This window comes from Eretmochelys imbricata, chromosome 8 (assembly GCF_965152235.1).
Source record: "Eretmochelys imbricata isolate rEreImb1 chromosome 8, rEreImb1.hap1, whole genome shotgun sequence".
In the NCBI taxonomy this organism is placed as follows: domain Eukaryota; kingdom Metazoa; phylum Chordata; order Testudines; family Cheloniidae; genus Eretmochelys; species Eretmochelys imbricata.
This window is the reverse complement of record NC_135579.1, coordinates 21,563,310-21,707,488: the sequence shown is the minus strand read 5'-3', so window position 1 is coordinate 21,707,488 and position 144,179 is coordinate 21,563,310. Positions and strand designations below refer to the sequence as shown.

The window sequence follows — 144,179 nt, the reverse complement described above, 5'->3', positions numbered from 1 at the left end:
ATAAAAACCTTTGTTTTACATCTTTAATTGGATCTATCTGTATCCTCTTTAGGCAGTGTAGCTTGATGATATGATATTTCTTTTAATAATAGCCCACTAATGAGTCTGTTTCTCTAGAGGGTTATCTTACAAAGACAGTGAGTCAAGGGGGACACCAAAGCTGAGTGGCCTAAAGTTAGATCTGGCTCACCCAGATACTATAGTAATGAAGGTCATATAAGTTAACTCAGTAGACAGGTTATCCTGTCATTTGATTCCTAGTCTAGGAGGCCTGCTGGAAGTGGGCAGCAGGCAGATTTCAGTTGCTTCCCCCTGCTTGACTGCAGTAATGCAGTGGACAAACAATGTGAGGTCATCTGGTGTTAAGGAGTGTACTCCACCCTGAGTTTGGTGATTGTGAAGGGTAGAACTACTTAAAGATTCAATACAGAGTCAGTATCGCAGCCTGTGTTTGGTGGGAGCTCTTCCTGACTCAGAAGGGCAGTTTATTTTGAGGTAATGGAGGAGAGGATGCTTGATGCTCTTCTGTTCTCTTTGGGGTCATATGCCACTGCCATCACCATGGTATCAGTGCTGCCAGTATCCCCTTTAAAGCTAATCCCCTCTGGGTCTGCTTGGATAGGAAGTCCAAACTCCTGACCACATGTTAGAGTAGTTGAGCATTTGCAAGCCAGCTCCCATGAGGTAGAGGGTCTCGAGAAACAGCCACCCGTGGATTCTTGCCAAGTGAATGGTTGCTTGTATCTCCTTTGTTTATGGTGCAATTTCTACTGTAATAAATGATAATCTCATTTATGAATCACAAGCAGACAGCCTTCAGCTAAAGCATTTTTCTGCCACTGTAAAGTATGCCCTGATCAGCAAAAGACAGAGAAATAAATCTGGCACTGACTGAACCCAGCATTTGAACAGGGCACACAGCTCTTTCTCACCCAGATGAGCACAGAGGGATGAGAGGAAATTTCCCACTCAGTGAAGCCTTTTGTCTTTCTTCTACTAAGACTTTAATACTAGAGGGGGAAGTTGGCAGGTCTAACTCCATTGCTCTCAAAGTACTTCACAGAGGTTGGTATTGTCATTCCCATTTTATCAGGGAAACTGAGGCACAGAGACAGGAAGTGATTTGCCCAAGGTATCATAGTAGTTCAGTGACAGAGGAGGGAATAAAACCCATCACTGTCTAATCCCAATCCCGTGCCCTGCTCTCTGGACCTACTTGCCTCAATATAACTTTATTTGTTCAGTGGGAGGTTGCCTTTGAGTTCACGCTTGAGGAGGCAATGAGGGGGAGAATTCCTGTTACTGGGATCCCTTAGGATCAATCCCCAAACTTCCTCTGCCTCAGAGGTGAGCTCTGCTTATGTAAAGTCTCCCTGGTTTAGGCTGATGGGCAAGGACTCCGGAGGGAGTTACAAACAGAGAATATGCATTCATCACTGCATCAGAACTTAGCTTGCTCAGTGGTCCTAGACACACCAGGCACCGGATCTGCCTCCTGTGATTAAAGAAGTCTCTTTAGTAGTTAGACAAAAGCTAGTCCCATTCCTTGAGGATAATAAAAGTCCCTCAGAGCAAGGAAAAAGCAAGTAGCTCCCCAGGCTTCTCTCCACCTTTTAGAGTAATCCCAACACACTCTGCCTTCCTCAAACCAACCTTCTTTCATCTCTTGATCAGGATCTTCCTGCCTTATTGCCTCTCTGCAGGGAGGGCAGACAATGGAAGTTAGGAACCTAACTACCTTTAAAGATCTGGGTCCTGGAGACTTTCGGAGGGGGAGAGATTTAACCCTTTCACCTCCCAGCACAGGGGATGTGGAAGTTTTGGGAAGCAGACCCCCACTGGAGAGGTTAGACTTCTGCCTATTTGAATTTTCCGGGCAAAGCAGGTCTGGTCCCTACCAAGCCTCAGGGGGTGGCCTGAACACAGTGGGCAGTGCCTGCTGAGCACCCAGCCCAGCACCCACACTTCTTTGGGAAAGGTCAGCAGTGCTTGTGAGTGGATTCCTAGGTGGGTGGGCTACAGACAGCTGGAAAAATGGAGAGGAAAAAGATTAGTCCAGCAAGGCCATGTGAGGAGCCCTCCAGCAGCGCCCGGGTAGCTGGGAGAAGAATGTTAAGGGCAGTCATGAAGGGCACTTCTGTCATCAGGCAGACATCTGCATGGGGCAGGCCAGAGCGGCTGAGCCTCCACAGGCAAACAAGGCCCTGGAAAGACTAACGCCAAAAAGGGGATGGAAAAGTAGCTCAGTCATGAACTTTCGTTCCCTGGTAAAGGGTCTGGAGGGAAATTCAGACACAGGTGCAGCCAAGGCAAGGATGCAGTGAGCCAAGTTCTTTTTCCTCCGTCTAATAATACCATGTGACCTCCCCCCTGGAGAAGTGTTACAGGGGGTGAGTTGTGCCCTGGGTTACATTAGGTCACATGGAGTCAAGCACTGAGGGAATCTGAGCTGGTGAGGCTCCGGGGGAGAGGCAGCGGTCAAGTAATTCCACCCGTGGGCATGATCCTCTACTCAGTTACACCCGTTATGCAGGGATGTAGCTCCTCTGGCTTCATTGGAGTCACCCTGGATTTACTCCAGCATAACTGATAGGGGATCAGGCCTAGTAAGCCTGGGCTGAAATCACGGTAGTTGATGCAGACACAGGTGGCTGCAAACTCCAGCAGGGGACTCTGCCGGGGATGACCTCTAATTAATTATATCAGCTGGTGACTCTTTCTAAGAGAATGAAAGTCCCAATGGAGGCACTCTTCCCCTCCCCCAACTCAGCCCTACAGCACCCCTGAGAGCTTTTAGGGTACCCCAGGATTTGGAGCTGTGGGCTCCCCTGGAATAGAAACTAATAGCTCCTCTGGCAAGTGAGAGGATGCTGTGGGGAGCTGTTAGTGAGAGAGCATCTGCAATGCACCCCCTAGAGCAGTGTTTCCAAACTTGTTCTGCTGCTTGTGCAGGGAAAGCCCCTGCCCGGCTGGGCCAGTTTGTTTACTTGCCGTGTCCGCAGGTTCGGCTGATTGCGGCTCCCAGTGGCCGCGGTTTGCTGCTCCAGGCCAATGGGAGCTGCTGGAAGCGGTGCAGGCCAAGGGACGCACTGGCCACCGCTTCCAGCAGCTCCCATTGGCCTGGAGCAGCGAACCGCGGCCACTGGGAGCCGCGATCGGCCGAACCTGCGGACACGACAGGTAAACAAACTTGCCCAGCCCGCCAGGGGCTTTCCCCGCACAAGCGGCAGAACAAGTTTGGGAACCACTGGCCTAGACGTTAGTGATTGGTGCTACATAAATAAACCCTTTCAACAAATCCAAACTGTCTCCTCACCTCAACCTCCCTCGCCAAACGCCCTGCATGCGACTCTCAAATACGAATCGGATTTATTAACAGCACACACATAGCAAACAAGCCTTTATCATCTCCTGAGCCTTGGTTGGGACAGAAATCCAGGCATGAAAAGGGAACAAACTCATGCCCCCTCTACCATCACCCCGACATGTGATCCTAACAGGGTGTAGGACTGTTGCACTCTGGAGGATAGAAGCTATGTCACGCACCAAGGATATCATCCCATCGGATGCTGTGCCAAAGTTTCAGGGATAAACCTCCTGTACTCAGGGCTATATGATGGATCAATTAATAAAGATTAAAGCTTCATTGAGTTGCCTCCTGTTGCCATAGAGCCAGAAAGAAGCTGGAACGCTCAGAATTATAAAGCACTTTCCCTGCAGACCTACCGCTGAGCCCTCCCTGCCAGCTACCTCCGTGCCAAAGTAAGAAGAGGGGCTTAGAAATGGCTGCCTTTCTCCTTCCAAGCACCTCCAGAGGGACCCCCTCCTCAGGCCAAATCCTTGGCCCATTTAGTACCAAGAGGCAAGATTTGGGCTGTAGGTCCTGAGAGGGGCAGCCCGATTCAGGCTTCTCTATCCAATGGCAGGCTCCCCAGGGCTGTAGGTTGCTTATATAGCAGTCCAGAATCCACACAGCTCTCATTGGGGGTATGACCTCTCTCACCTCCAGCTCTGACCCTGCAGTGCCAGAGCTTGCAAGGGGGGCAGCATAGGGACACGTCAGCCCTACTCTGCTCTTGCACCTGGGCAAGGTCTCCCTTGGTACACTGAGACTTTTGCTGTACTCAACAGGAACGGTATAAATGGGACAGAGTAGGGGGCAGACCTGGCACCTGCTGTCTGTATTTAGGCTGCCAAAGGCACTGTGTTTATGCTGTGGACAATACAGTTTAGAACCCCTCCCACATCTTCCCTATGAGCTCATTTCATGTAGGCCAACATCATCCCCGAGCTGCAGTAGGTAACAACACCTGGTCGTTGTTGATTGGGGCTAGATTAAAACCAGTGAGCAAGGAGTTTGTGTCCCACTGCCTATTCCCTAACACTCTGTCACCATCAGCAGGTGGCCTCTTCTAGTTTACTGCACCTTCAGAGCAGGACAAACCAGGATGTGATCTGGGTTCATTCATATTCATTTTCCTTCCATCTTCCTGTGTGCTCACTGCGAGCGATCCACATCTGCTCTCACTTGTCTTGCAACCCCAGACATTCTCTGCCCCTTCACGCTGGCTTCAGTCAGTCCAAACCCTGTCTGATGATTTGGATTTGCCTGATTTTTCTTGACGGTTATATTATTGTAACCTAATGTTTGCTCAGTCCAGACCTTGCCTACTGCTGCTGCTCCTGGTGCTACTGATTGTGTGAGGCTATCCCCGCATTGTAGGGTCATGCTCTTGTTAGATTTAATTACTCAGATATTGAGTGGGTTCATTACTCAGATACTGACTCAAAATGCTGTGTGGGACCTGCTTCTAGAGATGGAGCTGGTAACTGATTCATTACTCGGCTTATTGAAAGAAAGCTGTGCCCAGTTTTGCTCATCCCTAACTAGCTGAATATTCAAAAGGTCAGAAAGTATCTCAGAATGAATCAGATGTGAGATGTATATTTGAGCAAAAGGATTTTTATTTCAATTGGCAGTGGAAGCCATCATGCTTATAAAACTTAGTCCAACTTTTCCGCTCTGAATATGACTCTGCATGAATCCCTGCACCTTCTGAACTCCTGCTTCTAATCCCTCTGGCTCTCCAAATGCCCTGAGATTGACCAGAGGAGGAGATGTAGCAAAATAATTTGATTCTATTTCTTTTTCTCTCCTATCACAGCTCTTCTGCTATATAATAATGCTTCTTCTCTTTCTTAGTGTTGATTAAAGCATCCAATTTCCTCACTGAAACTGCCCACCTAGATCAGTGAGAGGAAATCCCGGTGTGCCAGGTTTGTTAATTAAGAATTTGAGAATTAAACCTTGTGTTTCAGGGCATAAACTGATCACCATCAAAGCAATGAGAAAGATTCCTCATTTTGTTCCAACCTCTCCCTCTCCCCATGCTGAGTGCTGAAGTATTACAGGCATTCTGGTGGTTTACTTTTATGCCTTCCTCTAAAACACTGGCTGCTCTTGGAGATAGATCTAAGGTCTATTATCCTGGTGTGTTAAAAGGCAGGATGTCAGACTAGGTGGAACATTGTTCTCTTTCAGCACAACAGGAGGAGGGACACCAAGCAAGAGAGACATTTGATCTTTTAATAATTATTCATCCTTTGTATTATGGTAGCACCTAGACCCCCAAACTGAGATCAAGACATGCAGCAGGTCAGTGGATGAGCTGAGAATAGGTCCCAGGTCTCCTGACTTGTAGGCTGATGGCCTATCCGCTAGGCCACACTGCTCCCCAGCTGAACCATGCTGATATGGACCATGTGTACCAGATGTAATACCTTGCACAAAAAAAGAAGAATGGCATATTAATGCTTTGCATCAGTACAGATTCCTGTGGGAATATCTACGAAACCCACATTAATACCCTATTAGTTCATTAGGATTCATACTGGGGCCAGGAAGTCTTCACCAAAGGAATGAATAGCAATGAGGCCATTATTTGACAGGGTTTACTGGAAACAATTACTTTTTTTCCATGCGGTATTAGTGTAGCGTAGCCAGAAGGTGATGTTCTAGGCAGAGCTGAGAGACGTTGCCAAAATGCAGTGATCTCGTAACTCCTACCAATTGGCAGCTGAGCCTCTCTTCGACACTCCAGGGTCATGCTTCCCTGATTATTTTAGAGGCCATGACTTCCTGTCTGATAGTAGGAAACCATTCCAGAGCCATTGCAACCATGCAAGGGGTCACCTCGGAGAATCCAAAACTGGTCAAGGGAGCAACAGCTGCTGACTTCTTTTGCCTACTTTCCTCCTCTTTCTCCACTGCTTTTAGGAATGTGGGACTGGGCAAATGGAACAGTGCCCAACTGTTTGCGGTGTGAGATCTATGTCTTTCCCCTGTCTCTCTGTCTTGCTTCCCTTGGATTCTTTTCTCAGTATGTCTCACTGTCTTTTCTCTTTCTCTCTTCCTCTTTCTGTCTTTGTTCACTTCCCTCATCCCCTCTTTTTCTAAGGCTGTGATCTCCCCTTTTGCATGGGGAGAAACAGGGTTTGGCTGCCACTGAGGCTCAGCTGCAAAAGTGACATTTTGAAATCAGCACTTACTCTGAAAACAACCCCCTCGGAGGTGTTCTGACCCTACCCTGGCACTGGGTGTGTGCATGCAGTCAGGGTGGGGTATGGTCTGGGATAATGAGTGCTATGCCTTCACCTCCGGAACAAAACCCCCCAAACACCTGCAAGGCTAAACTCCTCAATGCACAATTTAAAATGAAGAGGGGAACGGAGCAGGCAGAGCCAGGGTCCCCAGCCAGTGAGGAACAGCCTTAAGCAATACAAAATGGTGTCATCTCTCGCAAGCTGACATGCGGGTGTCCGAATATGGTTTGCTTTCTCCCAGGTTGAGTGCCTGGACAGCCTGACACTGCATGAAGCCAGCTTCTTCTGTTGCTTGTTTTCTCACATGGAGGTGGAAGCACGGTCATGCTAATTCCACCCTCAAAACTCTCCGTGTGCTCCCCAGTATAGGTGCAGATGAAAATTGTCTTCCTTGTTTTTTAAAATCCTCCAGAGACTCACCCCAGTCTCTCTCCCATCTCCTCCCTGATCCACCAGCACTGCGCTCCATTTGGTCCTTCCACATGATCTGGCTGCCGTTGACAAAAGTCTCCTCCTCCGTATCTCCTGCCATCTGGAACGGCTTCCCCTGTCTCTCCAGATGATTGGCTGTCCATCTCATTTCAGATCTGATGAAAGTCATCCCTGTTCTCTCGCATCCTTCCCATCCCCTCCCACATCCCCTGGCTATTTTTCTCTGTGATTCTATCACCCAGCTCTGTAAAGGGTTGAGGGATACAGTTATATGAGACGCACTTGGCTAAACAAAGTTACACTGCATTGCGCTGATAGCGGGCGGATAGCAGCTTTGTCCCCACATTCATTATTTCCCTGCATTTTTGTAACAGCATCTGAATGTTGTCTGCTTAGTAATTTGCCATGAGTCAGAGGGGGTCTCACTTTAGATCAGCTTCTGACCTGGAACTGAAACCAAGTAAAGAAAGGCCTGTCAAGTCAGGCCGGGTTTTCCCCTCCAGTTGCTCCTATGGCCCGGGTAGTGCTTGTCCTGAGCTACTTTCTCTTCAAACTCTGCTAAAAACGGCTCTTTGAATTTTGGTCCCAATAATCCCACCTGCTCTCGAGTGCCTTCCAAAAACAGTGCCATGACTCTGTGCACACTACACGTGTAATAGTACCCATAGGCTCCATCTTCTCTCAATTCCCACTAACATCCACGAGAGCTATGGACGTGCAGCGTGAGGAGTCCATGGGAGTCTTTCCATTGAATCCACTGGGCTTTGGATCGGGTCCAGTGGGAAGAATGGATTCCTAAAAGGGCAACATAGCTCTGAGAAGGGTCTCCTTTCCCTCTTGGAAGAGGGGCACTGCTTTTCCTGAAGCGTTTGCACTTGGTGGGCAACTCTCTAACCTGCTCTGTGAGAAGTGGCAATCACATGTAATTACACTTAGCATGAAGGTTGAGTAGCCCCATAAGGGCTAAATCTTAAAGGTTAAATTTTATCTCTATTAATGGTTGAGCAATTTAGGCTTACATAGAGGCATAGTGGTGTACAGGGCTTCACTGATAACTGGATCTGGAAATCATACATAGATATGATGAGCTATTTATGCTAATGATATCTATATATGATTATCATAAATAGCTGGTACTGCGTGGGTTTATATTCCAGTAAGACTAATGAAAGCTCACTCTTCTTCAACACTCAGTGACAGAAATAGCATTAAGCTAAACTTACCCAAGGGACTCTAGTTTGAGGAGGAGGAGACCCCTGGAAGTATCTCTTTCCTGATCCTGAAACCTCAACAAGCTTGTGCTGAATTTGCATTTTTGGTGTCCATATGGCAATGATTTGTAAAGTTGCTTATACTTTTTGAAGAAAGATTTATGATAAAAAAAATCTCAATAGGGATTTAATATGCGCAAACTATACTGTAAAATGTCAGGTGTTTCTTTAATGCAGCACATGGAGTTTATACCTTCTGAAAGGAAGCACACAATCGGAATCAAACAATGCATGAGCTTTCTTTTCACTGCAAAAGATTAACAGCTGCAGGAGAGAAAGGCACTTCAAATACCTGCTATTGCACCTGTGACTATTGCATGGCATGCCTGGGATCTTCATTTCAATGGCAGGATTTGTGCAGACACCAGGCTATATAACTGAGTATGCCTTTAGAGTAACAGCCGTGTTAGTCTGTATTCACAAAAAGAAAAGGAGTACTTGTGGCACCTTAGAGACTAACCAATTTATTTGAGCATGAGCTTTCGTGAGCTACAGCTCACTTCATCGGATGCAGCATCGGATGTAGCTCACGAAAGCTCATGCTCAAATAAATTGGTTAGTCTCTAAGGTGCCACAAGTACTCCTTTTCTTTTTGAGTATGCCTTGAATCCCTATGTTACAGTGCCAAGCACAAAGGTTTTGCCAGTGTAGAAGGGTGCGGGTGTTCAATCAACTCAGTAGCTAATTTAATCATCTCAAGGTCTACTTTCAAAGAGTGGCTCCTGAATGTCTATGCTATGGCTAACCAGAGTCTGTATACTCCTAAGACATGAGACGCTCACTGGATGGGTAGCTTGAAACATGACTGGCTGTTATTTCAGTAGAGGTGGCGAAAAAATTTTAACCAAAAAGTGGGATTTCATCAAAAAAAATTTTTTCAAGAGAAAATGTCATTTGTGACTAAACTTTTCATAGGAAAATTATGAAGCACAGCCAAACATTCCATTTCAATATGAACTGAAATTTTCACTTAGTTTCAGTTTTTGAAGACAGAACAGTTTTCAAAATGTTGAATTTTTGTTTTCCCCCTTTCTATTCCTTGGTTTGTTTTGGTTTTTCTGAACACAATAGAATGAACGATATGGAAGGTGTTTTCCTCACACTTTCCCCGCCATTTTTTCTTCCAACCTGTAATACTTTAAAACGTCTCCAACAAAAGAAAAAATAGAAGGAAAAAAAAAGGAAAGTAAAGCAATCAAAAATCCTGGCCATTGTTCACTTTATCGCTCTCGGGCAAAAAGAGAGAAGTGTGGGGAGGGTGGCAGCGGCAGGGGTAAAAATAGATTTTTATGAAAAAAAAATCATGAAACATTTTGCAAAAATGACATCATTCCATTTTGATCCTTGCAAAATGGAAACAACTTTGAAATTCCAACATTTTTGTGAGATTGTTCTTCCATTGTTTTGACCCACTCTGTATTTAACCTATTCTTCATCTTGACTGATGAGTGGAGATGGCCAGTTTTGCAATATTTGTTGTGGTATGTTTTTGCAGTGGCTGTGGCTTATGTGTGCTTTTGCAATAAACCAAGCAGGACTAGATGATGGAAACCAGACTGGAATTTCAGTTCTCCAAAGCTGCGAGGCTAATGCATTCATCACTTTGCTGCACTCTAATGGCAGGTGAGGTAAAATGTATCTCCACCACTGACCCACCTGCCAGATATATTACCTGTGTTGGGCCTGATCCAAAGCCATTCAAGTCAATGGGAGTCTTTCCATCCAGCTGAATAGTCCACAATCAGGCTCATTGTGATTTCATTGGCACTTCAAAGACAACCAGCTCACCATAGAAGTTGCAGCAGAGAACAGCAGCATTAACAGTTCATCCTGAAGCATCGAGTACCCTTCTGCTCCTTCAATTTCAAGTCAGAAGTGTTGTCCTGATGAGGGGAGCAGCATCAATAAACAGGTCTATTTTTTTGGCCAGGCATGGATACTCTTTACTTTTATTTTCTGGGATTTAATTACCAACATTTTCATTTTGGTAACACCATTTTCTCCCCTGGTTTCACTTCCAGTTGTCAGATCAGGGCCTTGTCTGCACAGATCCACATTTTCATTACGAATTTCTTGGGCAAAAAAACATAAATAAAAATTAAAAAACCACTCTATGAGCCGATGAGGCAAAATCCTTCCCAGCAGCGCATCCTCTGCCAGGATTATGCATTTGAAAGGTGGCCCTTTTGTCAATTTCCATGGAAACTAAAGCAGCGTGTCAGAGTCTCAAAGTTCTTTCATAATACTCAAAATTATGGTAATTTACCAGCATGCAGTTATTTAACCCCACATTTACTGACAGGTGGTTTGTGCCTAATAGATTAGAAGGTAGATGTGATTAGGAGATGCAAAGATCTTCTTCCCAGCCTGAAAAGCAGGGCAGAGCTGTCTGGCATTGTTAGAGTCTATTAAGACAGGACTGGTGCTTCTTCAGTGGGGAACTAGTGGTGGCAGCAGATCCGAGAAGTCCTGCTGGGGGAAGGCAGGCATCAGGAATGGCAGGATAAGGCAGGGAGAGCAAATGGAGGCTCTTTATGCTTCTGTCTCTGGCTGACTTGGGGCAAGAAGATTGAGAGGCCAACGATCATGAAATAGTGGTGTCGTAGGCTCCCGTGAGTCAGTGGGTATCTTATATGCGTCTTAATTTTACAGCAATAAATTGATATTTAACTCAAGATGGCCAGCTGGGCATTGTATTCCATAGCATAAACCAATCTTTTGCTGGTCTAAACCAAAAGGTGTAGTCAGAGTTAGGCCTCTGACCGGGCCAAGTTTCGTGGGTTAAAATATTAGAAATCCATAGTCCGCTGGCCCCTGGAAGAAGCAGCCAGCCTTTTCTATCTTCCCTCCTAAGCGGTGACTGGCTTCTGCCTGCTCCCAGCTCTTCTAGACACTGGGGGACCAATTCATTTTGGATCTGCCAACTGCTGATTCTGATTGGCCCTAGGTAGCTCATGGAGGTCTGAACTTTCACTGCTCTTTTTCTCCTAAAGTACACCTGCTTCAGGCATGCCAACGGGCCTCCAGCATGAGGCAGCAAATGCCTGGTAGACCCCATCACAATTCAGGACCCTAGAACTAGAAAACATGAATGTTGCTGGTCTCTGGAGAAGAAGAACCTGAGAGGGAAGTTCATGCAAAACCAAAGAGAACATTGGCTGAATATCATTAAGACATCCTTGGGTCACATCACAGGCCGAGAACTATGGTGGCTGTTGGCAGATCATCGTGCAGCCATCTTTTCATCATCATCTTAGAACAGCACCCATTGCCACAATATCCGAGGTCCATCACCCTTTGTCTCCATGATATGATGCCTCTGTTCATGAAAGCCAAAATCTCATTTGTCCTTTCATTAAAGCCAGTAATAAACAGGATGCTAAACAATAGCTACTAAGTTAGACATTTTAAAATCAGCAAATCCTGATAATGTGAATTCAAGAGTTTTAAAAGAGCTGCCCGAGGAGCTTGGTAGACATTAATGAATTTTTTTTTCAAAATGGACTGGAAGAAAGCTAATATGCCTATATTTTAAAAGAATAAATGGGATGATCTGAGTAAGTTTAGGCCTGTCAGCCTGACTTTGATTCCAGGCAAAACAATGGAGCCACTGCTACAGGATTCAATAAAGAATTAAAGGAGAGTAAAATAATTCATGCCAATCAACATGGATTTATGGAACACAGATCCTGTCAACATAACTTTATAACTTTTTCTGATGAGATTACAGACTTGTTTGATAAAGGTACTAGTGCTAATGAAATATACTTAAGACTTCTGTAAGGCGTTTGACTTGGTACCACATGGTATTTTGATTAAAAAACCAGAAGGATTGAAAATCAATGTGGCACACCATTAAGTAGATTAAAAACTAGCTAACTGACAGGTCTTAAATGTAATTGTAAGCAGGGAATCATCATTGAGCAGGTGTGTTTCTTAGTGGGATCCCCCAGGGATCGGTTCTTGCCCCTTTGCTATTTAATATTTTATCAATGACCTGGAAGAAAACATAAAATCCTCACTAATGAAGTTTGCAGACAACACAAAGATTGGGGAAGTGGTAAATAACAAAGAGGTCACTGATACAGCGCAATCTATACTGCTTAGCAAACAGGATGCAAGCAAACAATGTGCATTTTAATATGGCTCAATGTAAATATGTACATCTAGGATCAAAGAATGCAGGCCATGCTTACAGGATGCGGGATTCTATCCTGGGAAGTGGTGACTCTGAAAGAGATTTGGGGGTGCTGGTCACTAATCAGCTGAATGTGAGCTCCCAGTGTGATGCTGTGGCCAAAACAGCTAATGCGATCCTTGGGATATAAAAATGGGAATATTGAGCAGGTATAGAGGGGTTACATTACCTCGGTATATGGCACTGGTGTGACTGCTATTGTGTCCAGTTCTGGTATCTGCAGTTCAAGAAGGATGTTGATAAATTGGAGGGTGTTCAGAGAACAGCCACAAGAATGATTAAAGGATTGGAAAACACGAGAGAGATTCAAGGAGCTTAACCTATTTATTTTAAGAAAGAGACTGTTAAGAGGTGACTTAATTACATTTTCTAAGTACCTACATGGGAAACTACAATTTGATAATTGGCTAACAGAAGGAGGTATAACAAGATTCAATGGCTGGAAGCTGAAGCTAGACAAATTCAGACTGGAAATAAGGCACACATTTTTAACAGTGAGGGTAATTCATTATTGGAGCAATTTACGAAGGATTGTGGTGAAGTCTCCATCACTGGCAATGTTAAAATTGAGATTGGCTGGTATTTTGCTAAAGGATATGCTTTAATTCAAACAGAATTAATTCAGGGAAGCTCTATAAGCTGTTTTATACAGGAGGTCAGACTCGATGATCACAGTGGTCCCTTCTGGCCTTATCTATGACTCTATAAGCCTGGCCAGATTCAGCACTCAGAAACTTAAATTGATACAGCCTTGAGATAAGTACTGGAGTGGAAAGTAAACAAGAGAAGGCTGCAGGAGTTTGCAATGCAGAAAAAGAAATGATGGCCACGGTAATACAGATGCTATTGAAGCTCTGTGTGTGTGTGTGTGTGTGTGTGTAGTTATAAACATCTTGCCTGACCTGCTGCAGGCCTGGCACCGTGTTCATAATTGTAGCTGCCTGTCTAACATTGCTGTGATGGCACACTGAATCACTGCACAAATAAACTAAAAATGACACACCATTAACTGAGACTCAGGGAGCTGGAAGTCAGGTGATGGCAGCCCCTGCCTAGGAGGAAGGTGCTATTTCTTCAGACCAAAGAAGCTGAGTAATGAGACCTGAGCCAGAGAATTTAAACATCTTGAACCACCAAAGATTAGCAAAGGATAATGCAAACAGGAAACAAAGTTTATATTTAAGATCAGTCCATTCTTTGCTCCTTCCCTTCTTCCTCAGGCTGAAAGAGCAACAGGACTCAGAGTACCATGAACATTCTTCTGGACCACTCTCTCGGTCCTTTTTCCATTTGCTGCTTCTTGTGACTATCCAGGGTAGAGGAACTCTGGAGAGAATCCAAGCTGATGGTTATTCCCCAGCTCTGCTAATGCTGCAACTCTGTGGATAAATCTAAAGGCATGGGGCATGCTCAAGGGTGCTAAAGTTGCCCCCCATCCTGAAAGCAATCCCAGTTTTGAACTACCCCACATCCTCCTAGGCTAGAGTTGGTGATGCTGGGAGGATCTGAGGCTGAATTAGTTAACCTCTGACTATAATGTTCTTTAGGCCCTTCTAGCCCCCCATTTCAAAGAAGATCAAATTATTATGGAGGTCTCATGATGTGACCATGCCATGCCCCTCTTTGAATCCTTTCATGACCTTCCTCCTACTTACAGCACCAGGCTCAAATTTCTCATTCTCATCGTTCAGGTCACACACAACTGTCTCCAGATGTTGTTATAATTAATAATACCTAGCTTTTATATAACACCTTTAATCTGGAGATCTCAAATAACTTTACACAGGGAGGTCAGGATTATTATCCCCATTTTGCAGATGGGGAAACTGAGGCACGGGGAGATGTGACTTACCCAAGATCATCCAGCAGGCCAGCAGCAGAGGCAGGAATTGAACCTAGGTCTCAATTTACATTGAGTCCTAGTCCGGCACTCTGTCTCCTAGGCAGCACTGCTTCTTAAGGCCTCCACTTCTAAGCCTCACTCTGAGTCATGTCCTTTGTATCCCACTCTCATTTTTAAGCTTTTTTCCATGCTGTTATGGAATGCTAAACTGTGTTATACTGTTCAGCCACTAGGTGGCATTGTGTGTAAAATACCTTATTTAAAAGAAACCTCAAGGATTCTATGATGAACACATCCAGTGTGTGTAAGTAAATTCTGTGACCAGTCCATATTTGGAACAAAAGAACATGACATGGTGAAACTAAGAACAGAAACAGAAGGAAAACAGCAACAAAGTTTGCAGACAAAAGGAACAAAGAAACAAAGGTGGCAGGAACTCAACACACTTCAATGCACAAAGAACTTCAGCTTTGACAAACTGTCAGAGTGGATAGACTGGAAACAATATTTTGCATGACTTGGCATTCCAAACAAATTCCACAAAGAAACTGGAGATATACATGTATCATCTTTAACTTATGCTATGGGGAAGCAGGCAGAGCATATCTTTAAATCCTTTGACTTTACTGAAGACAGTCATACAGGTGACTAGGAAAGGGTTCGGGCTAGGTTTGAAGTATATTTTTATATTCCAGAGAAATGTGGTTCATAGGCACCGACTCTGTGGGTGCTCCAGGGCTGGAGCACCCATGGGGAAAAAAATAGTGGGTGCTCAGCACGCACCGACAGCATCACGGATCAGCCCCTCCCTTGCCCCTAGCACCTCCCGCCCGCTAGCGGCCTTGCAGATCAGCTCCTCCCTTTCCATCCCAGTGCCTCCTGCCTGCCACGGATCAGCTGTTTAGCAGCGTGTAGGAGGCACTGGTGGGGGAGGGGAGTAGCAAGGGCGGGGTGCACTTGGGGGAGGGGGCGGAGCAAGGGCAGGAAGAGGTGGGGTGGGAGCTTGAGGAAAAGGGTGAAGTGGGGGCAGGGATGGGGTTGAGCACTCCCCGGCAACTCATAAAGTTGGCGCCTATGATGTGGTTTATGAAGGAGCATGTTTTCACCAGAGAATTCAGCCCCTGGGGAGAATGTTGCATGTTTTTTAAGAGCTCTGCATATGCTGGCTGAAAGCTGTGGTTTGGGGACTGCAAAACACGAAAATATCAAAGACAGGCTGGTTATTGGGTTAACAGATAAAAGCCTTGCACAGCAGCTACACTTGAAGAGAGATTTAACCCTAACCACAGATATACAGGTAACAAAACAGTCAGAATTAGTCAAACAACAGAACAAAAGGCAGGAGCAACTTGAAAACCTGAAACTAGCTTTGAAGCTAGAAACAGACACATAAATGTTAAAAGTCATTATCAACCTCCAAAGTGGCCAGACAGGAAGAGAGTAGCCAAATCTGATAAAAAGGCTAGAAGAGCTTGTGAACACTTTTACAACAGAAGTCACTCACTTAGAGAACTACCAGGTCTAGAACCTGGTGACTGTGTTACTGTCCAACTGGATGGAGAAATAGGATGGACAACTCCTGCTGTTGTGAAGAAAAAGAATTCAGCGCTCAGATCCTATGTGATTGAGACCATCAGTGGAGAGTTGAATGGAAACCGTCGACATCTACAGTTTGTTCCTCAGAAAGAACAATCAACAGAGCAAACTCTATCAATGGCAAATGCAGAACAAGAAGACTCAAGGATTCCAAACCAATCACAGCCAGTCATTGCCCCTACTGGACAGCCTGATGACCAATTTGTCATGCATTTGGGCCATGTAATTAGAAAACCAGTACAATTCTGGGACACTCAACAGACTGATATGTACTGAACTTCAAAGACAGCGTGATAGTGTAAATATTGTAAATGGTAGGAAGGTAGAACTTAAAGGGGGAGATGTAATTGAATACTCAACTGTATTATATAGTTCAGCCCTACTGATGAACCTCAGCCATACCTGGCAGAGCATTAAAGGATCTTATGATGACCACATCCGGTGTGTATAAGCAAGGTCTGTGAACAGTCCCTATCTGGTACAGAAGAACATGAGACATGCCATCTCTAATGCTTATCTGTAAGAAGCACAGATACAGCTCAGATGGGCTGTACACCACATAGTTCACATCAGTTGCGGTGGATACCCTCCTCCAACATTAACAATGGGCTCGCCACCTTGGCTAGATAAAATAATTCTGAAAGTGTCAGTAACAAACAAACAAGTTGCCATTAGTTCAGGAGCAATGAAGTCTTTCCTGCTGCCTTGCTGTAGAAGCAAACTGGATGAGTGAAAGATTTGTAATATCTGCTGCATTCTGCACTCCCTACTGTTTGCAAGATAGTAACAAAACCAGGACACATGTGGTTTTAAAATTAACCAATTTACAGTTGCAAAACCTGATCAGCTGCAAAAATGACACAGTACCAGAGAAATCTAGACCATAGAATGAGCAAACGGATATTAAAAGCAGTCCTTTTGCTGCGAGGTATAAGCAAGAGCTGTTTGCCTTTTGGAGAGATTAAATAGATTAATAAAATACTCCCACTTGGACACCACTGTTTGTGACTGCGGCTGGTTCAGTCAGATTAACAACAGCCACATAAAGCAATTTTACATTCTCCTATCAAGACAATCTAAGATGCCGTAATTCATGTTTGTACATCTAACCATGAAAGGATGAAGCTGTGTTTTATTGCAGCCATACGCCTAGGAATATCTCCTTGCAGTTATTTTTTGGGATGGGGGAGAAGCTTTGGGCTGCATGAAACTTTTTGGAAAGTAAGAAAAATATTTAGATCAATTGTGAATGTCTGGGTATTCTAAAAAAAAAATCTTTTGGAAAGCATGGCTCAATTAATCACTTTGCCCCATCCCAAAAACCAAGGCAAACATCAGTGCTTGCTCAATTCTAGAAGCTAAAACATCCACAATGTTCAGTATGTGGGGAGTATAAAGAAATGTTGAGTTGATAAATGGTTGGTGGATTAGGTAAGCCCTACTGAAACTATGTGGGTTGGCAGGCTTGGATCTGGAACTAGACAGAAAAAAGATACATGAGGCATAATTAAGTTTTGACACCCTTTGGTGCAAGGTGCCATAGGCATACAAAGTGCCACTTCTATGCCTTCAGCTGAGTTGTGCCCGCTGATGGCACAGCTGAATATGCCCTACCGTTTTCTAAGCCCTACTTCTTGGAATCAGTGTGTCAATGCATGTGTTGGAGACTGAGAGATGGGTTAGCTCCACAGAACAACTATCTGTTTTCAGGGTCTCCAGTCTCGTGGCAAGAGGAAAGTAGGTGGAAAATGATCCAGTGAGATGAATAGGCCAACAAAAATACTGAGAACACCAGGACTGGTTAATAGCCAGTGACATGCTGCTGCTGGAATGCAGGCTTGTCTGGCCGATGGACGGTTCTCCCCCAAAGGATTTGCCAGCCTCTCTCTGAGCAGCCGTCGTGCCGTTACATCCTTACATCTTCTGAGTGGGAGAGGACAGGGAAATTGCTGCTAAGGGAGGGTTGCAGACAAAGGTCTGGGACAATATAACACCATCCTGACGGGGGAGGTTCGTGGCTAGTGGAGAGTGAAAAGGCCAGACTATAGATACCGTCCCAATGTCGATCAGATGGTTCACTGTGCGTATAACACAAGGCACACTCGTAGTAACATTAAATGACTGGCTCAGATATCAGGAAATATTAAGGCCCTGGCTAAGCTCTCTTTTATGTTTAAGATCCAGATGATGTTTCGTAAGGCATGGTGTAAGTGAAATCTGGTTACAACAATGTGTCGTTTACATTCTCTAACGATGCAGGCATTGAATGCTTCCCCTGACCGGTGCTTTTGGTAAAGCTGTAGAGCTAGCCCCCCTATCCACTCCGCCCACCTCACAACCATAGGACTTCACTAGTGGCAGATACCGGCACTAGCTGGGGATCTATTAGAGAGGAAGTTATGGTACATGCGATGTTGTGGGCTGAAATTATTCAAAGAAGCCTTCAAGTTACAGACCTTGAAGAGTTAAAGGGTGATCGTCTCTCCTCCAAAATCTTCTATCAGGATACTCTTACACCCTGGAGAGCCCCAAATTATTTCCACTTTGATCTGGTTCTTGTTTTCCTCCTCGCTCCAGTTAAAAAGATGAGTCTGATACAGTTCTCGCTTGGTCTACGGTGGCTCACAAGCTGCTCTCCCTAAGTTGAAGGATCCTCGCTCTCCCGGACAGCATTGCTGTTACCAGATTAAGCACACACCCCCACAGCAGCGACTGGAGTCAGTGGATATTGATCCCTGTCCTGGGACCCTCCCTCATCTCAGGTGACTTGAGCAAGGAAATAAAAACCAGCCCCTTGTATTCTTTGTGTCATGCCTTTATTGCAGCTGGAGTGTTCAGTGCTCGCTCAGGCTCAGACTTTTAGAGGCATTGGGGTGTGGCTGCACTCAGTGATCCAACACCTATGTCTCCTTTTCAAAAGTGATTTAGGCACTTGGGAGCCTAAATCCTGTTGACCAAGCCCCACAAAGCCTAAATACTTTTAAAAATATGGGACTCAGCACTTAAGATGCTTGCAAGAGATCTGCTTAATTTTGTGTCTGGTTCCAGCTGGCTGTGTGCTGGGGTGGCTTTAAGGGGGGTTCCTGGGTTCAACTGAACCTACAGAAATCATGGAACCAAGGGTGCAAAACCAAGCAGACATAGACTTCTCCCAGCCTGGTGTGGAGGGGAAGCCCCGGGCAGTTGGGTGTTGGAAAGTGAGCCCACCCTGTATTCAACTCTGTCCCACAGGGCTGGGTCCGGCTCCTCCATCCAGGCATTGTGACCTGGTGCATGGGGTCACAGTGCTACTCAGGTTTGGCCCAGCTTCCCCTTTGTCATGGGGTCCCTGGGGCCACTCCCCCACACCAGACAGGCTTAGGGTTGCGATGCCAGGGCAGAGGGTGCTGCTGCAGGTGGTCAGTGACCCATTGGCAGTTTAGTTTAGTGCACCCACTGAATCAGGAAGCTACATCCACCCCTGCTGTGTATAACAAGAGATTCACAGTGCCCTGGCCAGACTCTGTCTGGGAAGCTGAGCCCTAAAAGGCACAGCCTTTGATACCAGCACAGCCTTTACTTATTTGACTTTGGGGCAGAGACCATTAGTCACATACCAACGAGGTCTTTTCTCTCTGACCGCAGCATAGACTCTAAAGTGCTACTGAAACATTTCTCACCAGATGCATTTGACAGGCGACTTTTGGACTGGAGTTTTGGTGCCCACCTGAAAGGCAGCCTGCAAACCCTGCCTCTCTCTCCTCTCCTCTCCTCCATCATGCTGCCACAAACTCCAGTGTGACTGTGCTCCTTTCTGTTCTCTTCAGTCTGACGAGAGTCCCTTCTCTGATCCACCACAACTTTTGGTGTACAGTGAAAATTCAGGACAAAGGAACAGGGCATTTCTGACTTTATTTGTGAGAACAATTTGTTCTCTGGAGAGAACAGAGGACGTCAGGTTCACAATAGCACTCACAATAAATGCAGCGTACAAAGACTCCCTCTGCAAGCCTGCCATGTGCATTCACTATGCTTATGTGCAGCTTTATTCTGCATGCCTACAAGGCGCATGTGCTTCTGTGTGTTGAGCAGTGTACAATGGCGCTCTCAGCATGAACTGTGGCATCAGCCAAGGTGGCACCAGAATAAACTGTGCCCATATGCCCACAACTGGTCTTAAAAAGCCCTCTTCCCAAGAGCCACGGGTCAATGCAGTCACACGAGCTGCTAAATGGTGCTGCACGCCTCCACTACCCAGTTTGAATTTGTGGGAGCTGGATTACTTTGGGATGGAGATTTGGTCCTATCCTGTCTTCAGCAGGATTTAGTCCCCTCCTGGATAAACTAGGACTTGTCACTGAACTTGTTCCAAATTCTCCCTGTGTCCCATGACGTGGTAGCTGTCTGACCCCTCATTGTGAAACCTGTGTTCAATCTTCCCGGGTGGTGAGGGCAAGGTCAACCTCACACATGCTACTGGGGAGCTATCCGTGTACGGCTAGTGCTTCAGGCATTGCTTCTAGAGCTAATTTGAAAACAACTCTGTCACAAACTCCTCGCAGCTGGAGTCAAAATTGAATCAGCCTATTTGTATGTCAAATTAGAAGGAGTTTAGAGAATAGCAACCATCAGGGAGCTGGAGAGACTGATCTGTGAGGAAAGATTAAAAGAGTTAAAGGGGCAGTGCTTGGAAAAAGGACATCTTCCCTTAGACATGATAATGAGTGACATGGACTTGAAAGGTATGACCAGGTGTAGGTGTGATATTAGTAGAAGCTTTCTGACCTTGGCTGTGGAATGGTCTCCCAAGGGAAGTGGTGAAAGCCCCATTGGCTGAGGCATTTAAAAATAGACTTGACAATCTGCTAGCAAATGTAACATAGGGAACAAACCTGTAGGGCCTCAGCAGATGGACTGGATAGCGTCTAAGAGATTTCTTCTATCTCCTATGACTCTGTGAGGAAGCAATTGGTGGTAAACAGATCATAGATGACTTTGGGGGCGTGTTTGTGAGCTACCAGTGAGACTGTGTCCATTTTAGTTACTGTCAGCTGCTCCCAGGCCCACACAAGAGAGTATTAGCAGGAAAAGTAACTGAAAGGATCCTGTGTTGCTCTTTGGCCTGAAGAGAAAACTCATGGTACCATTTCTAAGAGAGACTCCATGACTAATCAGTCACTGTAATGACTCCTAGGCTTTGTTCTGTAAAAGGACAGTCCTCAAACATTAACAGAGTCAGGCCTAGAGTTCTCTCTCCAGCATAAGAATTCACGGGAAAGTGTGCTAAGGGATAAAGAAGTGAGGTTCATGGCCTCATTCAGTCACACCGGTTTGAATGGCTTGGGCCGAGGGTGAGCTGTTGAGGAGAAGAGAATGCCTACCCCATTTGCCTACAGAGTCACTTCGCAGCCAGCATCTAACCAGCTGCACTATACTGTATGGTAGTGTAGGGCACGTTGGAGATACTGAGCCAGATCATCAGATGCTGCCAACTGATGTAGCTCCTCTTCAGTGGAAATATGCCAACTCACAGCAGCTGAGAACCTGGCCACCAGGTGCTTACAAGGCAACTGTATATAAAACAAATTTGATTCTGCTGTAGATGGCAGCATTGAGAAAACAATATTAAGAATATAAAGTACCAGAGTCTAAGTAGCGTACAAAAATGCGTTTTCTTACACACACACATACACACACACACGCTCTGTACCCTTCACATCCTGCACAGCAGATAAAGAAGGTCAGACTGCAGCCTCTTATTTTGTAAACATCAGGCAACCCCAGCGAAATGGCTTGCTTTTATTTTGCTAGAGCTGAAGGCCAGCTTACGGCATTACACAAGTTGTCAGTGGCTCCCACTTGCAGACACAGGTTCGGAAGCTGCTCTACAACAACGCTCCGCAGTCTTGTTTTTGTGTTACATCAAGCAGCAAATAAAGAAACCCAACTGTACATTAGTGAGAGGTTTTCCAGGTGGAAGCCCGGCCTGCCTGCACACTTCTTGTCAAAACAGAGCTGTGTGCAAAGCTGAGAAATTCCGTTATCGCTGCTGGTCCTCAGAACTCAGGGGGCTGTTAAGCAGGCTGATAAGCAGAATTCTGCACTCACTCAGCTGAGCCGGGTGCTTGGCATACAAGACTATCCTTTTGCCATCCAAAACTGCAAGAACACCACAGCTTTCCTACTGTTTGAATTCGTCTTTCCAATGGTTCGCTGCGTGGACCTCTAGCTCTCTGCCTTTTTCTTTGCAACATGGGTAAAGAGATGAAGGGCCTCCTGATCTTTTGAGATGCGGAGCTCCTGGGAGGTGCTGGTCACCCAACGCCCCTGGGTGCCAGTGGAGGTTGAGCGTCTCGTGGACAGTGCTAGGCAGCCTCTGAACCTCACCAGATCAAGTCCTTAATAGCCAAACCAGGGCTTTTCATTTTGAACCCTTTTGTATATTTAATAAGCCAGGGAGCTCAGTTTTCAACAAGGATTGACTTGTCCATGCACTGATTTCAATACGCGAATGAGGGATTTGAGCCTTGTATGGCATTTGGGGCTCAGGTCTGAAAACTGGGCTCCAAGGGTGTGGTGAGTGCTGTTTGACCATCAGGGCTGAAAAGTGAAAGGTGAAGCAGCTCTCTTCCCATCCCTGCTAAGTGCAAAAACATGGGGTCAAATCCTAGCGCCTTACAGTCATTGAAGTCAGTGTCTTGGGGTCTGTGGGAGTGTTGTCTGAGTAAAGACCTCAGATTTGGCCCATGTTAATGTTCCTCTTCTATCTGAGTAGGGCTGAGTGGCGTATTGGGAATTTATTAGTTTCTACCCATGGCATCTTCTCTGTCTCTTCCTCTGTAGAAACAAACACAGAGTAAATAAAAGCAAACTTCAGTGTTCCTTGTCTTTCTCGTCTTTAAAAGGTTCCTGTTTCATCTGAACCCCACTGCCAGCATGTGGACAAAAACCCATGGCCATGTTCCTAGCAATCCCTTGGCCTGGCCAGGAGGCAGTGAGCTTGGCTTCTTTTCCATGAATTGGCCAATGGAGAGGACAGGGCAGCCCTAGAGATTTCTTGCCTTTTGAAACTGTGCTTTCCGAGGTTAACATGACAGGGAAACCCCTGGATGTCTTTTTTCCTCCTGCATGGAAACTCAACTCATTCTGTGCTGTGTTGTTGGGCCATGCTATCACCTTCCCAGAGTAGATCCAATTTCACATGGTTGGTTCCGGAGATGTGGCTCTTTCAGGGCAGATCCTGCTCTTACATCCCCCTCAGATGCTTGATGCGCTGATGGATCCTCGCCTGGGTCGCTGTTACTCCTTCATCAGCTTCTCCTTCGGGTGACTCACTATGGGTGATGGGCTGAGATGAAGGCAGTTGCCAAAGCAATAGTTTCCCACCGTTTCACCAGCCTCAGAGAAGCACGGCTGTGCTCCTGCTTTCTCTCTCCAGAGCTCTTGTGAGCTCAGCATGGTAAGGAAGACACTTCAGCCCATTCAACTTTCCACCATTCCAGGACACCCAGGGATCTCTGTGGAGCAGAGAGAAAAATTATCAGCTTTTTACATTACAGTTTTACAGGCCTAGAAAAAATGAAGACTTTATCCTGAGTCCTGGGAAAGGGATTACACCTCCCCCACTGCCATTTATCTGCTAGTGCTGTGGGCTGTATCCAGCAACTCCAGCCCAGTAACTTAAGCACCCAGTCCTGCTCCTGTTAGTGTCAGCAATAAAAGTCTCCTTGGCTCCACATGGCCTATACATGTATTTAACCAGCTAATGCAGACCTCACCGGGCAGCTCTACTCACTGAGCATGCAAGGCACACATTACCATAGACAAGACTTGAATTGGGAGACTCAAGTGAGCAAAGCCTGGCATCCATGGATTTAGAAGGAAGCTCACCAGGCACCATATCCCAGGGGAAGCCTGCTCTGGCATTTCCAGTGTATTTACAGGGTCTGTCTCCTCCCCGCAGCATAAGCAAATAAAATATCTAGCCGCATTCCCTTCATGCAGCTTTAAACTCCATAACAAACTGTAGACAGAGGACAGCACTCCCCAGAGCTGCTCACTGTACAAGCAGGATACAAACCCAACAGGAGCTGCTTGTGTCCTTCAGTGAGAGAAGTCAGTTTCTGACTTGGCAGTCAATGCGCCTCTCCCTCTTTCAAGCCTCTGAGCCTAACTAGGCTCATCCACAGCTAATTACCTCAGCTGCAAGCAGCAGGCCTACCTCTAGCTCAGGGAGCCTCCCAGATGGCAAAACTAGTGAAGAACCATTCTTGGGACATGAACCCTCATAAGACCCTCCCCCACCCCTTTCAGACACCCCCTCAGGACACCACTAGCTATGGGGCACCAAAGAACCTGTACCCCTCATTGTGATCCTCAGCTGCTGGTAGCTGTGCTATGCTCCCCTTGTCTGGAGAATGCTCTTTGCACACGTCAGAGTGCAGCTGATGCTTCTCCTTCTGCAGGTAGGTGGGGTTCCGCTGACACTGTCCCTAGAGACATTTCCACAACAATCCTGCGATCTCCATTCAGGTTCTCTGAACAATCTCACAAGCGGCTCAACAGAGAGCACACACAGTTCTGGACATTTTAATTGTTAAACAATACTTTCCCCCCAACAGCAACCTCCCCCCCTCCCCCTCCCCCCCAATGGCTCAGTATCACTTCCCTGCAGAGAGCAAATAACAGAAATAAATAACGAATGCCTCCTAAGCACTTTTAGGGTATTACATAGAGCTTAAGACCAGAAGGGACCATCTAGCCTGACCTCCTGCACATCACAAGCCACTAAACTCCTCCCCGTTACCCCGGTATTGAGCCCAGTAATCAGGATTAGACACAAGTATTTTAGCTTTCAGGAGACTCAGCTAGCATAATGGTCCCTTCTGGCCTTCAGATCTATGAAAGGGTGGAGAGTGCAGTCTGTCAGAGGGATTTTTACTTTTCTTGGTTAAGTTTGTGCTCCTATACCCCAGTGACCGTAATGATAGAAGAAAAGAAGAACTCTCAATTTCCTGTTTCAGAGTAACAGCCGTGTTAGTCTGTATTCGCAGAAAGAAAAGGAGTACTTGTGGCACCTTAGAGACTAACGAATTTATTTGAGCATGAGCTTTCGTGAGCTACAGCTCACTTCATCAGATGCATACCGTGGAAACTGCAGCAGACTCTATATATACACAGAGAATATGAAACAATACCTCCTCCCACCCCACTGTCCTGCAGGACAGTGGGGTGGGAGGAGGTATTGTTTCATATTCTCTGTGTATATATAGAGTCTGCTGCAGTTTCCACGGTATGCATCTGATGAAGTGAGCTGTAGCTCACGAAAGCTCATGCTCAAATAAATTCGTTAGTCTCTAAGGTGCCACAAGTACTCCTTTTCTTTCTCAATTTCCTGAAAATGGAAGGGTGTCGGAAAGAGAGAGAATATCCTGGGTCTGATTTTGTTTTTATTTTTATTTTTAAATGCTATTTTAATGAATGACTTGATGATTTTGACACAAAGACCTAGCTTTATGGATTTTGGAGGGCTAGGGGAGGACCTTTCAGTTCTATGAAGGCTGAAATAAAGCAAAATTTCTGTTGTGAATGGAAGTCAAACTTCCATAATGAGACAGATGATTTACAATAGTGTTGGCTGCCAATTCTGTCTGGTTTCAAAGCCACCAGTGCTGTCTCTGCTCTGTAAAATACAGACCCCTCTCCACCCTTCCTTCCTTCTAACTTACAGGATTTCTGGCTCTTGTGATGATAGTTTCTGCAGGGCTTGAAGATTATTTTGTACACTGAAATCAGCAGAGGGAGGATGGGCGCTAAACTTGCTGAGATGAGAACCACATTTTTCTTGAGGCTTTGTGGAGAGAATTGCACAGCATGGATACAGAGAAATGGGGCTTCCCTGGGAAACCATAGCCGCACTGAGACATGGAATCAACCCAACAGCTGGAGAAAAAAATTGCAATAAAGTATTCCCAGACACTCACTATGGGCCTGATCCAAAGACTGCCCAAGGCAATGAAAAGTCTCCCATAGACCTCAGTGGTGTTTAGATCAGGCCCCGATGTGAGTAATACAGTAGAAGAATTGGTTTAAACTTTCTTCTGTGGCTTTCACACAGAGTTTGATTCCTCAGCTGGGGGAAAGGCTATCAAGGGTTCTGGCCTGAATGAATAAGCCAGTGAGTACTCTTCTTTCCTTTATTGCGATTAGGACTCCTAGTATCCAGGCTTCAGAATTATCCAAAGAACCATCTCCACGCATGCTTCATGTAGCAGCCCAATGGCATTGTTTTGACAGTATTGGGTCGTGGCTGGCAATATCTGGGGGAAGAGAGAGGCAATGTAAATAGGATTAAATTTTAATTTTATTCCTCATGAAAGTGAGGGGGATGGCTAGTGCTGACTAGATCCAGGATAGCATGGGAAGAAGCAGTGCAAGTTCCTCTCACTCAGCTCTGCCAAGGCACTATCAAAAAAGAACTACATGAGTTCATGGCGGATAGGTTCATCAATGGCTATTCGCCAGGATGGGCAGGGATGGTGTCCATAGCCTCTGTTTGCCAGAAGCTGGGAATGGGTGACAGGAGATGGATCACTTGTTCTGTTCATTCCCTCTGAAGCACCTGGCATTGCCACTGTCAGAAGACAGGATACTGGCCTAGATGGACCTTTGATCTGACCCAGTCTGGCCATTCTTATGATGTGTACCACCTTCTTCTATGCCAGCTCTTCTCATAAAAAGAGACTCTGATCTACTGTATAGTGGTTTTGTGTGGATCGGATAAAGATCTCCAAACTCAGTAGTGACTTCAGCCGTGTATGTGGGGTGGCTATCCAATAACAATAGTAGTTACAAATACTGATTAAAGGAAACTTAAAACTACACCTCAAAGACAAAAACAGAACATTTTAAAACACTTTATGATGAAAGCTTCTATTAGCCACACAAAGAAAAAGGAAGAGAACATGACCATCGGTATTTCCCCCTCCAAAAAGGTCTACTGACAGTTAGTATTTCTGTTGTCACAGCTATTAAAATACCCCAAGGATTGGTCTGATATACACTTCACACAAAGTTAGTGGGAAACCGGTTCAGTAAATAATCTTGGATTCTATTATTAATAATAATTATTTTATGTAATTTGTTTCTCTCATTGTCCACAGTGTATCATAAACTATTGAAACCTCTAAGAAATCATGTTCCCTGCTCCAAAAAACTTGCAGTCTAGCAGCTGACTTGAAATTCCTTAAGGTTTCCTAGGTGCAATGTGGTAGATATCAAGATTCCATTGGTTTCAATGCATAACGGCACCACATTAGGTGCAGTGAAGGACCTGGAGCTAGAGGTTTAGCACCAAAAAATAAGAATATTGTAAAGTCTGAAGTACCATTGCAAAGGTGAAACAAATCATTCTCAGCAATGAAATGTGAAAACCACCCTTGAGTGAGACAGGAAAACTGGAATCAGTGAGTGATGCTTTTCCTCCTATCTTACCAAGTTGGAACCTGAAGGGATCTTTTTCAGTTCCCCTACAGATGGAGCTTTTGAGCTGACATTGACAAGGAAACTAACTTAAACCCTGGGGTTTGCAGAAGTGCCACACTGCAACCTCTGAGAGAAGATCCTAATTTTTGCAAGGGATTCACTTTAAAATAAGGGAAAGAATATGCCAGGCAAATAATATGTATGAAATCCGAAATAGGAAGTCCAAAAAGCAGATCAGGATTGGGTTTGATAGGACATAGCAATGGCAACATACCTACCCATTCTCTAACTTTGGAAGAGCCACGTTTTGGCTCTGCTACACACTCAGTCTTGTAGGTATTGACTGCCCAGAACTCTTAGGTCTAGGCCTCAGGTCCTTACACAGTTCTTACTCAGACAAACTCTCATAGAAGTCATTCTCTATCTGTAGGTAGTTTATGAGGAATTTATTGTGATTATTTGGTATTCTAAATTCAGTTAGTTTTGACTGGACAAATCGGTTACGTTCCATATTTCTGCTTCCTGACTGGACAAGTTGAACATTTATACTCAAATTTCCAGGGCCAACAATCACCGTTTCATTCGCTTTTTGTGACTATCTTAAAGGGTGCTGATTCCTGCCAGTGAGCTCCTCTCCTAGCATAGTCACAGACCGCAAACACAAAAGAGGCAGGAAAAGTTATGCAGCATTTTCCCATCTCTAATCATTCCCATTTCAGTAACACTGAGCAGTAATTTTCATCTTCCATTCATGCTTAGATCCAGGAGTGCTGCCTCTAGGGAGTATTTTTCACTTTGATGGGACAATAAGTGTGAAATGAAGGGCGATGTCTCATTCTCACACTACCATACACATCCATCCTGTCCAATCCCCTTCAGCCACATATCTCAGGGAATAAGAACTTAAGGGGAGGAATACATTTCTTCTTGAGTTTGTCATGTTCCCTCTATCTGGGACACTGGCCACTGCTGTTCTGTGACGGGATTTGGAGCTTCTAGAATATCCTCACAACTGAGCATGCCAGGAATCCTCCTTTTTTTTTTTCTCTCTTTCCTAGGGAGATTCATTACACTCTTCCTCCCCTTTGGTGCCTCATGCTGTGTGACTTCTCGGGAGTTGCAGCAGGTGTGGAATCACTTCACTGTGTAAACTCTGCTGATGACACTACTTTCTTAGCACACACGCACTAGTAAAAAAAACCAGTCCTCTAAAAACAATTAACAAACTGGCCAGAAGCCAATAAAGGACTCCAGGCCAGTCGGGGTAAACAGGAATAGCTCCACCACTGTCTTTAATGGAGCCAGGTGATTTACACCTACTGCAGGTCTGGCCCTCCACTTCTCCCGCCATGAGAGCCATAAGAACCCCAGACACTTGCCAATACTTCCTCAAGCAAAAGCCTCTTTAAATCCCTGAAGGTCGACAAGCTCAGGCTCCCACAAAGCCTCTAGGAAATGGAGTTCCTGAGCCAAAGGCCCTTTCCTGAAAAATCCGTTTCCACCTTCTCCTTCTGTTTAAAGCTAGGGGCTGATGACAGCTCGAGCTGCTGTACCATAACAGAAGGAGAGAGGCAGCCCTGAGGTAGCCAGGACCAAATGGTACAGGGTCAGAGTCTCCCACTTTCACTTCCTTAGTCTTCAAACCGTCCCCATTGGGAGTAAGGGGGAGGGGGAAATCTGGCCCACAGAAATGTAGAGGTCAAAGTCAATGCCCTGAATGACATCTAGTAATGAAGTAGAGGACAGTGCAGAATATTTAGACCAGGTGCCCCATGCTTCCTGCAAGCAGCACCACAAAGCAAGCATCCCACTGCATTTTTCCCCAGAGGCAGTTTCAGGTGCACCTGCAGACACAGTGGGACATCTACATTTGGGACCAGTAGGTGCCATTCCAAATTAATTAATTACTGTTTCAAGAAAGTAAGTAATAAGGCACAACAGGGAGAGGCTGATGCTACTGCCTAGGGAGTGTAACCTAGGAGGCATGAGGCAGAAGTGTTTACAAAGGCGCCGGGTGTGGTAGAGATATTGGAAGGTATTGCCCGCCCTGCAGAGTCTCACTGCTATCATAGTATGGCTGGTGAATTAAACTAGATGGCCAGATTCATTCCTGGTGTAACTCCACTGAAGATAGTGGATTACCCCATGGATCAACCTAGCCCAACAAGCTTTATGTAGTAGCATAGGTTAATGCTTTGCTGAAGAAAAAAATAATCTACTTATTTGCCCCCGATACTCAAGACCTCACACTGGGATGATCACAGGCCAGATTCTGATCTCTGTTACACCATCGTAAATCAGGAGTAACTCGAATGGAGTTACACTACATTTATATTAGTGTAACTGAGATCAGAATTTGGCCTGATTTCATATTATCCTGGTTGGGAATGTCCAGTGGTCATCCAGTTTCTTATTTCTGAACATTTTGGGCCCAATTCTCCTCTCACTGGCACTGGGGTAAATCAAGAGTAACACCATCAGAGTCAATTGTGCTGATTTTCCTCTCATTTACACCAGTGTAAAACCACTGTAACTCTCTTGACGTCAGTGGAAAAACTCCAGTGTACACTGGTGACAATGAGAGGAGACTCAGATCCAGCATATTTACACTGCTGTAAAACTGTTGTGAGAGGAATATCAGTTCGGCAGCATACAGTATATACAGGCAGTGATGGAAGACAGGGCTAGCTGTCCTAAGAACTGCATCACCTAAAGAATTCTTATTTATGGTTCCTGAATGTGTGTGCACATGTAGGAAGGAGGCTAGGAAGATGACAATTAAAATAAACTTCAGGTTGTTTTTCCAAAACATCTGTCATATAAACACAAAAATCAGATGTTGTTCTGGAATGCGAGCTATCTGCCGCTCTGCATAACCCAGCGGGAGCTGCAGCTTGCCTGACCTCTCATGGTCTCGCCTGTGATCTGGGAACTAAATTCCTGAGAGTTCACAAACTAAAACATGGGTTTTAAAACAGAAGCCAAATGAAGAAATCTCCCAATCCCTCTTCATGATTCCCAATCCCTGCTTGCCTATGAGAAGCCCAGACTTCATAAAGGAACAGACATAACGGTATGATGAACCACCTGCATACCAGAGTGCAGTGGACATGACCAGGAGACTGGGCTGTGTGCCAGACGGAGGAATGTTACAGCTGGCATATGTGTGAATCTTATTAACTTATTGTATCTTACTAAGCCAGTCAGAACTCTTTAACCATATTTCCTGGTTTTGTATCAATATGCCCTGTGATGGGTTTGGGCCCTTTGGGGTGTCACCTGATGTGCTGGGTGCTACTGAGTCAGCCTATTCTGCCAGCCTGGGTCCCCTTCACCTGGCCTTTGCTGGGCTAGGCTCACAAGCCTCTTGCAGTCAAGTTCACAGGCAGGGCCACACCCAGCTGCACAGAGAGACAGAGATCCATGCTGGAAAGATTCAGCCTGAGGGTCTTGCCCCAACACCCTGGTGCCCACTCCCTTTAAGGGGTACAAACCCAAAGGTTTTACGAAATTCGCTCCCTTCCTCAATGTGGAGGGAGAGATGCACAACTTCTTGCCTCTGTCCCCAGTTAGAAATTACATAAACTGGGTTATATTATAAACAAGAAATAAGTTTATTGACTACAAAAGGTGAATTTTAAGTGAATATAAGAGATAACAGACAGAACAAAGCAGATTACTGCAATATGCAAGCTAAGCTCAATATACTTAAAAAACCGGTTACAAAATGTAAATTCTCACCCTAAATGTTATTTTAGGCAGGTTGCAAAGTTTCTGTGGTTCAGAATTCCAGTTATACTCCTTTTCAGACTGGACCCCTGTCTCAGTCTGGACTCCCCGGCACCTTCCCTTCAGGTGGCTTTAGCAGTCTTTCTCCTTGGGGAGACAGGCCATGGAGAGGAAGAGTCCTGTTTGCCTTCCTCCCCACCCTTAAATAGGATTTACATAAAGCGGAAATCCTTTGTTTCCCAAATTTGACACACACACCCGTTCCCTTCCAGTGGAAAGTTACAAGAAGTCCCAGGTAATGTTTAGTATCAGGTGACAAGAACACCTGACCTAGTAGCGTCTCAGTTACGTCCCCAGATGCCTCCCAGGAGGGAGAGGGATTAGTATCTTCGTGGTTTTGTTGTTCCTTCCTGATGGCTCATCAAATTTGATGGCCTGTCGTCTGCTGGGTGTCTTCCCAATACATACCCAGTTGTAATTGCATACAAATTGGATAATCACTTCAGTAAATCTTAACCTTTCCAATGATACCTTACAACACCCATCTTGCATAAAATATATCTCAGTTTGTCATATTCATATCATAAGTATATTTCCATAAAGAATATGGAGTGAAACGTTACACGCCCATGAAAGAGGTGAAAAACTAGTGGGGAGAATGCTTCTGTTCCATTGTGATAGGTCCAGCACAAGCTTCAGGGCAGCCATTTTGTAGGGGCACTCATTTGTTTGTGAGGAAAATGAAAATGACACTTGCACACACAAGCCATCCATATTTCTAACTGGATGTCAAAGGGCACTCTGAGTAATGGGTATTTGTGGTGAGGGGTTCAATGGGGGCTGGAGGGGGATAAATCATCTCCAGGCTATGGATTGATAGCAGAATGCTTCAGTGGCCTCTACTGTGTCCCTGTAGGAGCCCGTGTAACATGCACACCCTCTGAGAGGGCTTGGAGGATCAGCACAGTCATGGACTGCCAGCCCCACCCCTCATCCAGCTCATCCCCAACTCCCCACCCTGTGCTGAGGAGCAGAGAACCACAGCGTAGCAGGGAGGGACGGACACCCTGTAGGCAATCTCCAAATCCTGCTGTCCCAGCGCAGTAGAATCACACTATGTCCTGGATGCTTGGTGTCCACTGGATTTGGGGTTAAGTGGTGGCTGGGGCAAAACTGGGGTTAGGATTTACCCTAAATACTCAACAAATCAGAAGAGTCCATTAGCTTAGCATTGCAATGGCTCTGTCTTGATGAGAGAAGTCTCTTTTTGTGTTTTTGTAGTCACCGATTCCCACATCTTCACCTCACTGCCCTTTTTGCCTCACCTGAATTGCTCACGTATGAAAAGAGAACTCATCAGGAACTCTTCTTATTATATCTCATGTCCCAACCACCTGCCACCTGTAGTTTGCATCTGGCCACATGGCTCAGAGAGTGCATGCTAAACGGCTACCACTCTGTCCCACAAAGCAGAATACAAAATGGCTCTAGGGCAACTGACTATAAAGTAATCTATCAGTTACTTCTTCATCTCATACTAAAGTACAAAGGAACCTGATTCCCAGTGCGAAACAAGAGGAAGAGTTCTATTTCCCCAGAACGGCTGCAGGACCCCTCTAGTGTGTCAGCTCTGCCTGGCAGTTACATGATGATAGACGCCGGGGAGCTGTGGTGTTCTATAACCCGATTTATTTAGGAAAAGGAAAGGTTGAGCATCAGACCCGTTGGTCGAATGTGAGCTAGGCAGAAGCTGCCCGGAAGATATTAGGATTGGCCGGAAAACAGCAATTCCTTTTTGTGAAAAATGCTGAGCTTTTGAAATACATTTTTGTTCCAATGAGGAACTGAAAAGAGACATTTCTTGAAAAGACCCACGCATGAGAGACCAAGCCCTACATCCGAATAGCCAGTAGCCTGGTGGAGGAGACACAGCTTCAAGTGCCTGCTCTGCCGGATTCAGAGTGATCCAAGATGAAAAGCTCTGCTCTGAGTCAGGCAAAGCAGTGGTTTGTAACTAGGTCTCCTACATACCAGCTCAGTATCCTGACCACTAGCATATCCCTACCTCCTTCCAAAATGCAAAGCATGGGTTTCAATCTGCAAACAGACATCTCGACCCAAATCTGCCTTTGCAAAGACTTTCGAAAGTTTTCCGATTGTTTTTATTCCAATGCAGAAAAAAAATAGTTTATTTTGAAATCTATTGGCTGTTCTGGGATGTCTGTCTGTCTGTCTCTCTCTGGGTTTGACCAGAAATTCCATCCTGGAGCAGAGAGACCTTCCTGACAAAAATGTCATCTAAGTTGATATATTTCCCTGAAACAACATTTTTTAAAGGAAAAAAGGGTCATCTACCTTTTTCCAGCCAGTCCTAGTAGATATATAAGTATGCTCAGGAGTATGAGGGCTAGGGTTGCCATCCATCCTGCTTGTCACAGAAGTGTTCCTTCAAGGTTTTGTGGTCTGTCTTGCATCACGCTGGGCAAGTCAAAGCTGCTGACATTTGGATTGCCCCTGCCAGGCGAAATCAGTGCGTCAGGACATCACAATGCCAGATTGCAATAAGAGGCATGTCTCTTCCCTGCTGTTAAACACCCATGGCTGGCCCCTGTCAGCTGACTCGGACTCAGGCTATGGGGCTGTTTTAATTACAGTGTAGACATTTGGGCTCGGGCTGGAGCCCAGGCTCTGGGACCTGTGAGGAAGAAGAGGAACTTCTGTGCCACAGTTAAACAGCCCTGTAGCCAGAGCCCTACAAGCCCAAGTCAGCTAAAGTGCACCACCACGGGGGTTTAATTGCAGTGTACACATACTCATGATGTTCTGCTTTTGCATCATGGCAATGCCAAATGTTTCCATTCTGATGTAAGGCTATAACACAACACCCTCTCTAATGTGTAGTCAGGAGTTTATGCCACAACTGCTACATATCAGCTGGGACTTAGGGAGTATGTCTACTCTGCAATATAAGCCTCGAGTGAGTAGAACTCAGGTTAGGAGACCGTGGGTTTGTTACCCTAGGGCTTGAGTGTCTACGCTCATTTGTAACCCGAGGTTAGAACTGTTGAACCCTGGCACCCAACCTGGGGCTCTAGCATCTACAGTGCATTATGGGGGCTCAAGTCCAACCACCCGATATCCCAGACTTCCTAGCATGCTCCCAAAACATGACCACCCTAGAAAGTCAGCCTCTGGGACTGTGGGATACTTTAGGTGGACTCCCAGAGCATGAGGCCATTGGAGCTGCATCTACACCGCAAAGCAATCGGACTTTAAACTCTGAGTCCCGGCTCGACTCAGTCTCAGACCTTCCATCGTTGTGGGGTCCTGGGACACTGGTTCTGTGCTCTGGGTTAGCACAATTTGTGTGTAGACAGGTTAGGCTTGAGCCTGATTTTGAGCCCTGCACTTTTGTTGCAGTGTACAGTGGTGCAAGTGGAATCCATTTCTTACTGATATGGGGGGAGGACACGGAGGGGCACGTGACCTCCTCACGTGACCCCCCCACATGACTCCTCCCCACCCTGCCACCAGCATGGGGCCTCCACGCTTTTCCTGTCCCCTCCCCATTATCCACCCCCTGTACCTGGGGAGGGTGGGGCTCTGTCCTCCTCCTGCTGTGCCTTCCGAACCGCAGCAGGGAAAGGAGCAGAACCTGGTGCCACGGGGCAGCCCCACGCCGGCAGCTCCTCCGGCGCAGTTGTACTGCCCCAGCCCTTCCACACAGGGTCTCATCCGTCTCTACAGCAGCAGCCTCACAGAGGACAGGGATGGGGCGAGCTTGGGACAGTACAGCAGCCGCGCCAGAGGATCTGCCAGCGTCGGGCTGCCCAGCGGCCCCACGTTCTGCTCCTTTCCCTGCTGTGGGTCCTGGGAGAACTGCAGGGCTCTCCCAGGAACCGCAGCGGGGAAAGGAGCAGAACCTGGGGCCACCAGGCGGCCCCATGCCGGCAGGATACCAGTGAAAATCACTGGCTCCTAAAGTGGTGTACATGACAGTCCAGCTGCTAAGTTCCAAAGTGGGTTCTCATTTACTTGAGTGAGAAATAACGTCCAAATACTATTTTACATTTCAGGGACATTTTCTCTTCCTGGCAGTGGATAATTTAAGTAATTCTGGAGTTTAGTCAGAATGTGGAAGAGCTGCAAGGCAGCAGGAGTTGAAAGGCAGTGTTATCCTATTTCTCCTTCTTGTTTGCCTGGCCCGGCTTTTCTGATTTTGTTTTTAAGTCCCTGAACAATTTGGACCTTGGTCCCAGGAGTGCTGTAAGTCCCTTGAAACTCTGTAAAACCAATCTATAAAATCTCCATTCTGGCAGGAGTTTTTGATTATATGAGAGTCAGGAGGGCTTGGGGTGTTTTTGCCAACAATACTTTTTTCCTCCCTCGTATTTCCGTGACCGAAAGGCTGTGTGTGTGTTAGTGCATGCACGAGAAAATATTTTCATGTGTTGCGTTTGTGCCCTCAAATCTGTGAAACTGGTTTCCTCCACCCAACAGAGCTACTGTGATGTGAACTACCAGGGGAACAGGGTGAGAGAGGAAGGCCTATGAAGATGGACGCCAGTCCTCCCCCTCCCCCTAGCCCCCGGATCAGAAGGGGAACTAACAAACAGGCTCACCCAGAAATATTGGTGGCAGTTTCATTTCCACCCAAGAAGCATTTGGTTATTGTCAAGGAGGAAGGGAAAGGAGGTGAGTTTTTACAGAAACCAGACTGTTGGGTTACTTCCCTAAGTGGGATTCACAAGGGAACATACAACAAAGATAAAGAAACCACAGCCTTAGAGTACACATTCCTTATATTCAAGGCCCTGACAGCACTGTAACAGCTACATCATGAGGCCTGGTTATAGATGAGCACGTGCCCAGTGTGGTGACATTTCTATCACAGTTTGCTCTTGCAGTGTAGATGGAGCCCACTTGAGCCTACTACAAGCTTGACCTTTGGGCAGCTGCAGCAGAGTTTGCGAATGCTTAAAACATGCTTCAATCTTGTCTGCCCTGCAAGACCAAAGCCCAGGTTTTAACTATGTCAGAGACAAGAGTTTGTGACCGAGTCCCCTGACACTGTAGTTATACTGTAGGCTGGACCCTAGTCTACCCAGTGCATTCTTTCTTGTTGCTGATATGGTTCTAGTGTAGTATGGACAGGACCCTGGCTTGGGTTTAAGCACTATTATCAAAACAACATGTTCAACTGCTACACCTGGAAAAAATAAATAGCAACGTTACATTGACTAGAAATTCTCACTTTGCCTGTAGGGATAATGGAGCAGTCTAAATGCACCTCCGCTCCTCCATCTATCTGTGTTCTTATATGGCATCTATCATGGTAGTATCTGAGTGCTGGAGAGATGTCAAGGGATGCATGGGGGGGCATGCAAGGTTGTGTGCAACCCTCCCCCACCATTTGCTGCTTTTGCTGCCTGGCTTATACTGAGCATGCTCACACGGACTTCCCCCCACCCCCCACTGCTTGGCTTGTACTGAGCATGCTCACACGGAATGCCCCCCCATTCCTCCTCCCCCACACTATCGGCAGGCATGGGTCATCGGGCTTCTAACTCCCCATCCACCCAAATCAAAGCAGAAATGGAGAGCGAGAGAGCTTCCTTTTACAGTATTTAATGACTGCAGATTCCAGTTGCTCTCTCTAAAAGTGTGGATCCAGACACAGCATTCTGTCTCCCCACACTCCTCTACTGACAACAGAAACAAAGTTCAGAGGAGTGGTAATTGCCAGGCAGACATCAGTGATCCCAACAGCTGTGTTTAATCCCTTCTATCAGTACTGATTCTGTCTCAGAAGGTTGCACAACATGGCGGTGGCTCATATACATGGGGATAGCAGCATCCCTCTCTTTCTACCAGGCTTACCCAGGCAGCCATCATGTGTAAATTGCTACATTTAATTTTCCTGCAAACTGCCTACTCATGGGTAACATAAGACACCCTCTCTCTCTCTTCCCCAGTCAGACATTAAACTCTGTGTGGCAGGCTCCATGTGCTACCTGATCGCAGTGCTCTTGAGACGGGTTGGGTGTAATCGCTGCTGCACTAGAACAAGGAGAGGCGTCCCGGCTGCAATCTCAGTCAAGGGTTCCTTTGCTATTAGTAAATTCCACCAGCAAGAGCCATTAACTAAAGTGTTGCTCTGGTCTCTGAGTGGAGAGGAATAATATATGTGAAATCAGAGGGGTCCTGTCAGCTTGATGAAGCCCTAAACCGGACCTCTTTAAATATTGCTCCTTTGATTCTGAACCTTTGAATCCCCTTCCAACAATTGCTGTTTTAATTAATGATACAATGAATATAATATAGTTTGGGTTATTTTAAAAAACTGTGTCTAGCCTTCACAAAAGCTACCAAACCTGACACCCCGAGAGTCTGAAGCCCTCCATGCACTGAAAAGGCATAGCACCAGTGCAAATCTTCCCCTTGTTGTCTCCCCAGGTCTATGTGCCTCAGTCTGGATGGGGTGAGATTCTCACTGGGGATGGGATGGCAGTTCGGTCTCCATGGCTCATTCAGACCTTTGCCGTTCTGCTAAGCTTGCCATCAGTAGGGGTCCTTAGTGCCAGTTCTGGTGGTGTTTTTAGTGAGGTGGCTACCTGCTCACTAGTAAAGGGACAGAGACCCATCAGCCTCCCCAAAGCCGTCAGCTGGAAATGGCTTCCAATGGAAATGCATGCTTCGGGAGCTGCCTATCCTTGTTATTACCAGATGTGTTACCAAGCCAGTAACAAAGATAAGCTTGGCCAAGATTTTCAACCCTGACTAGTGATGACAGTGTCTTGGTTTCGGAGTACCCAGAGGGCAGGTGCTCAGCACCGTCTGAGGATAAGACTCCTTTATGCTGTCTTGAGTTGGGCAGCCCAAAATGGAGACAACCAAACCCCCAAGTCACTTTGGACAGTTTAAGCCAAGGTCCATGCGTTGTCTAATTTTAGATGCAACTCAGTGAGTGAGAGTAAGGAACAAAAGGGCCATAGGCTGAGGAAGGACAGGTCTACAGTCACAGGACTGTGGGGTTATTCAATACTGGCATGGCACGTTCTGAGGATCCAAACAAACATTACTTTCAAATATACCACATTAAAATTGGTCCTGAGTCTGAAGGAGGAAACCCTTGTGGACACTTGGCTTCAGGGGATGGAAATACTTCCCCAGCTGTAAGACAATCGTTTGTGAAACTTGAGTATGAACTGCAATTCCCCCCTGACCGCTGAGCTGTTATAACAATTCCTGGGAAACTTCATGAGTGTATTTTTGGTGGCTTGTTTGATTGTGCTACATCGTTATGACTGTGCTATCCAAAATAATTCAGGGGAAACCAGTCATAATTCTTACTTTAAAAAGTCCAACTTCGTGACCATCCAAGATATGGATAAAGCTGTGCACACAAGTAGAGTCCACTGGTTGTTTTCGGAGCACACAAAGGTAGCTCTAGTTGTTACCATCAACAAGCAGATGCGTGATTTCTTGTTGTGCTGTGCATTTATGGCAAGAGGACCTGGAGGGTGACAACTACAAAAGAGAATCCCTTCTCAACTCTGTTGAGGGATTAATCAAGTTGACATCTCCCATTTAAATGCCAGTAAAACCCATCCTCCCTATGCTGAAACACTGTTGGGGGTCTGACTTGAAATGACGAAGGCTAGGAAATTCAAAGTTAAACTGAGTATCAAGGTTAATAGATTTAACATGAGACCTGTCAGCTTTATTTTATTGTGAGAACACAGTCACTGCAGTCTCCCTTCCTACTTCCTTCTTGTGAACTGGCAGGGCCTAGAAACCTACAAGAATACAACAAAAAAACACCGCAGTGACAACACAGCATCCATGGCAGCAACCCTACAAAAACCAATCACTGGCTCACATATAACTCATGTAACCAGCCCCAAACCCACAAGTAACCCTACATTTACACTCTACCATGTGCAGCCAAGTGGCTACGAGCAACCCTACAATAATGCATTTTCCGCTTATATATAATGGACGCAACAAAATTGCTAAGGAAATACATTGCCATTCTAAGCGCCACACTTGCACTTAGGAGTGCAGCAAAAATAAAAACCCTTTGTGGGGCCAGTAGGAAATGTCACAAGGTAAACACAAGATTGGCCCTGCACTGACTGTCCAATCCAAAGACACTGAAAAGGCTCCATTATGGTCCTTCCCATGAACTCCACCTGAACGAGTTTACTTGCAGGAAGAATCACTTTGAATAGCTGGTACCTTACTTCCCAGCCTCTTCTGTTTTCATTTTTTCAATCCCCATGTAATTGCTATTAGTTTTATTACTGGAATGGTTGCAGTGTCTGAATATCAATGCGTGTGTATATATAAGAAAATTCCAACAGCATCCCTGTTTTAATCTGCTCTCTGGATTGTAGAGGCATTTTTGCAAAAGCCTCTGATCCTGCAGCGATCCCACTGAGATTACTTCTTGAATAGAAATACTGCTAACAGGCCCGATGAGGAGGAAATTCTCTATCCCTCAGTCATGTGCATTTCCTGCTCTGTGGCTGCGTCCCCGGTGTAAATTGTTCCCACGTGAGCCCACCATGCGGAGGGTCAGTAACCCAAAGTGGACGAGAGCGGAATGTGGGAAATGATTTACAGCCTTAGAGCCAAGTCCCTAAACCCCAGGCAGCCTATTAACCCAGCATGTGCGTGGGGGAATAGATGCAGTGCGCAGGGTTGGAGTCAAACACTTTTACCCTTCTCTTTCAAATCGGGGTGCCCCCTGCTGCACCACAGCTGGTGGCTTTATACTGCAGGAATTCATTACTGGTACAAGTTTCTTTTCTGCAGGTGAAATGGGACAATTAAGCTAAATAGAGCTGAGCTGGGAATGCGTGCTGCTGTGACAGAGACTGCTTCCCTTTTGCTCCTTTGCTCTCTCCCCAACTTCCAATGCACTCTGTTCCTCCCCCACATCTTCTTCCCCGTGGGCCTAGTCTACACTTAAAACTTAGATTGACATAGCTAATTCTTCAGGAAGAATCCCCCGCTCTGAGTGCTGTCGGCTCTGCTGACCTAACCCCCGGTAAAGGCGCAGCGATGCTGATGGAAGAATGCTTCCATCAGCCTAGCTGCCATCACTCAGGGAGACGGAGTTAGAGAAACCCTTCCATCGCTGTCATCTGTGTCTGCACTGCAGAGTGATGCAGGCATGGCTCCAGCACTGTAGCGATGCTGCTATAGTGTTCATAGTGTAGACATGGCCTCAGTCTTCTCAGTGTCGCTTTCCTCCTTCGATGACACACAAATGGTTGCAGGGTGAGATGCAAAAGCTTTACACTCCCCAAAAGCCAGCCACTCTGCTTGAGAGTAGGAACTGTTAAGAGCAGAATGTGGCTGCACAAAGGAGATGGCTCCCTTAAGCCTGCTGAAGAGGGAATGTAGTGCTGCTGTATGAAATTCATGGTGGGCTGAGGTACAGATAATGCAATGAGTCCAAGTATGTTCCTATCCACTTTATTCCAGCCAAACTCCTGGTATTTTGGGTGTACAAGCAAGACAGGATCCCGTCCATTGTTATTAATGTAATAATACATCGCTCTCAGATAGCACCTTTCATCTGTTGCTCTCCAAGCATTTTACAAGGGATATAAGTGTCATCATTCCCATAGGGTGAAACTGAGGCAAAAAGAGGTGAAGTGACTTACCCAAGGTTACACAGCAAGCCACTAGCAGTCAATAATAAAACCCTTGTCTCCTGAGTTCCAGTCCAGTGCACTGTCCTCTGGACCAGTGACCAAGTGGCTCTTTAATGTGTCTCCTCTGGCTCTTTGCAGCACATGATATTCAAACACTGTGTGATTTCATTATTAGCCAATCAGGATGCTTTCCCTACGTTATTAACCAATTGTAAGTCGATAAAATAATAATACTCGATCAATCATTTTGCTGTGAGAATAAAATATATATATCTATCAAAACTATTTCCCCTGTGATACTGTTTAAATATTAATATACAGTCCTATAATAAATGAAACAATGAATTCACACGACTGTGGCTCTTTTGGGTAATGCTGATCACTAATTTGGCTCCTGAACCACTGAGTTCTGAGTGTCACTGCTCTGGACTATCATGCTGTCTCATACTATGAATTATTCATAATAATGTATACAATAACACAGATGTGCATGGCACTTCACCAGCAAATAAACAACTAGATCCCTCCTTTAGGAGTTTATGATCTACATTTATTTCTTATTTAGTTAATTTCTTTTGACTAATAAACTGGATCTGACCCAGCTATAGTTGATGGGTTAGGGTTAGGGGGAAGTGTACAAGAGAACAAAGGAAAGTCCTGAGATGTGCTTTATTGTATAGTACACATCTTGTTACTTCCTGGGCTTTACAAATATTAATTAATTATATTTGCATATAAATATTTGAGAACAGCGTCCACTCCAGAAAGAACTCTGGGTCACGGGTCAGGTCAATGATCATAGAATCATAGAATATTAGGGTTGGAAGAGACCTCAGGAGGTCATCTAGTCCAATCCCATGCTCAAAGCAGGACCAACACCAACTAAATCATCCCAGCCAAGGCTTTGTCAAGCTGGGCCTTAGAAATCTCTAAGGATGGAGATTCCACCACCTCCCTAGGTAACCCATTCCAGTGCTTCACCACCATGATGTAAGGCACGGCCCAAAAGCAGTGAGTTCTGAAGATGATTTTGATGATTTATTCTTTAAGCATTGTTTTTCAGAGTTGTACCAGTACGACTTCACATTCTATTCTGTTCAGTTTCTTGTACTGGGTCCATCACTGTAGTATCTGACGACTCAGTATCAGTGTATAGTTTCAGGGTGCAGAGGGATATGTATTAGTTAATCTTGTTTCAGAGGGATCCTTGAGGATTTCTGTGGGTGTTCAGGGCACAATGTGGCTGTCTGGTCGAGGACTCACAATCCCTTTTGTAGAGCTTTGGTGGAGAGCTAAAGCTAAAAGGGAACGATCAATGAATTTTAGCTCTCACAGGGGCAGGCAGTGTTGTCAACTCTCATGATTTTAACATGAATCTTGTGCTATTTGGTGGTTTTTCTCAAGTCCAGGGCCTGGAGGCAAGTGATTAGGTGAGGATCTCAGCTTTCCTTATAAAATAAAATATAAAAGAGTACCGATCCCTTGAGTTTCCAGAGGAAAGCTTAAAAACTTGACATGTGTTCACCCTAATAGCTCATTAAGCAGAAGACAGAGAAAAAGGACTCAAACATTCTTTTCTAAAAATACCCAAACCCATGATTTCTGCATGCTTCAAGTGGGCACTGTTGGGGAAGAGGTTACATTACAGCTGGTGGAATGATTCCACAGACAGAAGCCCGTCACAGTCAGCAAAACCTCTTCCTCAAGAATTAGTGTCTACAATGAGAAAGTAATGTAAGAATCAGAATGTAGACAGGTTGGGCATCATTCCAATTTGAAAACCCTGGGTGTACAGCATTATTTCCCCAAGATATACCTCGCTCCCAGGAGCCATTCTTAGAGCCCTTCTCTGACACTAGTGTATGGTAAGGGAGAAAGCTGGACTGAAGTTAACCTTTGTTTGCGAGGATCCAGATAGTTTCCCTGCCCCTGACATTAAACCCTAACCTGAACTGTTTGTAGTACATGTGTGTGTGATTTCCATAGAAACAAGTGTGCAGGAGATTGCTTTTTGTGTGTGTTTATTTTTTATTGGAAACTTCATTTCCCCTCTAATGATGGAACCTGAAACACAGCAGCCTTGTGTTAGCCTAGGAGCACCCCGACTGAGACAGACTAGAAACAGCAGTGACACTGACTAACCCTCCTCTGCTCTCTCCTCCTGAGTGGCGTGTGCAAATGAAACTAGCAGTGTGTAAATGTTGCACGTACATTGGATCCTTTACAGTTCTCTCAGCTGCAATGAAGATGTTGTTAGTGACACAGATAAGGACATTTGCTTTAATAAAACCATGCTAGCCAGCTTTATAAATACCACAAAGAACTGCAGCCAGCCCAAAGGATCTGTGTTTAGCACTCTGTGTAGCAGGCAGGAAACTCAGGCTCAATGTCCTTTCTCTTACTCCCTAAATTAGTTAAGGGTTGCCAACAAGGTGTCTTGCTCAGCAGTAAGAAGAACTAGGAGTACTTGTAGCACCTTAGAGACTAACAAATTTATTTGGGCATCAGCTTTCATGGGCTACAACCCACTTCATGAGATGCATGGAGTGGAAAATACAGTAGGAAGATAGATAGATAGATAGATAGATATACAGAGAACATGAAAAGATGGGGGTTGCCTTACCAACTCTAATGAGACAAATCAATTGAAGTGGGCTATTATCAGCAGGAGGGAAGATCACTTTTGTAGTGGTAATCAGGACGGCCCATTTCAAACAGTTGACGAGAAGGTGGGAGTGACTCTTCTGGCCAATCTGAGTGTAATGCTGGTGATCTCAAAAGGGAGTGCAATCCTGCCCTTTCCATCTGAAGGCAGGTACCAATGGCACCAAGCCGTAATACGTTGTGGGGTCTCTGCTGTGGCGCAACACAATCCCAATTCAACCTGGATGCTGCAGGGTGGGGTACAAGTGCCTGTTGATAATGCAGATTCATCTCCCTGCCATGACGTCTGTGTGGCTGCTAAAGCCTTCTGCTTTAACAGCATTTTATTTTTTTCCCTTGCAGATAATTTGACCCAAGTAACCATCTTTCCACTAGCTATAGGCTGACATACACTAAGGACCCAATCCTGCTCCCTTGGAAAGCAGTGGCAAAGCTCCCAGTCATTTCAGCAGGACCAAGCCCATAACATGCTCCTCACCCTAATGCAGCAATGCCTGTGTATTACCAGCAGGACAGTGGGGTGGGAGGAGGTATTGTTTCATATTCTCTGTGTATATATAAAGTCTGCTGCAGTTTCCACGGTATGCATCCGATGAAGTGAGCTGTAGCTCACGAAAGCTCATGCTCAAATAAATTGGTTAGTCTCTAAGGTGCCACAAGTACTCCTTTTCTTTTTGCGAATACAGACTAACACGGCTGTTACTCTGAAACCTGTGTATTAATGAATACTCCTGTTCTGGGCTGAGTTGTGGGAAAAGAGCCCAGGGACCTACGATTGAGTTTGCTAGTTTAGAATGTAAGTGCGCTCCAGTTCGTTTTGGGTGCCTTGCGTCAGGACTCCGTGTCTATGTGAAAGTGATGGGTGCTGCAATAGTTGCAGAGAAGTCCAAAACTCTTTTAATATTGACAGGTTTCAGAGTAACAGCCGTGTTAGTCTGTATTCGCAAAAAGAAAAGGAGGACTTGTGGCACCTTAGAGTCTAACCAATTTATTTGAGCATGAGTTTTCGTGAGCTACAGCTCACTTCATCGCAGTGAGCTGTAGCTCACGAAAGCTTATGCTCAAATAAATTGGTTAGACTCTAAGGTGCCACAAGTCCTCCTTTTCTTTTAATATTAACACTCTCTTGGGTCTGCGTCTAGCTCCTCCACGCCACAGAAGAGCTCTAGCAGCAGCTGCAGAAACTGAAACCACACAGAGCTCCATGGCCTCTGACATCAGGCTTCTAAGTATGTTTCCTTATCAGGAGGCCAACCAGCAAACAAAGACCAGCATCCTGCAGGCAGTGACTACCCTGTGACCCTGCTCATTGATCTTGTGTGCCCTACTCTCCCGACAAAAACTAATTGCCCCCAACAAACCAAAGAAGGGAACAGAACAAAATGCCATTTCACTCCAGAATAGCCTCTTCCTATGATTGCACATCTTTCCCCTTCCCCCACCTACTTTGCTGGGGGCAGTTGTGGGGAAGAGAGTCCTCTGCCAGAAACCAAAGGATCCCTCTCATTTGGACTCCTGTTCACGCTGTCACTTTCATCCTGGAGGTCTCACTGGGCAGTCTTCATCTATCAGGGCGCTGAGGACTGGATAGGGTTCCCCTCAGGGCTGGTTGGCATTGGTCCTTAATGGAGGGTACTATGCAGCAGCACAAGACATCTCATTGCCTTATTGGGGTGGTCGGTATGTTTCTTTTGCAGTGGTATTTTTTTGTCTGGGTTGTCCAGGGCAAATGAAAGCATGACGGAGAGAGCTAGGAACCAACAGCTAAACCTGCACTTTGGTCAGTTAAACTCCAATTAATTCTCCTCCAATTAATTCTCCTCAAGGTAGACCTGATGGGCCTAATTAGTGGGTTAGAATGGGCTGGGGGAGGGCTAATGGGCAAATTGGCCCATTAACACAGGAGGGATGAGAAGGCACAGGAAGGATGGGCATGGGAGAGAGAGGCAGGGTAGCAGAGCTAGAACCAGGAAGAATTTCTGGGTAGAAAGATCTCTTCCCTCTTCTCAGCAGAGAATTGAGGAGAAACTGCAAATCATTAGGAGCAGGATGCTGTCCTGTCACAGAGAAACAGGGGATGGGAATCAAACTCAAGTCTCCTGCATGGCAGTTGCAGACAGCCCTGGCTTTGCCTGTTAGCCCAGGGCGAATGAGAGACCAGGAATGGAAACTGAAAGTGGAGCTCTCTGATGGAAATGTAGAGCACAGATACAAAACCTGCAGGCTAGTTGGCAAATCATTGTGCTCTATAATAAATCATAGGCTGGTGGGTTCCCGCATTGTCGCTAGCTCCCAGGGAAGTAGACATGGAAGGTCTCAGTCTGGATTCTTCTCCTGATTTGAGATCGAGCACTGCTCAGTGAGCAGCACTTCTGACTTTCGCCCTTCATGCCTGTTGGATGCTCCTCCAGTGGAAAGCCTACCCTGACTGTTTCCTTGCACAGTACATCTGTAGTGTCTCCCTGCCTGAATGTATGGCACCTGACTGTTCTCCTCGCTTTTTTCAGTGATATGTAACCTGAACAGAAAAAACTCAACAGGCCAGATTCTCATCTCAGTTACACTGAAGTAAATGAGAGTAAATCCATTCACTTCAAGCTAGTTATGCTGCATTTACACCCAGACAACTTGGCTAAAAACAGGCATTGTGGCACTTTTTCTAGCCTGGGCTGTGCCATTTGGGGTTCTAAAATGTTATCCTTTATGGGAAATCCATGGACCTTGTTACTTCAGTAATGGTCATACTAAAATTATGTAGCTGGATGAACGGATGGGAGAGGGATAAAAAAAATCACTTGTTTTTTAATTCTCCGCTGCAAGATAAATCTAGGGTAAAAGTTTCAAATGTACCCAAGTGACTTAAGAGTCTAAATTCCATTTTCAAAATTGGGCAATAGTTCACTCATCAAGAGTGAGTAATTTTTATTTGACAATATGTGGAACAAAATTGATTTTACCCTAATCTGCACCATGAAGGGTGGAGCAAGTAGATTTTCTGCTTGAGCAGATAAACATCCCTGAGTTTTGCAATGGGGAGCAGAAGAGTCTGTGAAAAGGATGTCAAGGCCAAAGGTGACCAAGTTATAGTATTGTCTGTTTGGCCTAATCTATCAAACCAACATTACAGCCAGCTAAGCAACGGGTGCAACTCTGAAAAGCTGGGCCACTGATGCTCTAGCAGACAGAATGTAACATGACACGATGCAACCCTACAGGAGGTGAGTGACCTAGTTCTGAAATATAAACAGAATAAAAGTAATGACCTGGAATTCATGGGTGGAGCACATGTAACACCCAGATAAATAATATCCCAGCAATGGGGCCTGTTTTTCCAGGCCCTGGCTTTGTGTGGTGATTGCACCATATCAGCCCTTGGGGGCTTTTCTGCAGAGATCTCTAGCAATCACCATCTTAAATGAGCAAGAGGTTCGCATCTGCCACAAGGATATAAAAAGATTTCCATGTGAGGCAAAGCTCTGCTTGCTGATGATATCATGGTTTCAGTCACGGTGATCTTCCATGCTTGGTTGGAGCACCCACTCCAACATCCTGCTTGCTCCCTGCTTTGTTAGCAATTTTTTTTTTTTTTTTTGGTTATGCTTTCAGCCAGGAAACCCAGGCACTCCGAACCTGCTGATCTCCAGCTCAGATCTCATCCTGATGTATAGCTCAACGTAAGGACACTTCCTCCCTATCCCCAGAAGGGATGGTAGAGATCAGACAAGGCTTGGAAAAGTTCCAAGAGGGGAAAGTAAAATCTAAATGTTGCCATCAAGATTTGGAAACAGCTGTTGCAGGATTTTAAAGGGACACGGCGGCCTAACGATCATCAAATCCTTACATCACAATATCATGACTCTACAGCACAATTTCACCTCATATTGTGAAGGCAAAATGTAACATGGTACCAGATTTAAAATGTGGATGGTCCCATGATATTTGGCAGTGAGTTTTGTACCACAGGCCTAACTGGACCTTTGTCGCTACTGTGATGAGCTCCTGGGGAAAGTCCTCCGGATTCCTGATTTTTTTTAATTTTTTTTTTTTAAAGGTAAATTTCATAGTGACAAAAGCTGTGCCACTGACAGACCTAGAGGCTGAAGTCCTCGATTTACCCAAAAGAGAGGTACAGTACAGGCAGTGGTAGTGGAAGTTTCTCCACCACTGGCCTCCAACATATCTTAATCCTGACCCAGAGGGAACCCAGGAGAGATCAGTCTTCATGACCATTGGCCTCTCTGCTGAGATTGCCAATACAGTAAAGGTACAGATTACTATCATTTGTGGTGGTGGTTTCAGTGACATAAAAACCCATCCACTGAAGCTTAGAATGAGGGCAACAGAATTTATTTCATATAAGCTACTGAACAGCCATCACATGCTAACATCTTCCAAAACAAGCCTGCTAAAAGAAGGTGCTGGCAAGTTACATTTATTCTTCTTCTTCGCCATCACCTTGTCCAGACAATCAGGGTCAGTGGCTCTCATTCTTCGTCTCCAACAGTTCCAGTGTTGTGTGTTTTCCACGATGACAACAATGTTCTTCATGTCTTTCTTCAGCATCTTGAACCATTTCCTGGGTCTTCCTTATGGCCTTTGTTCTGTGACTACTATTTCTTCTATTCTCTGGCCAACATATTATGTGCTTTGTCATATCACATGACCCAGCCATCTCAACTGATACTGCCTTGGCTTTTCTGTGATGGGGTCTACCCACATCATGGATCTTACCATTTTACTGTGTAGCCTATCAGCTCTCATCTTACCCAACATCCACCTGAGCAGTCTCATTTCAAAATATTTATATGTCTACTTAATTCTATTAATCTCTCCTCATAAACCAATCCTTCGGTTGGTTTGATTGCTCGTCTCTGAATTCTCTATTATATGTTATTAAGAAGAAGAATTTATTTATTATTTGTATTGCAGTAGCACTGATGAGACCCAGTCATAGGCCAGGACCCCATTGTGCTAGGTGTAACACCAACAGACCCCAGTCATCAGCGGGTGGAATTGAACCTGGGACCTCTGGAGCTTAGTGCATGAGCCTCAAGCCAATGGGCTGTTAGCTAAGGCTGTAGAGCAGACTCATTTAACTCTCTCTCTCTCTAAGTGGTCTCGGTGCCACTAGATGGGACAGAACACCACACCCAGGAGGTGTGTAGGTAACACTAGGCACTGTACAAACACAGAATAAAAAGATGGTCTCAGTGTCAAAGAGTTTATAATCTCAGTTGATTGCATTTTGTTGATATCTTTCATATATTGAAGTGCTCAGAACTGAGGGCATGGCTACACTTGAAGATGTAGAGCGCTTTGAGTTAAACCTGCCTTCGGAGAGCGCAGTAGGGAAAGCGCTACAGTCTGTCCACCCTGACAGGAACAACCGCACTGGCATGGCCATATTTGCGGCATTGGGAGCGGTGCATTATGGGCAGCTATCCCACAGAGCACCTCTTCCCATTCTGGCGCTGTGGCTTGTGGGAAGGGGCGGGGGTGCAGGGCATTCTGGGTCCTGTCCCAATGCCCTGTGATGCATCAGTTCGCATCCCAGCAATCCCTGTGCTTCCGTCCACTTTTGGCGCCATCTTTCCACGTTTTTTGTACTGCGCGCTCTGTCTTCCCTTTCGGTCTGCAGGAATGGAGCCCGAACAGCTGAGGAGTATGCTGATGAGTCTCGCCAGCATGTCACGTTTGGCAGTCAAGTTATTCCTTATGATCCAAAGTGACAGCGATGGCTCCAACGATGAGATCGACTCGAGTAACGCATATGACACAAGTTTGCTTGTGGCATTCACAGACATGCTCACCACCGTGGAATGCTGCTTTTGGGCTCAGGAAACAAGCACTGAGCAGTGGGATCACATCGTCATGCACGTCTGGGATGACGAGCAATGGCTGCAGAACTTTCAGATGAGAAAAGCCACTTTCATAGGACTGTGCGGAGCTCGCCCCCACCCTGTGGCGCAAGGACACGAGATTGAGAGCGGCCCTGATGATGGAGAAGCGGGTGGCTATTGCAATCTGGTAGTTGGCAACTCCAGACAGCTACCAATCAGTCACTAACCAGTTTGGAGTGGGAAAGCCAACTGTTGGAATCGTGTTGATGCAAGTTTGCAGGGCCATTAATCGCATCCTGCTCAGAAGAACCGTGACTCTGGGTAACATGCATGACCTTGTGGATGGCTTTGCACAAATGGGTTCCCCTAACTGTGGAGGGGTGATAGACGGCACACATATTCCAATTCTGGCACCAGCCCACCTAGCCTCCAAGTACGTTAATCGGAAGGGGTATTTCTCTTTGGTTCTCCAGGCATTTGTGGATCACCGCGGGCGTTACATTGACATTAACTCAGGCTGGCCCAGAAAGGGTGCATGATGCACGCATCTTTCAGAACATTGGCCTGTTCAGGAAACTGCAAGCCGGGACTTTTTTCCCAGACCAGAAGATCACGTAGGGGAAGTCAAAATGCCCATTGTGATCCTTGGAGACCCCGCTTACCCTTTAAACCCTACACAGGGAGCCTTGACAGCAGCAAGGAGCGGTTCAACAACAGGCTGAGCTGGTGCAGAATGACTGTGGAGCGTGCTTTTGGCCGTTTACAGGGCCTCTGGCACTCTCTGCATGGGAAGCTGGACCTGGCCAATGACAGCATCCCTGCTATTATAGCCACGTGCTGTACCCTCCATAACATTTGTGAAGGGAAGGGTGAACGATTCACTCAGGCATGGAACTCGGCAGTTCAACACCTAGAGGCTGAATATGAACAGCCAGAGGGCAGGGCTATTAGAGGAGCCCAGTGCGGGGCTGCAAGGACTAGGGATGCCTTGAGGGAGCAATTTGAGGCTGAAAGCCACCAGAAATGTCTGGTGCCCTGCACGGGAGTGAGGTGCAGTGGTTCCAGTGTTAGCAGGAATCTGTGTTTGCTACACTGACTTGCAGTGCCTGTTTCTTTCCTGGGCTAATGTATCTTTTACTTTATGCAATAATAAAGAATGTTTTCAAAGCCAAAAAATTCCATTTATTGAAAAGAAAATTCATTTATTGCAAAGAAACACAACTGCCTGGGAAACAGAAAGGGCAAAAGGGTGGGGTGGGGAGGGGAATGGTACAATCACATGGTACAATTTGCGTATGTCCTGTTATCATACTCAGCCTTCCTGTCTGGAGTGCTGTGCAATGAGTGCTGCACTTCAGGATGGCTACACTGCATGGTGATGGGGGTTGAGTGCAGAGGGTAATAAGGGTCGTAGTTTTCAGGGCTGGGTGGTGAAGCTTCCGGGGTTGGAGGCAGCTGGTGGCGGTAAGAACCCAGATGTTGGGGAAAGTGGGTTGGAGGTGAAATGGGGACACAAGGGAAAGAGTTTTGGGCTGGGGGGGGGTCTGGCACAGTAGTGCTCCACCTGCATGGCTACGAGCGCCTGGATCGAGTCTGCTTGGCGCTCCATTATGCTTATCAGCCGATCCATGCTTTGCTGCCGGAGCTCCGTGCTTTTGTGCCGGCGCTCCTCGTTCTGCTGGTGGATCCTCCTTTCACTGTCCCGCCACTCCTGCACTTTTTGATTTTCATTACTTGAATGCTACATTACTTCATGCAACATGTCTTCCTTGCTTCTGTGTGGCCTCTTTCTGATTCTTTGGAGTCTTTCGGCCGGTGATAACACAGATGGCTGAGATCTCAAGGTTGCATCTGTAGAGGCAAAATGCAACACTTAACAGAGGCAGCATTGTTCAAACCAGACAGAGCAATGATTCCCCCGTACTTAAGGGAAAGAACAGTCTACAAAATAGCATAATTTGGCCCATCCCAAAACGAGCACACATAACCCATGGGAGCCCCAAAATGGTGAGTAAGCACAGTCAAGCATGACTGATTGTTTCATGGCTGTACTGTCCTCTGGGTTTCTGTGCCTTGGGGAGAGCCAACATTGGCAGGGGACCCCTATACTGAACACTGTCCCCACATTTTCCGCAGGAGTTCGTCCTAGAAGATATCTCATTGCTGAGGGTGAACTGGGAAGCAAGGGAGGGTCTTCTACTGCACTGCGGATTCCGCCCTGGCCCATATGCAGCTTGCCTGTGTGCAGCAATGGTCCCCCTGCCCCTCACGGCACAATGGCGTGGACAAGTTAGCCTTATTGGGTCAAGGAACACAGTGGCTCTCCCAAGAAACCCGCACAAGCGCATTGCCCAACTTCTGGATGAGACCTTTGAAGAGATCACTGAGGCCGATTACCACGATGTGAGAGAGCACATCAACGCCCTATTCCGCATCTAGGCATGCACGCAGCCCTAAACCTCTACACCCCAAGAGCCCGCACCAAATAACTTCCTTCCCAAAATATAAGCCACTTACCGGGAACGTCCTCTGGTGTTTGTCCTTCCCCAAGCACCGGCCACCATGACTGGCTACCTTCCTCCTGACTTGAGAACAGCTCCTGGCTGCATGTATCTAGGGATTCCGGGGTGTCTTCCTCTGCCTCATCACCCTCGCTCCTGCTTTGCTGCTTCTCCTCCTCCTGCTGCCTTAATGAACTGGGCTCTGAAGTGTCCATGGTGGTGGGGTGGGCTTGGAGTGGAGGTGGGGTGGGCCCCAAGTATTGCGTCCAGCTCTTTGTAGAAACGGCAGGTCACAGGGGTAGCACCAGAGTGGCTGTTTGCCTTGCTGCTTTGCGGTCGGCATTCCGCAGCTCCTTCACTTTAATCCTGCACTGCAGTGTGTCCCAGTCATGGCCCCTTTCCATCATGTCCCTTGATATCTGCCCAAAGGTATTGTAATTCCTATGGCTGGAGCGCAGCTGGGACTGGACAGCTTCCTCCCCCCGAACCCTGATGAGGTCCAGCACCTTGCCATTGCTCCATACTGGGGATCGCCTGGCGCGTGGAGGCATGGTCACCTGGAAAGATTTGCTGAGAGCACTCCATGCCTGGCTGAGCAAACAGGAAGGGGATTTTCAAAATTCCCAGATAATTTAAAGGGCAGGTCTGATGGTTGGTCACCTGAGGGCAGGGCAGTAGAGTTCAAAGTGATGACCTGAGTGGCTAGAACAGGCATTGTGGGACACTTCTGGAGGCCAATCAGAGTGCACTAACAGACCAAGGCGTCCACACTGGCGCCACGGCGGTCCAGAGGGGGCGCACAAAACGTTATTCCACTCGCCGAGTTGAAGTACCAGGAGTGCTCTAGGTACGGAGTCAGAGCGCTCTACGTGCCTTGCCAGTGTGGACGAGTAGTGAGCTAGTGCACCCGGGGCTCCTTTAATGCGCTGTAACTCGCAAGTGTAGCCAAGCCCTAAGGAAAGTGTCCAAAGGACTTTTAAAAGTGAGAATAACTTAACAAGGATTGCAGTGGATTCACCATCACTGGCAATTTTTAAATCAAGAGTGGAGGTTTTTCTAAAAGATCTGCACAAGTTCAAACATGAAAGAATTCAGGGAAGCTCTATGGCCTTGGTATACAGGAGGTCAGACTAGATGATCACACTGGTTTCCTCTGGCTTTATCATCTAAGACTCTGTGATGAACCCATATATCTTGGTAAATCCAGCAAATGAAAGAACATGAAAGGAAATACTGAGATCATGAGGAGATATTTAAAAGCATAGAACATGCATAACTTGGCCAAACGACAGCATAAAGGGACTGGTGGAACATAACTGATTTTAAATGTTTGAGAGAGACAAGGTGGGTGAGATAATATCTTTTATGGGACCAACTTCTGCGAGTGGATGGGACAAGCTTTTGAGCTTCACAGAACTCTTCTGCATGTCTGGAAGGGTTAGAATCATAGAATATCAGGGTTGGAAGGGACCTCAGGAGGTCATCTAGTCCAACCCCCTGCTCAAAAGCAGGACCCATCCCCAATTAAATCATCCCAGCCAGGGCTTTGTCAAGCCTGACCTTAAAAACTTCTAAGGAAGGAGATTCCACCACCTCCCTAGGCAACGCATTCCAGTGTTTCACCACCCTCCCAGTGAAAAAGTTTTTCCTAATATCCAACCTAAATCTCCCCCACTGCAACTTGAGACCATTACTCCTTGTCCTGTCCTCTTCCACCAGTGAGAATAGTCTAGAACCATCCTCTCTGGAACCACCTCTCAGGTAGTTGAAAGCAGCTATCAAATCCCCCCTCATTCTTCTTTCCGCAGACTAAACAATCCCAGTTCCCTCAGCCTCTCCTCATAAGTCATGTGTTCCAGACCCCTAATCATTTTTGTTGCCCTTCGCTGGACTCTTTCCAATTTATCCACATCCTTCTTGTAGTGTGGGGCCCAAAACTGGACACAGTACTCCAGATGAGGCCTCACCAATGTTGAATAGAGGGGGACGATCACGTCCCTCGATCTGCTCGCTATGCCCCTACTTATACATCCCAAAATGCCATTGGCCTTCTTGGCAACAAAGGCACACTGCTGGCTCATATCCAGCTTCTCGTCCACTGCCACCCCTAGGTCCTTTTCCGCAGAACTGCTGCCTAGCCATTCGGTCCCTAGTCTGTAGCTGTGCATTGGGTTCTTCCATCCTAAGTGCAGGACCCTGCACTTATCCTTATTGAACCTCATCAGATTTCTTTTGGCCCAATCCTCCAATTTGTCTAGGTCCCTCTGTATCCTATCCCTGCCCTCCAGCGTATCTACCACTCCTCCCAGTTTAGTATCATCCACAAATTTGCTGAGAGTGCAATCCACACCATCCTCCAGATCATTTATGAAGATATTGAACAAAACCGGCCCCAGGACCGACCCCTGGGGCACTCCACTTGACACCGGCTGCCAACTAGACAGGGAGCCATTGATCACTACCCGTTGAGCCCGACAAACTAGCCAACTTTCTACCCACCTTATAGTGCATTCATCCAGCCCATATTTCTTTAACTTGCTGACAAGAATACTGTGGGAGACCGTGTCGAAAGCTTTGCTAAAGTCAAGATACAATACATCCACTACTTTCCCTTCATCCACAGAACCAGTAATCTCATCATAGAAGGCGATTAGATTAGTCAGGCATGACCTTCCCTTGGTGAATCCATGCTGACTGTTCCTGATCACTTTCCTCTCATGTAAGTGCTTCAGGATTGATTCTTTGAGGACCTGCTCCATAATTTTTCCGGGGACTGAAGTGAGGCTGACTGGCCTGTAGTTCCCAGGATCCTCCTTCTTCCCTTTTTTAAAGATTGGCACTACATTAGCCTTTTTCCAGTCATCCGGGACTTCCCCCGTTCGCCACGAGTTTTCAAAGATAATGGCCAATGGCTCTGCAGTCACAGCCGCCAGTTCCTTTAGCACTCTCGGATGCAACTCGTCCGGCCCCATGGACTTGTGCACGTCCAGCTTTTCTAAATAGTCCCTAACCACCTCTTTCTCCACAGAGGGCTGGCCATCTATTCCCCATGTTGTGATGCCCAGCGCAGCAGTCTGGGAGCTGACCTTGTTCGTGAAGACAGAGGCAAAAAAAGCATTGAGTACATTAACTTTTTCCACATCCTCTGTCACTAGGTTGCCTCCCTCATTCATTAAGGGGCCCACACTTTCCTTGGCTTTCTTCTTGTTGCCAACATACCTGAAGAAACCCTTCTTGTTACTCTTAACATCTCTCGCTAGCTGCAGCTCCAGGTGTGATTTGGCCCTCCTAATTTCATTCCTACATGCCCGAGCAATATTTTTATACTCTTCCCTGGTCATATGTCCAACCTTCCACTTCTTGTAAGCTTCTTTTTTATGCTTAAGATCCGCTAGGATTTCACCGTTAAGCCAAGCTGGTCGCCTGCCATATTTACTATTCTTTCGACACATCGGGATGGTTTGTCCGTGTAACCTCAACAGGGATTCCTTGAAATACAGCCAGCTCTCCTGGACTCCTTTCCCCTTCATTTTAGTCCCCCAGGGGATCCTAACCATCCGTTCCCTGAGGGAGTCGAAGTCTGCTTTCCTGAAGTCCAGGGTCCGTATCCTGCTGCTTACCTTTCTTCCCTGTGTCAGGATCCTGAACTCAACCAACTCATGGTCACTGCCTCCCAGATTCCCATCCACTTTTGCTTCCCCTACTAATTCTTTCCGGTTTGTGAGCAGCAGGTCAAGAAAAGCTCCCCCCCTAGTTGGCTCCTCTAGCACTTGCACCAGGAAGTTTGTCTCCTCCACCAACAAAAGTTGATCCAATAAAAGATATTACCTCATCCACCTTGTCTATCTCATATCTTGGAACCAACCCGGCTATAGCAACACTACAAACCATAAATATTTTAAGCATCTAGATACCAAGGAAGGAAAATAATTATGAAGATTGCAAACTAGTGGGAGCAAGAACCAAGATTTCCTTTGTGTCTTGTATGGCACGTCTCACACTGTCAGTACCGAACAAACACATTCTGATTATAATCACTGTTTAGCGTGGTTCAAGCAGAAATAACTCGTAGCAATGGGATGAAATTGAGCAAACATCAAGTGTAGGCAGGATAACAGAAAATACAAGGCACTAAGGTATATTGGACAGATCTCCCAAGGAAAATGGGGGAAGACCCATCATCTGAACTGGGTAAAGTACTCAATATTTATTTTAATAACTTTGCAATTGTTTACCCAGTGACGTCTAGTCACAACACAGGTGTAACTGTGCACTGTAGTACAAGAACAACCCAGCACTGGGCTATGGGCAAGGGACAAGATGACCTAATAGTTCTAATTCTATTTATCATCTGTTTGTAACAACCAGCATGTGGAAATCACGGCTGAAATCCCTAGGGGCTCCCTCAGAAAAAGCCAAGACAGGATCTAGCCCTATGATTCTATAATTAGTGTGTGTACAGAAACTTACCCAGTAGAACCCTCCTGTTCCCCTGGCCTGATTCACTCAGTGATTTTGCTCTGGTGTTTGTGATACAATTGCTTCCTTGATGCTGGGTTGTTATATCACAAACAGCAGAACGTAGCATCCCTGAATGAATCACGCAATAGGATGGGTATAAAGAAAAAAGTCCTGTGTAAACAAAAACCCTCTTGGCAATCGCCATCAAACATGCATAGTCTACTAAGGACTGTCGCACCAGCCAGAGTGACCACGGTTGATGGTGTCACACCAGGCATCGTGTACTGAAGTTCCTAGATCAAGCTCAATCCTGCAAATCCCCAGTTCTCTGGGATGATCCTGTGGGTGGCATCAAGGCGTGCAGCCCTTTGCACATTGATGGAAACTTTGAGAGCACAGTGTGCTGGGATGGTTTTATCCCTGCTGGTGACACAGCCAAAGAACACGCAATGCCACTTTGGATATAATGAACGATTGAAGAAAGGCCAGATATTTGCAAGTTTGTAACATTTCATATAAAGTCAAACCACTTTATGCTCAGGATTTTGCACATCTCCAGTCAGCAGAGAGAAGGAAATACAGAAAAAGTTAATAAGCTCTTAGTGTGAAAGAAAAGATAGGTTTTTGTGCAGGGGACCGTTGGTTTTAAATTAGACAGGATTATACAGAACTAGCTGACAAAGTATAACGCCAGGGCCAGGGCCTTCTACTGCTACTAGCTAAGAGTTATTACTCTGTTATTAGCTCAAGTAATTATGTCCTGGGCTTTAAAAATGAAAGCCCTGGGTTTTCTCACTGGCTGTTTTACAGACAATCTCACAATAGTCTAGGTAAGAGCTGGCAATATAACAAAATGTGTTGATTAACAGCTAGCAAAGTCTTGCTGAATTTCTATTGGTAACCGGATCAGGCTGAGGTTCAACTTCCCTTGAGGATGCCAAGTAATGATAATTTCTGGCACTTATAAAGGTTCTCACCCCCTTTGCAAAGATGAATGAATTTACTCTCTCAGCCAGCATCTGAGGTAGGTGAATAATATTAGGTGAACATCATTCTGGGATGTATTAGCAGGAGTGTTGTAAGCAAGACAGGAGAAGTAATTCTTCCACTCAGCACTGATAAGGCCTCAACTGGAGTACTGGGTCCAGTTCTTGGCACCACACTTCAGGAAAGATGTGGACAAATTGGAGAAAGTCCAGAGAAGAGCAATAAAAATGATTAAAGGTCTAGAAAACATGACCTGTGAGGGTAGATTGAAAAAATGGGGTTTGTTTAGTTTGGAGAAGAGAAGACTGAGAGGGACATAACAATCTTCAAGTATGTGCAAGGTTGTTATAAAGAGGGAGGTGATCAATTGTTCTCCTTACCCATTGAGGACAGGTACAAGAAGTAATAAGCTAAAATTGCACCAAGGGTGGTTTAGGTTGGACATTAGGAAAAATTTCCTAGCTGTCAGGGTGGTTAAGCACTGGAATAAATTATCTGGGGAGGTTGTGGAATCTCAATCGTTGGAGGTTTTTAAGAACAGGTTAGACAAACACCTGTCAGGGACGGTCTAGTCTTGCCTCTGCACAGGGGACTGGACTCTATGACCCATCAATGGTCCCCTCCAACCCTACAGTTTGATGATTCTAGCTCGATCTTACTGATGAGAGAACTGAGGCATGGAGAAGTGAAATGACCACATCTGGGAACAAAACACAGATTTCCTGACTCCCAGTTCTGTGCCTTAACCATAGACTATTGTTTCCAGAGCAAGGGGGTGATTTTTTCTCACCCCAACAGATCCTGCTTCTCATGCCTGCCACTCACAACCCCCCTATTCTCTCAGAGAATGGAGTCAGTCCTCAAATGAGCCCCAGGCATTGAGGAGCCTTTGTGCAGAACCGGAACAATTAAGCTTGCAGAGGCCCACGCCACAGACTCGCACGGGTTTTAGTACCAATAAAGATGCAATCGCCACCCACTAACCCTGACAATTGTGACTGCTCATCAGTGGAGATTGCAGATGTGAGATTGGGAGTATGTCTACATTAGCCAAAGACCACGTCTACACTATGAGCTAGGGGTAGGATTCCCACCTGTCATGCTCATGCTGGTTCCCACCGAGTTAGTGCCAGAATGAATAGCAGCACAGCTGCAGTAGCAGTGATGGCATGACTGAGCCATGCTGCATATATACCCACCAGTTTCAGGTGGGTTTATACTTAGCACAGCTTAGCTATGAGAGCTAGAGCAAGTATGTGTAAATGAGCTGGGAATCGCACCCCTAACGCAGAGTGTAGACTTAGCCAAGAGGTTAGCTAACATCTTAGCTAATCACTTACTAACCATCACTTTTTCTTCTAGTGTAGACACCGGCAAACATCTTCTTCTTCGCTCTGGCTGGTTGACCCTAGGGCAGTCAATAGGTTACATAGATGCGTAAAGTAGAGCATGTGTTTAAGTGCTAGCAGGACTGAGGCCTTTGACTGTAAACTCTTCAGGGCAGTGACTGGCTCTTCCTGTATGTTCATACTGCACCTAGCACTATGGTGCTGTGACCCAGACAGGGACCGTTGTGAACCATTGCAAACTGACTAATATGAATTAAAAATAAACTAAGATGGGGGAACAAGAAGAGATGGACAATAGGGCAGAGGAATCCTGCACACAAAGCAGAGTCCCAGTCAGTGAAAAGCCCGTATTTGAACTCCTTTCTTTCCACACTTTCTATGCGTCTTTCTATGGAGAGAGGCAAACAACTTTGATTGCTGCAGGGAAAATGCCACATTATTCACACATTCACTGGCTTTCAACAGGTGGCCATGCTTAAAAGCCAGCCCAGTCCCAGGGAGGGAGATACAGGAGAGAGAGAAAAGACCATGCAGATTCATCTCTGTACCTGTCGGACGCACTCACTGAAAAGGGATAATGACTCAGAATAACAGCCATGCACCTGCTCCACACCCATTGTAAAAATGGGTTTCAGGTAATTAGAGCAGCCTTGGAGAAGGAAGCTGGCTTGCTATTAATCTTAAAGGGACACATCAAAAAACAAAACTCCAACAATCAGGCCAAGCTTGGAAAGGGACACAATGAAAGAACTGTATTGCCACAGATAGCCTGATGTCTGCAGGGCAGGATTAACTTTTTGTGGGCCTGGTGCCAAACATATTTGTGGGGCCCCCTGGGGAATGAAGGGGTCGGGGCAAAAGCACAGCGGGCAGGGTGGATTTGATTTAAATCATGATTTAAATCACTAGTCAGGAAGACTCGATTTAATCATGGTTTTCTACAGAAAAGTGCATTCTTGTTGGTTGTTATAACCTTAATACTTATTCCTCACAACTCAGAGATAGATGTAGGTTTCATTTTTAGAAGGTACACACTATACATTTTTAAACAGTGATTTATTTTGAAAACTTTTCAGATGAATTTTACAGCTATATCAGAAAATGAATGATTGGTTATTTCATTTACCAAAGATAATTGAAGCACATATTTATGAAGTCATTGGGAGGTGAACTATCTCCAATTCAACAGGTTAATCATTAATATTTGAAGGATTTTTTTGTCAAACTGTATTAGGAGGAGAACATCACCAGACGGACATTTAAATTGTTTTATTTAACTAAAACAACAATATTAAGTATTCTGGATTTTTTTCTTCAACAGCAAACATAATATTTTAACAAAAAAGCATATGTCCCTCGCTTCTCACATTTATCTCCAGACTTCTTCTCCTTGTCCAGATCTATTCTGCCCCCAACAATCTTCTATTCATTGAACTTTTTGAAAGTTTTCACTTTTAAAGAGAGGTAAGGATTGACTCTGCACACAAATTTGCAGAGGGACAATAGAGTTGAGGTCTGTTATTTCTCACCTCTATATATTATTTATTTAAAAACATTTTTGCTGTTAACAAGCATGTTACCTCTGGAGACACAAATCCACAGTTTGAGAACTGCAAAACTAAGCATCTCTGATGGTATCTTCTAGACTGAGCACTGAGTCCCATTGGGTAGATAGAAAGATTAACCTAAATAATCTATACAGAAGCCTATGGAACCCCATAAGATTGGGTCCCTAATCCATGAACTATTAGAACTCATTTACAAAACTTTTCTTAAACATTACATGAATATATTGTCTCATACTATAGAATTAGCATTTATAATCCCTATTCCATGATGAGATATAATAGGTTTTTTCCCTCAAAAATCCAATTTAAATTTAAAAAATCCGATTTTTAAAATTTTTTTTAAAAGTAATTGATTTTTATCCACCCTGACAGCGGGGCATGGTGGGGGGGAAGATTCGTCCCCAGCTGGAGCGAGGCAGGGGCTAGGGGCAAGATGAGCACAGTGGGGCATGTGGGGAGGATTAGTCCCTGCTGACTGGAGCAAGGCAGGGGCCAAGGGCAAAAGCACAATGGGGCGGGAGCTAGGGTTGGTCTCTGGAGAAAGGGAGGGGCCGGGGGTAAACTGCAATTGCAGCAGGGCTGGGGAAGGGGTAAACCGGATTCCCCCCTGCCCCTGCCCACATACAGTAGGTACCTACCTTCTCCCTGGTTCTAGCCCATTCTGTTCATCTCTCTCTGCACTGAGCTGAGGGTGGGGGTGCACTGAGCACAGGGCTGGGGATGCAAGGTCTGGGAGGGATTTAGGGTGCAGGAGCAGGGTTGGGGTGCAGGGTCTGGCCAGGAGCTAGGGTGAGGGAGGGGGCTCAGGGTTGGGGCAGGAAGTTGGGGTGTGGAGTGCTTACCTGGAGCAGCTCCCATTTGGTGCAAGGAGTGCAAGTGAAAATGTGCGGGGGGGGGTGCAGGAGCTCTCGTTTGGTGCTCAGGGTGGGGGGTGGGGATGGAGGGGGTGCAGCAGTCAGGGCATGGGGTGTAGGGGGGCTGGGTATGTGGGGGGGTGCAGGAGTCAGGAGTAGGGGCTGGGTATGTGGCGGGGTGCAAGAGTCAAGGCTGGGGTCGTGGAGGTGTGTGGGGGGGTGCAGGAGTCAGGGCACAGGGCTGGGGGTGTGAGCTGGGGTCGTGGGGGTGTTCCCAGCCTCCTGCAGCTCACGGCAGGGGGCTGGAGGGGGTATGCTCTGATTCCACCCCCTTCCCCAAGCCCCAGCCTCCTCCCCCGCCTCCTCCCCCGAGTGGTGAGTGCGCTGCGGCCCCGCTCCTCCCCCTCCCTCGTGCCAGCAAACAGCTGTTCGGTGGGGGGGGAAGCACTGGGAGGGGGAGGGGCAGAAACACGGCATGCTCAGGGGAAGAGGCGGGGAAGTGGGGAGCTTGGCTGCCGGCTGAGCCAGCCCTGCTGCAGCAGCAGGAGTTGGCAGGACCAAGGTTCTGCCCGTTGCCCCCGCAGAAGGGAGTAGGGGGTGGAGAAGAGCGGGCTGGACCAGGGCCCCTTTGGAGCATGGGCCCAGCAGCATGGTAAATCTGGTACTGACACCAGGGCCGTGCATCCAGGAGCAACGGGGGGGGCACTACTTTGCCCTCCCTCCACATCACAAGCCCAGGAGGTTGTGGCTGCAAGAAAACCCCCTGGTGGCTGCATTTGAGAAACGCTGCATAGACCACAGGAGGGCTCTTGCTGGAGGAAACCTCTTCAGTGAGGCGTGCAGGTCTCTGAGAAGGATTTAATGAATGCTCTTGGCTGGTAGTGTTGTGAGGATCCTTGCTCTGTAATCTCAGCCTTGGCTGAGTGAGGGTGCTCAGGTCACGCTGGGTTATGCAGAAGAGCTAATCTATACGTGTACCTCAGTCACATAGGGTCCCATGTACGCAGCCCATTGAAAAACAAGGCACCTTTTGCCAAGATTTGTCTATGAGGTCACTGTTTGGACAAACAGCTGCTGGACTGTTGGCTCCCGACTTCCAGTGAAAGCCTTTGACAAACTGCAAACTTCAGTGTTTATGTGAAATGAGTGTGAAATGAGGCTTGGGGCTCATGTGGAAATGCCACAGGGAACTCAGGCTGGAAGAGAGTCAATGCCGAACAAGGTTTCTGTTCATCTAAATTCCCAGAACCAAAGCCAGGGAAGGCCCCACTTGACAATGCTTCCAGCTAGTGGCAGCTCTTGCAGGATTAACATATCAGCGAGGCGTGTCACAGCCGCCGAGTGGAAGGAAGGAATGTTCTGAAACGGTTTCCGTGGCGGTGGCAGCTGAGACTACGGGATGGTGGGGAGGGAGGGGAAAGACGACTCTAGCCTGCTAGAATTTGGAAGAACGTTCTTCCCTGTACAACAGATGATGGGGCAGGTATAGGTGAGAGAACAGGGAAGAGGTGGCCATGCAGGATGCAGCTGAGGGGCCAGGTGCAAAGAATGCTGGAGGGGGCAGAGAGGGTTCAAACAAGGGTACAGCGTGCAAGTCAAGCTGCAACTATCAGGGCAGGGTGATGGGGCTGTCCACACACAGTCCTCAGGCGCAACCGCCATGAATTACATAAGTAGCCTTGCAAACTCTACTGTCCCTGGCGCCAGTAATGCCTTTTGATGGGCGAGTAAAATGTCACTCAGTTTTTTCCATTGCCACCATCATTCGCATTAGTGCAAAGGGCAGGAAAGTAGGTTTTATGACTGGGTAGTCAATTTCATGTCACAGGGTTTCAAGAGATTTAAAAACTGCAATAATACACCCTCGCTGGTGATCTGCATTATCTTCATCACAGGTATATTCACACATAGATATATTGAAGTCCTAGGCACATTGCTCATGTCTGCATGACTATTTTGCCAAATGGAGGATGGCAGTATGCTTTTCTTTCTTTCTTTCTTTCTTTCTTTCTTTCTTTCTTTCTTTCTTTTCTTAAATCTCCTGAAATCCCAGTGGTTGAACCTAACATTACAAAGTGCATTGGTTCCCAAAACCAGCCATGCATTTTATTATTATTAATCATGTTTATTAGGGTAGAGCTTAAGAACCCACCAAGAATGGAGCTACATTGTGCTAGGCACTGTACAAACAGTCATAGATGGCCCTTGACCTGAAGAACTTACAATCTAAGTAGGCAAGCCAGATGTAGGGTGGGGGAAGGGATAGAACACACAAGCAGAGTGAGCAATGTGATGGCAACAAACATTGTGTTAGTTCCAAATGGGAGGGGAAGGGAGGGGGGATTTAGTAAGGAGGGCATCAGCTAAATGCACAGGCCAGAACCGTGTTCCTGCATTTTTGCCACACGGTGTGACCTCACGCGTATGCCAGTGTGAGTGTTCCCGTGGTGTGGAGCCCATTCAGGGGGACAGGAAGACCAGGATAAGAAGCAGCGAGTGTAGAGTGAAGCTGAGGGGAAGAGACAGTGAAGGAGGGGCCCAGGGAAGGAGAGGGTTGGAGTAAACAGCCAGTCAGCGCAGGGCAGAGGAAGTTCAGTCAAAACTGTAGGAAGTTCTCCGAATGTTTAGATGTTCCTCCTTGGGCTGCTTCTGTTTCAACCGGCTGCAGTCTCTGGCTGGATCCTCTCTGCAATTTCCCCCCAAGGTCACATAAGAGGGGGAACCACCTGCATCCCAGGGACCCCAAAGGTGAGGGGGAGGCTTCCTGCACTTTTTAGGGTGCTGGGGAGAGGGGTGGCCGCAACTGGGCCCCTTTTTACCTCCTCCTCCCAAGTGCAGCAGTAACTACTTTGTCTGCTTCTGCTCCTACCAGCTGCAGTCTCCGTCTGGCTCCTCTCTACTTCTATCCTCACTAGAGCAGCACGTGTCTCTAGTGCTCAGGAGGGGGGAAGGCAATACCAGCCTAGCTCTAAGGTACCCTGTGCCAATGGTTGGCATTGAATTGTTACTTGAACAGGCGGGAAGGGTGGCAACACAGTCGAAATGGAGTTCCCCAGCCTGCCACTCAATTCACTCTTGAAACAAACAGCTGTTTAAAGAGTTGGAAAACCCCAGGACCCAGCCTGCCTATGCACATTCCTCATGAAGAATGTTTTCCAAATAAAGGCCCTAAATTGTGTACAAAGTAACAAAAAACACAGAACACAGGTGTGTCCGAGTTGATTCCTGCAAGAAACTCTAGCTGTGACCCTGAAGTCAGACACTTCCACATCACCAGTGGGTGAATGGTAACAAGTTAGCTCCAAGGTGGACCTCTTTCTGCTATTTTTAATACTTTGTGGCTAGGCCTGGAAAGTGGAGGACCCTGTATGAAGATGCTGCACATGGACCAGACTCACCAAATGTTTCCGTGACCTTGTTTATGTTCTGGTTTCAGTTCAGAGTCCTATCAGACATGGGATCATGACCATCCCTAACACTACACTAAGTCAAACCTGATTGTCAACCTAGCTGCCAGAGTTTGTACCCAGGGGGTCAGGCAGGATGGTACTCGGGTGACTAGCCCAAAACACCACCCATGCCACTGAAGCCTCGGTCCTAGCTCGAGCACACTTAGTATGTATACATCTACCAGAGCTGGAATTACACCTCCGGGCTACTGTGTAGATGTGCCCCTATTGACTGCACAGCATCTGGGGTTTGTTCAGAACACTCATAGCCCACTGGAGCCAGGAGCTTTTCCATTTTCATGGCTTCATTCAAGACCTCCACTGGAAACCTGTGGAATTCCATGGTGGACAGCTGTGTAACTGGAGAGACATGGCCATTTTCATCCCTATTTTAACCCCATTTACTCTACTGGGGATACATGAGGGCTGAATTTCACCCATGATGTTAAATTGCAATGTAGAGTCTTAAAAGTAAAGATGTGTTTGAATCTTGGATCTCATATATTCTTTTTACATTGATGAATCCTGCAGTTTATGACCTAGGAAACTAAGGGTCTCTCTACACTACAATTAGACACCTGTGGCTGGCCTGTGCCAACTGACTCAGGCTCACAGAGCCTGGGCTAAGGGACTGTTTTATTGCAAGGTAGACATTTGGGCTTGGGTTTGGACCCGCCTGGACTCCAGCCCCAGCCCAAACATCTACACCACAGTTAAACAGTCGCTTAGCTTGAGCCCTGCTGGCCTAAATCAGCTGGCCCGGGCCATCTTCAGATTTTTAATTGCAGTGTAGACACACCCAAAAGAAACAATATGGGGGCATAAGTGACACAGCAGATTAGTGCCCTTGTCTTTCAGCTCTGGAGATGTGAGTTCAAATCCTGCCTCATGGTTACCAGTGAACACAAAGAATAGGAATTTCCTCCTAGGATTAAATGCTGGCCAATGCCACAGCCCCTTTTGCCTGCTCCAGGGATGAATTTGGCACATACATTGTGGCCAACTCTTGTAATTTTTAACAGGAGTCTTGTGGGTTTTGGTGTTTTTATTATTATATAAACATTGCAGCTTTTTTTCTTTTTCTTCTTTTTAAGTTTCTGACCTTCCTGGCTGGAGAGAAAAGCTTGAACATGTGAACCCTAAATGCTCAAAACCCAGAAGGGAAATAAACAGAATCCAAAATGTATTTGTAAAAAAACCCTCCAGATTTTTATGTTAATGTCATGATTTGGGGAGGCCTAGCTCATGGATTTTGAATCCTTGGGGTTGGCAATACTGCCATTAGTTATTATTATTGTTAATTATTATTTGTATTTCCTAGCAGGCCCAGCTACGAGCCCAGGACCCTATTTGCTAGCAGTGTACATAACAAAATGATGCCCCTGCTTCAAAGAGTTTAGTGCTATTGTTGTTCTTTCAACATTTTCAGCTTTAGGGGAAACTCTTATGCAGCAGAAAGATATTCATTCAAGCACATGGGGTTTGCTGTTCACCTCTGGCATAGAGGATAACATGATAAGAAAAATACTCCAATCTATGGAAAAGCCCCGAGAGTTTTGCAGAATCACCGTAGCACAAATGCTAGTGTTTTGGTCCATTCCCACAGAACCCTGTAGTGCTGTCCTACAAGGGGAGACACGTGATGTTTGCCCTGGGTCAGAGGGCAGAATGAGCCTGATAAATGCCTGCGTCCAGAGGGGAGATAGGAAGATGATGTCACGTCTCTGGACCTCCCTGAGCCTGGAGCTAGAGGGACATCCGAACATGCGTGTGTGATCGAGATCAGCAGAGCAGAATGTTTCGCCAGCCGGCAGCTACGAAAGCCAAAGAAGATGAGGCTTTGTGATTTGTTTTTTTCTTCCCCATACTTTGTTTTTATCTCCACAGGCCAAAGTAAACGAGTCACACTAAAAACAACAGCCTCATCTGCCCTGTCCTGCCTGCTGCCGCCCCTGCCTTTGGTTCTGAGTCTGGTGACACTTCATTTGCATGCTGTGCTCCTGACCTTTCTTTGCTGGGAATGGCCTGGGCCCTTCGCCACGGATCACTTGACTCTTGTGCTCCTCATGCTGTTAGGTACAGTGCAGCTGGATAAGCCACACACCCCCATCCTCCCCCATCCCCGCCCACTGCTGGCGACGTACAGTATGTCATCACCTTTTATTGCTAGTGAGAACTGACCACAACTGTCACTTACAGTCTGCTAGCAAATGTCAGCCCACAGGCTGCATTAGGGAATTGGGGGATGGAGAGGGGGAGCACAGACAGAACAGGGTGTACGTTACTCTCCTTGTGGGAGACTGAAAGATGTTCATTCAGGAATGGACAGTTCAGTGATACCTCTTTGCAGGGTTCCGGCCTGGAAATAAACATTTCCAGGAACCCCTGGGAGAGGGGATTATCTCCTCTGCTGATCCCCATGCTGGGGCTTGGACAACCTGCCAGTTTTTCACAATGAACTGAATAAGCGAATGGCACATTTAGTGGGTGCTGTCCTTTTTTAAGTCATACAATGCCTTTGCCATGATTTTGTTCACACACACACACACACACACACACCTCTCCCGGCCCTTCCCCCAGGTCCCCTCTCCCTCTCTCATTCTCTAATTGCACTGAACACATATTAATTAGTTCAAATGGTCTCTGATCCTGCCAGCTGCTGAGTCCCTTCCATTCCCCTGTACTTGGGGTGGGGGCTCTCATGGTCTTACAGCCACCAGCGTCCCCACTCTGCAGGTACCCGGGACACCATGATCTTCCCAGATCTTCTTTGCTGTTTGAAAATGTTACTCTGTGGTGAGTGTGTGCTACAAGAGCCCCTCTGTGCTGGGCCACAGAGGCTCTGACTCTGATATAGAGCAGTGATGCTTTAGTTGAAGCTGTAGCCCCTCGTATGTTTATCTCTGCAGGTCTCTGGTTCAATCCCTGCTAGGTCAGCTAAGACGACAGCCCTCACAAAAAGACAACATCCCCATCAGTTGGGGTAGGAGCAGAACTTGGGAAGGAGGCAAGGCCCGGCATGGCCGGGTGTATTTGGATCTCAGCCTCCTGGGCAAGGAACTGTACTGGCTCCGTGGGGACTATTATATGTCAGGTTTGCTCCCTCAAGAAGCAGGCTGCTATAATTACCCCAATCACAGGCTGCTGTCCATTTTCTTTTTTAAACTGGCTGTTGTCTTGGAGGGGAGATAATGTTTTAGGTGAAGAGTGACAGGGGAAGGAAAGGTGTCCGTGAGTGTCAGGGTGGGAGAGGCAATGGAGGGCTGGTTCTGATCTCACCCTGGTTTTGCACTGCTGTAACCATTGACTTTAATGGTGGTATTCTTGATTTATACCCCCAGGAGAGAGGAAACTACCAACTCGATTCTGACTAGAACTACGACTTGTACATGGGCGCTGGGCACAGTTGCCAACTTTCACACAGTAAATAAGCACCCCGACTTTCACAATAGGACAAAAATCAAGCGAATCCCATTTCAAAACAAGGTCAAAACAAGCCAATCCCTAAGAACCCCAACACTCTAGGTGACTAGACCCCACGATGTGCAGTCCGGGACTGTGGTGGGCCCGCTGTGCACCCCTGACTCTCTCCCCCCTTGCCCCTGCTTGCCCCTTGCCTCTGCTTGCCAGGAGCCGATCAAAAAAAAAAAAAAAAAGAAGCAACAAGCTACAAGCCAAAAACTAGCCCAATTTCTGTGGTTTTTTCGCGGATTTGGCGTGTCTGGCACTGGGAGGAGTAAGCCCCCATCTTACGCTCCTGCATAGGCAACCAGGATCACAAAGGTGTGACTGGGCACTGCATGCCTCTTTCTTCCCCCGGCCCTGGCCAAAGCAGGCAGGAAGCCTTGGCACTGTGCCCCAGCCCACCAACCAGCAGAGCTCTGCCAGTGCAGTGGGTGTTGTAACTTGGTGCTCGTATAGAACAGCAAATTACTGCTCCCCTGGAGCAGGAGGGAAGCAGGGAAGGAACTGTACCTCCAAGGGATATCGCTGAGGCACAATGCCCCCCTCAGGCTATGCCTGGTGCAGTGCATTTTGCATGAAACCCCCTAGTTCAGGGCGGTGACTACTGTCTCACAATCAAGCCCCGAGCAAAATACAAACTGAAGACACTGATACCTTGTCTACACTAGGAAAATTTGCCACATTGAGTAATATTTGTTCCACCAGCACAGTTGTGAAAGCCACCCTCTCCGCAGTCATTTCACAACCATGCCAGCAGCCATGCTTCACAGATTATGCTTTTTCAGAGTTTACTATCAGTTGTTGAACTTGATGTCAGTGGAGTGAACTGCAGATTTTCACCAGTGTGACAGAGAGCAGAATCTGACTGTGAAAGGACAAACAAGCTGAATAATAGGCAATTAAAATCAGTGCCCCCGCAGGTCACAACACAGCCAAACCTACTGGGGAATTACAAGAGCTGAAGATACTTGGGTTTAATAAGGATGAGTCACACAGGCCCTTTGCTTCTGAGTCCTGACCAATTGACAGCACATGTACAGAGGGTGGGATCAATGAGGGAGGAGACATGGGAATGGTAAAATGGGGATCTGCATATAACAAGGTGTGATGGGGAGTATCAAATCTTCTAGTGAGCACAACCTAGAACCTATCCTCTGAGATTCAGCATTAATTTAGCAACCCCAGACCAAGGCAGTGGTCACTGTGATGTTTCTCCCTCTAATTATCTTTGTTTCCTAACACAAAGAGAAGGGATTTCTTTTTCTTTCTATTCTTTTGGTTGCTAGGCTGATCACACAAACCTTATACCCAGGAGACTTCTGCACCTAGAACAAAAGGGATATTTTAAACCTAGAATGTGCATGGAAAGAAAAAGGGCCAGGTTTTCAATTCAGCTGCAGTAGTGTAAATCTTCAGTATTATGATGATTGATTCATATTACAGTAGCATGCAGGGACTCCAGTCAGGACCAAGGCTCCGTTGGGCTAGGCACAGTACAAACACACTGCGGGAGACAGTCTCCCTTCCCCAAAGAGTCTGCTGATTGAAAGCAAGGGATGCCAGGTTCATTTACACTAGTGTAACAGAGACTTGGCTCATGGGGCCTCACTTCAAGCAGGAGCTTATTGGATATGGAATGACAACCTATATTTAACATACACGGCTACCTGCCATCTAGTCTCAGAACAAATAAATCAGGTGGGACCAAAAAGGGTGGGGATTCCTGAGCCAGGAATGAGAAAACACTTGGATAGTGAACGGTCTAGAACTGGGGTCCAATATTAATATATTGATAAATGAATTAACAAATAATTAAGGTAGTTCCTTCTCTCCCTCCTTCCCCTACCCCTGTTTCATGTAACTCTCCGGGAGCTATGTCCCATGAAGCAATATCTCCTTTTAAAAACATGTGACCGAGAAAAGCTATCTTATCGAGCTGGATTGTGAGCTATTTACTCAGGTTTTATTCAGTGCTTACTCAGGCAAAACTGCTAGTAAAATCAATGAGTAAAGACTGAGTAAATGCCTTCAGGATTTGGTCCTGGATCATGTAACATTTATGAGCCCAGTTACACCCAGGGGTTTGAGAAGCAAGTGTTCAGGTTGCAGTGGTGAGATTCAGAAAGGGTGAGTAATGCTTTCAGCTGGGTGGCTCTGATAGGAATAAGGACTGAAACCTCGGGGCGAGAGAGAGCCCTTCCCTCCACGCCCAAGGTTGCCTGAACGGTTTCCTCCTCTTTGTCGACCTAAAAAATCAAGCAAAAAGAAAAGGAGGACTTGTGGCACCTTAGAGACTAACCAATTTATTTGAGCATAAGCTTTCGTGAGCTACAGCTCACTTCATCGGATGCATTCGGTGGAAAATACAGTGAGGAGCTTTATAGACACACAGAACAGGAAAAAATGGGTGTTACCATACACACTGTAAGGAGAGTGATCACTTAAGATGAGCTATTACCAGCAGGAGAGTGGGGGGGTGGGGAAGAAGACCTTTTGTAGTGATAATCAAGGTGGGCCATTTCCAGCAGTTAACAGGAACATCTGAGGAACAGAGGGGGGAGGGGGAAATAAAAATGGGGAAATAGTTTTACTTTGTGTAATGACCCATCCACTCCCAGTCTCTATTCAAGTCTAAGTTCATTGTATCCAGTTTGCAAATTAATTCCAATTCAGCAGTCTCTCGTTGGAGTCTGTTTTTGAAGTCTTTTTGTTGTAATATTGCGACTTTTAGGTCTGTAATCGAGTGACCAGAGAGATTGAAGTATTCTCCGACTGGTTTATGAATGTTATAATTCTTGACATCTGATTTGTGTCCATTTATTCTTTTACGTAGAGACTGTCCAGTTTGACCAATGTACATGGCAGAGGGGTATTGCTGGCACATGATGTCATATATCACATTGGTAGATGTGCAGATGAACGAGCCTCTGATAGTGTGGCTGATGTGATTAGGCCGCATTTTCTCCAACTCCTTAGACAAAGACAAACACCTACAAGATCTCTATCAAGCATTCTTACAACTACAACACCCACCTGCTGAAGTGAAGAAACAGACTGACAGAGCCAGAAGAGTACCCAGAAGTCACCTACTACAGGACAGGCCCAACAAAGAAAATAACAGAATGCCACTAGCCATCACCTTCAGCCCCCAACTAAAACCTCTCCAGCGCATCATCAAGGATCTACAATCTATCCTGAAGGACGACCCATCACTCTCACAGATCTTGGGAGACAGGCCAGTCCTTGCCTACAGACAGCACCCCAACCTGAAGCAAATACTCACCAGCAACCACATACCACACAACAAAAACACTAACCCAGGAACCTATCCTTGCAACAAAGCCTGTTGCCAGCTGTGTCCACATATCTATTCAGGGGACACCATCATAGGGCCAATGAGAGACTGCTGAATTGGAATTCATTTGAAAACTGGATACAATTAACTTAGGCTTGAATAGAGACTGGGAGTGGATGGGTCATTACACAAAGTAAAACTATTTCCCCATGTTTATTCCACCCCCCCCCACTACCCCACCCCCTACTGTTCCTCAGAGGTTCTTGTTAACTGCTGGAAATGGCCCACCTTGATTTTCACCACAAAAGGTTTTCTCCCCCCCTCCACCCCCCCACTCTCCTGCTGGTAATAGCTCATCTTAAGTGATCACTCTCCTTACAGTGTGTATGATAACACCCATTTTTTCATGTTCTGTGTGTATATAAATCTCCTCACTGTATTTTCCACTGAATGCATCCGATGAAGTGAGCTGTAGCTCACGAAAGCTTATGCTCAAATAAATTGGTTAGTCTAGCCACAAGTACTCCTTTTCTTTTTGCGAATACAGACTAACACGGCTGCTACTCTGAAACCTAAAAAATGAAGGAGACTCTTGCACTAGCATGCACTTGAGAGAAGCAAATATTTATCTAAGGAGAAAAGACTTGGAAGGGATTTCCCTGAGGCTCCTTTTGCTGCCTATACATTTCACAGGACCGGGTTGAAGCTGCAGGATTCAGCTCTGGAATTTGAACACCTGGAGCCCAGGAAGCGGGTGTTTGGAACTGTGGGTTGGGACGGTCTATAGTAAGGATCCCTGCCTTCCAGACCAGGTTTCCCTGCTGCTTGAGCCTGCCATGAAGTCAGGTGTTTGTGAGACTGCAGGTAATTTTCATAGTAACCACTGTCATGTCACATTGTCCTCGCTACAGTGACATCACTGCAGGATCAAACCTGAGGAGGAGGCAGGTTGGGGAAGGAGGGAAGCCCCGGTTCAAACACAAAGGGATGGGAGAATTGGTGGTCATGGCTCATAAGGGTAAAATGCCTTTCTATGTAGTGTGATGTGGCTCGAAATTTACTCCAAGATGAGGTCCCACTTGAAAGTGTAGGGCTGATCCTGTGCGGTGCTGAGTGCCCTCAAAGTCCATTGAAGGTTTGGCACCAACTCAGGGCCCACCCTGTCAGGAAAGGCTTGGATCTCTCTAGTGTTCTCAGTCCTTTTTAAAACTAATACTTATCAATGAAGAAAATGATTAGATTCTGGATAGTTGTGGTGGCTTTGGCAATGACTGGATTTAACCATTTCCCTGCCCAAGCTGTGCTGTGCCTCTGCAAAGCCCTGCTATTATTTTTTGGGAAGGGGGAATGCTGAACTACGCAGGGCATACACAGGCCTTTCACTACAGAAGCCCTTATCACAGCCCTGTGTAGCATGAAGAATGCAAAATACTTTTCATTGCAACACTCTGGGCTGTGTTTCTGGCTGACGTTAACCATTTTGTTTCATCTCGGACACCTGCAGTGATGGGTCCCCTGGAGCAACCAGAGGAATGAGGTTCTGGAACAGCCTTCCACTAGGAGTAATGGGGACAAGAAACCTAACTAGATTTAGGATGGAGCTTGATAAATGTATTAATGTGGGGTTGCCTGTGATAGCAAGGGACTGGATGATCCAGGAGATCTGTTACAGTCCAGTGTTCTTATGTTCTTCACCAGAAATCTTTATCTGCATGGTACAACGAGCCATAAAACTATCATACTTTTCAAATACCCCACCTAGTTGCTCCAGCCCTGACCTGGAACTACCTTCAAGGAGTTGTAGAGGGTACAAATGGAAAGGACCTATCAAGGTATGCTATTGCCATTCCCTGCCAATGTAGGACTGGTCTCCAGGATACATTTTCTAGTGCTCGGTCCCGTCTCATTTTAAATGATCTAATCTAGCAGGGGAATGCTCTCAGTATTTTACATCTGTTTCTCTGAAGTCCCGCTGGAACACTGGCACTGGAGATCAGCAACCAAACGGTTTAACAAAGCTGTAAATAAGTGCATGACAGCACCTCCTAAACAGGCCTGTTCTGTGGCAAAAGTACATTATTCATTCAGGATGCAAGGGGGCGGGGGGTGTGAGGTAATATCTTTCATTGGCCCAACTTCTCTTGGTGAAAGAGACAAGATTTCAAGCTAAACAGAGCTCTTCTTCAGGTCTGGGCTCTGTGTAGCTTAAAAGCTTGCCTCTTTCACTAGTAGAAGTTGGGCCAGATTCAGATTAAGTTGAGCTTAAATTAAGCCGGAGCTGTCCGGAGCAGAGGTCTGGTAAACATTTCCAAGCCCCAGTGTGCCTCCCATGGAGCTGAAGCCCCAAGCCCCAGTGCAACCACCCCCAGGGGGCTGAAGCCCCGTGCCCCACACCGCACAGGGCAGAAGCCCTAGCCTCACCAGCCTGCAGGGCAGAAGCCCTGAGCTCCACTCACCCTCCCCCCACCCCAGCCCAGATGCTGAAGCCTGGAGCCCTGAGGCCTCCTGCTTCCCCTCTCCTCCCCCACCCTCCCCTCTCCCCATTTGGTCCTGGAATTTTTATAGCATGGCGGGAACAACATGTCCATTATTTATCATATCCGGGAAATAATCTGTGAGAATTTAAGCCCTGAGTTGGTCCAATAAAATATATTACCTCACCCACTTGATCTCTCTAATATTCTGAGACCAAGATGGCTATAACGATGCTGCAAGCAGTATTCATTCAAGACAGTGATATGTTGTTTGCAGTGTGATCAGACAGAAGAGCAGACGGATTGTTTGAAAACCATTAGAATGATAGCCCTCGATGGTGAGATGAAACAGAGAGAGGGCCCTATCCTGGGAAGTGCTAAACACTCTCAATTCCTGCTGGATTCAGGAGATGAAGGTGCTCAGTCCCTCATAGGATCAGGCCCCAAGAGAGGAAAACCTTATGCAAAAAAGGTTATGCAAACTCAAGAAGGTTTTGCATCCTGCCTGCTAATGCATGGTTGGTGGCTTTGTTTTGTTTCCAAATCTTGGAGGATTTATCAGCAGTGTTTGGGGGAAAGTGTGAGACATGCAACCAGCCAAAATGACAGCAAATCAACGGCAGAAGCAGTACCATAAATACTCTTTATTTAAACACATGTCAAACAGTAGGGCCTGTAATAAATACTCAGACTTTGTACATACATATTTTCATATCTCTCTCTCTCTAGCTAGCTATAAGAACAAAAATATATTTACATTTCTTTACTCCATATTTTTATATAAACAATTGTGCAAAAATGACCTTACCAAGGACAGTAAACAAAAAACTATTTCCCCATGCACTCTCACTGGCACCAGCAATATTGCACAGGACTTCAGATATCCTTTCCTGCCACTGGGAAGATGAGAAGACGGGAGGAAAGCTGTCATGTTAATGGAGGACCTGCAAGCCCATTTTTGTGATTCAACAATATTCTGTCAAGGTCTGACACCTTGCAAAATATTGGTCCTGATTCTTCACTCCATTACACTATGATTCCTGTGTAAAATTGGAGTCAGAGTGGTGCATCGTGGTTATTTTGGCACAATCTTATGAATAGCCCCTGGCAGCACTTTACAGGCAAGCTGGCCCAAGGAATTCTACAGTGCAGCCTGTAGCTGCCTTCATATTTAGTACAGATAGAAACTACAGCTCCCACTATGCTCTGTCTTGATCCAGGCTGCGTTACTGAGACCTGCTGGGGTACTTCTATGTTAAAGATTAGGCTAGTTCATAGTCTGCTCTGATCCTACAGCTGATACATACGTGGACTGCTGTGCCCAAGCAGAGCCTGTTGTAGCTTCAGAACGGCATTCCCCGCTTGTAGTATCACAAGAAGTGGCTGGTCCTGTGCACTCCCTTCAGTACCCACTGGGTATGTCTACACTGCAATTAAAAGCCTGCAGCTGGCCCGTGTCAGCTGATTTGGGCTTACAGCACTTGGGCTAAGGGGCTGTTCAATTGTGGTGTTGACATTCGGCTGAAGCTGGAGCTCTGGGACCCGCTCACCTTGCAGGATCCTAGAGCCTGGGCTCCAACCCAGGTCTGAATGTCAAACACAATTAAACAGCCCCTTAGCCCAAGTCAGCTGGCATGGGCTGGCCACAAGTTTTTAATTGCAATGTAGACATACCCATTATGATCAGTCATAGATATAGGTGTTACCATACCCACTATCACGAGAGTGATCAATTACGGTGAGCTACTATCAGCACTCTCGTGATAGTGTGGATGGCAACACCCATTTTTTCATGTTCTCTGTGCATATATCTATATCTTCCTACTGTATTTTCCACTGCATGCCTCCGATGAAGTGGGTTTTCGCCCACAAAAGCTTATGCCCACATAAATTTGTTAGTCTCCAAGGTGCCACAAGTACTCCTCATTCTTTTTGCTCAGTATGGTGTCAGTTACTGATAACAAGGTCATGCAGGAACCTTGTTCCATCCTACCTTATAGGGGAGGGCAGTTTCCATTACACAGGTGGGCTCAGAGATCCCAGACAGCAGAAAGTGAACCTAGCAAAGGGAGAGTAAACAATGGAGGGAGCCTGCAGCCTGGGGAAATGACCTATTCCATAAGTTGATCTCACTGGGAAACAGATTTGCCAGGCTGGTGAAAAGAAGCAAGCAGAACAAGTGGAAGAGAAAGGCGAGAGAAAGCCAATCTTTCCTGTTTGCCAGTCTCGGTGTTTCTAACTCCTGAAGACTGGGCTGTTGTAACACAAGAAGGCAGGGAGATTCAGTGGGAGGATCTCAGCATTCTGTTAGCTCTTGCTCAGCATTGTCAAAATTGGGAGGCCTCGTGCACTGGCTAAAATAGGTCCTTTATAGTAAGTAAGTAAATAAATAAAGGGCTTGAAAAATGTAGAGCCTTGTGACATTGCCAAGCTGGAGAGCATGGTATGTGCTCACTCACCCTTTTGTTACCTCTCCAGAGAGACAGGAGCTCTTTCTTGTTTCTTAACTTCTTTAAATTTCACGCTGCTAATATTTCTGGATATTTGGTAACTAGCTCTCCTCCTCCCTTTCCCTGCCTCCGCGCCGTGTCTCAACACAATTCTTGCTCTCATCTTTAATGTGCCCAGCACATTAGACTTCAGCCATTTAGGAGCTAAACACCTGGTCCAGAATGCATAGGAATGGGGGTAGATTTACATGTACTGTCAGTGGAACCTCAACTGTTTGCCCTTGATCCTTCAGCTCACAACCTTGGCTCCTCTATATACATCCATCCATACATGCCCTTTTGATATCATGCTATAGTATAATATGCATTGACCTGCAGTGCCTTTCGTCACTAACTTCCTATAGCAATCAGCTGTTTTCTGATTTTGGGGATATGAATTAGCTAGATTCTACAGCATATACCATACGTCTGAACTAAGGAAAGCACAGCTGAGAGAGAGAGAGAGATTCCATAGTAACTAGAGATGGGCACAGAGCAAAACCCTGCTTTCAAAATTCACCATAGGCAGAATCAAAGCCCAGGGTCCTGAACTTGTGGGAGTGAAATATAGGTGTAAACCTGGACTTCTCCAGATCTTGGGGTGTTTGGAATTGGCCCATTACAGAAAAAGGTTTGAGCTGTGAGAATTCCCCATAACTGGGGCTCTGGATCAGCATACTTCTCATAGGTTAATTGTACACACATCAATAATTCTCTGATATTGACAATTCATCTTCTGAGGCCAAGGCATCTCACAAAGCAAAAGCTCTCCAGGAATGTCTCCAATGAAGCAAAAGACTGACACAGTGGAGGGACTCTACATACTATGTCTGCTTTGGAGGACGGAGCGAAGACAGCTCCTGAAGTGGAAAATGCAGCTACCAGAGTAAAAAAAGACTCAGGGGTCTGCAGCTACACCATTATTCTGCAACACTGCTAAAGCAGGAATTACAGCACCAAGACTTACAAGAATTCAAAGAATTACACAACTGAGCATGGATGTTATGCAAAATTCTATTCATCCAAAGTGCAATAAGCAATAGATGGGGAGGGCACTTATCCCCCACTATAAAATATATTCACAGGGACTATACATATACATACACAAGGGGTACAAAATATTCTACTTGCCTCTGGTGCAATCTCAGTGACACGGCAGCGTTTGTGGGAGGTACAAACCAGCAGCACAGAATGTAGGCCTGTGTGTTTTCAGTGGAGCACATTATTTTAGGTCTGGACATGGTATTTCATTTCAGTGACAGTGGAATTCTCTAGGATTTTTTTTTCCACGAGTGAAAACAGCACAATGCGTATTATACGCTCTGAGCCAGATCCTCAGCTAATATAAACAGACAAAACTGCACTGAAGTCACTTTACACCAGCTGGGGATCTGGCCCAGATACTTTATCTATATATACCTATTTCTGCTGTTTTTTAGGATATTTTCTTCATTACAAAATAAATGATCAGGCAAGAGGTTTTCCTTTCTGCATTTTTTAATCTCCACATGGCAGTTTCTATAGGGGCCCATTTATTGTGTGTGTTATATTGTAACTGGTTGGGTCCATGACAGTTTCATTCTCTGAACTGTCATGTTTCTATGGAAAGTCAACAGTTTTCACTGAGCCAAGTCCAATGAGAGTTTTGGCTGAGTAAGACTGAGTAACACATGACTAAGCACCTGAGAATCTGACCTATTGTTTGGTGGATTTCCAAAGAAGTTGCTGATCCTTTCCTTCAGCTTCAGCTAGTTTGAGACCTCCACAGCTCACACCCCACCTGTGTTGACGTCAGAGAGAAAAGTAAAACCTGAAGCAATTGTCAGGTGATCTACACGCAAATCTCAGGACTAATGATGCCTCCTTTACCCATCCAGTCTGTGTTGATCAGTGCCACCATATCCCGGTCATCTTCCCAGCCTTGCCTCACAGTGAATAACCTATTGCTTCCTGACCCTTCCATCTTCCAGTGCTTGGAACAGCCCTGTGGTTCTGAGATAAGCCATGTCCCTGTTCACGCCTCTTCTTCAGATACACACAGCAAGAGCATTTGAAGTTTTAATACCAAATAGCCAAACAAATGTGGTCATTGACAAAATATGCACAACACTAGCAATGAGGGTGTGGCATTGTTTACACTCAGGGCCCACTCCTATTCCCACTGAAGTCAATGGAAGTTTGGCAGTAACGTCAATGACAGAAGAACTGGGCCCTTGCTAAAGAGAATGTCACCCTGCCACTTGTGAGGGGTTGCCGTTTCCCCCCTACTTGGCCCAATCAATCTTATAAGCTACCCTATCCTGGTGTGTATCCTCCATGTCACATGTGCATGTAATTCCATTCATGAGGGTATATTCATATTCATATTCCAAACACTGACAGCGATTGTTGGTTGCTGGCTGTTCAGACTAAAAAACACAGGAGAGGAAATCGAGAACCACAACTTGTACCTAATTTTTTACTTACTCTGGACTGCTATATAATAATAATTAATATACACACACACTGATGCAGCATATGCAACATGTAGATAATGAATGTGTGTGTTTACATGCACCTACTGTACTGTACAATAGCATTCTGTATCTAAATCCTCATACTACACAAAACGAGCTTCATTAACAAATGGCACCTGAGTTTCTGAGTTCCTAAATCTTGCACTGTGTCAGGTTTCATTCTGCTAGGACAGTGTGTTAATGTTTATCTGGAAAGAGATTGTTTTTGTAGACCCAGTGACTCCCCTAACAGCAATTGCATGTACCCTGTAACGTCATCACTATGTGTTTGCTTCAATGGGACTGGCTGTATTTTAAAGGCTTAATATGGGAATTGAACTGTGCACAGGATCTGCTTACAGCCTGACATCAACAGCAGGGAGCGATGCACCAGGCAACTTCCTTAAAGCAAACCCTGTTCTCTGCTTGATGCTAGGGGGCAGTCAATGGCAGACAAGCAGGGATATCTTGGAAGTCATCTCCCATAGGAGGGAGACAGCTAGTGAAAGAGGAAGAAGCTTTCTCAGGCCACATTCTCTTTCTCTGTATATACTTTGGGCTCAGACCTGCAGTCCTGACCCAGGCAGAACTCTTTGTAATGGCAACCACACCTCCCATCCTCTAAAGGAGGATTCAAGGATCCGGCTCTTTTAGCCACTCTTCCCAGAGGACCAGGCCCACTTTGCTGGGGAGAGGGAGGAGCACCCATTTCAACTCCTCTTCCCTATAAAATGCCAATAGTTGAGACAAGGCTTCATGGACACGGTTCAAAATGTCTCAGAGCTGAATTCACCCTAGCACCTTGTATCACCATTGCTACCAGTGCAAAGTGAGCGTGAAAACAAAGCAGAATGGCATCGTTTACACCTGCTTTGAACTTACTTCACAATGGGGCAAATGACTACACAAGGTGCAGGTCAATGGTGAATTGGACCCTAAAGGGAATGTGGGCGCTGCACAGTTATCGCTACAATCCTTCCACAGACTTCTGCAGGGTTGAACGCTCCGCATGTTTAAAGAATGCCTGGTATTTTTATTTTAAATTTTGTTGCCATTATTTTTTATTTCACATTCCACATTTTTAGAGGCGATTTGAATCATTCCACCCCCCCCGGCCCTGAATTCCTTCATTTTCCCGCACACACACACTTTTGTAGTCTCTGAGCTCGCACCACCTTGGCGGAAAAGCCATGACATGGTGGCCCCCCTTTAACTTGCAGATACTCCTTTGCAAAGTAGCACAATAGTGCAAGTGTGTGTACTGTGACTGCAAGGTCTCTGCTATAAATAGTCCCACTTCATTGTGTTGCATGGTGTCTGGCTTTGTCTTTTAATTTGGCCTTCTCCTTTAAGGACAACTGTTAAAGGTGCAAAAGATAACGCAGCATTGTTTTTGTGGAGATTTGCCTTAGCATTCTTCTAATTTCACAGATGCAGTGAGTCTCTCCGTTAATCACACTTCACAATTGGCCCCTAGCTGCAGAAAGGGCTGTCAGAAAGCCCCATGCATTTTGCTCCAAACTCTGCTGCAGCATGTCCCTCCCGGTCACCTCTCTTGAACCTGACGGCAGGCTTTTTACTGTTTTAATAACCACCTTGCATGGTGTAAACACTAATCCCAAGCATGACTATGCACAAATTGGAAGGTTTATGAAGGTGGTTCGGGCTACATATGCTTACTAGCTGCTAAACAAAGTGCTTTCTCCACTTGGAGGGTAGGTGAGTGAGTTGGGCAACAGGAAGAAACACTGTACATTCTGCAAAGAACAACTCAGCATACCTTTTACCAGTTTGGCCGGGGAGGGGGCTCCGCTACTTAGTTACATCCCTCTGGCATCTGCAGTTAACAGACACAACAAAAGATCTAACCTGAAAGAGAGCAAACTACAGATTTCTGATCAAGATGCAGAGACTTTAGCTTGTAAGAAATCAGTAGGCAAATCCTCACCACTCACTTGACAATCTCTGCAGCAGGCCTCACTTGAAAGGATAAAGCTTAGGAGATCGAGCTTCCTGACTGCTCAGCAGCTCCCAAAAACCACAGGAAACTTCCCCAACTATGTGCCAAAAGTATTTTCAATGCAGAAAGAACATAAGGCAAAGCCAATCTATGCTTTACATGGACAGCTTTCCAGGAGTTATCACAAATGATTTGCAAAGGCTCACTCAGAAATTCATTGGAAATACCAATTACAGTTAGTGACAATATTCTTGGTGGAGAGTTTTTTCAGGGCAAAGGCGTGGGTGTGCGGTGGAATAAATGCTGAGGTTGGGAGCAGCTCACCATTTGAAAACACCACGACTCTTTGCATTTGTTTTTTTGTTTTGTTTTCTCTGATATTTCTTCCCACTAAGACACTGTTCCAGGAAACTCCTTGTTGGAATCCTAGGGCACAGGTCAAAACAGTCTTGGTTGCCTAACCCATGCATGATTCCGAGATTGACCAAAAGCTATTTCAAGCAAATTAGTCAAAGCTCAAAGCAGTTCCCTAAGACAGCACGCCTGTATTAACAGAGTGCAATAACAAAGCAGCAAAATAGAAACATACCAAGATATTAAGCATTCAGATACTGTGTTGAGGGATCTGGCATACAAATACATAGAACAGATTGAAATGGAAACGTGTCACTGCTTTGTAAGGGACCCAGTGTGTGATCTTCCCCCACCTCAGTCTTTTTCACATGTTTTGAAAGGACCCTTCTCTTTCACATTCTCTTTGCAGCCATGCTGCACCCTTTTAAAAAAATGTCTATGTAAGCCTGAAGGAAGAGTCCCGTTTTCTGATCACTGCTTCCTGCATCCAGAGGCTGCTCTGCTGAAGGGTAACAGTCTCCTCTCGCTCCCCCACAGGTCTCTGTACTCCTCCCCACCCGCACCTGTCCACTTGTGTCTGAGTATTAGCTTCCCATCTGACAGCCCGGGGGAGCTTGCAGCCAACATGAAGCAAGGTTTGCAAACCAGGAACAAAATGTAAAACCTGCCAAGAGGGAAAGCTAATAAATAAAACGGGGCCAGAAAAACAAAGACTGATCTACCCTTCCATATCCACTGTCTCCTGAGACCAAACACTCTCTGAATTAAATACACCTTGTTTTTTTATTTTAAAGATTGGGAAAACCTTTAGCTAGAGGAATTTTCTGTGATTTTTAGCAGCACACAGGACAATTTTCCAGCTACCTTCTCCAGGAAATTTACAGTCATAGTCTTCTACATTCTCCCAAATTCCCCAGGCCTGTTTCTTTTTTTTTAAATGAAAAAGTCCTACAGAATTGAACAGAGAACATTAGTTTGTTTCTTTAAATCAGCCTTCCAAATTTAACAGAAGTATCTCTCTTGTATAGAATTCTATAGAGCGATTCTATCTCCCCCTACAGAAATTATCTGGTTTCCTTTAAAAATCTAAAGGTTTGATGGTAATTTTAAAAGCACCCGACAGAACTTTGTTGGCTTCACCCTTGTACAATTCCAGAGGACTTTTCCATAAACAGGGATTTGTCCCAGACCCTCCATCTGAGGCTAAAATTGATTCATGTTTTGACAGCGTGTTTCATTTGATTGTTTTGTTTTGTACATGAGAAATCATGTTCAAGAGCTGGTTTATTGGATGTGGAGGGAGGATTTCACTGTACAACAGCCTGGAGTGGCCTGGCTCATGATACGGTGTTCCTGTCCCTCATGAGATGGGGGACACAGTCGGAGATTACACAAAATGCTTTATAAGAGCACTATAAAGGGCAGACTGCCAGGCCCATGATCCCCTTAGCGCTGGGACTCCAGTGGGGGTGTAACCACCGTTGAAAGATGGGAAGACTAAAAGGGGAAATTTCAGGAAGGGGAAAATACAGCCCAGATGAATTCCCTCAGTGACCCCCAAAGCCCATGATTTAGAGCTTAAGCTCGCTCAGACCGGAGTGGTACAGCTCCGAACACACTGAGTGCTTAACAAATAATACAGAACATAATGACCCGGATCAAACCACCCTTTATTTCACAGGTCATTGCCGAAGAGCCCCCACTGCGTGTCCTAGCCTACTCCACGCTTGGACCTCTGAGGCCACTGAGACCCAAATAGACAGGGGGAAAGCGCCTCTATTGCGAACACTGCCACTGAAGTGGCGTTGAAATGTCTTTAGAGTCCCTCTGTAAACGGAACGAGCTGTCAATGGGAACTGCTCACGGGCTACTCCCTGAGCTGAAACCTGTTGGAACCTGCCGAGCACTGCTCTGCCCACCTTTCCAATCAGTGCTCGCTCGCCTCCAGGGCAGAGCAAGCTCAGCCACGGGGTGGTGGCAGGGGAATCAGGTTCAGTGTGGCCAGAAGGGAAGTGCTAGTTATCGTGTTACAGCCCTCGCTGAGCTTCCCAGCCGCCCCCGCTCCATGCTTTTGGATGATGTCAACTGCAGAACCCTAGTGCTAACAACTTTATAATTATGGGCTTAATCCTCATGAATTCCGCTGGCATTTAGGCTCAGACCTCTCCAGATGCCAAGAGGGAACAAAGATCGCAAGTGAAGAACACTATTAGCTTAGGAAGCCTCTAGTAATGGGGAAAGGGGCTGGTTTCTTTAGCATACGCGGACATTGCCCATTAGTTTCACAGCCAAGTCTTTGGGATTTAAATAATGCGCACTAATGAAAATGTGACCATCATATTTGTGTGGGTGGAAGGGAAGCTCAGATCTCAAAGGAAGGGCAGTTGAAAGGTATGTTTACTGCACTAACATGAAGACTGAACTGGGATTAATGGGGATTTGGTGCGGGGGAGATGAGCCATTCCTAGCAGAACTGAGTATGAAGTCATTAGAGCATCACTTAAAGTTGTCACCATACTTTTATACAGTGGACAGGAATTTGGACAAACAGGTGCAGTGAGGTCATCCTTACACCAGTATTCACTGCACAAAGAAGTAAACTTCAGACTCGATTCCCCCAAACGACGGCAAATCAAGCCCTGACTCGTCCCCGAAGTAAAGGATCATCTTCCCCTCTGATGGGAGACAGCCCACTCACCAAAGGGACAGGAGTCCTGCTAGGCTTGAGGGCAGCAGTTACGTGCTTATTATTACTAGATCTCTGAGGTAGATAAACACAAACACCACAACAGTCATCAAGTCTTCAAGGGATGACCCTCATCCACAGTCTTAAAATAATCCCCGGTGCATATAAATATGTACTTGCCCGAGGATTTTGTACATCCTGCAAATAAACAACCCCCTCCCGCCCCTAAAGGGGGCACTCCCACATACTTGTATAAAGGTTGCTAGTTTTAGTTCTCTTGCAGTTACTACATTAAAGGTGCCTTTTTCATTGGACTGGGTTATTTTTGTTTTTGGTAAAAGCTCATCTCTCTACAATATGCAATCGTGTGTGCTATGACTGATGCTCTGGGACTCAACGCAACCGTTCAGCACAGTACCTTTACAGTGCAATAAGTCCTCACTGGCAGGTGGCCCCGCTCCATCACACAGCAATTCACACGTTTTGTCTTGTCCCAACTGATATCCATCGTCCTCCTCGTTGAAGTCACTTTTCCCGTTGCTGTTGGAATATCCATTGGCGTGCATCTTCAGGGCAGATCGCCGGAGGCACAGGAGCTCCTGGAAAGCATACCTGAAGTCCGGGCTTCTGCAGTAAATAAGAGGGTTGAAGCCGGAGTTGACGTATCCCAACCAGTTCAGGAGGATGTACAGGTAAGTGGGGATAATGTTGTCCTGTATCACGTGCACGATGTTGACTATGAAGAAGGGCAGCCAGCACAAAGTGAAGGTGCCCATGATGATCCCCAAGGTTTTCAGGGCTTTGTGCTCCTTCAAACAAAACTTGGAGGTTCTCCTGTGACTTCCTCTCCCGTTCTGCTCCTGCTGGTGGTTGTTCTGGTTATGAAACCTCCTTTCACATTTGTCTATCTTCTTCAACTGCTTCTTGGCTACCTGGAAGACCCTGGCATAGACGAAGACCATGACCACCAAAGGCAAGTAGAAGGAGATGATGGAAGAAGCGATGGCATAGGCTTGGTTGGTGAAGAAGTCACAGCAACTCTCATCTTTGTAACACTTTTCGGCTACCGGGCCCTCTGCTCTGTACCAGTGCATCTGGATAGGCAAGAAAGAGGTCAAAACAGACACCACCCAGACCACGAGGATGACAATCCTGGCTTTGCTCTTGGTCAGCAGGCTCTGATACTTGAAGGGGGAGGTGATGGCGAAATACCTGTCCACGGCAATGACGCAGAGGGTCTCGATGCTGGCCGTGACACACAGCACGTCTAAGGAGGTCCAGAACTCGCACCAGAAGTTCCCAAACTTCCACTGCTTCAGCATGATGTGGCTGGCTCCGAAGGGGACCACGGCCAGCCCCATCACCAGGTCGGCGCACGCCAGGGAAGTGATGAAGTAGTTGGTGACGGTCTGCAGCCGCTGGAACTTGGCGATGGCGGTGATCACCAGGATGTTGCCAAAGACGATGGCCAGCACGATCACAGACATCAGGATGCCCATGCCCACCATCCAGACGTCTTGCGACAGGCTGGAACTGCCCGTGTCCTCGCTGCTGCTCACATTGACCGCAGCAAGCCCCGGGCTGGTGGGACTCACCGATCCCATGGCTTCCTACCCGCAGCAGCGCACGTTCTGCGCTCTGCTCCCCGTTGACATGCAAGCCTCGGGCGGCCCCGCGTCCGATCCCCCGCCGCACAGCGCCGGGGCTCTTCGCGGGCAAGTCTGGGACAGCCCGATGCCCACTGCGCAGCGCCGGCGCTCCGCTCGCGCTCTTTACACGCCGGCTGCCTCCTGCGCTCGGTGCCCGGTGCGCCTGGCTGGTGCCCTGGAGCAGTCACACGCGCGCTGTAGGAGATCCAAGCTGGCCCCCCGAGAAATGCCGGCGGTGGCTTGGCCGGGCTGGGGGCCTCTTGCAGTCAGACTTGTTGACAGACTGTTTGGTGGCTAGGGATTTGCATTTGTTTGCTCCCCCTTTAGCCTGCTCCCTCCCCTTCTGCAGCTGCAGCCTGGGCAGCTCCTGCCCTGCCGGGAGTCTCGTCTACAAGTGTCCTGAGCCCGTTATGTGTTGGGGAGCTTATAGGAACAGCCAGCCGTGACATCAGGCAGCCCCCAGCCAATGGGCTGCTAGCAGGACACGGGGACACACACACACACACACACACGGCTGACAGTGGTGACGGTGCTCCTGCTGGTCTGTCCCCTAGGGTGGTTCTCGCAGCCCCAGTGCCGGTCTCTCCCGGTGCCCTAGTTGACGGGGGAGCCTCCACTTTGATCCGCTGCAGCCTGCAGACGTCCCTCTCTCCTCACTCCCCAGCCCCGGCCACGGGTGCTTCTGGCAGAGCTCGCAGTCAGCCCGGATCGCTGCTTGCCCCGGCCGCATCTGCCTCTCAAAGCAGGGCGCTCCCTGGGAACACAGCCCGCAGGCTGATCCCTGGCTCCAGGCGCTTTTGCTGACAGAGGCAGGCGCGCCTTCCCTGGCGCTTTGGTTTCACTGTTGACACTTCGGCCCTTTTGCAGCGAAGGTTTCGAGTCTGCGACCGAGTGGCATTTTGCACAACTGTCTGCATTCACCCTCCCGCCTCACTTGTGCATTGCCAGCGAGGTTGGTTTGCGTGCGCCACGCTCCGTTCCCAGCGAACATTACTGCCTCGCGATCAAGAGAACTTCTTCTCGCTAAGTGCGTGCTAGGTCCTTGTGTGTTTTCAGACACACAACTGCCGCAGCGTCCTGTGGAAGTGGATTGGCCCGGAAACCACCTGTGGAGCGGTGAAGTGAAAAGTTACAGATGCTCACTGTAAAAGAGAGGAAGAGGGATACTTTCTCAGCATACCTCGCCACCTAATCCCCTGGGGACCTGCCGCTGCATCGCTCGCAAAGCGAGCCAACAGCCTGTTGTTATTCCTTAGACCTGAAGTTTCTCTTCTTCAGCTTTAATTCAAATCACCGCGTAGCGCTGGGAATGGTACATTTCTAGTCTCCCTGCCAATCCGCCAGTACCCTGACATGCAGTTAGTTAGAATCACTGAGACAGCTACCCATCTGTCTAGCTACTTTCAACGGTTAGCCAATTTACATCGGATATAGATCGGTATGTGTAGATATGATCGAAATCAAAGGTTTCGAGCAATAAGCGCAACGGCTTTGGTTGCTGAATTAGCCTTCGAAGTAGACTGTGTCTCTCTGTTTACAGCATTCATCTTCCAAAGCCTCCTTTTACATGCATGTCTAAACTTAGCACGGGATCTCTGAAACCAAGTCATATAACCGGTGTAAAGAAAACTTCCTTCCCGGTCATGGAGGGGTAGAAGAAAATATAACGCATCATTTACTCTGGAGAAAGCAAAGAGCCGGAAACCGAAAGAACAGTGATATATTGACAAAGCACGGTCACTTTTTGAGACAGGATCCGAATCTGCCTCCCCCTCCAATTATTCCTGCTAGAGCTAGACCCATTCAGCGAGACCACTCGCACAGCAAAATAGGGCTCAACAGGAGTAAGGGTGGCAGAATCGGGCCCTTTACTATTTTTCAGTGTTTGTTTTAAAAGCAGGCACAGTACGCCATTGCATGGAGAAGTCAGGTAAACAACGGACAACGCAACACTGGAACGGAGGGAAGCTTCCCCAGGTCTGATCCTAATGAGAGGTGCTGAGGATACAACAGTACAGATTTCTCATTGTTAGTTTCCATCCAGATACTATCTGTCTATCTCCCTGCCCGGGAGCTATCAACTGGATAAATCCAAGAAAAAAAAAGAGGATGGAGGGAGACCATGTGTTTTGGATTGAGTTGGAAGATGGCACGGGAAGTGGAGTTCAAGAAATCTGGAAGAGGTGAGGCCCCAATCTCAGATACATTGTTTGAGCTACATCTGTGCTCTCAAAGGCCATATACAATTAAAGACCAATATAGTCTTTTTTATAGTCAGTTTAGCTCATCCTGAGGCCCTGAACACTAACAGGAAGACCTTATTCTTCCTTGGATTGTGCTGCAATTTAAAGTTTCCTGATTTCTTGGTAAGTAGAGATATCTTTTGACTGGAGAAAAGGAGTATACAAGGAGAGGAAGGAATTTTTAATGTGCTTTTCTTACATGATAGCTTTGTCTTAGTTTTTCCCCCCTCTACCTTACACTGGAATTGTTATTACAGATTGTACCTACTTTATCTGGCTGTAAACTCAAAAGATAATCTTTTCAAATTAAAGGTTAATAACTTTTAATTTAAATGATTTGTGGCACATGCCTGGGGTGAGTGAGTGCCCTTTCTCTCAACAGCTCTAAAGGTTTCTCCTTAATGCACATCTGCTTGTAATCACAGCTGTGACCCATCTCCAGTAAAACCAGGGAACTGAACAAATGCATTCAGTTATTTCCCAAACACTTGAGAAATACTGTTAGAAATATGCCTGACCTGACCATGTAACTTCAGTGCATCCCACTTGGTGATGTTGAAGCCAGATATGGTTAACCTGGTGGTCTGAGTGTAAAAGCATTTTCCCCAAAAGCAAACAGTTTGCTGTGTTAGGGAATAAAGACTACCACAAGCTCCTTTTCATCTAAATGAAGATAATTTTGCCTTTTATGTTTAATATCTGCTTGTTTATTTATAATTAACCCATATTGACTCAGCCCTTCTTGTTTCTGAGATAAATTGCATTCCATGCAGTGTGTGAAGTCTTTTGGACACAACTTTAAAACCTGAGGTCCTGTGGGCTGTGATTTGAATGGACTTAAAGATCTTCTGGCATTTAAGATTAAGGATTGCAGCAGTGTCTTTGGCTAAAAATACACCTCCATCCATAATGACAGGTTTCAGAGTAGCAGCCCTGATAGTCTGTATTCGCAAAAAGAACAGGAGTACTAGTGGCACCTTAGAGACTAACCAATTTATTTGAGCATAAGCTTTCGTGAGCTACAGCTCACTTCATCGGATGCATTCAGTGGAAAATACAGTGAGGAGATTTATATACACACAGAACATGAAAAAATGGGTCTTATCATACACACTGTAAGGAGAGTGATCACTTAAGATGACCTATTACCAGCGGGGGGGGGGGGGGGGAAGGGGGAGAAAACCTTCTGTAGTGATAATCAAGGTGGGCCATTTCCAGCAGTTAACAGGAATGTCTGAGGAACAGTTGGGGGAGGGTGAAATAAACATGGGGAAATAGTTTTACTTTGTGTAATGACCCATCCACTCCCAGTCTCTAGTCAAGTCTAAGTTCATTGTATCCAGTTTGCAAATTAATTCCAATTCAGCAGTCTCTCGTTGGAGTCTGTTTTTGAAGTCTTTTTGTTGTAATATTGCGACCTTTAGGTCTGTAATCGAGTGACCAGAGAGATTGAAGTGTTCTCTGACTGGTTTTTGAATGTTATAATTCTTGACATCTGATTTGTGTCCATTTATTCTTTTACGTAGAGACTATCCAGTTTGACCAATGTACATGGCAGAGGGGCATTGCTGGCGCATGATGGCATATATCACATTGGTAGATGTGCGGGTGAACGAGCCTCTGATAGTGTGGCTGATGTGATTAGGCCCTGTGATGGTGTCCCCTGAATAGATATCTGGACACAGTTGGCAACGGGCTTTGTTGCAAGGATAGGTTCCTGCGTTAGTGGTTCTGTTGTGTGGTGTGTGGTTGCTGGTGAGTATTTGCTTCAGGTTGGGGGCTGTCTGTAGGCAAGGACTGGCCTGTCTCCCATCCATAGTTGTGCAGTGTGCTGTGCACCTGGTAACTGCTGCCCTCCCCCCACAAGAGATAGCTGTATTTCTGCATTTCAGTGGTGATATATATACACACACCCTTATTCACAGAAGCAGGTCTTACTCACAAGAGTAATCCCATTGATTTCAGCAGAGCTATCATGCAGGGACTGCTTATGTATGCAAGTGTTTGGAGAACGGGGCCCACAGTTTGCAAAGTTCTTTGGGATGAAAGGTGCTATTCAAATGCAAATATTATTCTTAATTGAATGGGTTTGAAGTAGAGGACTGATGATTAATCTTCTTCAGATTTCTGAAGGATTAGTAATGTTGAATCACACTTTAAAGTTATTAAGACATTAAACATGCATAGGGTTCAGGATTCTGCCTCATTTTTCTATTGCTAATATAAAAGTAATAAAACCCTAGATGTTAAGTTCTGCTGAGTAAACCTGCCTACAGTTGCTCTGCTTCTCTCATTGTACCCATCACTTCTCAGGCCTTGTGGTATGAGCAAACTGCTCAGAACCTACTGCTTCAAAGACCCTACTAGATGTCCCATGTCATGCAAATGCTGCTCTTAGAGGATGTATTTTTTCAGCCCAGAGCTGCTATTGTTAGAGCGCTACATTGTTTATAGGAAGTTTATATAAAGTTTTGTGGTTTTATAAAAGAAGGGTTAGTGAGGTGCTAGAAACAAGAAATAAGCTGTGTGGTTTTTGCTAAATGTTGCAGAAGTTTCCTTACGAAGTATCAGCCACAGTACTGCAAGCATTTTCTGACCCTACCCCCACATTTTGTAGTTAAAAACCACCCCTGCACACAGGGTCTTTAACTTTACTAAAATGAACAGTATTTAAAAAATAAAATTGATGGTCTATACACCACCTGTTTCCACTGGAAATATCCAAGGCCTCTGGAAAGAATAAGGTTTGGATAAGCAAAGCATGCGGAATATTACACTAGGGAACATAAATGACCTTTGATAAAACAGGAGTTTCAGTTAACTGGAGATTGAGTAAATGGGGTTATACTCTAAATACATCTCTATCCATAGTTATAGGGCCAGATCCCCAACAGGTATAAATCAGCCTAGCTCCATTGAGTTAAATTGAGTTACACCAACTGGGGGGAGGGAGAGCTCAGTGGTTTGAGCATTGGCCTGCTAAACCCAGGGTTGTGAGTTCAATCCTTGAGGGGGCCATTTAGGGATCTGGGGCAAAAATTGGGGATTGGTCCTGCTTTGAGCAGGGAATTGGACTAGATGACCTCCTGAGATCCCTTCCAACCTTGATATTCTATGATAGCAGCTGAAGATCTAGTCCATAATTGTTTAATGTAGTCCCACTTGCTTCGAGACCATTTAATAGCTTGCTCTTAGCATTCCTCTTTTGCACATGCATTCAACCCTCCCCTGCACCAAAGCTAGTGGTACACACTTTGCAGTGGGGACACTGAAGAAAATAATTGGGAGAGCATGCGGGGTATTAGGAGAGCAATATCTGAGAGAAGATAATGGGCAAACAGAGTAGAGAAAGGAAGGTAGGATGCACTTGGGACTTTAGGCACCTAACTACCTTTGGGGGTCTCGGTTTGTCACAACACCAAACCCACTGGCTTTTTGTCCTGTCTTAAGAGCTGGTCAAATAAATCAGAAAATGATCAACAAATGTTTTTGTGAATAAAGTAGGAAGTTCACTTAGCTGTACTTTGTGGCGTATGATATTATTTATTGATTGTATTTAAATATCTGCTCCAAGAGTTCAAAAAGCATATGACAATCTCATGACATTTATTTCTAACCTCCATTGCATAAAATCTCCATATCCCTAAACATTCCTTACACACACATACACAGTATATGCCTGTTTGCATCATTTCAAAAAAGCATCATATCTTGAAAAGAGGAGAAAACTTACTGGAAAATACCTGGGAGATAGTAAATGCTGAATGATCTGTTTGCAAGTCCAAAAGTGCTGCATGAGGCCTTGCTGCTTTCACTCTCTCTCTCTTACACCCACACACCCCTATCTACTTCAAGCAACTGGCCCATTTGCTCCCGTCACAACTGATCTCAGAACTCTAGAGCTCTCTATCATTTTGGGTAGAGAGAGCCACTCAGCCCACTTTAATTCTTTGCTGATTTACAGACTCCATGAACCACCGCCTGGTTAGCAGGGTACGGTGGGGAAGTCGGACAAGGAAGATTTCCACTGACTCAGGCAGGCGCCTGTTGGCCAAACGGTGGGACTTGTCTCTTTACAGACATTCCATTGAGTTTTTGTATGAAGATGGTCCATTGACTGATTTGTCTGGATCTTGTCCACTTTATTAACTCAATATAATCTGCTCTGCTGCTCTGAAAATGAAGATCTCCATTTGTTATCTCCAACACAAAGTTTTCAAGAGTTGATTGTATTGTTAAGAAGTAAGGGGGCAGGTTCTTTGGTCCACTAAGGCCATTATGTCAGCCAAAGATTACCAGCAGAGAATTCTCCCTACCTAGATGTGACGGGGAGGAGGAGACATGTTGAGTAGGTGATGGGGCTAAGGTCCACTTCATCAATCCTCTGCTGGTTGAAGGACCCTTATGCCAGCAGTGCCAGTGGCATGAGTTAGAGCAGGATCTCTCCTACTCTAACTTACACCAAGGCCTGGCAGCTCTGAATCAGACATAGTGAAGACTCAGGGGGGTATGGGAAAATACTCTGTGTGAAATGCTCGCTCTGGTGAAGCCAATTGCCAAATTCCTATTGACTTCAATGGTGCCAGGATTGCACCACTGACATCTTGTCAGAGTGAAGCCTTCAGAGGTCTCTGGGGCTCTAAACTATAAAATTGGAGCTCTAGTAACATTCTAAAACATTCACAAGACACCACATGCACATCATAATGGATGCTGCAAACTCTGGGACATGTTTCTGCAACCCTTTCTGCGTAAAGAAGATTGCAAAGCCGTAATACCACTATTCAAATAACATCGACTCATTCTAGTTTTTGTGGTCACTGAATAAAACCGGACTTTGTTGTGGATGGACAAATAGTGTAGATTTTTGATCTGCTCTGGGCATAGCTACAAGGGGCAGACGTAAGATTGCCCTATTCTCAGAGGTTAACGAGAACAATTTTTCTCCCTCCTTGTAAAAACCTTTTATGTACTTGAAAACGGTTACCATGTCCCCCCTCACTCTTCTCTTCTCCAAACTAAACAAACCCAATATTTTCAATCTTTTCTCATAGGTCATGTTTTCTAGACCTTTAATAATTTTTGTTGCTCTCCTCTGGACTTTTTCTAATTTGTCCACATCTTTCCTGAAATGTGGCGCCCAAAACTGGACACAATTCTCCAGCTGAGGCCATATCAGGGAGGAGTAGAGCAGAATTATTTCTTGTGTCTTGCTAACGACACTCCTGCTAATACATTCCAGGAGGAGGAGAACCTTTTTCTTTTCTTTATTTTTTTTTTTTTTTGCAACAGTGTTACACTTTTGACTCATATTTAACTTGTGATGCACTATGACCCCCAGATCCCTTTCCGCAGCACTCCTTCCTAGGCAGTCATTTCCCATTTTGTATGTGTATAATTGATTGTTCCATGAATACCCTGAGAGAATCTGATGCAAGAAAGAAAGAAAACCTTCTCCAACCTCACACCTCTACTTGTCACCTGCCACCCCATACTGGAACCCATAAAGGTATCATCAAACCATTACAATCCATACTCAAAGGGGACCCCATCGTGAAAGAACTCTTTTCTGAACCCACTCTTCTGGCCTTCAAACAAGGCCAGAACCTCACCAAGCAAGCTCCCCCACAGGCCAGGACACACAAACTCAAAGCAGAACCAGACCCTGCCAGAACAACAGATGCAAAACTTGTAGCCATATCTCCACTGCTACAATGATCAACACCCCCCACAACATATCTTTCAAGATCCAAGGGTCCTACATATGCCTATCATTCACAACATATGGAGAAGTGTTAACGGGCCACTTAACTTTCAGTGGTCCCTTGAAATATGAGTTAACTACTTATGCTAAACAATCGGTTCCACCTTAGTTAGCTGTGAGCCTCTGAGTACATTTCTCAGACCTGAAGAAGAGTTCCGTGTAAGCTTGAAACCTTGTGCCTCTCATCAACAGAAGTTGGCCCAATAAAAGATATTACCTCACCCACCTTGTCTCTCTTGGGGCTTGTCTACACATAATACAGTACAGCTACAATGCTGCAGCACTTCAGTGTAGACACTACCTAAACTGATAGAAGGGATTCTCCCATCTCTATAGGTATCCACCAGGCAGTAGCTCTTCTGTTGACCTAGCACTGTCTACACTGGTTTCAGAGTAACAGCCGTGTTAGTCTGTCTTCGCAAAAAGAAAAGGAGTACTTGTGGCACCTTAGAGACTAACCAATTTATTTGAGCATGAACTTTCGTGAGCTACAGCTCACTTCATCGGATGCATACCGTGGAAACTGCAGAAGACATTATATACACACAGAGACCATGAAACAATACCTCCTCCCATCCCACTGTCCTGCTGGTAATAGCTTATCTAAAGTGATCATCAAGTTGGGCCATTTCCAGCACAAATCCAGGTTTTCTCACCCTCCGCCCCCCCCCCCCCACAAACTCACTCTCCTGCTGGTTATGCCGCTCGGGGGTGTGGATTTTTTACACCTTTAACCAACATAGTTAAAACAATCTAATTTTCCAGTGTAGGCCTGGCCTCAGTTTGACTCTACCACTCTGAAAAGGGAATATGCAGTCAGACCATTACTGTGTGGCTGCTGCTCTGGAGTCCAGCAGCAGAAATCAAATGCAGTCCCCACAGCAACATCTGTGGCAGGTATGACTGTTGTGGTGGAGAATTAAAAAAACAGAGAAAGGGAAACTTCAATGGGTGGGTTCACAGCTGATGCGGGATTTGTCCAAACTTCAAACAAAAGAGCCTGGCAGGCGGCATGTAGCTTTTATGAGGGGATTGTTGTGGTAACAAAATAATCTGGCCTGGTGGTTCTTTATTTCTCTTTTCTTTCTCTTTTTAAATTGTAAGGTGCGGCAACTTGAGATTAACCTGGCACCATGAATCACTAGAGAAGGAACGTGTTTATATTTGTTTTGAGCCACAGCCTGCTTGCCTTAGTCTGATTTGAAATTAACACTGAAGTGACACATGAACCTGAGTTTTTCCTCTCAGGGTTTCCTCCATTTCCCTATGAAAGTCCTGAGGACCCCCCCTTCCTACCTTTTATACCCTCACTCATGATGTCCCACTCTGAAGCTGCCATTCCTACAACAAAAAGGAACTAGATGGGAGCTACCTTCAGAATCTGTCAGCACTTCTGCCAGAGGGCTTGGTTTACTATGGAATAAAGATGCAGCACTCCCTTTCTTTTCCTTTCCCACAGCGGGAGAATGTGCCTCCTCTGAGCTCTAGGAAAACATGCTCCCCTATATAATGAGAAGACATTTACGATAGATCTAGGCTAATGGCCTGGGCTCAGTCTCCAGGCTGGCAGGAGCTGTAGCTAATGGAAGGACACCTTAGGTGGAAGATGACAAAGAAAAACTTCTTGCTTCATTCAGTGATGATCCTTCCTCTTGTTTAAGGAGAGACGTTGGCCTACTGGATGGCTCAGCATATTGGCTGTGAGCTACTGTTTCTTTCATCTCTAAGTCACCAATCCGAATCCAGGTCAGTAGTGATTGGAAGGTGTTGCTGTTACAACCTGGCCCAGTTTTCTCTCCTGGACCCAAGTCCTGGGCCCCACACACTTCCAAACACCACCAGTCTGGGTAGTGACTGATAACAGTTCCTAGCTCTGGGTCTTTCAGACACACTCCCAGGTGCAGACCCTTTGTCTGACACCCTTCTTGGGCACTAGGACCCAGGAATCCAGCTGCCTTATCCCCTGAAACCAGTGCTGCAGCCTTCCCAAGCTGACAGTTGCTTAGACATATTTCCCCAGAGTGCACTTGGCTGTGGGAGCTGTAGTTTCTAGATAAGCCCTGCTGGGACAATGTGGCAGGAAAGCAGGGAACACAGGCTTAGCAGAGAAATTTCTTAACCAAAGATACTTTATTCTTAATAAAGCACACTAGAGAGTTATAGCCAGCAAAATCCTGAACATACACCACATAGTCTGATCTCACCCCTCCTGCGAGTCCTGGGGTTGGTGAGCTGCCTGCTTTCTTTCTCCTTAGTCTGGTGTTCTTGCCTGTGGTGGTGCTCTGACCTCTTGCTTAGAAAAGCACCCTTCTTCTAAGACAGACTCTCCTATTTCCCCATGTGCTTCATCCAAGAGACTTCCATATTTCAACTCCCCTTTCTGTTTCTGAGCAGACAGACATGCAAAGGCAATCGCCCTACCAGTAGAACACCCATTGTTCCGATACAGGAGAGTCATTTAATGTTGGTGGCCTCTGATTGCTCTCTCACAACTTCTCAGACATAGCCTTCCCCTGAGGTGTCAAGTCCCCATTACAAAATGGATGCTCTAATACAGTAGTTTTCACCCTGTGGTTCGTGGACACCTGGGGCTCTGCAGACTATGTCTAAGGGGTCTGCGAAAGGTGACCATGAGAATAAAGTTTCAGATCCCAGAAAAGGCATTCCATTTTTCTGATCAATCAAAGGTATACGAATATCCCCGCCCACAGGTCGAAATCCAGAAGCGTTGTCATTACCCTAGAAGCCCACAGTTTAGCGCCCGTTCTCACACTGTGTCAAATGCTGTGCCGAGCACATGCAACATTTGTAGTTGAATTCTGTTCAGTCAGTTTTCAGTCTTAAGGCTTCTATGGCAGCTGTCCACGGACCACAGGTTGAATTTCCAAAGTGGTCTGCACCTCCATACAAAATTTTTAGGGGACCACAAATGAAAAAAGGTTGAAACTGTAATTCATAAATGAGGGTGCAAAGAGACCGGAAGAAGGTCACACTCCAAACAGAAGCAGACAACACAAAACCAGTTCATGCTGTGACTCAGAAATCTCCCCAATCTTCCATAATTACCAGCGGTGTGAAATCAGCCTGGTGGGTCTCATTCCAGTGGACAGGTCTCTACATCACAGTGGCACTGTCTGGATTTAGGGCACTTGATAGTCAAGAGCTGAATGAGTCGCAGAGATCTTTTTCCAGGTCAGGAGGGAAATATTTCCACTGCCCAGCCAAGTCAACAGATGTTGAATGTGGTCTCAACTCCTTACATGAACAGGCCCTATGTGGGGACGGTGTGGGCGGTCCGCAGGAGCACTGCGCCAGGGATATTTTATTTTACAGCAGGCTAACCAACAGCCTCTGATCTTCTTTCTGCCTTCTGTGGAGTGTGCTGGAGATTAGGATAATCAGAACTGCCTTTCAGACAGGACCAAGGGAACAGGAAGCTGGTCAAGATGAGTAATCATCCCAGTATATTTGATCTGCTTAATATGAAATATGATATTGGAGATATTGGATACAACAGCTGAACACTGGGAATTTATAGTCTTCAGAACAAGTGCTAAATTGTTCCGGTAAAAATCAATAACAATGCTGAACAGAGGTTATAAAATGACACAGTGTGAAGGCAAAAGAGGAAATAAAGAAAACTCCAAAATAATAGTTAAAAGATAAATGTGTTTTTGAAGAAGCTTCTATTATTACTAGGGATGGGGGGTGAATTTTGTGCTCATAAATGTGGGTGACAGATAGTGCGAGCTATCACCAAGCATAATGCTGGCTGTGCCTCTGCCCCAGAGCTCTGGCAATGGACCTTGATCCTGTCCTGCAAACATCTCCTTCTGTTGCCTCCCTGTCCTCCCCAAAGCTCTGGGATGGCACCTCATGTCCTGAGCTGCAGACCCCATACTGTCCCTGGGCCTCTCTGGGGCAGAGACTGACTCTAATGGTGAATAGTGCAGGGATTTTATGATGTTTTGAAGACTGGGTTGAAAGCCCTATAACTAGTTTTCACTTGTAACCTAATTCTGAGCCAAATTCTCATATATGGACAAGACTCCCACTGAAAACAACTTGGACTATGTATGCACAGCTAAGGGTAGATATCCAGGTGTCCAGCAGTGAAAGGTTCAATCTTTTCTTAGGTTTCAGAGTAACAGTATGCATCCGATGAAGTGAGCTGTAGCTCACGAAAGCTTATGCTCAAATAAATTGGTTAGTCTCTAAGGTGCCACAAGTACTCCTAATCTTTTCTTAATCGTCATTCCATAGCTTTTCAGTTGCTGGTAACACATAATGTTATTTGTAATGTTCCAGTCTAGAGCAAGCCCTCTCCTGTCAGACACAATGGCCCCAAATCATCCCCTGTGAATGGAGTTAGGATGAATTTGTACCACAGGAAGTAACTACATCATGTTTACTACATGAAAGTCAGCTCTGATAAAGAGAAATGGTAAATACTGATAACGAACCCACTGCCTATGTTCCTGCGTTTGGAGAGTACATGCATAAAAATAATTGAACCGTAATCCTCCCCCATATTCTGCTCAGGCAAAAGCTGGTATCTCGGGCCTTGTAGCGTGCCCTCAAATTCAGGCTCTGATGGAAAAGCTTGAGGAATGGTCTCCCAAGTCAAGGATCCTTCAGATAAAACATCCTGACCTAAGACTTTTACATATGGCGGTGTCAGGACCCAAGACTTTTAAATAAGGCAGTGTCAGCACGGGCACCTTAGCTGATTCCAGCCCTTTTAGAGGTGGTCACTAAGGCGTCAAGAAAGCCAAGCCTCCCACATGGGCTGTGTAGTCTGATGGATAACACTAGAGTTGGGAGTCAGGAGCTCTAGGTTCTATTCATGACTCTGCTACTGAATCATGGTGTGGCCATTGGAAATCGCTTCCCCTGCATGTGCGTCAGTTTCCCCATCTGTAAAATGATGGTAATTATCCTTAATCTCCTTTGTAACCCACTCTCAGATCCTCAGAGGAAAAGCCATATTAAAGTGCTGTGTATCCTTATTATCACTCGACAGGACTCAAACCACAGAGGGTTTACAGATTTCTAATGTCAGACAATTGATGCTACTAAACCTGTGGGGACTTGAACAACAAGAAGGAGCAACATGGTAAAAAGAATAAAGAATGTATAGGGCCAGCCACCCTTCTTCCATTTCAACCACGGATGTGGGATAGCAATGGACTGAGGGTGAAATCCTGGCCCCACTTAAGTCAATAGGAGTTTTGTCATTGACTTCTATGGGTCCAGGATTTCACCCCTGGTTTCTAATTTTAGAAAGGCTACTTAATGAGATTATAGGAAAGGGAACTCTATGTGCTACAGTATGTGCCCAGCTCTATTTAGTCCAAGAGGAAATTCGTTTTTTCCTGAAAGCTTTCTTATCAAATCTGCTGCATATCAAACCCAAAATAACTTGTGTGGCTGCTGGTCAGAGAGATTTTTCTTTCAGTTCTATGGGATCATTCCAACGGTTGATGGAAGGAAGATAGAGCCAAGAAGAGTCATGGGGGTGAAAGAGCAACAGGGTATGAAGAAGTGGAAGTGAAGTATTGCCCCTCTGTTCCTGATATAAAAAATACTGTCACATCTCTCCTTCCTCCAGTTTCTCTCCATAGGGAAGGGCCAGCAAGTGTTCTCTCCTGAACAAGAGGGTCAGCTGCAGAGGAGGGGAAGAACTGCTTTCAGTTTCTCACTCAAGATAGTGAGAATCCAATCCCCTCAGTGGCTGATACAGTCAGAACCTAATGAGGGACCACAGTCCAGCCACTGACAAAGTGTGAAAGAAGGAAAGTGTAAGGAAAGGATGAAAAGTGAAGAAGGGTAGTTTTGTGGTTAAAGCACTAGATTGGCTCTCAGGAGAGCTGCGTTCAGTTCCCGCCTCTGCCACAGGTGTCTTGTGTGACCTTGAGCAAGTCACTTAGGCTAACATTTTCAAAAGTGACCTAAGTGACTTAGAAATCTAAATTCCCATTGAAAGTTATAAAGAAGGGCTGTGATCAGTGGGATTTAGACTACTATATCACTCAGGTGCTTTTGAAAATGTTATTCTTAATCTCTGCGTGCCTCGGCTGCCACTCTATAAAGTGGGAATAATACTTCTTTACCTCTCAGAGGTGTCTGGAGGACATATTCATTAGTGTTTGTGAGGTGTTCATTGGCAAGGGCTACATAGACAGTGACTGGTGGTTATTCGTTCCCTGCTGTACAATCCACAGCATTGTTCTGGAAGAAGGTTGTTCTCTTGGCCCCTAGTCTGGTTGTCTTAGATATGGACCTGCCCTTTTCCTGTCAGTCTCTGTCTGCTCTCCTGGTTGGTTCTTTCACAGAAAGGGAGGGAGTTGGCTCGAGTAAGAATAAAGTATTCTAAGGCCACGCTTATGACACTGTCTCGCTGTGTCTTGGTTTCCCTGATTGTCTGTTTGGATCCATCTGTTATCTCTTCTTTTATACTTCAATTGTAAGCTCTTTGGGGGCAGGGAGCATCTTTTTGTTCCATGCATATACAGTGCCTAGCAGAATGGGGTCCTGGTCTATGGCTGCCTGTGGCTCCTAGACACTATGATCATACAAATAATAATGACTCTCAAACCAAGAGCAATCATCTCATTGATAATTGTCCATGCAGCTTATATTCTTTGCACTCCATAAAGCATGATCTACAAGCCACTCTTCCAGTTACATGTTTGTTGTTAAAAATGGGATCAGGTTGTAAGAGTCCAAGTAGGAGCACATGGTCAGTTCATGCCAGTTCTGTTAGACATTCACAGGCTGGGTGGGTGATGGAGCATTTTCTTTTTTAGGAACATATCTATCCCTGTTGCATGAGGGCACAAGCACTCTTTATGTTAATAGTTTTGTAGGAGGCAGTCTTTGCAAGTGAATGTAAGGCTGGTGGCAGGTGTCTGATTGACAGCCCTGGAGACTAAAGTCTCTAGAACAGGTACAACATGGGTGGAGACAACATAACTCCTAACTCACCCTCTGTGGCCAGTGGGCCTCAACTCTGATCTGGGATAACCTTTAGCTGTGAGAAGGACATTAGTTAATAGGTTCTTCTCACACTGTGCCTATTGCCATGGTATCTAAGTAGAATAATTCAATCTCCACAGCTCATTCACGCCTTGATCTTTCTCTGGAGTTTGTTAAGGCCAACTGTGGTGGTGTGTCTGGTGATGTGGTATCAGGACTCAGATCTCTCCCCATCCACAACTCATCTTGCACAGGCCATTCACCTGTCGGATACTGTCAGCTTTTTCTGCTTATTAACAACCTGAGCCAAATTCAAGCTGGTCGCCTGCAAGCGAAAGGCACCGTATCCCATGACCACCTAATCCCCTTATCCACCCAGGCCTCTGGTGTCAAGTCAAAACAAATGTTGTGTGTAATTTCTTAAACAATGCATGTAATTGATTTTAGATTTACTATTGTGTGTGGCATTCATTTGTGTGATGGTATCAGTGAGTGGTGTTTTGCACTGATATTTTATGTTAATAGCCCATGCAATTAAATCTCCGACTGGTGTTTTTATATCCTATTGTGTGGTAATGGATTGATTTTTCTCTCTAACTGATGGTTTTATAGCTCCTGTTCCTCAGGGAAGGGAACTAATGTAAAGATGTATCTTCACTGCAGAGAAACCTGGGCTCTTACTCAGATGTAGACCCAAATGACCTCCTGTCCACAGGCCCTGTAACCTGAATTTGGGTATGCTTTCAACCCAGGCTAGCTAGTCTGGTTGGGGTTGCGGGCCAGAACTTTGGTTCTTGTGGCACCTTAGAGACTAACCAATTTATTTGAGCATAAGCTTTCGTGAGCTACAGCTCACTTCATCGGATGAATTGATAGTCCTCCAGTGCCTTCCCACAATTCACTCCATGTGCACAGAAGGACAGACAAGTTCTCCCACAATTCATTGGGAAAGAATCATGCAGCAACTCAGCTTACTGTAGCACAAAGAACCATGGGATGTTGTACGTCCTGGGGACATACGCACAGTGAAAACGCAGTAACTCAGGTAGGGCTTTATACTTTGTAGTGTGGCTGTTTACAGGTAGGCCAGGCTAACCAGGGCACTCAGACCAGGTGCCAGTCACGTAGGCTAACTCAGCAGTGGAGATAAACCCTAAGTGAGATCCTGCCATGGTAACTTGCACAAAATGCAGCATTTCTCTGCAGGGTCCTCTGCCTCTTTCCCTGGGACGCAGTCATGCAGTTGCACTGAGTCTTTATGGAATCCCTTCAGTGACTGGGCTCCTACCACAATAAGTTTCTTCACACAGGTTTCCTACCTATATTAGATACATGGGGCCAAATTCTTCTTTCAGTTGCACCCAGTTCAGCAAGACTGCTGGGGTATTATTGGGGGCAGGAGTGAGGGCTATGGGCCGTAAACTGGGAGGCACAGCAAAGTTTAACATATGAATTGGGCATATCATGGGCTGGCTCCTTGCCGTGCCCCAACAAGTTCAATAAAGAAATACAATGGCACTTGAATGCTTGTAAATAATACCACAGTGAATTGGTCCCGCCTCAGCCCTTCACTTCCCACTTCAAAGGTCAAAGTCACTTGGTTTCATAATAGTTGATGTAGCCACTTAACAGGAGTGAAAGGCAGAGAGAGGGAACCTGGAGAGACAGGTGAGACAGCGAGAGTGATCCCACATTTCCAAAACAGCCAAGAGAAACCCTGAGAATATGTCACCTACGAGGGCTAGGAGTGGTGAGAAACTGGGAGATTGGAGGGCTCAACACAACACCACCCTAGTATGGTGCTGTTTTATAGCCAGTCCCCATAAACAGCCCTTTTTTATGCAGTCTGAGTGGGGAAGGCAAGGACTCAACGAGTGGTAGAGACTGAGTTCCTGTCTCACCTCTAATGCTGCTTCCAACTGAATCTGGATTTGAGGCAGATGGATGAGGAAGAAAATCACCACTGTTGGAAGGCTGAACCGTATGCAGTGCCAATTCCCTGGATAAAGAGGGGCCATGTATACAGTGTCACAAGCATAAAATTCCCACATAAACTTTGATGGGAAACTACAAACATGGCTTACATCAAAGGAATCAAGTACATAATTCAGCTAAAACCATCTCTAGGACGAAGCAGCCAGAGGGCTCTCAGCATTGGTGCTATAAGGAGGGCTTTGGGATGTATGGCCATTGGGAGGCATTCATGGATAGAGGACAGTTCTCTCGGGATGGACTTCATCTGAGTAGGGAAGGAAATAGACTTCTAGGATGGAGGCTGGCACAACTGATTAAGAGAGCTTTAAACTAGGAATTTGAGGGAGATGGTTGGGAGATGTCCAGGTAATCTCCACGCCAGAATTAAGCATAGAGTGGAAAGAAAATGAAGTAAGAGTGGATACAGCTGTAGGTAGGAGGAAGGGCAGTGTAGATACAAGTCTAATAGGTTATACTGGTAGTAAAATAACCGTGCCTAATAGGGTACAGAATGTGAGTGAGGCTAAACAGCAAAAATTAAGATGTTTGTACACTAATGCAAGGAGCCTAGGTAACAAAATGGAGGAACTAGAGTTACTGGTGCAGGAAGGGAAACCAGATATTATAGGTATAACAGAGACCTGGTGGAATAGTAGTCATGACTGGGCTACAGGTATTGAAGGGTATGTGCTGTTTAGGAAAGACCGAAATAAAGGTAAAGGTGGTGGAGTAGCACTGTATATCAATGATGAGATAGAATGTAAAGAAATAAGAAGCGATGAAATGGATATGACTGAGTCTGTCTGGGCAAAAATTAAATTGGGGAAGAAAACTATTAGAGCCTCCCCTGGGATAGTGCTTGGGGTGTGCTATAGACCGCCGGGATCTAATTTGGATATGGATAGAGCCCTTTTTAATGTTTTTAATAAAGTAAATACTAATGGAAACTGTGTGATCATGGGAGACTTTAACTTCCCAGATATAGACTGGAGGACGAGTGCTAGTAATAATAATAGGGCTCAGATTTTCCTAGATGCGATAGCTGATGGATTCCTTCAGCAAGTAGTTGCTGAACCGACTAGAGGGGATGCTATTTTAGATTTGGTCTTGGTGAGTAATGAGGACCTCATAGAGGAAATGGTTGTAGGGGATAATCTTGGCTCAAGTGATCATGAGCTAATTCAGTTCAAACTGAATGGAAGGATTAACAAAAATAAATCTGCAACTAAGGTTTTTGATTTCAAAAGGGCTGACTTTCAAAAATTAAGGAAATTAGTTAGGGAAGTGGATTGGACTGAAGAATTTATGGGTTTAAAGGTAGAGGAGGCCTGGGATTATTTTAAATTAAAGCTGCAGAAGCTATCGGAAGCCTGCATCCCAAGAAAGGGGAAAAAATTCATAGGCAGGAGTTGTAGACCAAGCTGGATGAGCAAGCATCTTAGAGAGGTAATTAAGAAAAAGCAGAAAGCATATAGGGAGTGGAAGAAGGGAGGGATCAGTAAGGCAAGCTACCTTATTGAGGTCAGAATATGTAGGGATAAAGTGAGACAGGCTAAAAGTCAAGTAGAGTTGGACCTTGCAAAGGGAATTAAAACCAATAGTAAAAGGTTCTATAGTCATATAAATAGGAAGAAAACAAAGAAAGAAGAAGTGGGACCGCTAAAAACTGAGGATGGAGTGGAGGTCAAGGATAATCTAGGCATGGCCCAATATCTAAACAAATACTTTGCCTCAGTCTTTAATAAGACTAAAGAGGATCTTAGGGATAATGGTAGCATGATAAATGGGAATGAGGATATGGAGGTAGACATCACCATATCTGAGGTAGAAGCGAAACTCAAACAGCTTAATGGGACTAAATCGGGGGGCCCAGATAATCTTCATCCAAGAATATTAAAAGAATTGGCACAAGAAATTGCAAGCCCATTAGCAAGAATTTTTAATGAATCTGTAAACTCAGGGGTTGTACCGTATGATTGGAGGATTGCTAACATAGTTCCTATTTTTAAGAAAGGGAAAAAAAGTGATCCAAGTAATTATAGGCCTGTTAGTTTGACATCTGTAGTATGCAAGGTCTTGGAAAAAATTTTGAAGGAGAAGGTAGTTAAGGACATTGAAGTCAATGGTAAATGGGACAAAATACAACATGGTTTTACAAAAGGTAGATCGTGCCAAACCAACCTGATCTCCTTCTTTGAGAAAGTAACAGATTTTTTAGATAAAGGAAACGCAGTGGATCTAATTTACTTAGATTTTAGTAAGGCGTTTGATACGGTGCCACATGGGGAATTATTAGTTAAATTGGATAAGATGGGCATCAATAGGAATATTGAAAGGTGGATAGGGAATTGGTTAAAGGGGAGACTACAACAGGTCCTACTGAAAGGTGAACTGTCAAGTTGGAGGGAGGTTACCAGTGGAGTTCCTCAGGGATCGGTTTTGGGACCAATCTTATTTAATCTTTTTATTACTGACCTGGGCACAAAAAGTGGGAGTGTGCTAATAAAGTTTGCAGATGATACAAAGCTGGGAGGTATTGCTAATTTAGAGAAGGACAGGGATACCCTACAGGAGGATCTGGATGACCTTGTAAACTGGAGTAATAGGAATAGGATGAAATTTAATAGTGAGAAGTGTAAGGTCATGCATTTAGGGATTAATAACAAGAATTTTAGTTATAAGCTAGGGACGCATCAACTAGAAGTAACGGAGGAGGAAAAGGACCTTGGAGTATTGGTTGATCATAGGATGACTATGAGCTGCCAATGTGATATGGCTGTGAAAAAAGCTAATGTCGTCTTGGGATGCATCAGGAGAGGTATTTCCAGTAGGGATAAGGAGGTTTTAGTACCGTTATATAAGGCACTGGTGAGACCTCACCTGGAGTACTGTGTGCAGTTCTGGTCTCCCATGTTTAAGAAGGATGAATTCAAACTGGAACAGGTACAGAGAAGGGCTACTAGGATGATCCAAGGAATGGAAAACTTGTCTTATGAAAGGAGACTCAGGGAGCTTGGCTTGTTTAGCCTAACTAAAAGAAGGCTGAGGGGAGATATGATTGCTCTCTATAAATATATCAGAGGGATAAATACCAGAGAGGGAGAGGAATTATTTAAACTCAGTACCAATGTGGACACAAGAACAAATGGATATAAACTGGCCACTAGGAAATTTAGATTAGAAATTAGACGAAGGTTTCTAACCATCAGAGGAGTGAAGTTTTGGAATAGCCTTCCGAGGGAAGTAGTGGGGGCAAAAGATCTATCTTGCTTTAAGATTAAACTCGATAAGTTTATGGAGGAGATGGTATGATGGGATAACATGGTTTTGGTAATTAAATATTCATGGTATATAGGCCCAATGGCCTGTGATGGGTTTTAGATGGGGTAAGATCCAAGTTACCTGGGAAAGAATTTTCTGTAGTATCTGGCTGATGAATCTTGCCCATATGCTCAGGGTTTAGCTGATCGCCATATTTGGGGTCGGGAAGGAATTTTCCTCCAGGGCAGATTGGAAGAGGCCCTGGAGGTTTTTCGCCTTCCTCTGTAGCATGGGGCACGGGTCACTTGCTGGAGGATTCTCTGCTCCTTGAGGTCTTTAAACTACAATTTGAGGACTTCAATAGCACAGATATAGGTGTGAGGTTTTTTTTTGTAGGAGTGGTGGGTGAAATTCTGTGGCCTGCGTTGTGCAGGAGGTCAGACTAGATGATCATAATGGTCCCTTCTGACCTAAATATCTATGAATCTATGAATCATTGGTTCCTCTGTGCAGAGCATTTCCAGGTGAGAGTGAATACATCAGCCCAGACTGTGGGCATGTCTACTCAGCAAATGAAGGTGTGACCGTAGCACAGGTGGGCATATCCAGGCTAGCTGTAACTGAGATAGTGCAGGTAAGGGATGTGGCAGCACAGGGGCTAGCAACCTGCGTATGTACCCAGGGTCCCTGGCGGTGTTGTAGTCAGGCTGCTAGCATGCGCTGAAGTCCAGGTTAACATGTCTTCACTCTGATTGCTACCCAAGTTAACTAGATTAAAGCTAAATCAGGTATGCTTACCTGTGCTACAATCTCACCTTCATTTGCTGTCCTCTTCCCCATCCCCGCCATTTGGAGAGTCTTATAGGGAGAGGAATAAATATGTTTTTGTGTAGGCCTGAAGGGCAGCTACATTTTTTATCTTCATGACTCACATATAATCTTCACACACACATACCCCCCCTTCCAGTGCCAGGGTGCCATTCGTGAGTTACTTAGTCATCATTACCTCATTCATAACGTAACCACAAAGGACCTGCTGGATGTAATATGAACACCATAGATCCATGTGCACACATTATATATGTTTCCTATGACTGCCATTCTCAGCCCAGAATTAGCAAGAAATGTAGCAGGTCAGGGTTGATGTGGGTAACCACAGCACTGTGTGTTTGTATCTAGGCACGTGTGAAAGGGCGGGTATCCTATGACTGGCATGGCAGGGGTTGTTGCTTGTCAGGACTGGCAGAACTGTGCCAGGATCCTGAAACTGCTCGCACAAAGAATGCAGTTGATCAGAATTAAGGTGTATTGCATTAAGTCATGCATGATGTTAATTTTGCGCAGTTCCTGCCCACATATGGTATGTCTACACTGCAATTAAACAGCAGGGGCTGGCCCATGTCAGCTGACTCAGGCTCGTGGGGTTTGGGTTACGAGGCTGTTTGATTGGGGTGTAGATGTTCAGGCTTGGGCTGGAGTATGGGCTCTGAGACTCTCCTCTCTGGTGGGGTCCCAGAGCTCGGGCTCCAACCCGAGCTTGAACATCTACACCACAATTAAACAGCCCCATTGCCTGAGCCCCGCGAGCCTGAATCAGCTGACATGGGCCAGCCACAGGTATTTAATTTCAGTGATAGTGCTTAATGCTGGCCAGAACTACTATACAGATCCTCAGTTTCATGAGCATTACATTCATACCACACTATTTTCATATAGCTAAAAGGAATGGGCTGATGCTTTCAAAGCTGTCTAAGGGATTTGAACATCCAATTCCCATCAGAATTGTCCAGATCTCCTAGATGGCTTTGAAATTCTTAGCCCTGGTGGCTGTTTCATAGGTTAGGTCCACGTGTAATTTAGTTTGACGTAAACAATGAGGATTCCAGTGGCACTTTAAAGACTAACAGATTTATTTGGGCATAAGCTTTTGTGGGTAAAAAACCCACTTCTTCAGATGCATGGAGTGAAAATTACAGATACAACATACATAGACTGGCACATGAAGAGAAGGGAGTTACCTTACAAGTGGAGAACCAGTGTTGACAAGGCCAGTTCAGTCAGGGAGGATGTGGTCACTCCCAATAATTGATGAGGAGGTGTCAATACCAAGAGAGGGGAAATTGCCAGCTACTCCCAGTCCCTATTCAAGTCCAAATTAATGGTGCCAAGTTTGCAAATGAATTGTAGCTCTGCAGTTTCTCTTTTAAGTCTGTTTTGGAAGTTTTTTTGTTGAAGGATGGCTATATCTGAAGAAGGTTTTTAACCCATGAAAGCGTATGCCCAAATACATCTGTTAGTCTTTAAGGTGCCACTGGACTCCTCATTTTCGTGGAGACAGGCTAACACAGCTACCGCTCTCATACTTAGTTTGACATGTGGCATTTGCCTACTATATGGGCATGATCAATGATTTAGGTGAAGGACTTGTCACCTATCAAATGCAACTCAATCCTTTTAGCAGTTACCATGGCTATTGGATATATTTCCTACTAGGCTATCTAAACTTAAAATATCCTAGATAATTTCATAGGCAAGACAGAGATGTGGAGAAGATCAGTTATTTAGTTATGTCGGCTATTACAGACACTATCTAAAACTGTATTGTGAAGCATATAGAAGACACAGTTCCCCACCATCACTATATGTTAAAAAAAAAAAATGAACCTTGTTCCTTTCCACATTTAGACATAAGGCTTTTCCTGGTCTATAAACCCTAATAAGAGATAAACTATTTTTAGGAAGGTATATATTCCCTTTCCTTGCAAATCCATAGCTCATTCTGATTGCATTAGTTAAGGGAGAACAATAAAGCTTTAGTGTGTGTGTTTTTAAAATTAAAATCATAAGATCCAAAATAAACAGCACAACGAATTTGGCATTATAAAACGATTCAACCACACTTAAAAAATCAGCACTTCCATCATTTATCTGCCAGGACCTGAGTTCAGAGGTCTATGCTTCCCCAGCAAGGGTTGATTAGGATGGTTTATACAAGAAGCTAAAGCAGCCCAAGGAATACAGAAAGTGGCTTCTACTGCTTATTATGGCAAGGGAGGCAGCATTGTTCGCTGAACTGAGCATGGTCCCAGGAAGTCCTGAGTTGTAGTTCTGGCTCAGCTGTTGATTTTCTTGGGTAAGTCACCATCTAACCCTTCTTTTTGCCCATAAGCAAGAGTTTGTGAGGATTAATTAGTTAACTTGTGTAAATTGCATTAGTATTTATTATTATCAGGTCATCAGCTTTTGTGGGAGAAACAAAGAACCCTGATTCATTAGGGCGTCAAAGTTAGTGCAGAAGAAAGTATATTTGAGTCCAGCCCTGCAAGATACTGGGTGCTCTCAACTCCCACTGTAGTTAATGTGAGTAGCCAGAGGAAGGTGCTTGGCAGCGTTCAAGAGGTGCTCACCATCTCACAAGACTGGCCCTCTATTTTCTATTTTGAAAATTAAACACACCTCCTACACACATCTTCTCTTACAACCAGTGTGACAGTCAAGGTCCAAACATCCCAAGAGGAGAACAGAAGCGTTAACCCCCCACCCCCAAATGAGCAGTTAAAGCTACTGATTGCACGATATTTTACTGTAAAAATTTATCGAGTAAGTTCTTTTATGAGAGCTTGTAATGTTCTGGACTTGATGGTCATTATGAGATATGTATGCAGCCTGTGATTATGAATCTGTGTACACAGAAAACTGTGCTCATAATCTGTACTATAGCTTCAACGTCATCTCAGAACAAGGCAGTGAAGCAGTCAAGTGTGGAGGGGCATCTCTAGGGCCCTACCAAATTCACGGTCCACTTTGTTCATAGTCACAGGATTTTAAAAATCATAATTTTCATGATTTCAGCTATTTCAATCTGAAATTTCAGGGTGTTGTAATTGTAGGGGTCCTGACCCCAAAAAGGAGTTCGGGGAGGGGGAGGGGTTTGGCAAGGTTATTGTGGAGGGTGTTGCTGTACTGCTACCCTTACTTCTGTGCTGCTGCTGGCGAGGCGGTGCTGCCTTCAGAGCTGGGCGGCTGGAGCGCGGCGGCTGCTGGCCAGGAGCCCAGCTCTGAAGGCAGAGCCGCTGCCAGCCGCAGCGCAGCAGTAAGAGTGGCATGGTATGGCATTGCCACCCTTACTTCTGTGCCATTGCCTGCAGAGCTGGACCCTCGGTAAGCAGCCGTCACTCTCCTGCCACCCAGCTCTGAAGGCAGCAGCGCAGAAGTAAAGGTGGCATGGTCTGGTATTGCCACCTTTACTTCTGCACTGCTGCTGATGGGGCGCTGCCTTCAGAGCTGGGCGCCCGGCCTACAGCCGCCGCTCTCTGGCTGCCCAACTCTGAAGGCAGTACAGAAATAAGGGTGGCAATGTTACAACCCCCCTAAAATAGTCTTGTGACTCCCCCCTGCAACTCCCTCTTGGGTCAGGCCCCCCAGTTTGCGAAACTGTGAAAATCTGTATAGTGTAGGGTAAAAGCACACAAAAGACCAGATTTCACAGCAGGAAGACCAGGTTTCATGGTCCATGGCTGTGAATTTTGTAGGCCCTAGGCATCCCCAAGCCAGTTGTTTACATGAAACCCCTTCAAATACCCATCCATTGTCCATCCCTGGAAAAGACAAAGGTAGACAATCAGAATTAATGGGAAAACATTGAAACAACTTGAAACTGAAAAGCAAATCCCAGTCTTCAGAAAACAAGAAATTAGGGAGTTTCCCCCACTTTGCGTATCAAGTGACTGAAGGGGAAAAAAAAACCTGCAAACCCTTTTAAAATGGAAGAGGTTTGAATTGACGACCATCCAGAAACTGAGGGGCAGTCTGTAGGTGGGAAGCTGTCTAGGAATAGCTGGATCTCCTCTTTGGCTAGGTAGTACTCCGGGAATCTGTGCAAAAGCAATATGCAACTTGTATTAGAAACCAGGGTTTATCTAGTATGAAAGTGTAAAACCTACAGTTGCTCTTGAGGTTTGTTTTCTGTGTAATTTGTCTATGTTTGCTTTCCCTCACTATTTCATCTTTAAATCTGTGGTTTTTCTATTAAATAAACTTTTTGTTTAATTTTACCCCAACCAGGTCTCTGGTGTGCAAACTGTGTGCAGTGTGTGCCAAAATGAACTGATAACTGGGGAGCTGGTTCCATGTCATCAGGGGATGACAAACCAGAGGGGAATGGTCCAAGTGTCTGGTACTTAAGAACTTGGGAAGAATGGCTTTGGGGAGACTCAGGACTGGAGGGGTTATTGGTGTCAAAGAGTAACAAGGCTGGTGAGAGCCAGGGTGAGGCCTTATGGTTGTGGGGTGGTTACTGGTGTCAGGGATCTGAATCATAGCCACACGGCACCAAGGCACCCAGAAGCTAAATGACAGGCGGTGACTGAACCCCTTACTGGTCAGGGTGGTCCCCAAAACATCATGGCCAGATCCTGCAGCCCTTACACAGGCAGAACTGCCAGTGAAATCAATGAGAGTTTTACCTGAACAATGTTTTTGTAGCCACTGTAGAATTTGGCTGGTTAGGTTAGCTGTCTAATGATTAGAACTTAGATATCTTATTCTTTTTCAAGGATTTTTAAATAAAGCTTTATGATTCCCCTGAATCTGGGAAGCCATTTCTCAAAGCTGGCTGCTGAAGCTATGTGCACAAAATGCTGCGTTAGTGGGCTGTGGTTAGAACTTAGGTGCCTCATATTTAAGGCATTAAATGGCCATGTAAAAGCCCAATCATGAGGTTGGGGGATCAAGTTTGAAAACTGAGTCTACCATCTGTGTCTCTTTCCAGCCTGTACCATCTACCTTTCTCACTTTTCCATTTGTCATTAAATTGAACTAAAACACATTGTTCACGATCAATGTCATGATACTACCCTCTAGTGAGATTTGATTTTCTTAGCCAGCATTGTTTCAAGTTGTGCTGTATACCAATGTCCTTAGAATTTGTCATTCAAGTAGTGTAACTCCAACATTTGAGCCACAGCACCTTCAAAGAATTGTAGCCCTGTAGGAAATGTCTTCTGTATTCTAAATCCTCGTTTTACTGACCTACTTACTATGGAAATATTTACCCAACAAAATAAAAAATACATACCAAGTGTTTCGGTTTGGCCTCATTTCTACATGTCAAAGCCAAAAACATGCTGGATGCTTGGTTATTCATTATGTAAATAGTTTTTCGAAATTAAATAACAACCCTCCAAAGAACGGATTGGCCCATGTACATCAACATGGGTTGATAAAATGGGGGTTGGATGCGCAGACTCTAATAAAAAAATTAGCAGGTACTTAGCACCCGCTGGCAGCCAAGCTCCTCTTCCTCCCAACCTCCCAGCAGCGCCTCCCCCCCACCGGTGGCCCCGCTGATCAACTCCTCCCCTTCCCTCCCAGTGCCTCCTGCACACCGCGGAACAGTTGTTCCATGGCATGCAGGAGGCGCTGGGAGGGAGGGGGAAGAGCTGGGATGGGGCGCGCTCAGGGGAGGGGGTGGAAAGAGGCGGAGTGGGACAGGAAGAGGTGGGGTGGGGCTTTGGGGAAGGGGTGGAGTAGGGGTGGGGTCAGGGGCCGAGGGAGGGTTGAGCACCCCCCAGGTAGAGAGGAAGTTGGCACCTATGGTGCACATTACAAGAAGATTGGTACATTAATTCGGTGCTGTAGTAAAATCGGGAGACTAAAGGGTGTGTAGTGCTGATCACTGGGGAGAGCGTGGTGCAGTGACTTTTTGCACTATTTTTTTTTATCGTGGGAGACATGAGTACAAAATGCTGCTTAGATTGGAAGTGCAAAAAGGCTGGTGGATTTTATTATAATTCACATTTTTGCAGCTCATTGCAAAATTTGCAGGTGCAGCCAAAGCTAGTCACTGAACTGGAAAGGCCAAGGGTGCTGCAGGTAAAAAATGAAGCATATTGTCAAAGTTGGCTAGGGACCCAAAAATGGACCATCTGGGGATAATGCAGGCCTCCATGAGATACACTGAAAGAACTGTGTGTGTCACAGGACTGAAATAATTGGGGTTGGGACAGGTCATAACAGGTGTATTAACAAAGCTGTATGGGGCTGTGAGACAGGATTCTGCAAGGTAATCCTGAGGTGTGTTGATGAAGCAGTCAGGTGTGCAGGACGGGAATGTCAGTGTACAGGGAAGGACTGAGGTGAGTTGACAGAGCTTGTATGGAGGAGCCACAGACTGGAAATGGAGGTGATGCGGGTGGTCAGGACTCACGCAAAGTTCTACATGTGGGAATCTCTGGGGAAGTCTGCAGTGTCTGTGGGATTCATACTTGGTCCAGTAGGTGGGCTGCAGGTGCAGAATGATAGCATGCAGGGGTGGTATCTGGAGGCCCATAGAACTAACTCTGCTTCTGATACCACCTCTATCAAGCTCTAGTAACCTTACAGTCCTTCCCCAGGAAAGGGGGTATAGGGCTTGGGGGGATATTTTGGGGGGAAAGACGTTTCCAAGTGGGCTCTTTCCTTGTTCTTTGTGTAACACTTTGGTGGTGGCAGCATAAGGTCCAAGGACAAAAGGTGAAAGTTTGTACCTTGGGGAAGTATTAACCTAAGCTGGTAAAAATAAGCTTAGGAGGTCTTTCATGCAGGTCCCAACATCAGTACCCTAGAGTTCAGAGTGGGGAAGGAACCTTGAATGCATCCGATGAAGTGAGCTGTAGCTCACGAAAGCTTATGCTCAAATAAATTTGTTAGTCTCTAAGGTGCTACAAGTACTCCTTTTCTTTTTGTGGATACAGACTAACATGGCTGCTACTCTGAAACCGCACAGTCCTTATAACTCAGGCAGTGAATACACAATACGTGGTGTGGGGGAGGGAAAGGACCATAGGTTCCCACAGGTACAGGTTGATAGCCAAATATCCACCCTCTTATCTGTGGCCCAGTAACTAGCCTCCATACCCAGACCACCCCATTTCTTCACAGTTATTCTAGGAAGACCTTGCCATGGATTCTCAGAAAAGTCAAAGTATGGTAACAGTGCCGAGAACCATTTCAGTTACAACAGAGGAAAGGCCTCATCAGCAATTCTAGGCTTTGCCTGCAGTGACTTCTGCTGCTGTACTGGAGAGACATCAGATCAGATTTGCAACTGATAACTGGTTATCCCCTTTACAAGACATGATTTCAGCTAATCCCCAGCTTCCCACTGGTGTGACATGAGATGAGGATTTCAAAGCAAATATTATCTGATATTCTAACAGCTGAAACATAGAAATAGCCATGTAGCAAGTGCAGAAATTATGAGTGAAGTAGAAAGTCATGAGTGTAATAAATTATGCAGTAGAGGAACAAGTAAAATCTTTATAGTGTCACAAGCTGACTTAGTGGAAAGGGTTCCCTTGGGAGCCCTCTGCTTTCCTTGAACTTGCGGCAAGTTCTGGTTTTTGGAGTGAGCAAGAAGGAAGATGAATATCAGATAGACATCTGACAAACTTGGATGACTAGGGTGATGTCATAGGTTAGGGCATCAGCCTTTCATCTCTAGGAAGTGGGTTCAAATCCTACCTTCCAGCCTAATGAGTTATGTGTTCTTTTATCGTCCCACCTGCGTCACATTTGTCCACACCACAAAATTGACCGTGGCTACGAGTCTCTGGAAGTGCCTCAGGTCACGAAGGGGGTTTTGGAGGCGAGAAATGCGCTACTTTGCAGAGGTGTCTGTGGGCTCGGGACTGGAAGAGCCAGCAATGTTGCAGGTCAAGACTGAGGTGGAAAGGGCCTAGGATTATAATAGCAGGATGTCATGCAGCTGGATTTAAAATAAAAACCCCTCTTGCTGTAACTATGGTAAAAATCTATGCAAGTGTCTTAGGTCATGATTGGAGTCCATGATGCACAACTCCTCATTTATACAAGCTATTGTGGTAGCTAGAAGTTACACATTGATGTTCTCTGCACCAGGGAGGTTAGAATCAGAACCCTTAGATTCTGGTTAGGAACCCAGGACTGGAACCCAGCCAGATACATCAAAAATCCCCTCCCCACTTATCAAAATCTTACAGGACCCAGGAACCCATTTAACTGATGCATGCTCCATCTGGTATCTCTTTTGTGCGAGTTGCTGATCTCTGAGATATGCTTGTCGATAAAAGGCTTTGCACGTTACTGGGGATGGGAGGGTTCGCCTTGTCTGTAGCATCAGGTACAAACTGCTGCCAGAGGCAGAGTGCCCCGTCAGCTGAAACAGACCTTTGATCTGGTATGAAAAGTCTTATATTCTTCTGAGCCTCTCCCCTCTGCAGCAAGCCCTGCAGTGTGCTCAGAATATCCTGCGGAGACAGGAGAACAGTTCCCTTTGCACTCACGTGACTTGGCAAGCAGCAGTGATGTCAGAGGAAGAGCAGATCAAACAGTGATAGCTGGAGGTGAGGGGGGTTAAGGATTTGATAAAATCATCTGTATTTTAATATGGTCCTGAGTCTGAAAGGCATGGTAAAGCCAGGGTCCACTCCATGGAAAGGATTAAGTGCCAGTCCTGCAAGAGGCCAAGCACCTTCAACTCCCATTGAAGTCAATCCTACTCCCATTGAAACCAATAGGACATTTGCCATTGGCTTCAAAGGAAGCAGGATCAGATCCAAAAGGAAATGAGAGTGCGCCGCCCATTGCAGCATTGGACCCCAGGTTGGTAGCATTTCCTAGTTTCTATGCAGTTATGGACCTGAATTGGATTCCCTGCTGTGCCACTTCTTCTAATAATCTCTGTCTAGGGACAGAGTGATCAGAGCTGTAATGCCTCCTGGCACATCAGATGTTCTTGTACCACTTCAGCTGCACTCTCCAGTGCTGGTGGCATGTCTTCAGTAGGAGGCCCTGCCTTTGGAACTCACTCCCCTTGGCAGTCAGCAGGACCTGGAGCTTTGCTGCTTTCAGAGCATAATGTAAAGTGGGTTTCTTTGGTTTAGACTTGGGTTGAGGTTTATTTTTAGTTCTTGGGGTTATATATTGTGTTTACAGCACTGGTCTAGTCTAGTCTATATAGATTCTTATATCACCCTCATCACCATTGTATCCGAGCAACTCCCAGTAGTGCATGAAGTGACGTGACTGACATCTGTTACATGTAGTTCATTCTCTGACAAGTTGGAGAATTAGGTGTGCAGTGAAGTGTTTTGCTTTGGTACTTATTGGTGTTGTATTTTAATGTACAAGCTGCTCCAGGTTTATGTTAGAGAAGGCAGGTCAAAGCAGGTGGTGAGGTTTGTGATGGTCCTTAGTTCTTGTAGGAATTTGTTCCTAAGAAAGTTCTGTCTCCTGCACACAGAAGCTTTGTGGTAGAAAGGTCCATTATCTCTGAGAAGTGGTCCTCATCCTGGAGCTTTAGGCAATCATTTACTTATGCTGGGCCCATTGATCACTTCAAAAAGGAGGAATGTGATCCTGAACTTAACTTGACATTCTAAGGGAAGCCATTGTAGAGTGTAGAGGACAGGTTAGATGTGTTTGCAGGAGCCAATTGTGGTGAGGGAAGAGAATATTGTCTGGAATGGGGGAGTTGTATGTTTAAATATTATGAAAGCCTTATTCTGTACTTGCTTACATCATTGCAACTCCATTGACTTGAGTGGAGTTGCTCTTGATTTACACTAACATAATGAAGTGGAGTATCAGGCCCTTGGTGTCCATAGCAATGATATGGCAAAGCAAAATAGTACTTTATGAGTTAATTAATTAATATTCTGGGTCTGATGTTTCTCTCACTCTTCTGTAAATCAGAAGAAACTCCACTGAAGGCAATGGCATTGTGCAGCTGCACAGGAGAATCAGGCCGTCCATGGTTTGATTAGGCTGAATGTTCTAACTATTAGTAGTTATGAATTATTATTGTCATCATCAGTAATTTGAGTGCAAGCAATGTGGCCAGTGTTTTGAAAACAGAGAAAGAGATGTGGTATCTGCCCCAGAGAGCTTACAGTGTTGCTCAGATGTAGTCAAAAGTTTGGAAGGTGAAGGGACAGACTTGAGGTGATGTCTGTAGGAATCTGTAGTGGTGATTGCTGAAAGGTCCTTTGAAGAAGAAAATTCGGTTGAGCAGGGAACTGAATTGAGTGGTGGGGATGTTTGGGGCATAAGACAGAGATGCATTTCCAAGCATGGAAAATGTCACAAAACTGAGAAGGATACAAGTGGGCAGTGACGAAAGAGTCTTGGATGGAGCAAAAGGAGAGGGCGCAGAGCAGAAGAAAATAAGAACAGAGATGTAGCTGTGCAGGGTCCTTAGAAGTGAAAATTAATAGCTTGAACCTAACATAGAAGGCCAGGGAAAGCCAGTGAAGAAATTCGAATATGTGAGTGACAGGATTGGAACCATAAGAAAGGAAGACTGTCCTGGCAGCACATTCCTAGACAGATGTTCCAGGAAAATCCTGTCTTTAGATACTCAGGGGGCAGAAAGATTCTCTTCACTGTGCCAAGTAACTCTGAGGGCAGCTGAAAATCTCCAGGAGTGTGGATAAAAAATCCTAACTGTGCTAGACCCTGAGCATAACAACAATCTAGGGGTGTTAGATACTTTACAATTAAAGAAAATGAAAGCACCCTGTGTCTTTCAGCCTGCTGATTTCAGTCTCCCCCCACCTCTTCATAGCTGGTGTTAGAGATAATAGAATGTACTGACACTTCAAGGAAAAGAAGCAGTAAAAAGTGTTGGCCTGTGTTTGGAATCAGAGGGCCTTCTCCACTGATCTCTCCCGCACTACTCTCTAGTCACTGAATAGTAAACCTAAAGAAATGTAATTGGAAGGAAAATAAGCCTTCAGAAATCCAGTGCTGTCAGTGTTAATGATAGAAACATAGAAATGTAGGGCTGGAAGGGACCTGGAGAGGTCATGTAGTCCACCCCCCTGCACTGAGGCAGGACCAAATACCTAAACCGTCCCTGACTGTTTTTTTTTACAAATCTCCAATGATGGAGATTCCACAACCTCCCTTTGAAGCCTATTCCAGTACTTAACTATCCTTATAGCTGGAAAGTTTTCCCTAATATCTAACCTCAATCTCCCTTGCTGTAGATTAAGCCCATTACTTCTTGTCCTACCTTCAGTGGACACAGAGAACCATTGATCATAGGCCTCTTTAAAATATATTTGAAGACTCTTCTTTTCTCAAGATTAAACATGCCCAGTTATTTAACTTTCCTCGTAGTTCAGGTTTTCTAAATCTTTCATCATTTTTTGTTGCTCTCCTCTGGACTCTTTCTAATTTGTCCACATCTTTCCTAAAGTTTGGCTCCCAGAATTGGACACAGTACTCCAGCTGAGGCCTCACCAGTGCCCAGTAGAGCAGGACAATTACCTCCCATGTTTTACATACAACGTTCCTGTTAATACACCCCAGAATAATATTAGCCTTTTTTTGCAAGTGCATCACATTGTTGATTCATATTCAATTTGTGATCCACTATAACCCCCAGATCCTTTTCAGCATTTCTACTGCCCTCTCAGTTATTCCCTATTTTGTATTTTTGCATTTGATTTTTCCCTCCGAAGAGTATTACTCCGCACTTATCTTTATTGAATTTCAGCTTTGCTGATTTCAGAAAAATTCTCCAATTTGTCAAGGTCCTTTTGATCTAATCCTGTCCTCCAAAATGCTACCATCCCCTTCCTGTGTAATGTCATCTGCAAATTTTAAAAGCATACTCACCATGCCATTATCCAAGTCATTAACGAAAATATTGACTGTGTCATCAACTGATAATCTAGCTGGCCTGTTCTTCCTTCCTCACCTACTTTTTTTCTCCTATCTACCCACTTGCAGACCGACATCACCAATACAGCTACTTACTAAGAATCAGACATCAGTGCCTCTCTGGGAACTAGCCCAATAAAGGATATTCTGTTGTAGAGTTAGCTGAAGCTTGCACACACACCCTACTTCCTTCTTTTTCTGGCGCTTGCATGCAGCCGTACCTCCATGGGAATCCTGACATCTTTCCAAACCCAGGTCCCTAGTGTGCCTCTGACCTGACACAATGAGGGTCCTGAACTGCTAAAGGAATTGGGCTGGCATTGTAGAATGCATTCTCTCCCCAGGGGCTCAGAAAACACACATTGAGTGTTCACTTCCACCCAAGCAGCCAAGCTTCCAGGACCCTGAAAACAGTGAGATTAGCACAAGGAATGGTTTTGGAACTCCTCCAGGGCTGGGTCAGCACAATAATACTTCAGGATTTTTAAATTTTATTTTTGGATTCATTAAATAATAGCCCGTACTGCATACAGTTTAGTCAGGGCATGTTCTGCGCAAGATTTCCACATAGCTCCATAAATGCATCTAAGTTGTGATCTGCAGCACCATCTGCTAAACTAATTCTAGCCCCTGAAACAACTGTCATAATGGCCCTTATTCCTGGCTTGACCATGCTGTCCTAGGTCTGGCCCTCTTCGCAGCTTTTCCTGTCAATGCAACCCTGTCCAGACCTACTGTGCACCCTCCTAATCCAGACCTGGGCCTCTCTTGAAGAGGGAGCATCATGTGCTAGGTCTATTTGGTGGTTTTGTGCTGGGCTGAGACTGCATTCACTCTCTTGGTGATCCAACAGACATTTGAATGCTAGTCTCCTCTTCTGGAGAAAATGACACAAATTCAGTGCACCATCCTTATTCCTTTGCCCTCCAACTAGTGAAAGACTTGCTGATCTTTTTGTTGTTTGTTTGTTATCTGGGTTGTTGGTTCCGCCAAACCAGCTGTTCTTTATGTATAATGACTTTGTCAGTTCTGCAGCCTGGTGTCTCCATCACCTCTAGACTGTTAGACGCTACTATCTCCTGCCTGTAGGAAGATCACTCCCTCTGTTTCCGCAGCTTAAGGACGTAACACAGCTTAAAGACATCTAGCCACTAGTTTTCAGAATAAGGATCTTAGTTTTAATATATCTCTACTCATCACCACAATTCTTATGGACACACACATGTATAGGCACATATACGCTCACTGATACAGCTTGACGGATGTAATTGGATACAGATGTATTTCATACAGGAATAGGGCAAAGCACTTCAGAAAACAGGGCCGTGCGTCAGTAGCTTTTGGCCCACCCCGCAACAAATGTTTCTGCTGATAAGGACAGAGCATTGTTAGCTTTGGATTCTTTACTCAAAGGGGGGGAAAATCATGCATTGCTACTGTTACATATTATAAATCATGAGCTTCTTAGCAGCCAACTGGCAGCCAGGATTCCCCAATGTTCTACGGCACTCTCACTTTGTTAACAGTTCCAGCTTATGCTGCTTTCAGAGCACGGGGGCATCACAGTTCACGGAATGACTTTTTGTTCCATTTAGCCAGGGGAGATCGTCTCTAAGAAACAAATTGTGTAACCCAATAAATAAACCATAAGCTGATAATAGTAACTGCAGAATTAAACACTCAATAGGGTTCAGATCAGCATTATTATTATCTGACAAATGAAGTCTATGAGCCTTATTGCCACACATTAACATTGCTCTTATGCTGTTATAAATCCATCCATTTCAATGGAATGGCACTTGATGGCTCTGAGAGGAGAATCAGGGGCTGTAAGTCATGTGACAAGGATAGTTCATGTGATGAGAGGCACAATGGCTGAAAATGGTATTTGTTCAGAAAAGCAGCCCTTAAAGTTTGATTGCACTGTAGGAAACCATTGTATCCCTTTCACCATTTGGCAATCACAGCTTTGCTTAGCCTTTTGCTTAGGCCTTTCATGACCTTGCCAACTGCTGCTCTGTCCTGTGCGGGAAGGTTTTTGAAAAGGTCATGGCAAAGCAGTTCTCAAGTCATCTGTTTTCCTCTGACTTCCTGAATCCTTATCCATCTGCTGTCTCCTTTTCATCAGACCTGAATAGTGAGGGCTCTTTTTTCCCCAAAAGCTAAAATGTTGGAGGACAGTCCTGAGGCCTGGAAATGCTGAGTGATTGTTTTTTCCCCATGTCCCTTTCAGAGGCTTAAGGAGTCGTCTGGCTTTTTCTCACTTTATACACCACTTCCACTTTGTGGCCTTATATCATGTCAACCCGCCCCCAGCCAAAAGAGAATGGAGGGGACTCCCTTAGGAACCTACCAGTGCCTCACTTTTAATCAGTCAGAGAGGTCATTGATTGATGAGCAATGCAAGGCCCCTCTAGCCCCTTCCAGCTCCTGCTAAACCCTGGTAAGAAAAGCCCAGGAACTAAACTCTGTCATAGGCCTTGCAGAGAACTATACCCCGCTCCTCCTTACCACATTAGCTGTAACATGGTAGAACATGAACAGATTTTTAATAATTGCATTGGAGGAGATCCTGGGGAGATCATGCAAAGATTTCTAAAGATACCTGGGCCATGCCCTATAGCACATTTTTAACCCTGCCAGTGGCAGAAAGATTAAGGAGGGATTTTTTAAATTCATTTTTCCAAGATTACCTCTATTTGTTCAACATGACTTAGCACAATTGCATTGTCCCTATCCAGGGACAGATTCAGTAGGTCAGTGTTTTTCATAAATAAGTACTTGTGAGAAAGGACTGAAGATCACCTGACTACTATCCAATACAGCAGAGAAAGGGCAGAGGCAAAGGGCAGAGGATCTACTTCTGCTGCTACGTGTGAATTCTCTGGTTATTTGTTGTTGTTCTGAACCACTACATCTCTCCCTTCACCCAGTGGCAGATTTAGAGTTAGTGGGGCCCTGTGCACGGCTTCATTTTCAGTGGCCGCCCCCTCGGGACCCAGTCAAGAGAAAGAACATTCTCTCTTATCTCCCCCTCTGTTTTTCATTCTTTTTTCTTCATCCTCCTCCTATATTATAAGTAATGGGAAGTAAATGAAAATAAAGTGAGGTACCTTGCTTGGGGCAGGGGGTTGGGGTGTGGGAGTGGGTGAGGGGTGCAGGCTCTGGGGGAAGTTTGGGTACGGGATGCAGGCTCTGGGCTGGGGCAGGGAGTTGGGGGCAGGAGGGGGGCAGGGGGTGGTGCTTACCTCGGGCAGCATGGCTCCCAAAGCGACCGGCACACACACTCCTCCGCAAGCGGCTCCTAGGCAGGGCGGGGTCCAGGGGGTCTCCGAGCACCGCTGCCCGCAGGCGTCACCTCCACAGCTCCCATTGGCCACAGTTCCCGGCCCATGGGAGCTGCGGAGTTGGCGCTCAGGGTGGGGGCCGCGTGTGGAGACAAGACACAGGGACATGCCGGCTGCTTCCGGTAGTGAAGTGGTACAGAGGGAAGGAGGCAGAGCGGGCAGGGAGCCACCTTAGCCCTGCTGCTGGCATGTCTCTGTGCACCCCTTGGGAGGAGGGGGGCAGCGAGTCTCCAACCGCTGCCCGGGGCAGGGGCAGTGCGTGGAGCCACCTCCCCCACAGCTAAGGGCGCACAGAGACATGCCAGCAGGCAGCCACTTCCAGGAGCAGCATGGGGCGACTGGCCACGGCATGCAGTCAGCCTGCCTGCCTCAGCCCTGCTGTGTCGCCGGCCGGAACTCAGGGGCAGGTTGTCAGATATTTGTCCTGCCTTTTGGGGGCCCTCCAGTCATTGGGGGCCCCGTGCCACCGCACGGATAGTTTCATGGTAAATCTGCTCCTGCCTTCACCCCTTCAAAATGTGTGTGTTTTGGAATGGAAAGAAAGAAAGGAAGAAAGAAAGAAAGAAAGAAAGAAAGAAAGAAAGAAAGAAAGAAAGAAAGAAAGAAAGAAAGAAAATACATGGACAGACATTTTTGGAAGAGAATTCTTCCAGTTTAATAGCACAGCCTGGTCTATATGTGCGTTCATGGTCACTTATTTCCCAGCCTTTTCCACTGGGAAAGAATGTCCCCCCTGCCATAGTTTTACAGGCGCATGTTTATCTATCTGGGGAGCTATCACTCCAATTAAGAATGTGCAATGGATTCCCTGTTAACTGTTTCACATAAGCAAGTTTAACAAAGTCAGACTCTGAAGAAAAACAACTGCTAAAAACGGATGGGCAGCAGCAGCAACTGGAGACAGCAGAGGCTCAACACCCGCTCTTGCTCGTCCAGCTCTTCTTTGTTGTCTGCAGACACTGGCGTAAGTGTGCAACCACACAAACACACATGCATCCACATGGAACTGTTACATGCACACATAACAGGCATGTGCACACTTACACATATACGTAAATGCACATGCAGACCCATATGTACACATACAAGTCCATGTGCACACATACAAACCACATGTATCCGCACAAGCACACACAAATGGCATGTTTGCATGTGAACATACAGGGAGACGCACAAAAGCCTGTCTAACCACACATGCAAGTTTGCACACACAAAGATTTACTATTTCCTTCTAAATCTCTATCTCTGATTCCCCACAGTTTTCCTATTGGCTACAATCACTGAAGAGAGAAAAGATCCCAAGTGGGTAGCATTAACCACAGGGGGGCTAGTTTTAGGAAACCATCCTTTTATTTATTTTTCACCTGTTAGAATTTCAGTTGCCATACCAGTATTTTGTGTATGTTGGTTCACAGGACAAAATATTATGTGTCAGCAAAGTACAAATACAGAAATAGTTTCTGAAGATTTGCATAAAAGTAGCACAGAACCTCCGCCCTCCCTTCCTCCCCATCATCTTGAGTCATTACATTTTTCTAAGGCTTAGCATGCCAGATCCTGTCAGGAGGTTGCTGAGAGGTCTAAGATATGTATTCAAGGTTCTGCCATCTATAATTCTCAGTTCTCTTTCCCAGTGTAGATTCATGTATACAGTTTCCATTGACATCAATCACATATGGAACCTAGACCCCAATCCAGCAAGCACATGCTCAACATTAAGCCATGCTGTTGTCCCCCCATGCTTAAATAAGAACATGGCTAAATGCTTTGCTAGATCAAGGTCCTAAAGAGGAACCATGCTGTTCTTGGCTATGGTGTCTTGATCGGAAAATGTCCTTGTTTCTAAAGGTGAGTGGGGGATAAATGACCTCTTGAAGACTCAGCATTCCGTTTAATGAGCTAATATTTCCTCTTGAACCTGGCAATAAAAACCCTCCTTGTAGTCCTCAGGGAGTTGTTCAGTCATATCCAGTACTTTGCTGTTTGGATTTGTGTAGCATATAAATCCTATTTTTAAGTCTGCGTGGAAGTTTTTTTTATGGTTCAGGGCAGATGCTCACGTAGCACTATATAGGACTAATTGTAAGCCCTAATTAGAGGCCAGAGGGCAAGGCTATTCTACAATTAAATGTTACTTTCTCAACCATTATTGAGACCCTTTTGTCTGTCACGGAGAACTTTAAATGAACCTGAGCCCAAAGAGGGCTACATACAATACAATCTTTCCATCAACAGTGTCAGGACATCCTTGGAATCTACTGAAACTGCCCAGTTTTCCTTTTAGCTGGAAATCCCCAGGGTCGTAAAATCTTGGTTATTAATCTTCACAATATACAAACATGTCAGTAAAACCTGAAGCAACCCACAAAATCCCATGGTAAATCCTGGGCTATGCAAAACCTCACACACGGCACATGACAGGTTGGTACCAAGTCAACGATAGTCCTTTCCTGTTTGAAACTAGAGAGAATGGTTGTTTTTGGTTTTGTCTTTAACCCGCTCCTTTGGTTAAACTTGTCCACAGGATGAACTCTAGCATACAGTAGGGCCTGGTTATCCTCAGGTACAGGAAAAAATTGTTTAGTCTAACTGTAAGGAATTGCTTCAGGAATAGCGTTCATGCAAGGGAAGGGGAGCTACACTGGGAGGAAAACCAAATAAATCAGTACAGAGTCTCCAGTTTTACAACAGATTGCTGACAGGGCCTTTTATGGACATAATGGGTTACTGCGTAGGGTGTGGTCATGTGCCACTGGAAAGTCAAGAGACAGTAAGGTGGGGAATACATCAAAGATTTAGCTCTAGCTTTATTAATAATTAGAATTCCTCAATATTTGTCTCTCAGGGAACCCATCTAGGCTTCTGAATCTCCCACCAAATGTCGGAGTAGGCCACAGCTGCCTGTCCAGAGCAATGGAAGGTACTCTCTTTAACATCTCCCATAGTTGTGTGAGGAAGAGAGCTCCTTTTATTGCCCCTGCTGAGTCGCCATCCCCCATTCACATTTGTTAGTATTAGGGGGTACAATGTTCCTGCTGGGACTGGCCTAGAAGGTTCAGCCGTATACAACAGATGAAGTTGCCTGAAGCGTTCAATATCACAGTGCACGCATTCTCTGTGGACAAACTTGAAACATGCAGCAGTACTGCAGGTGGGTGTAGCTGGATGCAGCCCAGCATATTCTGCAGTATGGCAGGAGCAAGTTACCCAGAACAATAGAGAGGTGAAGTGACTTACCCCAGGTCAGCTGCAAAACTAGTCAGAGCTGGGAACAGAATCTGGGCCTCCTGGGTCTCAGTCTAGTGCCCTAGCCACACTGCCTACCCACAGGTTGTTGACTGTGACTGTTCATTGGAATCTTTTCTCGCTTTCTTTTCTTTCTTTTCTTATCTTTAAAACCTGCTCATGGAGTAGGTACAGGGTGGAAAGAAAGTGAAGGAAACTTCCCAAGCAACCCTTCCAAAGGAAGCCTGAGGATGGTGCATCCTTGCTCAGATTTTTTTCTCTTCTCAGCGTGAATCATTGTTATTTTATCGCACATTCTGCAACAGTAGCCCATCAGTTTGCTCAGTTGTCTAAATAGTTCTCAAACCAGAGCAAAAGCCAGATACATTGCCCCTCAGATAACAGTGCTTAAGACAGGTTTCAGAGTAACAGCCGTGTTAGTCTGTATTCGCAAAAAGAAAAGGAGTACTTGTGGCACCTTAGAGACTAACCAATTTATTTGAGCATGAGCTTTCGTGAGCTACAGCTCACTTCATCGGATGCATACCGTGGAAACTGCAGAAGACATTATATACACACAGAGATCATGAAACAATACCTCCTCCCACCCCACTGTCTTGCTGGTAATAGCTTATCTAAAGTGATCATCAAGTTGGGCCATTTCCAGCAGAAATCCAGGTTTTCTCACCCTCCGCCCCCCCCCCCCCGACACAAACTCACTCTCCTGCTGGTAATAGCCCATCCAAAGTGACCACTCTCTTCACAATGTGTATGATAATCAAGGTGGGCCATTTCCTGCACAAATCCAGGTTCTCTCACTCCCTCACCCCCCTCCAAAAACCACACACACAAACTCACTCTCCTGTTGGTAATAGCTTATCCAAAGTGACCACTCTCCCTACAATGTGCATGATAATCAAGGAGAGTGAGTTTGTGGGGGGGGGGGGGGGGCGGAGGGTGAGAAAACCTGGATTTGTGCTGGAAATGGCCCAACTTGCTGATCACTTTAGATAAGCTATTACCAGCAAGACAGTGGGGTGGGAGGAGGTATTGTTTCATGATCTCTGTGTGTATATAATGTCTGCTGCAGTTTCCACGGTATGCATCCGATGAAGTGAGCTGTAGCTCACGAAAGCTCATGCTCAAATAAATTGGTCAGTCTCTAAGGTGCCACAAGTACTCCTTTTCTTTTTAGTGCTTAAGACATAACTCCATGTCTAAGTCACATCAGCACAATGTGGGCACAGGCAAAGTGACAGCTTTTTGCATTTGCAAAACACTGATTTGTATGCACAAAACCGGTCTTTGCCCTCCAGACAGGTCAATGTGCACGCTCTTGCCTATTTCTACATGCCCATATGTCACGGTGCACAGTTCAGCTGCTGCAATTGGAAAAGTTAGTCCCACGTGATTATTTTAAAAAGAAAACTTCACCGGGGGGGCGGGAAATCATGACTGAAAATGATGACTGTCGTCAGCCAGTGGCCTGTCTCTCTGATTTAATGTGGCTGAGATGAAATGCTTGAGCGTGCTGACCTATGCAGGGCTAAATGGTAACAAATGGGTAATATCCCAATGACAGCAGAACGGCACCGAGCCTGCTGAGATATCAATAAGTGTTAAGTACTGCAGTGAGTGATTGTGTTAAGATTTGAGGCAGGCCGTGCAGAAACAGCAATTAATTAGGCACAAAACACAACTACAGTCATTGTCAAGGGAATACTGAGAAACAGAGAGGGAGAAGAAATGGGCAGGTTCTTGGGAGTCGCTTGTTCTTAAATTTTAATTGTATAGAGTAATTTCAGGGGACATACTCCATGTCCATTATGGGCTCTATTACTCTCCATGTATCTAGTCTTTGTGTCTCCATAACACATCCATAACTAGCATCCATAACACAGCACTGACCATTTTTGTCGCATTGCCTGCCTGGTGCAGACAGGCCTTATTTAGCCCAATGGCGTTGATCTAACAAGATTATCAATGAGCTCTGCTGCCATGCAAAACTCTGCCCACTTGTCTCATAGCTTTTATCCAGGAAAGCAGCAGTACTGTTTGAGGTTGAGGCAGGAGCTTTCCCAGCCAGATGGGGAATGGAAGGAGAAGAGCAGAAGACGGAGAAAGGCAATCTTTGCAATGTTTATAAACTGGCAAACACAGCAGTTGCCCAATCGCTGGGATTATTTTGGCCATGCTCAGTCTACTTACATGAGTCATTCAAGGTCTCCCTAGTTCTGGTACCTGGGTTTGGATCATGTATATGAGCCACATCTTCAATATTGCAGCTTCATTTCTTCATGATGCATCTTGCTACCACTCCTCATTACGTTGTTTGCAAAGAAACATTTCTAATTAACCTGTTCTATCCAGACTAGTGCCAGTTGAAAAGTCTCACATTGTCATGGGGTTGGGGATGGATCCAAGCTCCAAAATTCACATCTTGTTTTTATCAACTTAAAATCTAGGTGTGTTCAGAATTGAGGTTTGGGTTGAGGCCTGTTGCTAATTACACTCAACTCATCAGCTTGGCAGTTCATAGGGCATGTCATCTTCAAGGTATCCCACCCACTACACAAAAGAATGAGTAAGATAGTAGCTGGCAGTGGTCCTGTTAGTGAAATATCTTCATATCTGACTATTTAGGGTATTCAGGTTCACAGGCCAAAAGTGTTTCAATAAGAAAACAGCAAGAAATATGTATTTTATAATTAGTGATTTTCTTTTCTTTTTTCTTTTGCTTATGAAAATTTGCTTCTTAAATTTTACCTTGTTCTTGGTTCACTTTGAAATGTTTCATAGATGGTCATACTGCAGGTGCTAAATGTACTATCTGTACTCAGGTACTCAGTGCTGCCCCATACTGGAGTTTGCAAGACAAGTACCTTCCAAACACTTTCCTGCTATTACTGAGGAAGACCGCGAATTTAATAAACGAAATACAAAAGAAGTACAGAAGAGATGCTTTCCCGCATAGTTGGAAAGTGCAGCATTAACGTAAAGCTGAATGAGATTCATAGCGCCAAGCACTGTGTTGTATTATTTGAAAGGTGAGTTCACGCAAGCCTGGTACTTTCTGCATCAGACAGAAAACAGAAAAAGAGTAAAACATAAACCCTAAGATAAGGAACTTGCTATATAACCAAGGACAGTCTTATTTTTCCATGTAAAGGGAAGATTCAGAATTGCGACATCCTGCTGCCTAGTTGTGATGGGACCTTTATCTGAATTACAGCTACATGCAGTTTATTAGTGATGACATTTTCCCTCTTTCCTAAACCTATTCTGTGTGCTCGTATATCAAAATAGAAACAGACATCTTTGCAGCCAAAGGAGAGAGATAATACGATCATTCCCCTCCATTACACCAATGCCACCCAAGTGAAATCAATTTTCAGAATGTCTTTAGAGTTAAATGTCTGTGTGATTTATACAGGTGTTTCCTTGGCTTCCTTTTTTAAATTGCCACACATAGTGTTCTTTTCCCTGAGAGATGCTTTCTTCGTTTTGTGATCTTGACACAAATTACGAGAATAGCAAGATGAGACTTTGTGACTGCTTAAACTCTGGGAGAGATTAAATCAGGCACAAACTCAACTTCCAGGGTTTTTATACATCACGTTTGTCCTTATTCTCACCACTGAACAACTACTCTTCTCCAAAGTGATGGAAGGTGGAGAATGGAGACCCATGGATGGTACAGAAGGTGCTACAGTGTCTTATAATAATGAAACTAGAGATAAAGTAGTAGCCTTTGCAGGATTTCTGCACCAATATTTGGTGGCACATAGTGAGGACTTCATTTTACAATAGTCAGAATGAAGGTCTGATGAAGATAATGAAGACGACATCCAACTATCTATTTATCTAACTAGGTTTTTATATGGTGCCCATCACCATGGTACCTATTCACGTGGATTTTGAAGCTTTCAAAGCAGACTGCAACATAATTTGGATTTACCTGAACTGCAGAAAATACTGAATTTTGCAGTGTATTAGACAGAAATGTGCCTTGGAAGTTGGACAAAATTAACAGCATTGTAAATTGCTGCAGCAAATCTCCTAGTCCTCTGTATTAAGCAGTAAGATTCTCCTCAGCTTGTATGTCCTGACATAAACTGAGACCATTGTGTTACAGAAATAAAAAATAAAGAGAATTTCTTTACAGTTTAGAATAATAGTCTTGCAGTGGCCTCTGTGTAGTGAACATGAAGTCTTAGCTCCTAGATTTGAGCTGTATAGAATGATTGGCATGTGAATTTTTTGACTTCTATCTAAGGTACTTGTATGGCCTCCATTACTGAAGTATCTGAGCACCTCACAGTATTTGTCCTTCCAACACCCTGTGAGATAGGGCAGTGCTTCTATCCCCATTATTCACATGGGGATCTGAGGCACAGAGAGGCACAGATTATTAAAGGTATTTAAGCATATCTCTGTTCAGCATTGCAATGCCTAGCTGACTTAGGAGCTGAAGTATCATTTTCAAAAGCGACTTAGACACTTGGGAGCCTAAATCCCATTGACTTTCAGGGAGACTTAGGCTCCTAAATGCGTTGTCATGTTTGAAAATAAGACAGGCTCCTAAGTCAGCCGGGCATTGCAGTTACAGTGGGGAGAAACTTTTCAGCAAAATAGTTTATTCACTGAATACTGCAGTTTGGGATCGATTGAAAGTTTCATGATTTCTGCTTGAATTTGGCAAATAGTTTCAGCTGGAAAAAAATGGATTTTTTCCCAAACAAATGTTTCTATTCAACATTTTCAAAACAAAACATTTTGACTTTTTGTTTCAAGTGATGTTTTATTTAAAATTTTAGCTAGATTTAACCACAAAAACAGGGTAACCCTTCTACACCCCTCCCGCCCCCACTAAACCAAAAAAAAATTGGTGTTTCAGGTTGACCCAAACAATTTTCCCCCAGATTTTTTGGTTTGGCCACAGAACCAGAAAATCCTCTTCCCCTAATTGAAAGACTGAGCAGAACAATGCCTCAGTATATGTAAAAATCTGGACCTTAGTGTCTTAGCCAAGGTCACACAGGAAACTTATAGCAGTGGAGGGACTTGAAGGCAGGTCTCCCAAATCCTAAACTAGCACTTAACAACTGGCTTATCTTTCCTCTCTACTTTGTTGGTTTCACCAGCCTCACTGAATGTGGAGGAAAGGAAACCCTTTTGTTGCTGGGACAGTTTTATGATGGTTTTCCTTAGCAGCTGTGGGTTTGGGTTTTTTATTTCTTTTGCATTCGACTGATTCAGCTACTGTAGGTTTCAAAAGTGAAATAAATTGAATTAGACAGTTAAGTCATGAACTTTCAGCATCTTGAAATAATCTTTAAGAAAAGGGCAGCAATATATTCCTTAGACAGTAGTTACTGCAAACAACTTTGGGGAATTTGTCCCCTCTGAAGTGAGTTCTTGTGTCTGAGGAAGACCTGGAAAAGCCTAGATGAACAGTGTCTTGTTTGTGTTGGAAGAACTTTGGAGCATCACTGGGAATATTGAAAGTGGCTGCGGGGAAATGATAACTTCTGCCCAATCATTAGAGCCCTTTGGAAGCTGCTGTTCTTCTTAGCTTGTCTGGGTTTCTTTTAACTAAATGTTCTTTGGTTAAAGCCAAACTGCAGCTCCACACCAGCTAAATGCATTGAAATACTAAAAGACACTAAGCTATGAAAATGGTGAAATGGCAATAAAATAGGATTGGAGTCTTGACACAGGGATTAAACCCCATTGCCCCAACATTGTTTTCTCTGCACAACCTGGCTTGGTTAGCAGGTGTCCATTTAAATGGTGAATGAGTCTGGAAACAGCCCCTCAACTGTTACCTCCCCTTAAAAGCAGGGCCGGATTAACTCTCCTGTGGGCCCAGGGCTATTAGACTTTGTGGGGCTCCTGTATACAAGTCTTTTTCCTAATTTAAAACAAAATGATCACAATTATGGCATCGAGGCTATTAACACCATACTAAACTTGCCTTTTAATTAACATAAAGCCGTTCTGTGGTTACATTTCAGTCTTAAAACATGTAGAATATAGTTAAGTTAATTCAAAATAGCCTTCTTCTTACCTTAGAACAGCTGTTATATTAGTTTCTTTCTGGGAGGGAGTTTGGGTGCAGGAGGGGGCTCCAGGCTGGGGCAGAGTGTTGGGGTGCAGGAGAGGGTGCGGGGTGTGGGCTCTGGGAGGCAGTTTGGTGCAGGAGAGGACCTGGGGCAGGGGGTTGGGGTGCAGGAGAGGGTGCGAGGTGCGGCCTCCGACCAGGAAGTGCTTACCATAGACAGCTCCTGACTGGTGGCGCAGCAAGGGCAGCCTGCCTGCCAGAGCTCCACACCACTCCCAAAAGCGGCCAGCTGCAGGCATGTCTCTGCATGCCCCTGCTGGGAGGGGGACAGCGTGTCTCCATGCACTGCCCATGCCTGCAAGTGCTGCTCCCGCAGCTCCCATTGCCTGGGAACCACTGGACTTTTAGTGGTCCAGAGATCACAATCGATTGGCAGAGGCTCCAGGATCGACCAGTCGATAGCGGTCGATGCGTTGGTGACCACTGAATTGTATATAATTACGGATTTATTTTTGCAGGGCCCCCCTTAGCCCAAGGCCCTGGGCTGCAGCCCCTAAAGCCCCTGCGTTAATCCAGCCCTGCTTAAAAGGACAGCCAGGTGTGAGGATGGGATTTTTCGAAAGCACTCAGTGCTGGCCGTACTCTGCTGTCACTGAAGTCAAGGATAATATTGGCTCCACTGGGAGCATTGTCAGGCCACCATGCAGCACCACTGGAAACCTATTTTAACTGTCTTCCTGACCTGAACAGATGCTCAGCCTCTCTCAAATGCACACAGGGGCTCTGTTAACCCCCCCACCCCCTCCCCCGAATTTTAGCATACAGACAGGTCAACAGGAATGGGAGTCAGGCATTCGGTATGTTAGGGATTTCAGGAGCACATGTGAGATTGGGCTGGTGCTGTCTGTCTGCTCTACAGCGGGCTGGAATGGTTTTGCATTTTGAAATTTCAGCAAAATTTCATTAAAACAAAACAAACAACCAAGCACACAGAAAAAAGTTGAAAAATCAAAGTTGAGAAACTTCCCCTTTTTCAGTCAGTTCTTTGCCGCTCTTTTCTTAGTGCTGTATGGGAAATTCCAGTGTGCTGCTGAGCTCAGTTGGTTTCTGGGCTGTTTTGACTGTTGGTTTAGTGTAAAAAAATTGGAATCAGATGGCTCCATGGCTGTTGGGAGCAGCAGTTTTATGAGCAGCAGGCAGGAGGCAATGACATGCTCGGCTACCTCCTGAATCTGCCTAGGAGTTGTGAAAGCGCCAGTACATTATTTCCCTCTTTATAGACTGCTGAGAACTCCGTGAGTCTAATCCAGGAGCATGCAGCAGGTGAATACAACACTTTGAAGCCAGGCACAGGACTGGGAATGGCAACTTTACTCCTGGAGGCACACATCCCCAAAACAAATCATATTGGTGTCCCATTAATGGTAGATCAGAGCAGAGTTTGGTAAATGATCAAAGAGCCATTGCAAAAACTATAAGAAACAATTCCAACCTTTGTCCATCCCGTGATCAAGACTCTTTTTCAGATTCACTTTAGTTCAGACCAGACCCCTACCCTGCCCTTTGTTGCCACAGTTGCAGACCTTGCTAGTTGTAACAGCCTCCCCTTGCTAGGGCATGTTGCATGTCTAATTGGAAAACATGCATGATCTGTATACTGGGGTTCCTCTTACAGGATCTTCTGGGCCATGTCAGGGTACCAGGGCATTGCCACTGTTTTGTGGTGTTGGAAACCTGTGTCACAAGATGTTTATGGGGCATTGCAATCCTGTGGGCATGAGAGATGGTGCCAAAGGTTACTGGACAAGGAAGGAAGGAATGTGGAGGAACCTCAAGAAGTTCAAAGAAATCTGTTCTGAGCACAGGAGCTTATGTAAATAGCACCTTCTGACCTTCACCTGTCACATGACTCACAGGAGTGACTGTAGTCAACCAAGTTCCTTCCTTCAACAAGTTCTCATTGGGATGACCTCCACTGTGCAAACATTCCCCACAGGGGGGCAATCCATAGTGAAACCTAAACCATGTCTGTACACAGAGTGAATGAGTGCACAACATCTATCATTAACAACACTGAGTTTGACGCTCTAGCCAGCCTCCAAGTGACAGCACTCTTGAGAGATCCAGATACACACAGTGACTAACATCACAGGGACTCTTGGCCCAGCCTTATCAGCTCTTTCGCCAGGATGACTCAAAGGAGATAGCTGCAGCCTTTGAAGTCTTTGAGCTGGGCTGTGGAATTCTGGCCACTCGGCAGCATTCCAGCCACTCCAGGAATATAGCAGGGAGTGTTCCATTGGAACTCATGTGACGCACTCTTCCAGGCATTAACCACCTCGTTTATTTTCATTCACTGCAGTTGGGACAGGGCATCAGGATTTGGCATCTTTGCCACACAAACTTTTGATATTTTTTATTTTGTTTTTAGACTTTTCTGTGGCCCTCATGACCTTAGTTTCTGAGCACATCTCAGGTATTAATGAATTTATCATCACAACACGCTGGTGAGATAGATCTCTATTAACATCCCCAATTTACAGATGGCGGGGGCTGATGCACAGAGATATAAGGGATTTGCCCAAAGTTTAGTGGTAGAGCCAGGATTAGAACCCAGATCATCTTATATCCAGTCTAGTACCTTTACATCTGATGTCACACTCAGTAATTTGCTACACTTATCATTGTCCAGTCTTTCCCTTCCATCTAAAAAAAAAGATACTGGTGAAAAATGATCCAGGAGAAACTTAGGTGATGGGTAAAGAAACAGATAAAGAATTGTAAAGAGAACTAGCTTTCAAATGAGAATAGAATTGCATTAAATATGTTATTTGTCATCTGCAGGGGAAGTCAGTGGAGAGCTCACTTGATCCCATCTGGAGCCCCATAAACACAATGTTGCTTGCTTTGGATTTCTCTCACAGAAGCAGACCCATGAGGATTCTTGTCTAATCAGAAGTGAAATATGAAACCACTTTACATCTTAGCTTAAACAAAGGTCAAAGTTGGAGGGTTTCCTCTTGGTGCAGCCTGATGAGGAGATCTTTCTATAACGTCTATGACTTTCTGTTTCCTGAGCGGTGTCTGACACTCTCTTATGCACAGATTGTTTTAATATTTATAGTTCAGTAGCATCCAGAGGCCTCAGTCACAAGCAGGGCTCCATCGTGCTAAGAGCTGTATGAACACATATACAGTCCTTGCCCCACAGAGCTTACAGTCTAGGAAGAGAAGTGAAAAAGTGAAGATGGATACAGTCAAAAATATACATAGCCTTTATATATATTACATTAAAATACTGCACAAAAAGACCATCAAGGTTGAAAAGTCAAGCACTCCAAAGTCAGGAAAGGCCAGAATTAAGGCAATCTTTAATTGCATGACCACATATTCTTTTGGAGGTATTTGGCTGAGACTCTGACAATGGATCGGCTGAGGCCAGCATCGCTGGCACAGCAAGAGGGGTGAGGAGGGGGTGATGTAATAAGAGACAAGAATGGACAAGCAGGGAGAGCCACAGATGTGATGGGAGATGAGGACAAGAGGCTTGAAAGTCCTATATTGAAACGGGCTGCCAGTGGAGGGATTCCAAAGAATGAGGTGGCATATCAAAATAGTGAGCAGTTGTGTTTTGTATGGAGTGGAAGGGGTCATGTGGGAGCTGTGGAGGCCCCAAAAGAAGCTAGCACTCATCTAACTGAAGACTGAGCAAGACCTTGATGTCTCTTATTGTAGCTAGGAGAGCTAGAATGCTTGGTGCAGAGAGCTATTTCCTGTGAGAAAGCACCAAGGATGATCCATTTGGGGGGCGATGGTAAATGAAAACATGTTGGCATCTTGAATCTTACTTGAATGTGTATTTGAAGGCTTTTAGTTCTTTAGTACTCTGACTGATCCCATCACCACGACCATAGCTGAGTGGGTATTCCTGGGTTAAAATAAGGTGTGAACTAAGGTGCATTGGCAGAACTCTGTGTGTCTGAGTGTGTGTAACCGGCTCACCATCTGCCAACACCATGCCGAACCCCAAGATATCTTATTAATCCTTTAATCTAGTCTTTAAAAAAACATATAATTGTTCTCATTCAGATGCAAGTTCTACGGCTCAGTGCTCTGCTGACATAATTCCATTTCCCGTAATGGTTTTACAGTGACAGAGAATTTGGCCTCTAAAGTTTAACTGAAGCATCGTGTTAAAATATTGGGGTTGGCAGAGTTTGTTTGTTTCAGAGCTGAATCAGAACTCACTAATTAAAAGCAAAACATGATATAGAAAAAATAAGCTACACCAATAATGGCATGCAAATATCTGGTTGTTGCTTAATTCTAGTGAGGAGGGCAGAGGACACTACTTGAGCCCAGTGAGCTAGATAAATCTTCCATGTGCTCTGAGTTCCCAGAGAGAATTGCTATTTTTAGTAAGACTTCTTGGGCCAGAGTCTGCTGTCAGTTACACTGATATAAATCCAAAGTTACACCATCAAAGGCAACTGAGTTATTTCCAATGTATACTGGTGCAACTGAGGGCAGAATCTGGCACTGTATTCACCAGAGACTCTTCTGAGAACTTGAAGAATAACATCTGGGTGAACTGGAATCAAAACTTTGCATAAAATATTGTGCCTAATACATCAGAGTGTTTATATTGTGAGTCATAAGGTTAACAGATTCTGACAAGATTAGCTAGACCTTTTCTTGTTCACATTTACATTCATCTTGCTGTTGAGCTGCACTGGTTTGGCTGGAAAAGCCACAATAGAAACTGATAGGGGTTTCCCAGCTGAAAATAGCTGTAAGAATACCACATTCCAGTTCTGACTGGGTCCAGTTTTGTAGTGTCTTCATTTACTTTGAAAGAAAAGAAAAGAGGTAAAGCAGCTAAAGGCTCATTAAGTTCCCAGAACTTTCACAGGATTGTGCAAATGTAATAAACATGGATTTAGGTAAAACTGAAAAGCATTTTGTGTGATAGTGGACAACAAATAAGATATGTTTGCTGTGTGAGTGGCAACAAAAAGGATCAATGTGATTTTGAGCTGCATACAGATGTAAGCAGGATCTGAATGAATTCTCCCCTGACAGCTAGCTGGGGAGGGGAGAGACTTCAGGAGCAAGCTGTAGTTACATGAACATACTTATTTTGCTTAGATATCCAAGAGATAGAGCAGTGTTGCTCAAAGTAACCAACTTTGGCTGGTGTTGGGTTACAAATCACTTTAGTACTGAATGCAGGGGTAATGAAATGCTGTTGTCAGTGGTGCTGTCATTATTGTATGAACAAAGGCAAGCAGAACTGTGCATAACCTGCTCCAAATGAGGGGGTCACCCTCAACTGAAAGGAACTCTTTAAGCCAGGGGCTCGAATGCCAGAGAGCCGTGAAAGTAAGAGGGGTGGGGACAGGTGTCCTAGCCAGGAGGTGTGGCTTCTCCCTACGGGTCCCCAGTCTGGTTTAACCTGTTCCTCCCCACTGTTCAAAGAAAGAGCTAAATAGGCTTCATTAGGAGCCTTTTTGTTATTTTAAATGATCAATCAGAGCTGAAATCAGTTGTGGTGGGACTATGTTTCTGCCCTGCCTGCTAAGAGCTAAAAATCACTAGTAGACTGAGCTGCAGAAGTCACAGCAGAGAGACAGGTAGCAGCAGAAGGTGACTGGCAAGCGGCCGGCTTGAGCGGTGAGCAGGTGGCCGGCAGGAGCAGCTGGCGAGAGTGACAAGCAGGCGGCCAGCGGAACGAGTGGCCCAGCCACAGCAAGTGCTCAGAGGGTGAAGCAAGCAAGGTGCCTTCTTCCCCAGGTGGGAGGTGAACTCATACAGATGCACCTCAGAACCCTGGGTCCTCACTGACCAAGGACAACCACTGTGAGTGGGGTATGGTGAAGGGGGCACAGTAAAGGAACTTCTGGTTGTAGAACTCAAGAACAAGGCAGAAGGCACTGCCCCACGCACTCTGGAGTGGATGTCCTGCTCACAGTTTTATGTTTATGAATCCTGCTTGTGGCATTTTCCCTAATTAATTTCAGGTGACTTATCTCCTTTCATTAAAAGTTTTGTTTCTACACTCAGACTCTGTGTTTGCAAGTGGGGAAGTATTGCCTCTCAGAGGTGCCCAGGGATAGTGTGTAATTTTCCCAGTTACTGGGTGGGGGGTCAAACCGGTTCTGTGTTGTATTGTTGAAAAGAAACCCCTAGATATTGAACCTAGCCCTGGTTGCTGCTGGCTACACCTGGCAGAAGGGTCACACACAGAATCATCATAATGATGGAGGTTTCAGAGTAACAGCCATGTTAGTCTGTATTCGCAAAAAGAAAAGGAATACTTGTGGCACCTTAGAGACTAACCAATTTATCTGAGCATAAGCTTTCATGAGCTACAGCTCACTTCATCGGATGCATACTGTGGAAAGTGTAGAAGATCTTTTTATACACACAAAGCATGAAAAAATACCTCCCCCCACCCCATTCTCCTGCTGGTAATAGCTTATCTAAAGTGATCACTCTCCTTACAATGTGTATGATAATCAAGTTGGGCCATTTCCAGCACAAATTCAGGTTTTCTTCCCCCCCCCACACACACAAACCCACTCTCCTGTTGGTAATAGCTTATCTAAAGTGACCACTCTCCTTATAATGTGTATGATAATCAAGGTGGGCCATTTCCAGCACAAATCCAGGGTTTAACAAGAACGTCTGGGGGGGGGGTGGTAGGAAAAAACAAGGGGAAATAGGTTACCTTGCATAATGACTTAGCCACTCCCAGTCTCTATTCAAGCCTAAGTTAATTGTATCCAATTTGCAAATGAATTCCAATTCAACAGTCTCTCGCTGGAGTCTGGATTTGAAGTTTTTTTGTTGTAATATCGCAACTTTCATGTCTGTAATTGCGTGACCAGAGAGATTGAAGTGTTCTCCGACTGGTTTATGAATGTTATAATTCTTGACATCTGATTTGTGTCCATTTATTCTTTTACGTAGAGACTGTCCAGTTTGACCAATGTACATGGCAGAGGAGCATTGCTGGCACTTGCCTACAGACAGCCCCCCAACCTGAAGCAAATACTCACCAGCAACCACATACCACACAACAGAACCACTAACCCAGGAACTTATCCTTGCAACAAAGCCCGTTGCCAACTGTGCCCATATATCTATTCAGGGGACACCATCATAGGGCCTAATCACATCAGCCACACTATCAGAGGCTCGTTCACCTGCACATCCACCAATGTGATATATGCCATCATGTGCCAGCAATTCTCCTCTGCCATGTACATTGGTCAAACTTACCATAGCTCATACAGATTCAGCCAGAGGAGCACTTGTTTGCTGCGTCCCTCATGTTTCATGAGTCTTTGGTCCATCTGACTCTATCTCTGTGTTAGCTGAATTTAGATCAAGAGGGAGGAGATCAGACTACAAATTCAGTACTTGTGTCCCCTGCTTGTAAAAGTGCTGTCTCTGTGACTGTCACACACACCTTCCCCCATCCCCACTCCCGGCAGCCTCTGCCTATTGTTGTTGCTGCTCCAGGGGCACGTCAAAAGTAAATTGGTTTAGGAGGCAGGAGGGTGAGCTGAAAGATCAGTTTGATAGATAACCTACTTTCTGCTGATTTGTTGTTTTCTTTACAATATAAGTGTGTTTGTGAAGAGCATTAGCTCTAACACCGGCTATCAAGATAGGACCATTTACAGATTCTGAGAGGCCAGAGAGATCAAGGACCTATGAGCACAACAGTCTGACATGGATTAAGGACTCTGCACTTTGGGAAACGCTCTGCAGCCCTCCTCCACTTTGCAATGAGAATCAATGCCCTAGATGGTGGGAGACATGGTGCAGAGAAATGAAAAGCAAGGGAGGCAGAGGTGCAGTAGCTTGTCTTGAGTGTCCAGGTTATTTTTAACCTTCAGACTATATTCTATAGATGAGATGTTAAACAGAGGTTTCTGATTTGCCAGTGCCTAGTACTTCTCCACAGCTAGTGGCGAATTTTCAAACTATTAATGGATAACCAAGCAATGTGGCCAGCACTCTCTTTCTCAATAAAAGAGATGGCAATTTCCAAGGCTGTGTATGAGCTGTTATTGAGCACATAATATTGTCTAAATTTACCCACAGTGACAGACCCAGACCAGTGGGGTAGAGGAGACTGGTCCTATTGGGATCCAGGAAGTGGGCTGGCAAAGCTCGTCCACTACGAAAGGATCCCCCCCCAGCCTAAGGGGGGGATCCACAGGACCTGGAAAGCCAACTAATTACGGGGGGACAACTAATGAAAAACAGGGACGGGAGTGCAGTCAAAGGGTCAAACGAAGGGAACCGGACGGGGACACCGAGCAGAGAACCCCGGACAGCGCCCACCGCTCCTCAAAGGCGTCAAGGGAGTCAGTGGACGCCGCCCAGAGGAACTCCGCCCGGAGGCGTTAATGGACAGAGGATCGGAAATAGGCCCCGCAGTCGCAGGAGACTCCATCGGCCAACCTCCTCACCCTGGTTTTATAGATGACCACTTTAGCCAGGGCCAGGAGGAGGTTGACCAGGAGGTCCCGCGACTTAGTGGGGCCACGGACAGGGAGTGCGTAGATAGGAAGGTGAGGAGAAAAGTGCAACCAAAACCTTAATAAAAGATTGGTGAGGAGCCGGAATAGGGGCTGCAACCTGGCGCACTCCAGATAGACGTGCGCCAGGGTTTCCCTCACGCCGCAAAAGGGGCAGATGTCCGGGATCAGGGTAAACCGCGCCAAATACACGCCTGTGCTCACAGCCCCGTGAAGGAGCCGCCAACTGATATCCCCGGCGGGCCTCGGCACTAAGGTGGAATAGAGGCTGGCCCACCGGGGCTCCTCACCCTCTAGACGTGGCAGGAGGTCCCGCCACTTTGTGTCAGGGCGGGACGCCTGCACACGGAGCTGGGGGTTGTGTAGCAGGGGCTCCGCGAGGAGGTCTTCCCCCACGGAGGCCGCCACGGACCTGGTCGCTGCGAACAGTTTCCAGGTCCGGAGGAGGTCCTGGTAGAAGACCGGCAGCCCGGAGAGGTCTCGCGGAAGACCCCTCGGGTGGAGATAAAGGAGCTGCTGGTCATATCGGAGCCCTCGGAGGCGGCGCAGGAAGGCGTGCGCCAATACGCTCCACGCCGGACTACCTGCACCATAAAGGAGCCTCTGCAGGGCCTGGAGGCGGAAGACATGGACCTGAGTGCGGAGACACTTCAGGCCCTGCCCTCCCTCCTCCAGGGGCAGATGGAGAACCCCTGCAGAGACCCAGTGCAGTCCTGACCAGAAGAACTCCAGAATCAATTTCTGGAGGTTGGCCAGGAAATCCGGGGCCGGAACCAGGGTGTTGAGCCGGTACCAGAGTATGGACAGGACCAGTTGGTTGAGCACCAGTGCCCGCCCTCGAAAGGACAGACACCGGAGCAGTCCTGTCTATCTCCGGAGCCGCTCTACCACCCTGCCCTCTAAACCGTGCCAGTTCTCCGGCGGAGACGGATGCGTGGCAGAAAGGTAGACGCCGAGATAGAGCAGCGGACCCACGCTCCACCGGATGGCTTGAAGCGCGGGTGGGAGGGAGCTCGCCTGCCGCCAGTCCCCTACCACCAAGCCAGAGCTCTTGACCCAGTTGACCCGAGTGGAGGAGGCTGCCGAGTACACAGCCTGGCAAGCCTCCACCCGCGCCAAGTCGCCCGGGTCCTGGACCACGAGGAGCACATCGTCGGCGTATGCCGACAGGACCAGCCGCAGCTCCGGCTCCCGTAGCGCCAACCCCGTCAACCTCCTGCGGAGGAGACAGAGGAAGGGCACGATCGCCAGAGCGTACAGCTGGCCCGGGAGACTGGTAGAAGGCAAATATACTGGCCACTGGATGAACAGTTTTCTGTTCCCTGAGTGACCAGAGCAGGGGCTGCACTAGAGCAATCAAGAACCTGCTAGAACCAATTCAGACAGGCAAGCTAATTAAGACACCTGGAGCCAATTAAGAACATACTCGAATCAATTTTGGCAGGCAAACTAATCAGGACACCTGGTTTAAAAAGGACCTCCCATCAGTTAGGGGTGTGTGTGAAGAACTGGGAGCAAGAGGCACAAGAAGCTGAGAGTGAGAAGACTGAGAAGTACAAACATTATCAGATATCAAGAAGAAGGTCCTGTGGTGAGAATAAAGAAGGTGTTGGGAGGAGGCCATGGGGAAGTAGCCCAGGTAGTTGCAGCTGTCACGCAGCTGTTATAGGGGCAACTGTAGACAGCTGCAATCCACAGGGCCCTGGGCTGGAACCTGTAGTAGAGGGTGGGCCCAGGTTCCTTCCATCCCCCCAACTCCTTACTTGATACCAGAGGAGTTGACCTGGACTGTGGGTTCCACCAGAGAGGAAGGTCTCTGGCCTGTTTCCCGATCCACTATGTGGGTCAGCAGAGACTGTGGGGATTGTTCTTCTTCCTTTCCCCATGCTGGCCGGTGATGAGGCTAACTGAGTGAATGGCAGATTTGAGCCACGAAAGTGGCCAAACTGAGGGCTGCCGTGAACCTCTGAGGAGAGAAAATCCGCCAGTAAGCGCAGGACCCACTAAGGCAGAGGAGGAACTTTGTCACACCACATTACCACTGCACAAATAGCTCTTACAACTTACTGTGGGCATGGGAGGATAAAAGGAACTGTAGAAACACCAATTCTTTTCTAAATTCTAATGCTCTTTTCAAATGATAAATCAAGGTAGTTTATTACTACAGCTATAAAAAAGTCTTCATGACTGTCATATCTGTGTAATTGAATTATCATTATCCATAAACGGTTATCAGTGTCTCATCCTGACAATATCAATCAAGGTCTCTATCTCCAGCAACTAAATGTGTCTCATCTGCACCTCATTACAAGATCTATAATCATTTTAACTCCAAATTTACTTTTTCCCCATTCAAACCTTGGTTTAATCTTATAGTTTGATACTGTAAATCAGTGACATCAAAATTACTGCATCTTGCCACTGTGGCATTAAAAATGTGAATAATCCAGTTAGGAGGCAGGGTCGGCCCACAACACTTTGGCACCTGAGGCAGGGAGCTCAAATGACGCCCCCATTCCACCTCGCTTGGGCCAAAACTTTAAAAGGTCTCAGTTCTGCCTTCTTCCTGTTCTACTCCTCTCATGGTACTGCTCTGCTACCTACCCCAATAAAGGAGAACTAACAACTTAAAATGCCTTGGTCAAAAATTGTAAGTAACACTTAACTTTCAAATGCCTGAACAGCAAATGTAACTTTTCTTGTCTGCATAGTAATCACTGCCATTTTTATCTGTTTGAATATTCAAAGTGGTGCTTTCCGTGCCTTCTTGGTTGCAAAGATTTGAACTGCTTTCTGAAGGTCCACAGTCTAGGCCAGCTCATGCTCTATTGAGATGGTTGCAAAGCTGACCAGCCACTCCTTTGTCATTGTGGCGTGTAGATATGTTTTTATTAACTTCAGCTTGGAGAAGCTGCGTTCTCCACTGGCAACTGTTACAGGAAGTGTAAGGTTTCAGAGTAACAGCCGTGTTAGTCTGTATTCGCAAAAAGAAAAGGAGTACTTGTGGCACCCTAGAGACTAACCAATTTATTTGAGCATGAGCTTTGAAAGCTCATGCTCAAATAAACTGGTTAGTCTCTAAGGTGCCACAAGTACTCCTTTTCTTTTTAGGAAGTGTTAGAAGTATGCGCAGAGCAACAAAAGCATTTGGAAAGAGGGTGGTCATCTTGTTTGTGCACATATATTCCAGAACAGCCTTTGGAGTTGATCCTGCTGAAATGTATCTTGAAAGTGCTTTCGATTCATCACCTAAATCACTCACATCAGTATCGTGCATGTCATCATGTGTCAACACTGTGTTTAGTGCCCTGCATTGCTGGTGTAGGTCTTCTTCCGGTATAGTGAGGAGTTTTGGAATATCATACAACATCGCAAATATACAGCTGTGTTCCTTGAGCTGCATGAAACATTCTTCAACTGACTGTATTGCACAATCAAGCACCTGGTTAAAGAATTCAATTTTAAGGACTTTTCCATTGTTTGGCACATACAGCTGATCTGAAGTGCCACGCAGTGCTAGGTTTTGGGTAGCAAGCATTCTCACAATGGCAATGAGCCTTTTCAGAACATTTTGCCAGTAAAGAGACTCTGATGCAATCTTCTCTTGATGCTGATTATCTATGGTGGCCTTTAACCTCCATCTCATCTCAAGCTCTTTCCACCTATGGAATGCTCTCTGGTGATTTGCTGCCTTCTCATGGCATGCCAGATTTCTAGCCAGATTTTTCCAGTCCTTTGTTCCTGTAGAACCCAATGTGACTGGAACATTAGACTGGAAGAGTTTGCAACAAAAACAGTATGCAGCATTCTGGGCTTTTGAGTACATAAGCCATGGCCTCTCCACTTTGTCACCATTGGGGATTTCACACCAGTAATGTGTTAGATGGAAACTTCTATTTTCATTGTCTTTGGGGAACACGAAGTTTTTCACTTGCTGTGGCCCATGCAGTACAAGGAAGTCCCTCAGGCTACTGCTCAAGTGGGTCCACAGTCCTGGATCATCTAGACTTAAGGAACTAAACTCAGCAGCAGCTGTGTCTTGCGCCTCCACCACACTCTTCTCAGATCTACACTTTTCTTCAGGAATGTGCATGGTTACATCCATTTGAGATGGAGATATGGATGCTGCAGTAGCTGCCAGGTCGCCTGCATTCTGACTAACTGGAAGATCAGGCATCTCCTCACCACGCACATCCTCACTGGGGCCAGAAGGCTCACCATGAACATTTGTGTCTACGTATCTCAGGAGAGCTCCTTCCTGCTTAGACAGAAAAGCTTCCTTTGCTTTCTTTCTTTTTCTGAATGCTGCCCCAGAGGGGTGTTTTCTTCTTTCACTCATGACTGCTGTTCTGTGCCAGCTATAGTGGCTCTCAGCACTCAATTGAAGGGGACAAATAAGCAGGCTGGTAGCAGGGCCTGAGGGAGGGAAGATATCAGCGTTGTAAGGGCCTAACTGGCTCCTACTACTTCAGCTCACTGCCTGTTCTCCTCAAGTGGGTTCAGGGAAGCAGCAGGAAACAGGAAGCTCCCTGAGAAGCTGGTGTTAATCAGTCCAGGCTCCTGGGGGTGCTAGAGAGGTACATAAGAGGCTCCTCCTCCTCTCTCTCCCTGCAGCTGCTGCTGCTTTCTGTTATTCCCTCTCACCTTTTCTCCTGCCTGCCTGTTAGGTCTCTTGTGCCCTCCTTCCTCCAGCACAGCACTCCACCATCTCTGTGCATCTCGAGCAGAGAGAATACAT

The 144,179-nt window shown here is 45.7% G+C and overlaps 1 protein-coding gene across 1 annotated transcript; it reads right to left on the bottom strand.

Moving 5' to 3' along the window:
- Positions 1–26,172: 26,172 nt before the first annotated feature.
- Positions 26,173–85,298, bottom strand: ADRB2 (adrenoceptor beta 2). The gene is made up of 2 exons (XM_077824369.1): positions 84,113–85,298; positions 26,173–26,241 (listed from the first exon to the last, which is right to left on the bottom strand). Exons 1-2 carry the CDS (start codon positions 85,296–85,298, stop codon positions 26,186–26,188), a joined length of 1,242 nt encoding a protein of 413 aa, XP_077680495.1. The 3' UTR covers positions 26,173–26,185.
- Between the last annotated feature and the right edge of the window lie 58,881 nt (positions 85,299–144,179).

Excerpts from the sequence above, each read along its gene's own strand:
- ADRB2 (XM_077824369.1), bottom strand. The coding sequence starts at position 85,298 with ATGGGATCGGTGAGTCCCACCAGCCCGGGGCTTGCTGCGGTCAATGTG. Across the intron at positions 26,242-84,112 it reads GGACTTATTGCACTGTAAAG|ATATTGCCAGCCACGACCCA; the intron begins GTACTGTGCTGA and ends CTCTTCCCCCAG.